Source organism: Candoia aspera, chromosome 1, assembly GCF_035149785.1.
Source record: "Candoia aspera isolate rCanAsp1 chromosome 1, rCanAsp1.hap2, whole genome shotgun sequence".
NCBI classification, from domain to species: domain Eukaryota; kingdom Metazoa; phylum Chordata; class Lepidosauria; order Squamata; family Boidae; genus Candoia; species Candoia aspera.
Window position 1 is genome coordinate 149,594,483 of NC_086153.1, and position 134,406 is coordinate 149,728,888.

Below are 134,406 nucleotides of genomic sequence, written 5' to 3' on the forward strand. Positions count from 1 at the left end.
CATAAGGCCCTGCATAAAATTCAGGAAACATACTTTCAGCTAAACTCAGACTGGACCCCTAAAATAAACAGAAGGCTGTTGCCTTATACAGAATGGCTTGAAATTATATCAAGGGCATTTCTGAGTTTCAGAATGGTTCTCTGGTACGGACTAGGCAGTTTGACCAAACAAGTTTGGATTTGTCCAGATCAATACACAGAGGGTGATCAAGGAGCGAATGATAAAATGCAATTGTCTAAAACTTTACACATGGATTAGAGAGGGCTTAAACTATTTAATCAGCAGTAGAGGGATATTTTTTACAGTTATGATTATATTAAACTACTTACACTTCCAAATAGCACAGCAATTTTTTCTTCCTTGTGTTGCTTGAAATAGCAATAGCACAACTACAACAAACCATTCTGCAGCTGGAGACATACATACCCCTCTGTAGATTTCTACATCTCTGGGCAGGTATCTACAATTTCTAGTAGTGATATATTTGTTCAGAAATATCACTGGGCTCACTGCCAGGGGTGGAGGAAGATAAGGAATTGGGGAGTCACAGGGAGAAAGGTAGCTGTGCCAGTTGAAGAAAAATGGCTTCTCTAGAAGTACGTAACTGTTGGCAGAATGCCTGTTGATATTTCCACCACCATAAAATGAACAAAATATGCTTTCTTTGGAATTTGGGAGAAAGTATCTTTTTCTATCAGATGGTTGTGCAAATCAATTGCATTCTACATGGCAATCTGTGTTTTGGTCATTTCCATGTTCTATTTAGAATTACCAACCAATCCTTCTGGTGCCACAACTCTTTGAATTGCTGCTTTTTAAATGCTTCTTAAATAGATTTTGCCCATTTTCTACAATTCCTCAGGAATTCCTTTCTTTTGGAGGAATGTTCTTTATACCCAGCACTACCATGATCATTTCACCATCCCAGAATCACATGGAGATGACTCTAAATTCCTCCCCAATTTGTAGTGGGTGGGGCTTTTCCACACTAGTGCAAGCCAATTATGCTGACTGATCCTCTGCATACATATGCACTGCTGTTTAAGACAGTAAAGCCCTAAGAGTCTATAAGTCACAATCTTGAAAGGAGGAAGCACTTTTGCACTGAAAATCTTCTCCAAGAACAGTCTGGTTGCTAAAGAGAGGCTGGCAAGGTAAGAAGGTAGGAAGGTAAGGCTGGTGCATGTAGGCTGGTATACATGACAAATTCTCCTAATGTTTAAAAACTTGCACATTTGAAACAAACTTGCCCAGTAAAATAAATAATAGCTTTTAACTTACCTTTGATCATAGCAAATTTTCAATTCCTATATTAGTTTGCTTATAAATGAAAACTGACTTGATTTATCCTTGTCCTGATTAAAATTAGTCTATGGGATTGTTGAATTATTGTAATTGTAATTATTATAATTCAGAAGAGGGCGATGATATAACATGGGGGATGATGTGTCAATAGTTGATTAAATTAAAGAAAGGATTGTCAGACAGGTGACGATGTGCTGGGTGACATACTAACATGCAAGTTGACTTGCCAATGGTTACTGTGCTGACTGAGATATTCTCCAAAATGTAGATTCCAACAGGCTGCCATATATTGATTCCATGTTCCTTATATATCACTAAGTTGTATTTTTATGTAAACAATCAGTTAGCAAATTAGTTATACTGTAACTCTGTTCTTACGTTGTGCCAACAAAGCTTTGGAAAACTATCATTACTAAAAGTGGGGGACAATCAGTTTCACACAGTAATATTCTCATGGAAGTGTGAACTTTCAAGACCATGCAATTCATTGTATGAATCAACAGCCAATGGCTCCAGTTACAGATTGACAGGCTTTGTTTGGTGTGTTGTCTAAAGTCCTTTCCAAGGTGATAAGTATGCTTGTTATCACATTTTCTCTTCCTTTAGAAAGCCTGATCTTGCTCTGTACAAACATGGGAAGCAACTCCGAAGGCCCTTCTCATTGCGAGGTAAATCTATTATTCTTAAAGGATAACATTATTCTTTCACAGATTTTAAACACAATTTAAAGAAATGATAGGCTATTTCTGCTGAATATTAGCAAGAAAGAAGCAACACCAGGCTGCCATGAAGCCATGCCTGACATGGGTTCAAAGTCATTTCCATACAGCAGAAGTTTGACACGATTAATCTTTCTGCATATGGAGACACATGGGCAATTTGACATCGTATGAGTTCTAATGTTACTTTTTTGGCCAGACATGCTATTCGTCAGTATGTTTTGTGTCATTCAAAACGCACGGATCGTTCTCAGATCAATGGGCAGATACCAAATTCATTGCAGAATCCTTGTAGACTTTCCTGAAACGTGGTGTGAATGTATCACACTCATCTTATGTGGCCTCCATTGTCCAGGAATGAATGTATTCAAGGATAGTTGCTTGTATGTAGTATATCTGATTGTGATCTTGGAAAAGTAAGTTGGAGATGTCTGGCTCTGCACTCACATCACTTTTCATGGAATGCTTAGAGGAAGCAGTGAGGAATGACTAATGTTGTGCTTTGAAGTTGGATTCCATGTTCACGGTGGATTAGTTATTGTGAGATACTGGAATTTAACATCGTAGAGGATGTGATTCTTGAAGTACAGAATGTTCAGCAAGTCTCCCTGTATTTATTTTTCTACCAGCTCTTATGTGGACATAGTTTGATCTTATTATTTATTTACTTATTTATTAGACTTTCACCCCACCTTTATTTTGATCAACTCATGGTGGTGTTTATACCTAATGCTCCTTCCTCCTATTTTCCCACAACAGCAACCCTCAGAGGTGGGTTGGGCTGAGAGAGAGTGACTGGCCCAAAGCCACCCAGCTGGCTTTCATGCCGAAGGGAGGGCTAGAACTCACGGTCTCCTGGTTTCTAGCCTAGGTCCCTAGCCACTACACCAGACTGGCTCTCTAGTCTTCCTCTGTGACGGAAGTAAAGATTATTATTATGCCAAATCATTTAGAATAACTTAGGATATCCTTCATGAAAGTCTGGAAGTTGCAGTAGGAAATACACTATTACCGGGAATATTAAAAAAGGTCATGGTTGGATAAGGCAGAATACAATTCCAAATGCAGCATGATTAATTGGATCTTTCCTAACTTCTGCTTCCAGCTATAATGCAGGCAATCCCCAGAAACCCCAGCCAACTGCAAAGTTGTAGTGCAACATGTCCAGCAGGTTCCAGGTTGAGGAAAGTTGTTTTTGAGAATTTAGGAGTTCCTCCATGACTGCAGTCTGCAGAATAAGCCCCTGGTCATACTTTTGTCATGGACTCAGAGGACACACCAGCAACTGAGCCCCCATTGTCTTCAGTCTCTTGGGGGAGTGGGGGTTCCATATTTTCTCAGAATTTTCAAAGATGTCCAAGAGGTGGCAGTCACTGTTAGGATGTGGGTATTACTAACCCTACTGCTAGTTCTTCTTGTTAGTAGATACAGCCTTTCTTTATTCCTGGGGAATCTCCTCCTCACTTGGATTCCAAGCTGGACTTCTCATTTTTCTCATAAGCGAGAACAGAGAAAAAAGTCAAGTGTAAGAATAACAAAATGGGTAATTATCTCAGATCCTACAGTGAATCTCAGCACGCCAGTCCACATCCTGCTGAGTACAGTGAGATTATAACAAGTATGGAGACAGTGTGTTCATTGTTTTTCACTGTGGCACACCCAAGGATTATCATGGCACCTTCTTCAGCCACAACATAAGTCTTCCCAGCCTTCTCCTTTATGTGCAATGGCTCTCTTTCATTTTCAGCAAAAAGCAGCAAATGGGAATTATGTTGCCTCACCAAACTCCCATGAGCAGAAGAATTTTGATATGATCTATACAATTGAAGATGCACCCCCATGGTATCTCTGCATTCTCCTGGGATTTCAGGTATAACAAACTGGTTTAGCTCCATCCAGGCTCCTTTGCTGTTCCTCCCCCCACCCTATCCTTGTTTAAATTAACCAATAATTGGCATGGTGATTGTTTCTCCACCCACAAAGCAGAGTCCCTGTTTACAAGTATTTAGAAGTTATTATGGGTTTTCCCCCATCAACGGTGCCATTGTTGAAAAGGTACAGGTCGTACCTTGACCACAAATCTTATATGGTGATTGCATCTTACTTCTGTCGTTCATTTATCTCTGCAATATTAGCGTCTATAGAACTCTGCACCCCAATCACACCTTTGGACTATGCTTTCATACATCTATTTCTGATGCATTTTTAAAAACAAAATCTGAAAATTTTATACTGAAAAGACACATATGCTGCTTCACCCCCTACAAAGCCACCAAGACTATGACCCCGTCTGTTGGCTCAGTGCTAATAATGGAGCTATAACAAGGATGGGCAAAACGTTGTGTGCCCCATGCTCTGCACAAGACAGGTGGTTCCAGGTGGTCTGTGTCCCAAAGAAGCCATGCATATTCCAGGTGCTTTGCGCTGTTTATCGAACAAAAAGGGCCTGTTTTTTTTCCCCTTGGCAGAAATAATTCAGGGTGGGGCAGGAAGCAAAGGCTTTGGTAGCTGAGGGAAGGAGAAAGGGAAGGGAAGGGAGGGGAGGGGAGGGGGCTGGAAAGATGGAAGCCAGGGAGGCCAGTGGGATATGATGCTCTAAGATATAGACAGAGGCAGCTGATGGGTGGGAAGGAGGCACCTGGAAGATTGTGAGGGGGGCAGGCTGGTGGGATTTTTCACACCGGGGATACTGGGGGAGGCAGCTGAGGGGAGGGAGAAAAGATGTGGGACAAATTGCGGTGGGGGGGAACGCTGAGCTAGGTGTGGTGTGATATGTTGTGCTGCCTGTCGGTGGTGGCAGCTGAAATACAAAGAGGGAAGAGGAGAACCCCATGTTCACCTCACCCAGATTTTCTTTAATCTGAAGCCAGGATCAACCAAAACATTCCATTTAAGGTTTCAGTTTTACTGAAGAGTAGCTGACCTGAAATAATTGGGCATGGTGGTTTATTCTGAGTTCTAAGCAAAACAGTTCCCCCATTTGGTGTTTACCTCTAATGCCCAGTATCACTGCAATATGAGCATTAATATTTTATAACAAACAGAGCAAAAAGTGACTGTGAGAAAGGCATTTGGGCATTTGAAAAACCATTCTTGCCCCTTTCATTTTTTTAAAAAAGAAGGTTCACATTTCAATAAATCCCAGAATACTCCCAAGCACAATGACACTGGACCTCTATTTTGCACGTTGGTGGTCCCATTTTGGCTGTGCTCCTACAGGCCCTCAGCACTGAATTCACAGCGGAAAGAAAGGCCACAGAATTCTCAGGAAATGTCTTTGACTAATATTTTGCAGGGACAGGATCAGCTCTATTTGGGAAAATCACTATCCCTATTAGAACAACAGATTATGTTTTCAGTTGTAAGAATTACAGCATTTCCATATAACAAATGAATGTATGGCTGAATCCCAAAGTGGTGACACACATGTGTCAGCTTAGAGACTGCATGTGCTCATTTGACACCTTCTCCACCCTAATCTTCCCTGCAGCACTATTTGACATGTTTCAGTGGCACCATCGCTGTTCCCTTCCTCCTGGCAGAATCTCTCTGTGTCGGGAAGGACCAGTACACCATCAGTCAACTTATTGGCACCATCTTCAGCTGTGTGGGCATCACCACCCTCATCCAAAGCACTGTGGGCATTAGGTACGGTTCACCCGGTTTGCCTCCTTGGCGAATATAACAGGGGAGAGAATGTGCTATGAGATGGTAGCACTGAATTTATGTGGTTTTTCCCCCCTTCCATAAGGCAGGCTTCCTCTGTTTCAAGCCAGTGCCCTGGCATTCCTGGTTCCTGCCAAATCCATCCTAGCCCTGGAAAAATGGAAATGTCCTCCAGAAGGTAACTGAAACTTGGAGAGCCTGAAAGTTGACAGGAGCTAGAGCAGAAATATCTTCAGAAGTCTTTCACTGAGTGAAGAAAGTCAGTAGTTTTTCAAATGGTAATATATTATATGCTCTGTGCACGTGACTGTGACTGTCTACAAGAAGCATATCCTCTGTGATTCCATGCCTTGCAGTGAGGAGGACTTCACCAATCTCCTGATTATGTTGCCATAGAAAATTTCCTGGTTTCTTTTTCTGTTTGTTAAAGCAGCATCCCAGAAGTAAAGTTGATAGTTCTGCAATTCTGACATGTATTTGAAAGAGCAAGAAACTTTTATTGCCCCAAAGGCTTAAAAAGAAAAGTTGGGGAGAAAATGGATATTTGAAGGAAAACAGCGTCAAGTACATTAAATGTGCACTCTGTGAGTGAGGCAGTTGTCACACTGTCAGGACATAAAGCTAGGCAGATCTGCCTTAGCTTCCCAGATATGAAGGTAAAGCTTAGGGAGGAGGCTTAGCTGAGGTTGAGGTGTACTGCATCCTCTGTTGCCCTAACTGAGTGAATTTACGCTCCAAAACTTGCTGGAAACCAACAGGTTTACTCATAGAATTATATACAGTTCCAAGGCAGGCCTCTGGTGACTCACTTTTTCTAATGTCATAGTAGACCAACTGGTTGCCTTCCAGATTTTTTAATTAGAATTCCTAGGCTTCCTTACTCTTAGCCTTGGAAGCTATAGCATGTAGAAGCTCCATAGTAGTCCAAAATACATACATACAAAGCCATCTTGAGGCATGGATACAACTATCCATTCCCTTTTGGGGTAAGCTATGTTATGCAGAGTGCAAAAAGTAAGTAATTATAAACCAAAGATTTCATTAAATGTGTGAAATAAGAAAAAGCAGCATAGCTAAATTTAGTCCATACCAAGCCATTCACTATACCATACCTTTCTATTTGTGGACATCCTTGCTTCTATCATGGTCACATACCTTCCTATGGTGCTTTTTTTCAGCCATCATAAACTCCATCTGACAAAGGTGTTCTCTGTCTTCTCCTTCCTCTCAACCCATTCACTCTTCCTTTATACATTAGGTTTGAAATTTGATCCTCATTCATTTTCTTTATATGACCAAACCACATCACAGCATTTCTTTTACACTGGTCACTTAATTTTCCATTCCTTAACTTCAGCATCAGCGTGGTTTGGAAAAGATGCCAGCCCTGCCTCCCAGCTGCTCCACTCACCTGTCGATCGCTGAACTGTTTTGTGATCCACTTGCAAGGAACAGCTGTCTGGAGGTCAGATGGGATGATTCCTTGGATTCTCCTTGATCCAGAGAGTACTTCTGGGCTCCAGAGATCCTGCCTGAGCCTCAAGAAGCACCACGCTGCCGAATCGACTCACGGAGCTTGCAAGGCAGTCAATAAGTCCACCATTGATCCCCACTGGTAGTCACTACACATACTTCTTAAGGACCCCATTCTCACTGCATTCAACTTACCTTTGTTTCTCCTGGCATACCCAACTGTCAATTCTGGGGAGAAGCACACTTTTATACATTCTATTTTTGCTTCTTTTAACAAATGCTTATTCCGTACCACATTCTATCCATCACCTTTCTTCTCCCAGCAATCATCCATCTTAAACATTCTCCATCCATTTTTTTCCATCTTCAGTAATATTTTATTTAATTCGCTCAGTAGTTGTATAATGTCAATAAATGGGATGCAGGGGGAAGAAATAAATTGCCCCATATCCACATTATTATTTCTGATTGGGATTCAGACTGTTCTGGAATGGGGTTACCTTCTTCCTAAAAGAGAAAATTCATTGTCTAGTTGTGTTCTTTAACCCCTGATTTCTTGATTAATTCATGCAGAAGAAATCTATGGCAACTGGACATTACCACTGGACACATCTCATATATGGCAACCAAGAATAAGAGAAGTAAGTTGGACCCCAGCCTTCTCAGGGGTACACCCAGCCCCATTTGTCAGGAAAAAAAATGTTACCCAGGGAGTACATGCCCTGTTAAAGCTGAAGTGGCTAATAGTCATCAGTGGGAAATAAAGCGGATGAATTCTTTATACCATTCAAATATTTTTTCTATGGCAGGAAACTCATACTTCTGCGTGTAAGTGCAGTGACCACACATCCTTTATTATAAAGGACAGTCCTTTATTTCAGAAAGCTATCTTTTAGATTTACTTAATTTAATTATTTATTTTCTTGGTTTTGCTCTTGAATTTTCCTTTGTAAAGCAAAGTTATAAACATAAACTATAATTATTATTATTATTATTATTTGTATCCTTATGAACTTCTTTCAGATTTGCCCCTTTTTCAGGTTTGTCCTTTATTTGTTCCAAGAAAATATGATCACGTTACTTATAAGTAATTTTCCATACCCATCCAGGGACGTGTGTATCAGATTTCAACTTTTTCCATTTCTTCTTCATTATCTAGATGGTATGCTGGGCAAGATAAAACAATTAGAACGTGCTTTTTACTAAGGTTTCAGATTATTGCCTGAACTGTCTCCTATTATGAGGCCTTGAGCTATATTTAGTATGTTTTGGGGGGGAACTACAAACTACAAGGAGGGAACTCGGGTGACCAAGCCTGAGGGTTTCCATTTTGCCTGGGTATTTTTTGGGTGTGTAAACTTAGTTGGAAGGGACTGATGCAGCAAGTGTCAGGGCCCCTACGTGCATCTCATCAAAATACCTTTCATGGCTCTCAGAGTGGGTGGGGCTTAAAATCTGGGCTCTTTACACATTGTGGGGGGTGGAGTTAATTCGGTTTTGAGGGAGAAAATAGATGCTTTAACTGGCTTTCTGTGTTTTAAGGCACCCATTCCCTCTTAAAATCCCAAGACCCTGGCTCTCCCTGTCCAGAGCGCAACCCTCAAGGTGCCATGCAAACCCTAGCATAGCCTTCGAGTTGAGGAAAGTGCACACCCTTCGGTTAGACTTACCAGTTTCTCATTTGTTGCCCCAGGCTGGAAGAAACGGCAGCACTGACACTGGGCTGTTGCAGCACCCAGATTTGGAGGCCCAGCTGGGGGGATTTATGGATCTTAAATACAGGGCTCGCTGGAAGACCTCCAGCGGAGCTCTGCTGCCCTAATGCTGGGGATTAAGGTTGCAGACTGAGTAAGGGCAGGTTAGGATACAATTTGTACAAAAATGTTTCTTTAAAAAAAAATCCAACCCAAACCACTTGGGTATATTAATGTGTAAGGCTAAGAAAGTTACATAAAACCTTGCAAGGAAGCAGTGCAGACGCAGTTTTTTGCCCTAACTACAGTTGCCAGCTATGCATCTCTCAGATAGTGACAATGAAGATTGTAATAAAATGCATTCATTTTCTAAACATTTCCAGCTTTTTTTAAAAATAAGCTGTTCATCTTACCATAGTGAGAGAGGAAGAGGATAACCAAGTGACCTCACTGGCCTCCTTAGTCTGCTAGCTCAGCTCACAGCTCACAGCCAACATCGAAGCATCTGCTTGCTCTTCCTACTTATGGTTCTTCCTCTTAAACCAGGCTTCCAGAAATCAGTCAATCTGTGAAACGTCTAATGTCTTCAGATAGAGGACGATCCTCCCTAAATTAGGATTATCACAAACATCGTGGGTGTTGGTGAAATACAGCCACGCTGGTCAAGCTAACATACAGTATTTGCAATGCATCTCTGCCAACTAAATTCACCCTTTTCCTGTTTCTGCCCTAGATCCAAGGAGCCATCATCGTTTCCAGCCTTGTGGAGGTGGCAATTGGGTTGGTGGGTGTTCCGGGGGCCCTGCTCAGCTACATCGGGCCCCTGACAGTCACACCCACTGTCTCCCTAATAGGTCTCTCCGTCTTCCAAGCAGCAGGGGACAGAGCTGGATCACACTGGGGCATTGCCGCATTGTAGGCACTCCTTTTTCACTACAGCAGAGTGTCAGACTGATCTGAGAGTAGAGCACAACCTGTAGGGTTGCAGGACTGTTGTAGGATCTCAGAGGAATGAACTGCAGAGAGACAAACTGGCACGTTGGCTAGATGCTCTCTCCTCTCCTCACTCTACTGCCAGACCAAGCCAAGTGAAGTGAAGCAGGGAGTGAAGTTCTAGATGGCTGGTCGCCAGCAGCTCAGATCTTCAGAAAGACTGGGCTTGTGCACACTTATGGGTATAAGTGTGCATGATCAGTAGAACAGGACGGCGGCATGGTGAGAATATTATCAGTATCTTGGCCTCTACTCCTAAGGGGTTTGTAGCTCTGCAGTTCTGCTGCATAGTATGACCAAAGGAAGACCACAGATTTTTACAAATGCATGTAGACTGACCCAATTCTCTTACAGACACTCAAATGTGGGACTAACCTACATATGAGTACTGGTGGCTAAACCACCCATAATTCACAGTTTAAAAGGCCATGAATAGAACACACAAGTGGAAATTATAAACCTTTCAGTCACATTTGCATTTCATACTTACCAATTGGTTCACTGTGATTCTGTCACTCTAAACAGGCAAGGGAGCAAGTGCTGGAGGAAAATGTTGTGGAAGGAAGAAGAGCACTGAACTTTTCCTGGTGGCAGCACTGACAGTTTTCCGAGTTGGGATCAAGTCCAACGGATGTGGTTTTCATATATTTGCTCTGACCTCAGCAGGTCTTAGCTGAATGCTGCTGGACCTGGATTGAAGCTCATCAGCCTCTCCAGGTGTATCTGGCAGTGGTGGGGGCAACAATATTCCAAGGCTGCTGACAGCCTTGCCCATGGATGCTGAGTGCTGACACAGGGAACATATTAGCACAGTCAGAAGAGGAAAGCCGATTCTAAACCAGCCATCCCAAACCAGGTAGCCCTGGCTGTGCTGAACCTCAACTCCTGCTATTCTCAGTTAGTGTGTCTGGTAGCCAAGTTTGTTAGGAATTCTGGAAATTGTAGTCCAACACCTGGTTGGGATAGGCTAATTATTATTATTATTATTATTTTATTTGTTTGTTTGTTTATCCATCCGTTCAATTGTGTCCGATTCTTGGAGACTGCCTGGACAAGTCCCTGCAGTTTTCTTGGCAAGATTTCAGAAGTAGTTTGCCCTTGCCTCCTTCCTAGGGCTGAGAGAGAGTGACTAGCCCAAGGTCACCCAGCTGGCTTTGTGCCCAAGGCAGGACTAGAACTCACAGTCTCCTAGTTTCTAGCCCAATGCCTTAATCACTACACCAAATTGGCTCTCAGGCTATTTTAAACAAACCTTAAATGTTGATATACTCTAAAATGACATGCAATTAAGTACCCTTACAATTAATGGAGATTAGATACAGCCCTGGAAAATGTCACGTAGTCGTGAGATGCAAATTCACAAAGAAGCTACATTAAGGTCTGCACACTGTCTCAGTTTTGGGACTTGGTGGTAGTGGGGAATGAAGTACATTTGTGAAATTACTTAGCTCAAATCAGGAAATTAGACCAAATGCTTTCTGAAATGGTTAAACCAAAACATACTCAGGGCCAGTTCATGTATAGACTGCTGATCCAACTGGTTGTTTATTAAACATGCAGAACTACCTTCTTTCAGCAGGATGCCCTCCATATGATTTTGGACAACAACTCCCAAGATTTCTAATCAGCATAGCTGCTGCTCTGCTGGCTGGAGTTTGGAGAGTTATAGTCCTGATATAACTGGAAGGTATCAGGCTGGGGGAAGGCTGTTGTGTAAGGAAATGCCTAGATAATGTTAAATTCATGATAAATAACTCCCTAGAGATAATCCAATACATAGAATTTGAAGTCATATGGATTGACCGCAGGGTCAGTTCTGCATCAAACTGCTCCTAAATTGTTCACTCATGTCTTTTCTCTCCTTCGAACAGGTCTATTTTTTTAATTGTTCTGTTTGCTCAGTACCTAAGAAATGTTTCCTTTCTCCTTCCTGGCTATAAATATGGGAAAGGCTGCATTTTGGTCCGGATACAGATCTTCAAGATGTTTCCAGTAAGGAGATTGTCTTTTATTTATCATCTTACAGAGCACACTTCGTATGGCCCCCACAATTTGGTCAGAATTTGCTGATTTTTATCCTGCCATGTTCCCCAGTTACATTAGATGACATGAACAGCTTTCAGTTACCACAGTCTTATTCTTCCCCTGCAGAGATGGTTACTCTGAAAATGAGTGAATAATCCATTCATGTGCAGTACTCTCTCTTATCCATGATAAAGGTCATTTGACTCAGAAACTTCCCATAAAATCCTCATGCATCAAGAAGGCAAGATGGGGCAAAGGAGGGATTGGGAATTAATTAAAATGGGGCCAAATATAACAAGGAGGGAGATTTTAAAAGATTCTGCAAATCAACTGTGCGCAATTATTCAGAAGTGAAGGAGGAAGAATGTAGAAGAGATCCTTAACACAGAAGTTTGTTTTGGTTGTGTTATGAAACCAAAAGTTATACTGGAAATCACTTCAAAACATGGCATTTGAGATTTATAGTCTAGCAGAAAAACTGGAATTTCTGATTCTCCCTTGAAATACTCAAGTTGCAATTCTAGACAATTATCCAGGAATAAAGCTCGCTCAGCTCTGCAGGATTTATTTTGCAGTAAATACTCACAGAAGTGGACTATAGGTGGTCCACAGAAGTCATGAAAGTGAAAAATAGGCAGGGTACCACGGAGTAGCTGGACAATACTTTAGAAACCTGTGCTCTCTCTTCCTACAGTTACTTCCCCCCTTCTGACTTACTTTTACTGTGGAAGTATAGTTGGGAGATTGTTGTGCTCTGCCTGTGTTTCTTCTTCAGATCATACTAGCCATTTTGGTGGTCTGGCTGCTCTGTTACATTCTGACAGTGACAGATGTGTTTCCCCGCGATGCCAATGCCTATGGATTCAAGGCCAGAACAGATGCTAGAGGAGAAATCTTGTCCATAGCACCTTGGTTCCGCCTTCCCTACCCTTGTAAGTTGGCCTTATAGTTCTCTTCACCTGACAACAATCTTGGGAGGTGGCAATGTGATGTGCATCTACATGACATGCTAAGCCCCAAAGGATTGTACTATCAACAAGTCTGATGCCCTCTTATCCCCAATCCCACTTTCCCTGTTATTCTTTCTCTTTTATTTGCCTGTTGCACGAGAATGGGCAGGAACTCCCCTCTTTTATCCCCTTCTGCTCCTACACGCTGCTTTTCCATGGAAGAGATCTCCCCCTGGGCTACATCATAACATGGCTGTTGAGGTTTTGGCTTAGCATGCTGTGTGAACTCAGTCATGTGTAAAACACACTTTGTGGCTTGGTGTGGAGTATGAGCCCAGCCAGCTGTGGCTTATTCAACATGCATGGATTAGTAGGATGGGGAAGCTCAGCCAGTGATGGAGTTGCTGCCTTTTGGTGTGCTACTGCTCTTTGTGCAACCTGGCACTTCCAGCAACTGTCTGAATGGCAGAGAAAGTTCTCCTGAGATAGCCTTAGGTTGCCCAAGAACCTCCTGTCACCACCTGCATCCCAAGGCTTGAGTTGCATGTGGGAATTTAAAACTTGATGGACCTGGAGAAAAGGAAAGTCTCTCACATCTCTTCCAGCCTTCAGTGCTCCCATTTGGCTTCCCGAAGGACATTTGGAAAATGGTCTATCTACACTCTTACCTCCACTGTCTTTGCTCTTTTCATTCCATCCTAACATGGATGCTGGGGGAAAAAATTAAATTCAGAGATATGAACAAACATCTCAGAGCCATTCCCTTCAGCTAGAACAGTGTTCTCAACCTCAGCAGCTTTAAGATGTGTGGACTTCAACTCCCAGAATTCCCCAGCCAGCATGGCTGACTGAAGAATTCTGGGAGTTGAAGTCCACACATCTTAAAGCTGCTGAGGTTGAGAAACACTGAGCTAGAAAGTCACAAAAGTCTGGAAACTCTTATGGTAGAAACTCAAGATTTACTACTATTACCTTTTGTACTCTGGAAATGTTTCAGGCTGTGCTTCACCCTGCGTGCAGGTTTGGGCATGGCTTTATTTGTCAGAGAATTCATATGGGCTGGTGTGAATAGGAGTGTGACTGAGAGACAGAGAGAGAGAGAAGAATTTGGGCTTCATGATTTTTACTCCAGACTTTGACAGTTGCTCTTCCTAGAGAAGCAGCATTGCAGCCCAGCCGACACTTGCTGCGTTGTCTGCTTTTCCAGGTCAGTGGGGGATCCCCACAGTGACTGTGGCTGCTGTGCTGGGAATGTTCAGTGCTACGTTATCTGGCATCATCGAGTCCATCGGAGACTATTATGCCTGTGCCCGGCTTGCAGGGGCTCCCCCGCCACCGGTGCATGCCATCAACAGGTAGGGTGCATCCAGCTCGGAGGTATCTATTTCTTTCCAAATGTCTAGCCTGCTTTTCACCGATAAAACAAATGTTATACTTTAAGCACACTTCTATAAAAACTGTGGAGGATGATACTTCAGTAGCTGAGGCTCTAGGGTGCTCAAAGAAATGGTTTCTCATTCTGTGATGCCACAGATCATAAGGGGAGAATTGGTAAAGCTGTTTTTTTTAAAAAAATGTTGGTCATTTCTTGGTGCACTTCAAGTGCTGATTCCTTCACACATTCAAGGATTTTGAGAATCTTTTTTTACTATGGCAGCAGACTGCCTCATTAACACAGTAACCTCTTCATGAGCCCTTCCTTTTGTCATAGTCTGCCCAACCTTTGGAGATCCCTGTCCCAAGATTTTCTAGACTGTGGAAAATGTGGGTCACGTTACCACCACCATTCCAAGATGCGGAATTTCCACAGTATTTGCCTGTGGATCAACCTTCCAGTGACATTTTAGGGGGTGCAATTCTTGCAATGCCCCAGCTCTTCCCATTTCTCCTCCATATTTCATTGCTGACATTAATGATGTGCAACTGATGAGAGACAGAACAGCTTTGCTGCTCGTTTTACTTATTAAAACTTGAGATCTACTCAAGGTCAATGTGTGTGACAAGAATAGCCTTGCAATCCCTTAAGAGCAACTGCTTCCCAGCATTTTCTCTGGCGGCTTTATGTATTGGTGGAATCGCGTGTGTTCACAGAACAACTGAAACTGGTTGCCATATTAACCTGTTCTCTTGGTTCACAGACTACCTGAACTGTAAACAATTAAACGGGCTGGGTTCACAGAACTTATTAAGCCAGCCACCAAACAATCAATTTCCCCACTTGGCTGCAAGTCTAGAATAAAAGGAACCAGGCTTATAATATTGTGCAAATACAGCTGCGAGGTTTGTAATTGACCTGGTCAAGGTTGTCATGTGAGCGTGGCCACCAACACAGACCAGAAGGTCTAAGTGGCTGTTCTTTGGAACAGCTTCAGGAGACCAGATTTGTTTCACTGCTGAAAGCAAAATACTGTTAATTGCTACGGTACCTGCTGAAGGAAGAGGCAGTTAATGCTTGAGGTCAAATTTAGAGAAAAAACGTCTGTCCTTCATGGGTCTCTTTTGAAAATCCTTCATGAAGTCAATAGACAACATGCATATTAGCCCTCCTACACCACACTCACTACCTCAGGCTGCTTTACAGATTGGCTGGAATTTAACTCAAGCTTTTCTCTAGGAAGAATCTAGTGGGGCCTTTTATTTTCAAGGTGCATGCACACCATGTGGTGCAGTTGGATCCAAAATTGGTAATGATGAATCCTGTGGGTGTGTGGAACTCCAATGGATTGCTTGTGTAGCAAGCTGGGGTGGAATATTACCCCAGGAAGATTGGTTGAGCCATCAGTCCACAGAGATTTAGGGATGTATCTAATCAGAGAACTGTCATCTCTATAGGTGCCAATGGGGAGGCAGCAGGTCTGTGTGATTCTGTGTGCTCGATCCCTCTGATGTTTCCAGTAACTCAGGATGTGGCAGCTGCTTGTATATGACATCCACAAGAGCTGTGACTGGCAGGAGGAACTACCACAAAAGTCATATTGGATGGGGCAAAGCAGGGTTTGATCAGATTTTTTCACCATCAGATGGCTTCAGTCTGCCAAGGTCAGGGATCAGGATGAACTGTAGTGGTGATAGGAAGTATCACAAGTCACCAGGCAGCCACATCTGTGTACAATGGGCATGTTGTATCTGGCTTAACTAGCGAGTGACTCCCACCTACTTTTTATTTTATTTTAATTTTGGGCAGTTATTCTTTTAAACTGTTTTACAAGGTCTTCATGTTGTAATTTGATGAGTATCCCTCAGCTGAAATGCATCACCCTAACGCTGCTGGGAGAGAGACCTGGAAAATCTAATGCAACCCCTGAGGACCCTTTTCTTCTTCTTCTTCCCCCTCAGAGGCATTTTTACAGAGGGAATCTCTTGTATCATTGCTGGGTTGCTGGGCACTGGCAACGGTTCTACTTCCTCGAGCCCAAACATTGGAGTCTTGGGCATCACCAAGGTACTGTTGGATAGCATCTTCTGTTTCTAGGCTTTTGATGGATTTGGACACAGCTGCCTGCTTCTTTCTTGTGCTCCAGGAGAAGCACAGGCCTTCAAATTCATAGCACCTGTGCAGGACAAGTGGCAGATTTTAACCCTCTTCATTGGAGTTTCAGGTCACATGACTATTGACCAATCCAAGTGTTTCATAAGAGAAGGGGAAATCTCTGAGTCCCCAATTAGATACCTAAGAAACTGCTTTATACTAGGTCCAACAATTTGTCCACGTAATGAAAACTTGCTTACTCTAACTGGCCCTGGCTATGCAGGGTCTTTGCTGAGATCTTTAGGTACAGATGTCATGGATCTGATCTGGAGCCTTCTGCATTAGGCTGCTCACATGCTTTATTCCTGTCAGGCAATAAAATCAAGAAGGTGGCAGTTCTGCTCTGTTACTTTACTTGCCAGTGGTGGTTCACTGAGATATGCTGTGGATAGAGTCTCTCCTAATTAGTATCTCCTAATCTCCAGTTCATTAGGTGGAAAGATTTCTATGCTACTTTAGGAGCTGTCTGCACACTTATCCGTATGTCATTGCCTTCTTAGACATTTCAGGGGACAGTTAAAGGATCAGTGCATTTCTATCCTACATCTGGTGGATGTTGACATCTTTCAGGACTGTTGACACAGTTCTATGTGCTTGTTGATGTTCTGGCTTATAGATATTGCGTTTAGTTATACCCATGGATATGGAGATTGGGGAGGAAGGAATGAAGGAGATATGCAATCTCCCTGGGTAGGGCTGGGAAACGTCTTTGTCTGAAATCTTGGAAAGCCATTGACAGGGCAGACTGAAGAAAGCTGTCTGCCCTGTCAATAGCTTTCCAAGATTTCAAACAGAGATCTGGTGACCTTGACAAGTATTCCTTGCTAGGGAATTCTGAAAAGTGAAGTCCAAGCTACCTAGAGGGCACCAAGTTGGAGAAGGCCTGTTAAGTATGGAGTATGGAGTATCATAGGCCCTGTTAAGCATGGAGAATTGTTGCAATCTTTGGAGAAGCTAAGTTACAGTATTGTTGCCTTCTAAAAATTAAGGAACTGCAGGATCAGGTCAGGCATTCAACTAACCGAGATACATCTAGTCAGACTGGTAGTGGCTCTGCAGGGTTTGCATTAGGCGCAGACTCCCCTCCTTGATCCTTCTAGCTGGGGGACAACAAGGCTTCTGGTGGGATCATCATTTCTCACCAGCTAAGCAGGAGGAGGGTGTTAAGCACGGCTTCAGTCAATGGCCCCAGCCTGTGATTTGAACGGGAAGCTTTCCTCTAGGCTGTGTCACCATTTTGCTTGGCTTACAGCTGGGCTAACCAAAGACAGCAGCTGCAATAATCATTGTGCTAAACAAACGGGTTTCTGCCCTTACTCCTCTTCTGAGGGGCACCCTAAAGAACTCTGGGAATCCCACTGCAGAATTAAAGCTTGTATGTGCCGGGTGCTATCAAAGGCAAGATTAACCTTCTGTCCTTTGGGGCTCAGTGTGTACCTGCAATCATGACCCAGACGGGAATAGAGGCAGCAACAATGTAGCACATGGGAAGAAGAAAGCTATACAGAATTAATAATAGTAATAATAATAATAATAATAATGCTGATTATTTATACTGCTGCTTTTCCTATGCAGGTGGGCAGCAGGAAAGTGGTACAATATGGTGCAGGAATCATGCTTATTTTAGGAACCATTGGCAAGTTTACTGCTCTGTTTGCCTCCCTCCCTGATCCCATCCTTGGAGGGATGTTCTGCACTTTGTTTGGTAAGTCATTTGTAGAAATAGCTGTTTCAGTGACACAGCAACCCTCTGATTAAAGGGTGAGGTTGAAATGTATTGTTTACTTTAAACAATGGGATTTTTGTAACTCTGTACAGAAATGGGAGGAACCAGTGGAAAAGAAACTGTGAGTAATCTTCTACATCCTCTGCTGCTTTTCAGTTCTAAATATTTGCTTTTCATAAAACACGGTGCTGTTTATTACAGTATAATGCAATTATCTCCATACAAGAGCTCTAATTTGCATTTCTAAGATCAAGACTTGCCTTCATACCATGTTCTGATTTCAACCCAACCCAGGGATCTTTCTGCTGAAAACACATCCAGGAAAATCAGTAGACTGAAATCCTTCTTATGGTCTTTGTTGCACCCCAAATTTTAATTTTGGGCTTAACTACCCTTCCCAAGCATCATTCATTCATTCATTTATTCATTTTCCTAATGTTTTCTTCCTTTCTTTCTACAGGTATGATCACTGCAGTGGGTCTCTCCAATCTGCAGTTTGTGGACATGAATTCCTCCCGCAATCTTTTTATCTTAGGTTTTGCAATGTTTTTTGGGCTTACCCTTCCAAACTATTTAGATTCACGTCCAAATGCTATCAACACAGGTATTGAAAACTCATGGGGTCTTTGCCTAGGGAGATAGGAAATTATGCCAGAGTGTTTGGGGTTAAATGGTAGAGGTGATCTTTCCTCATTCTTCTTGAGCAACTCCGAACCATTTCCATCCTTCTGAACGAATGCGCTGGGAGTGGTTGTTTGTTGGTTGTCTGGCAGGTTGCATTACCTAGTTGCCATCTCACAACATGTCATAGTCAGCATCTTGGACTGAACAGAAAGAGAAAGAGAGGGAAGGAGGGAGGGAGACCCACCATATTTTAAAAAGGACAGTGTAACCAGGTTGGTGAGGGGTCTGGAAAGTAAATGTTATGAAAAACAATAGAAATAATTTAGGCTGGAAAAGATATTAAGGGGAGGCATGATACCCATCTTTAAATATGTGAAGAGCTGTTGTCACCAATGCACACCCAATACTCAGGACAGGTGGAAATGTCAAGGAAACAGATTCCGATGAAACACTTTCCTATGCAAATATGTTCTTTTTTGCTGTAATCTGCACTGTAGATCAGGCACTGAGCGGTGGCCTAGGGGGTTAGACTAGATGCCCTCTAGTCTGAAATTCTGCCCTGTGTGATCAGGCTTCTCAACTTTACATTGATTTACAGCTGATTTTCGGAGAAAACCTCTGTTGCAGCTTCTCTAACTCTCCATGAGATTATAAGGTGAACATTGCTTAAAATAACAACCCTTTTAAAGTTCTGCCACATTTTACACAGACAGATTTAGTGTAAAAAAATGTGATTCAAGAGCAGACTGATTTGAGGCCTCCTCAGTGTGTCAGTACATCGCATACATCTGGAAGTTAATGGATACAGCAAAAATACGTTGGCTTGCAAGAGACTCTAGATTAGACACCCTGGATTGTGCAGAATAGTGTGAGCATGCTTGGGATATAACTGGGGTTTGATTATGCTCATGGCATAGTGCCCAAATGTACCAAAACAAATTGGTCCTGTTCTTAATGTTAGCAGGGAATGCTGCATGTGGCACAGGTACAGCTAAAGCTGGTAACTTAGTCTGCACCTTCTTTATCTTATTAAAGGTGTTATAGGAAAGGCTTGGTTGCCCAAAGACACGATGGGGCTGGCGGAGGGAAGTCTACATCAATAGGATCATCTAATAATGACCATAGCATATAGATGATTGGGACTTGGAATGTAAGAGGAGTAAAAATGAAAAATGAAAGAAAAATAGATCTATTGTATGCCTATGAACTAACAGAAAAAGGAAAGATGTAATAGATTTGAATGAAGGTAATCTGATTTTGTGTAGTGGAGTTGATAAATACATGCAGGGAAGTAAGGTTTAATTATGCATGAAACAGTTTGTGTGAATTGATGTTATCTAGGCTGTTGAAGTACATATGAAAGTAGGAAACCATTGATTGGTGGTAGTTGTATTCTTCATTCCAGCAAATGGTGGGGAAAGAACCAGTAAAGCTTTGAGAAAAATCATGCATTTCAGAGGAAAATATTATTCTCCTGGGTGGGAATAAGATAAGAGAATGCAGAAAAAGTAATTGAGCCATTAGGAGTCCCAAGAATGATGAGAATGATGGCTGCTTGGAAATGGGTCTTCTGAATACATGGTTTAAGCATAAATCCTTCCATACATAAACATGGTCAAGAAATAATGCCAATGATGAAAATGAAGAGAATGTGAAGGATACAACATTAGTGAGTTTCTGAATTAAGTAAAAATGTGAAACAAACTGAAGTAGAATTACTACAGGAAGAAGTGCTAATCCTGTATGAAAAAGGTTTAGAAATAGATTAATCTTCCAACAGAATGAATGGAGAATAGACAGAAGAAAAGAGAATATGGAACCTGCTTGGAATAGAGTGAAAAGAAGTGCACCAGAAGTGTGTAAATTATGCTAATGGGAAGCACAAAAGGGATGTGGATAGAATGAAGTGAAACATGCTGTGATGAAAAAAATACATATAAATATAAAAGAATGATTGCTGTAAAAATGGGGAGGAATTTATATAGAGAGAAAAAGATAGCTACAATAGAGAGCAAAGAATGGTTAAGGTTAAGAGGCAGAAAAAGATTTTGAAGGGGAAAAAATTTGGAAGTAGTTGAAGAGGGCTAGACAAGGAGCTTTCTGCAGAGTAAATGGAATTAAGAATATAAATTATTTGGGATGAACCTGAAGCAAGGGAATACTGGAAAGAGTATTTCAGTGATTTCTATGATAGTAATATACTGAAGAGTAGAATTGAAACCAATGGTAGAACTATTAGTGTCCAAGAAAAAGATGAAAACCATGTCACAAATTTGAGTATGTGAAATGTTAAATTATAGATGTGGTTTGATTAAAGAGTGGGTTCCTCTACAACTTGTTGTATGTGTTTGTGAAAACTGCATCTGTGCTTGACAACTAGAAGAATGCTGTTTTTCTTCACCTATATCTGGGATTTTCCAACTTTGCAGTGTTATGACTCCTTGAAATGGTAATTAATTTATGTGATGCCCCTCCCCCTGAGTAAAACTAATTATTTAGTTCATTCAGATTAAGGTTGGGTAAACCACTTTAATAATTCATTTTTAATGTATATATCAAATAAAACAATGACTTGCTACTTTGTAAAATAGAGAGCCAGTTTGATGTAGTGGTTAAGGCATCAAGCTAGAAACCGGGAGACCAGGAGTTCTAGTCCCACTTTAGGCACAGAGCCAGCTGGGTGACCTTGGGCCAGTCACTCCCTCTCAGCCCCAGGGAGGAGGCAAGGGCAAACTACTTCTGAACAACCTTGCCAAGAAAACTGCAGGGACTAAGTCCAGGCAGTCACCAGGAATCAATGCTGACTTGAAAGCATTGTGTATGTTTGTATGTTTGTGTTTGTGTGTGTGTGTATGAAAGAAAAACAACCAAGTTTATAACTGTATTTTAAGGGGAAGGATGACTTTGCTTAGTTTTGCATAATTCCTAAAATCTGAGTTTTATTTTTGAGATGGCCACTCTCATTTCAAATTCCACATTTATTGTGGATTGGCATTCATTCTGTGCAGTAGCAACAGTAGAAAGTCCTGACTTCATTTATTGTAGCTTGTCCAGGCACAGGAGGAATAAATTCTGACAACAATCCAGCTTTGGATCCACATACCATCAGGTTGCATGTGCCAAACAGGAGGACAATAAGATCATGGTCTGGAGTTTGTTCTTTGCTTTGCTTGCTTTATTATATGGAACTGAGATCCGAGTATGTTGGGTGAACATAAAAGCTAAGTGCAGTTGGAATGGAGTGCTTAGGATATGCATGTAGTAAAATGACAGATTGGGTGGTGAATGCAACAGTGAATGACAATTATAGAAGAATTATGTGATTGTGGTTTGGTCATATGAAGCGCATGAATGAGGATCAAATCACAAAACAAATATTGGAAGTGTGAATGAGTCAAGAGGAAGGGGTAGACCCAGAAAGTCATGGTTAGATGGAATTGATGGAATCCTCATCCAAAAGCCAGGGTATGATGTGATAGATGGATATGGTGGAAGCATGGATGGTTTATAAGGATAGCAAGATAGAAGAGGTGTAGGGAATAGTGTTTCACTAAATCAGACTTAGCTGTATTTCCTTTCCTTTTCCTGTGACTTGTATCTTGCATTTAGTATCTTTGCTTATGGCTTCTTTTCTATGCTTTACATAGTGTTTCCTACTCTGAAAGGGAACAATGTGAGGGATATAACGAAGAGAAATTTGAGAAGTGCAGAAGTATATCAACCATATTTTGGACTGTAAATTATTGCTGTTTGTAGGCATTGCTGAAGTGGACCAGATCTTAAGAGTGCTCTTAACCACAGAAATGTTTGTTGGGGGCAGCATTGCATTTATACTGGACAACACTGTTCCAGGTACACCTATTTCACTTTATTATTTTGAAGGGTTTCGCCTGTATTTTATATTTCAAAAGGACAGACTTAGAGAAACCCCAAATTCATCCAAAATAATATACTCTATACTTGATCATTTGGTGTTTCCTGGTCTCTGCATCAGTGCTGCTACTACACTAGATAGTGCCTCATACATGGCAGTGGCAGGAAATGCAGAATTAGATGTACAGATACAGGATTTACAGCCGTTTCTTTTTGGTTTCTGCTTTCCCAGATATATTAGGAGGCAGATTACTTCCAACATTTTAACCTACCAATAGCCTGACAATTTTTGCACAGGCAGATGTAGTGAATATCACTAAAAGTTAGAAACGGATTCTTGCAGTCCTGTCCCACAACATTTGCCTTTTAATACTGTAACTACCTCGTGGCATCATAAAGGGCTAGCAAATTTATTATGGCAAGGATTTTCATGAACCAATTGCCTCTCAGCCTACAAAGGCTTATGCTACAGTAAACATATTAGATTTTAAGAGGTTGGAAGATTCAAAGTTGTTTTTGTGGCATCGTGGCTAACTCCCTGGAATTGAGGATAGGAACTTCCCATCTGCCACACAGTTCTTCATTGTGTGACAAAACCATATTGCAAACTTTGAAAACAAAGTGTGTGTTTTCCACCAGGATTTTAGTTAACCATTTGCAAAATGTAGTACCCAATTGATTCATTTATGGGATTGGATGCAGAAAGCAGAGGCTTCAGTTCCTTTTAATACTGCCTGTCCCATCACAGGCAAATCCACCACACCCTTTGTGGAAACAGTCTGTTATTTCAGCTTTTAAGTTTCTTTAATCTCATGACTTCTGTACTTCATATTAAATTATTAGCAGAGCTTTCTTTTGTGAAGAAATTGGATCATTGAAACCTTTATTCCAAATCCACCTGATTTATAACACACATGCTCTTTTCTAGGGACTCATGAGGAACGTGGTTTAGTACAGTGGAAGGCTGGAGCACATGCCAGCAGTGACGAATCTGCAAAGCTGAAGAGTTACGATTTTCCATTTGGGATGGGTGTGATTAAAAGGACTCCCTGGTTAAAGTATGTACCAGTATGCCCTGTTTTCAAAGGTTTTAAGTCAAGAACAAAGAAAGATCCTGCTATATCAGAACAGGTGTCAAATACAGTGGATGCATCAGGGATGTGTACCAAGGTTTGAAGGGGCTCTCCACAGTACAATGAAAAGTTAAAAACAGAGACTGCAGGAAAGTTCAGGTGTATTTAAATATTCCAGTGAAAATGTCTCAGATCAGTCAAGATCAATGAGTCACATCAGAGAACAGTCATGAGGCCATTCAAGAATTTTATTTTCACATATCATATTCTCTGTTAGAAAAATGTGATTAAGAATTCACCCAGGCACTGTCAAAACACACTGACACAGAGGCAATAACTTTATTCATTTTGCTTCGTAAGTACTCAGTATGAGTTTAGAAGGGAAACAGATACTAGTACAGCTTGAAGTTGGAAGATATTTACCAGATCTGGACTACAAAAATCCAGTTGATCGCAGACACAAAAGATAGAAGGAGCCTTCTTTGCTCCCATCTAGTGGTCACCCAGATCTTTACATCCCAGATCTGATGGAGCTAATCATGTATGATCCAAGTTACTGCAGTCAATTCTAATTACGTGGCATTCATTCATACTTACATACAAGTAAAACCTTGATTTTATTGACCAGGTTTCTTTTGGGGGGGGGAGGCAACAACAGTGTCCATAAAAGTCAAATGTATGTAAACTCCAATCTTATGCATTTATGTCATGTTATTTCTGTCAATTTCTGTCAACTGTGTAATGAAGCAAATTATGTCAATTGTCCAGGCTGTGTCAGAAACAACAAATTTTGCCTACTGTTTCGGGTAAAGTCCGAACTAAAATTTTGTCTACTGCATTCAGAATCTGCTGAACAAAGGTCCATAAAATTGAGGTTTAGCAGTAATTTGTTTTGCTTTGGTGACTCACAGAGAAATCTTCTGTTAAAATATTAATAGATGGAAGATATTCTGAAGAGCACTTCAAGATTTGCTTCACAAGTACATGAACTAGGTTTGATTCCAAGAACCAAATTTTGTTTCTGTATACACACACCCAAGAGTGTTTTACAATCACTAACATCTTTGGCTAATAGAGACTACCAGTAAAGGCTGAAGCCTAAGCCGAAATTTTAGAAAATCTGAACTGAACTGAGTACTGTAGTTCAATAGCAAAAAGAGGACATGGGAAACTTGACCCTCCAAGCATTGCCAAAATACAGTAAACCTTTCAGCGTCTTTCCCCACTGGCATGGTGGGAAGATGGCTGGGGCTGAGATTCAGTGACATGTGGAAGGCCCCAAGTCCCTATGCCCATTACGATATTCTCAAGTACATACTACTACTACTACTACAGCTATACAGCTTCTAAATGTGGAGTTTTTAAGGTCAGCCTTCTTCAAGCTGATGCCCCCCCTCCCTGATTGGACTACAGTTCCCTGCACTTGCATGACTACTGGGAATGTGCTGTAGTACATGAACGGAGTTATGATTCAGAACAGATGAAGGGCAGCAAGTTAGGGAAGAATGGCTCAGATTATTAAAATACAGTATCTTCATTTGTTGACTATAACTGCTATTTTAAATTTCCCCATTAAGCCACCTCTAATGTCCTTGGTTCTTCCAGTTTGTTTCCCCCCAAACCACTTTTGCCCAGAAGAACTCTCTTTTGGTCTACATCTGAAACAAACCAGCCCTGTCTTGTTCCATGAACAGACTAACATATTCCGAACAACGCAAGTTTGGGCCTGGACTACCCAAAAGCAGCTGTCCTGTACATGAAACATTCTGCACATTCCTAAAAGTCACTAAACAAGGGCACTAAACACAAGCGACCACAAGTGGAAAAGGAGCAGCAGGGCTGAGAAATTACACACCAGAGTAACTACTGCAAGTTCTGATCAGGTTTTATAAATCAGCTAATTGGCTTTCATGGTTATTCACCTGAAAAGCTAGCTTCTTTTTTTACAGCTAAGTAAAGGTAAAGGTAAAGGTTTCCCTTGACATTAAGTCCAGTCATGTCCGACTCTAGGGGGTGGTGCTCATCTCCGTTTCAAAGCCGAAGAGCCGGCGTTTGTCCATAGACACTTCCTCTGTGGTCATGTGGCCAGCATGACTGAACAGAACGCCGTTACCCGCCCACCAAAGTGGTGCCTATTAATCTACTCACATTTGCATGTTTTCGAACTGCTAGGTTGGCAGGAGCTAAGATTCCTGTTATTCTGCATCTAGTCTTGAGTACCTGTGCCACTGATGTTATCATTTCATTGGCAGCGTGCAAGGGTGTGGCCACTTTCAGTATCAAGGGGCACAATTTCACTAAAAAAAGCTTCCATATTTATGGCATGCATAAAGACAAACCACTATAAAGACAAACCAGGATATTAAATAAAGGGACATAATGAATACACACCTACTCCTTCTTGAATCTGCTTCTTCTGAAGAGGTCTCCCTGACAAGAATGCCATTTGGATTATTGCTGAGAATTCCAGAGAATGCATTTTTTTGTTATTTCCAGCTTTTATGGCAGAGGCTGGGTATACATTGGTTGGGTTCACACATTACAACAAAGGCGTTCCCACAGGCTCCAAATAAGATGAACACTCATTTTGTCATTTCTACTATTATTTATTTTTTTTAAATATTTTTGAAAAAATATAATTTTTTTACAATATTTTCAACTTAAACACTATTCACACTGAACACATACGGCAGCATAAGCTACCCAAATATGAAGTTTAAGAAGCCAAAACTGTACTAGGTGTATTAAAAAAAAGTTGTGCTGTAGACTATTGTGTAGTGATGATTAAACAAAGCAAGGGAAAAGCACCACTCAAATCACTAATGCTAAAGTTTTACAGTTAAACCCAATTCTTAAGATTGTAAAATTTTACAGAGGCAGTGCCATGTTTCTGGATTCTTGGAAGAATCTGTGATGTACAACTTCACATCACTTTAAATATAAACTCAGAAGTGGGACAAACATTCCAACATGATAACTTGCTGTAAATATAATCTCAATTGCCAAGTTTTCTCCCCGCCCTCCACCAGATCTGTAGCCAAGAGAAAGGATTCCGTACAGGCCTGTAAAAGTGATTCAGGTATTTTTACAATTCACACTTTCCTCAAAAAAGAACAGCATGAAGTAAAGTTTTGCTTGATAATGGGAAGTACTGAAATTCAGCTGATCTGCATAATCAGATAACCCTTGCTTTTATTTTCACATTAAGGCATTATCGGGTGCATCTGAACACCGACTCTTATGTTTTAATTAAAACAGACCATTCTTTATCAAAGTCTGAATCCTTCTAAAAGCAGAATTGCAAGAGTTTCTCAGAAACTTGGAACTTTTCTCAACATGACTGGTGCTTCCTACCTTACTGTCTCCTTCACAAAAAGCCTGGGTCCAATTAGATTTTTCCAGTTCATTAACCTGACAGCAGTTGACTTAATAACAGTCTCAGCACTTTTATTAAGCATGCAAGACTAACAAAACTTTGGCAATGCGTAAGTGTAACACAGTGACAAGAAGAGAGAGCGTTTTAACAATTAAATCTTCTAATACTGGCTTCACAGTGTGGAAATTGTGCTACATCCACCAAAAGAGGGCCCAGTCTACTCATATATTTAGTACTTCACCCCAGGAACAAACTCCTTTGCATTGGGATTCAGATTACTCTTGACCTGGAAGAGAGAGATTTTAAAAGCTTAGACTGTGGAGCCTAAGGTTTTGTTTTGAACATATTTGCACCAAGTTTAACAGGAGTTCTTTGCAGTGAAAACACTCTTGAAAATAGGCCTTAATGGAGAAAGCAAGATACATTTCCCAAGGAAACAGGAAGCTACTGCACAGAGTCAGCTTTCATGCCAGATAGATCAGGGTCACTGGGTTGATTGGCAGCACCCAGTGCAGGATCTCAGTCTCCTCCTTTAATAGAGCTAAACCAGCTTTCACAACAGTAGCGTGAATATATCAGTGAACGGTATGTGGCTCTCCAGATGGTGCTAAATTGCAGTTGTCACCATCTTTTTTCACTGCCTATGCTAGGGCAAATAGAAGTAGTAACACCGCAGCACGTGGAGGATCACACATTGCCTATTCCTAAACTAATCTTCTAGACTTTTTTGACAGTATTAACAAAAATGTAGATAAGGAAATCCAACAGACACTGTGTGCACCTTGGACAATGTCCCTTACCACAGGTTCTTGAGCAAACTTGGAAGCCAGGGGATAAAAAGGCATATATTCATATGGATTGGAAACTGGCTTAAGAATGTGAAACAGAGTAGAAACAAGTAGACAATTTTCACTTTAGAGAGAGGTGCAAAGTGAAATCCCCAGGGACTCATGGTAGTACCAGTGTTTTTAAGTAGTTTATAGATAATCTGGAGTTAAGGAATACGGTGATCCAGTTTGCTAATGACATCAAAGATATGCATTATCATAACAACAGTATTGTGAAGAGCTCCAAAAGGATCTCTCCAAACTGAGTAAATAGGCCTCAAAATGGCAAACGCAAACCACTATAAGCAAGCACAAAGTAATGCAGATAATATTTTTTAAAAATCCAAATTTAACATCCATGAATGGGAGTTGAGCTTGCTATGAGTGATCAGGAAAAGAATTCTGGAGTCTTGGTGCACAACTCAACAAAAGTGTCAACTTAGAGAGCATCTCTTGTTAAAAATGGCAAATCCTGTGTTCAGAATTAAGAAAGGAATTTAACATATTAAAAAAAATCAGGGCTGAAATAGGTTCCTTATGAGGAATAACTATTTTGGGACTTTTTAACTTGGACTGAAGGTAAATAAGGGATGACACAATAAAGATGTATAACATCATGCATGATACAGAAAATACCCCCCCTTGTTTTTCCAATACTGGAATTTGAGGTCATGTGAAATATTTTGCATGAAATAAATATGCATTGCGTAAGACTATGGAATTTCCTGCCATCAGATGGAGTCTCAATTTAGACTGTTTTAAAAGGAGACTAGGCTACCAGTTCTCACTCTGTGGGCCAGGGATGATTATGGTCCACAGAAGTACAATAGCTCGTCTATAGTGCAGGTACCCAATGCAAATAAGTAAGTAAGTAAGTAAGTAAGTAAGTAATGTATTATAATCTCAGAAGATTTCACATCTCTCAGTATTTTGATAATGCCACCCAGAATATGCAAAATCAATCCTGTGAGTTTTGGCAAAGTCCTAAGATATTAAATTTTTTGTCTTCCTAACCACATTTGTGAGTTTTCTGGATTCATGCATATTGCCACGGTGTGACACAGACTGTGATACAGCAGGGACCTTCCTTTACTGTTCTTATGATTTACCAATCCTGCTCTTAAGAAACAATGTTGTGCCTTTGATATAATCCATCTTGTAATTCAGAGCAGGGCAGAAAATTAAAAAATTAATTTACAGGCACAGGCAATCATGACAGAACACAGGCTGTACTGGGACAACCAAATGGAACTTTAAAGGTGCTATATTAAGAAAAACTGCTGTAAGGTCTTTTCAGTCAGACTGCTAAAAAGACAGGTAATTTACCTGTAACGAGAGCACTGGATCCATTCAATACATTTGGTATCCACACAACAGAATTGCCCACCCACATAGGTGTTCAACAGGCAGAAAGTCTAGCCAAGACAACAATTCATACACAGAGGGAGGGCTCTATTTCAGTGTACCAAGGCAAACGTCTAAAGCGCAATGAACAGTCCCCAAAACCTGTTGCATTGGGCTAGATTTAGAATTTATCAAGATTTTTAAACAATGTCCCAGTAACTGGTAACAGACTGAAATTATAGCTAAACAAAGTAGTTCATCTTACCAAAAAAAAAAAATCTAAACTTTTTAATTACAACCAAAGCAATGGAATTTTAAAAATACCTACCAAATGAGAACATCACCAGACTCTGATAGGGTTTACTCATTACTACATTGCAAGAGAGAGTTTATGAGATCTTTAGAACTATTTGTAACCCTGCAGTACTGTGACCTACAATGGGATCTGAGCTTCATTGCAGACCTATTAACAGATAAAGAGAATCTGGTTAAAACACTGCACTGTGACACGTCTTTACTTAGCAGTCTGAGCCAACATCTACTGTCCTTGCTGGAAAAAGTATGTGATGCTTTAGATGTAGGTACAGTAATGGTGGCACCTCCTTTAGCACAAATGGCTTCAGTCAGATGCTGCCTATGCCTGTTGATCAATACTGCAAATTAGCTTGGAAGAATTTTGGCCCACTCCTCTTTACAACCATTTCAATTCACTGATGTTTTTGGGCTGTCTAGCATAAACGGCTTGTATCAGCGTTCCAGCATTTCAGCTGGGTTAAAGGTCAAAGCTCAGCCATTCCAGAATGCAACATTTATTTTGCTTCACTCATTCTGTTATAGATTTACTTGTATGTTTACAAAACAATGAACTGAGTTTTTTTAAAAATATTTTCTAGATACGTATAAAGGAATTCCATGCAAAATATAAAGTAACCATCATTTGAAGTCTTTATCCTAGTCCAGAGGGTAACATTTAATGATTTCCATCTATCAATGTCAAAGAAACCTCTACATATCTCTTATTCATATTGAGTATAATTATGTGAGAAATACCACATGGAATCAGAATACCTAAATAACTGATAAAATCAGTACATACATGAAAATGATAATGTCTTAAATATGAGGTTCAGAGATGAGCAATAAATCATAATGATGCAATCAGAGTAACACTTCAAGGAAACATGTTTCTACAACGTCCTAAAGTTACTATGTTCTGGGAAGAAGCAATTTACATATATTAATTTGACTTTGGAACAAGATTTATTATTTTCAGATGCAGATGTTCTTTTGAACTACATACTGACTACATGGAAACTGACAGCTGAACAACAGAAATGGATTCTCCATGCCCCTTTTATTCCTAAGAGGTTAGTTCTACAAACTAAATTTAAGACAAATTTATGGCCTGAATTACCCAGTGGACTGAAAACATCATGTTACATGCATCCTACGAATGAGTTGGCTATTGACATAGATTATGCATGGACAATTACAATGAAATATGGTTATCTTCTATTGAAACTAATGTACAAAAATGTGTGTGTGTATACATACACACACACACGTGCATGAGAAGCCCTCATATAAATTATTTATCTTGTTGTAATCAATTTTTTTTCATTATTTTAAAATAATGTTTCTCTTTTTTTCTTCTCTGCTGTTTTATTAAATGAAGCAAAAATTTAAAAAAAATGGGGAGGGCCCTTGAAATTCACACCTGACTGCCCCCTCATTAACTGGAACATCTGACTCAACTTACCCTCTTAACACAGATGATTTCACATACTTTTTCCAACAAAGACAAGGAATGTTGGCTGAATGTGCCTAATAAAGACATGACACAGTATACTGTTTGGAATGTTTTTTATTTAACCATAACCACGTTATCCATCAATAAGACTGCAGGATTATGGATAGTACTAAAGGATTCACCAACTTTCTCACCACTGTAGGATTTTAATCAGTTGGATTGCTTAAAAATGTACCTGTATCAGGATTTTTTAAAAGAAGTGCTTACAAAAAACATGCACGGTGAATGCCAACTTAGCACACTTCCTTTAAGATACTGACTGCCAATGTAGGAATCATTTAAAAGCAAAATGCATTTTCTTCAGAAGTGAAGCTTTATTCATAAGCAAATTTATGTAAAATTTAACTTATCAAACCCAGTAAATACAAGTAAACAAACCAATAATGTGACTTCGGGGAAAATGTGTGTGTGTTGAACATAAGCTAAAATGCAATACTCAACAAGTTCCTTTATTTAACGAGTGATCGTCTCTAACATCAAAGTAACCATGAGGTTGGCTTGAAAAGCATGGGAACATTTAAATGTTTAAGGCTCTAGTTATACTTTATGATCTGTACTCATTCTTATATGGCCCTAATTCTACCCTTTTAATTTAAAAAATAAAAGAGTAATTAAAGCCTACACTACTGGAAAACGGTACTATGGACCACAGCCAGGAGACTTAGCCGTCCAGCAAGTGTTAGCAAGGAAGTGCTTCCAGTCCCGTCGGCCAGACCTTCAAACGGCATCTCCGCAGGGTGAAGAGCCAAACCGGAAGAGCTCTAGGCCCTACGAGAACTAACCACTTTCCTAATCACTTAGCCACACATCCAGTCTATTCCGCCCAGACTCTTTACCCTCCCAAATGGTTCCATGCATTCTTCTCTCCCCAATGCGCACCTGCACAGTAAAGGATAGGAAGGAATGCTTGCAGTTGGGCTGTACGAAAAGCTAAGAGGGAAGAAGGAACATAAGGCGGTACAGTTGTTTTGCATACACGAGGCCTTGATTCCCGTCAGGAAGCCGTGTCTCAGCTAGCTCCGGAGTGAGAGAGACAGCTGACAAGGTACACTGGTAACGTTTGAAGAAAGGTGCTTGGTTAAAGTAATTCAATTTTTAAAACCAGATGCTTACCACCAGATCTTCCAGTGACGAACTGTCACTGATAACAAGATCGTTAAACTGGTCTTGAATGTGATCCATCGTTTGCGGAAGATCTCTTGCTGGAATAAACCATTCGTGCTCTTCCTCTTCTTCCAGCATTTCTTGGAAGCAACGTTCTATAAACTCTTCCTCCCACAACTCCTCTTCAATCTATAATTGGACCACCGGACAGAAAACGGTTATCGAGGGACCCAAGCGGAACCGTCGGAGCCCTGAGGCAAAGCCTCCCAGACTGACCCTCTCCGGTGTTAAGGAGAGCTCAGGTGCTGAGCTCCCACGAGCTGCAGCAGCCGAGGGCAAATGCAGAAGGGGGAAGGAAGGCCGCCCGGCTGCTGCTTCTACACTGCCACCACCAGCCTGAGCCCTGCAAGTCCCTTCCTTTACTTCCTCAGCCACCCAAAGGATCCCTTCCCCCTCCCACCCACCCACCTGGTGGGTTACTGGTGTTCTCTGAGCTTAGTTGCTCTCCTGCAGACTTCTCACTGCCAGAAACACAGAGACAAACCCTATCTACATACCATTTAAAAATATATATATAACCAAAAGTCAGTGAAGGAAACAAACGGATGAGACCATATCCCCCCTAGAAGCCAACACCTAGATGAGCAGGAAACAGCACCAGATAAATAATCGGGGAGAAACCACCCTCTGACCAAGACTGGCAGACTGTATATAAAAACAACCAGCAAATTCCACTCTCCAATGCACTGACGATGTTACCTAGCTTGGTAATGAAAAGTTTGCAAGAAAACAGCATCAGGAACCCAACGTGTAGCCTTCCACATTAAATGACGATTAAACAGCAAATGCAAACAGGGAGCAGACCTACCATCAAAGAACCAAACTGTTCTTCGAATCAAACAGGGATGCAAGATCCTTTTTCTTTAGAGACTCACAGAAAACACTGGAAGAAAACTGGATTATCAGAAAAAAAGTAGGATCCTTCCAATAATGCAGAAGAAAAAATACAGGAGGCAATGTAACTCACCTGCCTGTTGAACTCCTCTTCGTTTTCCATCCACATATATTCTGCAAATGGATTATCATCTTCATGAGAGTGCCCATTCATGATCATGTCTTCACTGATAATGCTTGGACTAGTACTCCTGCGACTTGGATCTTTCATGGTTGTGCCTTTGAGCTTAAGCCTGAAAGAAAGGGCCCCAGCAGTTAAGAGTTTTAGCTGAATTTGTGGCAATATGTGCTTAGCTGTCAAACCCATGTGATCCCATTGATATTTTCATACAAGTTTGCTTGTCTACTTGAACTTTCAGTGAACTTGTTTAGCATAGAATTACTTTATAATGGAAGATTGCTAGAAAGACAAGAGGAGGAGGAGGAGGAGGAGAGAAAGGACAAAGTGTGTTTGGAGATTGTTCCTGCCAGCTTACATTGTCTTCTTCAAGTAGAGGTCTGGTTCAAGTATATACAGGTTTGTATCAAACAGGAACCCCTCCAGGAATTTGGCAAGCAGGACCTAAAGGTATTACACAACTTGTGCTGTTCAAAAGCAACCAAGCAGCAGCCATCTTCCCCTCCCTCCATCTCTTTCTCAAAGAGCCTGACAGTAAGTAGTCTTAATTGGTCCAGTTTGCAGTCTGTCTCCCCGTGACCATGAGACTGTGACAATTATGTAATATGAATCAGAGATAATACTCCTTCCCTTACTGAAGCTTTTATACAGAGTAACTTGGGAACTAATTTTTTCTCTGATGGGTTTCACCTGCACATAGCCTCATAGGATTTAAAATTCTCTTGTAATCCAATATTTGGTTTAAGTAGTGCCTGGTACAAAAGCTTGGATGGAAGATGGGTGGGGGGACAGGGAGAGAAGACTGGCAATTCCTTTCCCCAACTCACAAATCTATCTCCACTGATTCCATGTACACTTAACACAGCTGAATGGTGGAAGAGGAGGAATGTTAAAGAAAGTTAAAACATTTAGGGGTCCTACAGAGATGAAATTAAACACCAAGTGTGCTACGTTTTCTAGAAAACTCATCTGTAAAATGTAAATGTAGAATTATACAAGCAATTTTGTTTTAATATAATTAATAAAAAATCAGTTTATCCAATTTATTACAGGTGCATTCAAGGTACTGGTGATCAAAGTTGAGGCCTGGTTATCTTTCCCAGACAGAATCTGCCTACCCAAGGTGTGCCTGTGGACAGGACTTGCTGATAGTCCCCGGCCCATCTGAGGTGAGGTGAAGGTAAGCATGATCTGCAGGAGCTCCCCCCATGGAATGCCTTCCACCAAACAAGGAATACCAGGAATGTTCATTTCTAGTATTCAGGAAGCTTCTAAAAACATGGCTTGGGGATTGAGGTAATTAAGTGATATGTACCTGCATTGAGATGAATTATTATTATTATTATTATTGTGAATCTATGTTGATAGTATTTTCATTTGTATTGTTAAGTCTGATCATTTTTATCTATTACAATGTGTATGTACAGTATTAGGTTATGCTGTAAATGGCTTTGAGTCATATAATTGAAGCAGCATAGAAGCACTTGTAATATATGCATTGATTTCATACTTAAGATTATAAATGCTACACCTGATAACATGATTCATATCTACGAGGCTGCTTAAATTATACATAGGGATCTATCTGATGAAGTATCTAATGTTCAGAGACTGCTGGATTCTCCAAGCTTGCAGTTATTCAGTACATGAGACTATCTATGTTGGGTATAAATTCCCTAGTGAGCTATTGATTTTTTCAAGCTTTTCCTCTTCTGAGTATTACTTTCCCTCCAGGTTTTATTTATTTGATTTTAACCTGCTGTTATCAATGAACTCTTGGCAGGTAACAATCAAGAGTTAACAATAAAACATCCATAGTACAGTAATAAAAACAAGCAATTATATAAACATTATAACCACAGTATCGATCAAATATAACAAGACAGGAAAAAGCAAGAGTGAATAACTAGGCAGCATGTTCAAGATTGAAAAGTCCTCTTAAAAATTAAACTTTTAATAATTTCCTAGAGCTAGGTAAGATGGGGACTACAAAAATTTCAAGGGAAGGGTATTTCAAACTCCTGGAATCATGATGGGGAACTATCACCTCTGGACCTCCATCTCCTTTACCTCACAAAAGTGGGGAATTACTAGGAGTTTCTCTCAGGAATTTAATACCATATGGGTCAAGATTGGGTGGAGGAGACAGTTCTGGAGATACCTCAGGACCAAGCCATGTCGGGCTTTAAAGATGAAAACCAGCACTTTGAAAATTGTGGATCAGAGCTGACAGGCAGCCAACGCAGAGCCTGGAGCATTGATGTCACGTGCTTATGTTGGCAAGTACCCACCAACGGTTGGGGCTAATTGAAGCTTCTGGGCGACCTTCAAAGGCAGCCCCATCTAAAGCAAGTTCAGGCATATTTGGATATTATTTAGGTTATTGCCAAGGAACGTCTCAAGTAGAACTGGAGATTTCAGGGATATCTAGTAGATACTAGAAATCCAGGCATTTTACTTGGTATAAAACAAACCTTCAAATATTTATATTAGCATGCTAGTCTTACATACATTACATATCTGATTAGGAAAAAAAAGTCCAATAAAGGAAACTTGATATAGTTTAGATTTATTATTCAAACAAATTAAAAGCATTAATAAATATTGTTTTTATTGGAAATATTGCAATCATTTTAAGACACTTCAGGTACATACATCGATCCCACTGTTTAATTTTAAGGGGAAAAAAACTACTATGCATACTCAAAGAGTTACACAACATATTACGTTACTGTCTACCTCAACATGGTTTTTTTTACTAAGCAAACCTTCAGTTTTACTATTAGCATCTGTAAAAGCTCTTCAACTTCACTAAAAACAGTTCTGCTGCAACAACTATGTGAACAACTTGCAGTTTGTCCTCTTCAGTAGTTAAGCTTGCAACTGATGCATCTTTGAAGCTCTCCATTTGAAGAGTTTAGCACCAGCGCTTGCACTGAACTTTAATTACTTCCTCTGACCAGAGCAAGTATCCAGGGTTTTGAGGTATAAAAACACCCAGCTACAAAGTTCTATGAATCTCAAAGGGTACTGCATTCTTTGATTCTGCCAGAAAGTGCCTTTCTGACTATAGGTAGTCCTTGTTTAGTCACTGCCTCATTTAGTGACTGTTTGCAGTTATGATGGTGATGAAAAAGTAACTTTACAACCAATCCTCACATTTACAACCTTTGCAGGTTATAAAGCAAAGGAAAGCTGAAGTAAGATCATAAGCATGCCTGCAGTTTCACTTAGCAACTGCTCCTTTTAATTACTGAGTTGCCAGTCCCAATTGTGGTCCCTAAACGAGTACTTGTACACCATGGTATGTTAAGACTGAATAATATTGGCAATTTAGTGTTACCCATCATACTAGCAGTCCATCCGAACCTAATACTTTCCAAAAGATTCCTCAATTCTTTACTGCTTAAGATATTTTAAATAGAAAGCAATATGAAAGAATTTTGTTTCCAGTATTAGTTTTTACTTCCAGCATAAACACAATGGAAAGAAACTGATATATTTCACAATGGGAGTGGGAAACTTAATATACTTCAAAACCTACAGTGTAAGCCAGAGTTAGCAGGGTCAGTTATCAGGGATGATGGCACTCACAGTCAAACATTTCTGGAAGACACCACATTGCTTACATTTATATTACAGTCCAAAATGCATTGATACAAAAAAGTTAAATGAATTTCTTTGCTGGAGGAAGGAAGAAATGCTTTTCTGTCAGCCCTTCCAGGTTGTCCAGACCAGGAAACAGACTCCACAAAAAGACTAGGCTTTATTGAGATAGGCTGTATTAATTGCAAGTCTGATTTTTTTTTCTTCCTCCCTCTCTTATACCCCAGTGAGTCAGGGAGGAACCAGTCTGAGTCTCTTCCTAATACTATCTCCTTTCCCAGGGCTCAAGGAATGCTTCTGTCCTTTTAGCTTTTGTAACGGCTTCTGAGTATATCCCTCAAGGCCATCTCTGTAACTCTCTACACCTTTATTGAGTCTCCCTTGAGCATCCTGCAAAGCAGTTCTGCAAGACTGGGGGATGTACCAGAACAGCATGAATGTACTGGAAAAGGAAAACTGAACTGGCAAAGATACCTTCCTTCTTCCAGCAGAAGTTTCTGTTGGGGTTCAGTCTTTTCTGTGAATGAAATACACCACAGGGCATCCGTGGGTGGGTGGGTGAGTGTCAATGACATCCAAACAGTAGGACCAACTGTTCAATCAAAGACCCCATTTTTTATGTGCATGCAATGTGTGTGATGCAGAAAGGGACAGGGCTTCAATCTCCGGGTTGCACCCACCATTTTAACATTGTTGACCCCCACCCCTGCCCCATGGATGTCCCAAAACACCCTTCCCTTTACAGAAGGTAATTCTGGCTCTAATCCACAGAGAACATGGACAATCATGTTTATGGCTTGTCAAAGACATCCACATATTGTCCTGCCAACCCAAAAAGAAAAACCAGTTTGTTATGATGATGAACACCGGAATTAAAAATAAGCTGCTATTTTAAAATATTACTCAAGCCTTAAATACATGCAATTATTAAAAATACTGTAGGAATATCCAAAATGAATTTTTAAAGTAAGAATTTAATGTTAGCCCTGCAATTTTTAACTGTGCATTTATTAATCTGACTATACATCTTAAGTACCTACAATGTTAGATTGTTCTTCAACTGTTATTAGCTGTGAAGAAAATATGTCCTTATAACATTTCTCAGATACCACTTATTAGAAGCATAAATTGCATTATTATAATCTGCAATTTAAAATCCAAATTTACTATAATTCCCATATGGAAATGAAAACACTCTCTAATGAATATTCTGCTCTTGCCATAGACTTGTAGAAAATACAATGACAATAATGCTTAAAAAATAAAGTTGTATTAAACAAATCCTTCTGCTTACTTCAAATTTTGTTTAAAAATCATATGGATTCTATTACTCAGTTTGGGAGTCTATGCTGCTAGTCACCTTGGAAATTTCATCATGTTCCTCTCTCCATTTGCAACAATCAAAGGGAGCTGTGTTTAAGTACAGACTTCCCTCTGGCAGCTCTATGTCTCTTCCTGCTGAATCTTGCTATACAGGAGTTCATAGGATCCTGATGTCAAATGAGATTGTGACCTCACAAAGCTCACCTTGGAGGGATGATGTAAACTATGAGCAAATCCCAAAAACTTTTATAACTTTGCTCTAAAAGAACAGGTTCCTTATTTCCTCTGCCGTATTACTTATAACTGTCTTTATTGTATAGCGTTATGTGATGATGGTCTCAAAAGATCAATGAAATACAAGCTTTCCCATTATTTAGAAACCTGTTCCCAAAAAACGTACTAATGCACAGAAATGATGGACATGTTCTAGGGAGTAATTTTTAGGATACAGTAGCCTTTCCTAACCTGGGCATCCTTCAGATATGTGGTATTCAAGTCTCAGGATTCTCAGTAGTGGCCATATTGGCTGGAGAAGTTTGGGAGTTCTCTAGAGCGTGTCCAGATTTGAGAACACTGACATATGAGCAACTGAAAGGCCCAACACTGTCCTGTGCGTTTCTGTTTATGCCCCAGATATTTTTACAATCTGATGAAGGTCTGTGGCAGATATTCAGGAACTCCTAACTAGTAAAGTGATGTGGAAAATGTTCTTTGACAGCACATATTGGGGAAAAAAAGTTGCCCATGCCTTATTAGATACCTCTATAAATAGCTAAATATTCTCTACAGAGTGGGGGTGAATTAATATATAATTTTGCTTTTGAAGCCCAGTGAATTTAAGTGAAGTGTTTTAAAAGCTCAGGTAACAGATGAACTATTTTGGCTCCACTTAACACATCTAAACCCAGGATACAGTATTCTGTTTCTTTTTTCTTTCTTTCTTTTTTTTTAGGAGTTGGACAGAGACAAATGCTGAAAGTCAGTAAAATCAAGGGATGGAAAGACAGTTGCTTTCTTCCTTATATCAACTCTAAATTGTTGTAGATCTACTAACTTGCAAAAATACTTCCTTGAATACAAACTTAAATCTAGGCTAGAATGACAGCATTCAAACTATAAAACATCTTAACAACCAAAGCATCCCTTGAATTTGACAAATGATGACTTATTATGTGACTTCAGACTTCTCTGAAAAACCAAAAGAAACCAGTAAGTTACACAGTAACTCTTAGCATCAATGCTTATGTCTACATTTTAAGTAGTTTTGAACACACATGATCACTTAGCATTCAAAAGACAATTAACATGCAGGTTCCTTTTTCCTCACCTTAATCATGAGAACAATCAGTAATGTGATTTTGACAATGCTAGAACTGCCCTCAAACAACGGATTTGGGATATAGATCTCTAAACAAATTGAAGCAAGGTGTTACACCCCATCATTTATCATATTGTTCCAAAAGGGTTCGCTCCATCCATCATGGTTCTGAAATTTCGTAAGGCTTTCACTTTAGCCAGGCTGGATGCAATGCACTCAGCAGTCCTTTTTGGACATTTTAAGGGTATTCCTATGTCTCTCCGGTTATGTCCATGTGGTGATGGCTGAATAGAAACTCTAAGCCATATGCTAACATGCTGCTCCCTATATAAGGACTCTAGACTGACCTTCATTTATCCGATCTTGAGGAAATTTCTGGGCAGGGAGCATGATTTCTATTTACTGTTATTTCTTTCAGATAAGGACTCAAAAATATCCTCCCAAGTCACCATCTGTACAATATAGATACATACATATATTGGTATCAGTTCTACTATTAGATATTTTATTGTATTTGGTCTTATGGCTGTAATAAACTGATTTGATCTGTAATGTGATTTTGATTTTTTGAGAAATACAGTGTTCAAATCGTTAGAAATCTTCAGAATCTTAATGCTGGCTAACTAAATTATGATTTAAGAGACTCAAATGATACTTGTGCAGTGCTGAAACTGTAAACTAAGAAGCTCTGATTCATATTACAGTTTAGACATGATTTCATGACTGTATCTCAGCCTCTCACAGCTGGGAGACTCTTTAAGTAGGCCTTGCAACAGCTGTGTCAGATAATATACATGTACATGAAGTGATCTAAATTCTCTCAAGCACTAAGGAGAAAAAACCTATGAGAAATACTTTGGAAAGTTATGAAAAGCTTTTAATTATCACATTTCATAGACCATTATCTTAAAGATGTGCTTCTATTAGATAATCATGGTTGTTCAGTGATTAAAAACTTGAATCAGAACTTTCAAAACATATTTGGTTCACTAGGAAAGTCCTTGCACTAATCAAACAAGAGTGATTTACATGCAGTCATCAACTTTTACCCTTTTAACCCCTAAAGTGTGTGTATGGATTAGACCTGAGAGAATCTTTTCATATTGTTTACTCATTCTCTCATCTGTATGTATTCACATCAGTTTGTGAATTCATCAAAAGGAATTCCTCATGGAAACTGGCAGACAGTGCTTATGTGCATCTATCTAGTGAGCACAGTACAAGCAATTTTCCTTAAAACAATGTGTTCTGTATATTTTCCTGATATAAAAATATTTATGTGCATTTTTTCAATTTTTTTTGAAAACTGAAGACTCTGGCATACAAGTGCATTCCAGATTCAGGAGGTACAAATTGGGCAATTTAATTCAGGTAGTCCTCACTTAACAACCATTTGTTTAGTAACGTCTGGACTTACAACGGTGTTGGAAAAAACGACTTATGACCGGTTCTCACACTTATGACTGTCGCAGCATCCCTTCAGTCACGTGATCATGATTTGGGTGCTTGGCAACCGGTTCGCATTTATGACTGTTGCAGCGTACCATGGTCATGTGATCACATTGTCAACCTCCCTGGCTGGTTTCTGGCAAGCAAAATCCATCAGGAACTGGGTGATTTGCTTAAGAACCACATGGTTCACTTAATGACTGCAGTGGTTCGCTTAACGACCGCAGCAAAAAAGGTTGTAAAATCGGGTTGGATTCACTTAATGACCACTGCACTTAGCAGCCAAAATTCCGGTCCCAATTGTGGTTGCTAAGTGAGGACTACCTGTATTAACATACTGACTGAATGTCTTGCAACTCCACACCCCTCATGTACACCCCAGCCCTCCTTTTCATTTGAAAAAAGAGGTAGAAGAACAGAAATGATAAAATCATACCATAAGCTTTGTCCTGGCCTCAGTGAAAATACTTGATAAATATGCTAATTCATATGAAGATAAAGATTTTTAGCTAGAGCTATATACTGTTATACTTAACTGCCTACTATCAAGACTTCACTGGAACTACTGGTTGCTTCTAGTGTTTATAATAGCTACTGTATTTGTCATGAGTACTGATGGCGAGGAGGAGGGGGCCTCTATCCAGGGGGGAAAACGCATGCGTAGTACTGAGGAGTTAAGCAGCCATTCAAAGAGACACAGATCAGACCCGCCTTGACTTTTGGGGTTTATCTGTCTGGGTTTTCCCACGCTTCTTCAGTTTGTTAGGGTTTTCTGTCTTATGTAGCAGTAATAAACACTAGAGACCTATTCCTCGTCTCAGCGTGATTCCTGACTGTTAGGACAGTATTATTATTATTAATTGTCACAGAAGCTCATACATCTGTAAAAGAATTCACTTCTCATCTAAAGAATAAGATTTTCATTATAAAGAAGAAAAAAATACTACCATTTTTAATTTTACAACATTACCTTTACCAATTTGTTTTCCACCAAATCTCAGCTCCACTGAACTATTTAAAAACATTAAAAGCAGCCCTTCTGGATGACACAAAGAAATATTTTTATTTTTCTAAATGTGACAACCCCAAAAAGACAAAACAAATCAATGTTCAAAAACTGAATGTTTACTACAAAAAGGAACCCCCTCTTGAATCAAGCTTGGTAGCAAAATAGAAATGAGTTGCTACTGTCTTCTTTCAGGATGTAGTTTCCATCCCACTATTAATCAGGGCCAACTCTGCTGTCCTATATATCCATTGTGCTTTCCCCAGAGACGAGAAAATCCTTTCTCTACTTGAGTTCACTGTTTCATTTCAGGATTCACTGAAAACAAGATGCAGAAGATGCATGTCTGATAATCCTTCCAAAAACCCACAAAGTAAGAAAATAGTAATTCCCTGTTCTGTGTCTCCAAACAACTGTCACTGGAGGTACACTGCCTCTTCATGCAGAGGTTCTTTTTAGCTGATTACTTTTAATTCATAGAGGAAGATAGGGTGATTTATTGACATATGTCAAGATAAAAAATAAAGAGTATACTACCTAGATTCAAACCCTCACTTAACCAGATACTTGCTAGGTAACATTAGCTTAATCACTATCTTCCAGCTTTATGTATCTTGTAGAATTGTTGTGAGGATAAAATTCGGCAAAGCAGTCACACAGACTATCCTCCTTGGAAAAAAAGTATACTTGCAAACAAATCCAGCTAAAGTAATTTTTGAGGACAAATTCCATTTTGCTTCTTGAGTGCTACAATTAAATCCCAAAGCTAACAGGATGGAGAACTAACATATCTGAAAGGCCCATAATAAGGCTTTTTAGTGCTCTCTCCCCATCTTTCTCCTACCATGAAACTTAAGGTAATAGGCAGTTTCCAAGCAAATCAGTCTTCCCGGCACTGACCAAAAGCAGTTTTATTTTGCTTTAATGAAGCAACTGCACTAAGCATCCTCATACAGTTTATTTTATTTATTTTCTATCCTGCCTTTATTATTTTTATAAATAACTCAAGGCAGGGAACATACCTAATACTCCTTCCTACTCCTGTTTTCCCCACAAGAACAACCCTGTGAGGTGAGTTGGGCTGAGAGAGAGGGACTGGCCCAAGGTCACCCAGCCAGCTTTCATGCCCCAAGGCGGGACTAGAACTCAGTGTCTCCCAGTTTCCAGCCCAGCACCTTAACCACTAGACCAAACTGGCTCTATACCTACAGTTGTATTTTTCTTATAGAGAATTAAATGCATCATGTGTGAAATGATGCTTCCTTTTGCTTCCTTTGCTAGTATCCTTATCATGGTTTTAGTAAACAGGTCAGATTTTTAAGCCAAACACCAGACTTTCTGATTTCATGATTTTTACACGGAATCCAACTTAAAGTAGAATCAAGTCATAATATATACCCATCTGGGCAAAATGAGTTTTCACCTTTATCGATCTGATGCGTTTTGGCACCACTGGCCATAGATCACAGATCTATGATCCAATTTTTGGCACATGCATAGTTGGGTGTGATTGCTATGGCTTGTTCACGATTTGTGAGTTGGCTTAAGTTCCAGGTGGGTCCTATGGAAAAATTAGCAGGATCCACACCTCAGTTTTTTGAGGTATCAGATCCATTACTATGATGACTAGTTTATGCAAACCTATGGGAGAACAGTTTCACGTGGCTTCCCTGTCAAAAGGCCTCAATCTTCTTAGGTCCTAGCGTCAACTGTCACCTTGTCGTCACCTCCGCCCTCTACAGCGGAATTTCTGCTTGTACAAAAACAAGACCTAGACTCCTGAGCCTTCCCTCGCAGGCAAGATACGCCGAGACAGCTGCGCCCTTTCCCCTAACCCGGGCGCGGACCTCGGCCCGCCGCACAGCTCCGCCGCTCCTCCAGGCGAGCCCCACCCCGGCCGCGCACCCCTGCCAAGCCCCGCCCACCCAACCTCTTTGTTCGATTCCTAGAGCTCGCGAAGGCTCCGCCCCCACCGCCGGGGAGGGGAAGATGTGGAAAGAAGCGGCGCTATCCCATCATGCACCACGCCCCTAATGGTCAGGTAGTATACTTCTAGAGATACCCGGATGGATGGGGGGGCAGACCAACGAGCCCCGACAGGAGACGAGGCCGTTGGGCTCGACAAGCTGATCCCTCCCCTCCGCTGTGTTCTTCTTCTTTCCCCTCAGGAGAGCTCCTCGTTTTTGCCCAGCAGCTCGGGGGCGGGGGAAGGGAGAGATAAGAGGCGAATGGAGAAGAAATAATGGCACCTTAAAATAGCCCCTCCCCTCTGCGCTTCCGACCCCTGAGGCGCACCTCGTGTAGCAGCCTGTCAGACACCGAGGCTCCAAGCTGACCGTTGCTTCTCGCCCTTCTTTATTCAGATCCCTTTCTCCTTTGCCACCCCCTTCCTTTGGATACACAACAACCCTCTCAGGCCGGATATGAGGTCACTTCCGTCGCCTGCGTGCTTTTGCGAATACTCCGCTTCTACGCAAGCTTCTGCTTTTACTTCCGGTCACAATGCGAACCAGGTTTCGACGGTTAGGGCACCAGCCAACGAAGCTGGTCACCAAAGGCTAGAGCGACTCCAGTCCGCATAAAATAAGGGCGCTTTCTCTTGAGTGCTTTGAAGTCGCCATCCTGTCCCCTTCACCCCCCCGCGCTGGGGTGGAAACTTCGAAAGGCAGACTATTATCAAAAATGGCTTAATAAACTTGTTTAGAAGTTTAATTCTATATGTTTAAGCCAGGCTCGAAAACTAGGCTTAATTTTTCTCTCTTAAGAATAATGTCTATGATACCTTAGTTTTGTTGTTTATTCGTTTAGTCGCTTCCGACTCTTCGTGACTTCATGGACCAGCCCACGCCAGAGCTTCCTGTCGGTCGTCAGCACCCCCAGCTCCCCTAGGGACGAGTCCGTCACCTCTAGAATATGATCCATCCACCTTGCCCTTGGTCGGCCCCTCTTCCTTCTGCCCTCCACTCTCCCTAGCATCAGCATCTTCTCCAGGGTGTCCTGTCTTCTCATCATGTGGCCAGAGTATTTCAGTTTTGCCTTGAATACCATTCCCTCAAGTGAGCATTAGGCATGGTTGTATGATATTACCCCTGCTGTTTGATGTCATCGTTGATGCTGGAGAGATTTTGACAGCAGGCAAGGTATAGAGTATGATGATAAACCACTATTTAATTAACCATGTTTGCTGATTACGGTGCCATATTTGCAGGCAGTAACACAGCAGCCATTGACATCTTGTATGACATTGCAAACACTACTCATTCATTCAGTCTGAGAACTAATGCAACAAACATTTTCATAACTGATGGGTCACAGTTTGCTGTTTACCACAAATAGAGCAGGTTAACCAATTCAGATATCACGAGTCACAGGGGAAGAACAGAAGACAAGCACCATCAGCCACATCTCTTTTTAGATTGTTAAACTCTTTATCAAGATTTGTCATTGCTCTTCTCCCAAGGATTAAGCGTCTTCTGATTTCCTGACTGCAGTCAGCGTCTGCAGTAATCTTCGCACCTAGAAATACGTCTTTCACTGCTTCTACATTTTCTCCCTCTATTTGCCAGTTATGATACCTTAGGGAATGAGCCAATTAGAAGTCAAACTCTTGGTCTTACTTCCAACAACAGTAGGACAGCAGCCTTTAAAATTTGATGTTTCTGGTGGGACTGAAAAGACTCTTTAAACCATACACATGGTGAAATAACTGTATAACTCTGATTTATTGAATAAACCCTGGTTGGGTTTGTTTAATTAAAACACAATCCCTGTTAAAGTTCACCAAGGCCACAGACATCAAGCAGGTAACCCTTCAGCTTAGTATGTGATGCGAATTCTGCCTATCAGAGCTTGGCAGGTATTACATTTCTCATAGTTGGCAATAGCCCACCACCCTCACTGGTTTTTCAGAGTGAAGAAGCAGAATTTAGTTCTGAAAATGTGTGTAGGGGGGAAGTTAAGATGCTGTCTCTTAAGTCCCAGAGATCTTCCCAAATTATAATTTAATTATAATTATAGTAATTATATACAAATATATAATTATAATTACAGATCAGTTCATTCAGTTTTGGCTCTGGACCCACTCATTTTCTGAAATGCGAATCCCAGTATACAATTTAAAGACCAAATGTTATTGACCCCAAAAAAGATTGTGCACCCCTCCTTTAGATACTAATCCACTTACCTCACTCTTCGCATAATTAATTACAGTTGTGTATCTCAAAAGCATTTCCCAATCCTAGGGGACTTCTCTTGTTAAATTAAAGCTTATCATGTTTTAAGTGTCCTTCAGGTTTAATATACAATCCCTTGCAAACTGGACTTTCTGGCTGGGTTCTCCAGCATGGGAACTGGGGGTTCTAATTCTTTTTGCTTGTTGCATCCATTTCTTAGAATGATCTTGTAAGATTTACCCTTAACACTGCATTGATAAGGTACCTATCTTTAATAGTTTAAAAGAAAAGTTCTGAGATCAAATAAAAAGCATGCATGAGAAAAAAGGCTTAGTGAATGGTTCACCACTGAGCAGGGAGTAAAACAAGGATGCACCGTTGTCCCCTTAGTGTTTAAAATGTATCTTTGAATAAATGTATAAAGAATGCTAGTGAGGTAGAGGTATGTTGGTTATACTTTTGCATGCAGATGCTTTATGGTTTTAGTTGAAAACCTAAATGTTTTGGAGTGAATTTCTGAGATGGCAGCAAGTAAGGATATGTGATTGTATGTATCAAAGACCAAGGTAGTTGCATAAATGGCAAAAACTAGAAGCTGATGAATGTGTGTACTTTGGTAGAATATTTAATAAGAATGAGAAAAGAGAAGTTTTGAGATATCCAAATATTGGTACAAATATAGAGGGTGGTTCAGGGTCTTCTGAAAGGAATGAGTATTTACTGAAAGAAGCAAAAATGACTGTATAAAGCATATTTCTGCTCACTTTCTTATATGCAAGTGAGAAGTGGTTATGTAAGGAAAAATATAAAAGTTGAATACACTGGAAATAGGTTACTTAAGTGTGTGGTAAATGCGTGTTGTAAAATGGGTATGATGAAAACAGTGTGGCATTGCAAGCTCTGCACCTTTGGGACATGCGTTACTACATGTAGAAAAGGGGCAAAGCTTATGACAGTGATGCTGCTTCCATCACTCTGACCCCTCTTTTGCTTCTCTGTGCATGCAGCTGATGACTGGTTGGATGGAATGAATGTGGATTGAATACAAAAGTGAGTGACCATTATGAAAAAAAAGTATGTTGAGGTGGTTTAGTTATATACAGTGGATGAATGAGAACTGAATAGCAAAACAAATATAATAAAAGGGGTTGGGTTGAGAGAATGGGAAGACCAAGGAAATGATGATTGGATAGACTTGATGCGATCCTCAGAAGTGAAAGGTTTAAAGAAGAAATGCCAATGTATGAATGTATATATGGACATGGTGGAGGCAAAGGTGGCTGGCAAGGATTGGAAAGTATTGCAAGATACAGTGAATTATGTTGAGATAAACTAGATTGGCCAAAATTCCCTTTTATCTCCTGCATCCAACTTATTTTGCTTGCTACTTCTTACTCTTCTTTGGCACCTTACATGGTATTTCCTGATGGAGTTTTTCAAGGTTAATAAAAGAACTCCAAGCAGCTAACAGCAATCTTGCAGAGTAGAAGCATGAACCAAAAAAGAGAACTTGCACATTAAGCTTAACTGCGTTCAGAAATAAATTCAGTCTTCACATAGTAGTTAGATGAAGAAAAAATAGAGATAGTTTACTTTTATTCAGTAGATCTGGATACAGGTAGGTTCATAGTAGAAAACACTTAATCCTCACTGGTTCTTTGTAGACACTTTCTAAAGGGTGAGATGGTGGGGGGAGGGCCGCATTCCTGCAGAAGCTCCTGCTTGCATGTGTGCCCACGAAGTAATGGAGATTGTTAATCCCCAAGCCCAAGAAGAAGGAGGAAGAGGAAGTCAAGTGACATCCCACAACCACAAGAGATGCAATTTGTTAGAGCGACACCCTTATGCTTATGAGACAATGCTGAGTTGATCCCTGATAATTCCAACATTTCCTACCTCTAAAGAATAGCATGATGGGTATTTATTATGGGTGTACATGAAACAGAATGCATTTTCGTTATATGAGTGAAACAACCATGTTGTGTGGATTCAGACATTCAGTTGAATTGTTTGGGGTGAATTAAAACCCAGAATTGTTTGGTTTTCCAAGTTTCAGCTGAGACAAAGCCAGAGGACTCTTACAGTATATACTCTTCTATGCTTCTTGCCCCTCCTCCTATACTTAGCCTGTATACTCATCAACCCTCCAATCTTCTAAACCTTCCTTCCCCTAAGCCTCTGCATTCGAATTTAATCAGAAGATATCTGATTAGTCTACAGCAATCCTCTTACCTTCCCAATGTCTTTTCCCTTAGCCACTACCAATGGCTTGCCTTTTCCCCACTATCTCCCACTCCAGAACTGCCTTTTTCCCACTATCTCTGCCCAGAACTTGTGCACTCTGGGTTGTATCCAGACCAAATATACATGCTTGGATTTGGGCAGATTACCCAAAACTAGTTAATCTGTGTACAGAAATGACAAATTCCTAGTATATATATAAAAGCTGCCGTTTGCTTGCTTGCTAAGTTAATATACCATCTTTTAAATCCTTTTCCATGTGACAGTTAGGAGTTTATGGATTGTAACATAATGTTGCCCTTGTGTATTTTTGCTTTTTTGCCCAGACTGTCAGTTGCAAAATTGCAGGAATATTTTACAGGTAAGAGAAGAGTGTGTGTGTTATATCCAGTGTTTCTCAACCATGGCAACTTGAAGATGTGGACTTCAACTCCCAGAATTCCCCAGCCAGCATGCATCATTTTTGTCAATTTATATAATTTGCTCAATGTTAATTGGCATGTTATATTACATCTCTTCCATAATTATTATATAAATGTACAAATGATATAAATATAAATGCTGATTTATGTGAATTAGCCAAAAGACTTTACCCATTATTTTGAGGTAATGCTTGGACACAAATTTTGTCTGTTCCATCAAGTCTTTTAAATGGGTCTGCTAAACTGAGGTTTTATTGTATGCTTATCTATTAAAGCATCTAATATGCACTGCAAGTTATTGAAAAGTATGTCCTCGATAAATTTTTCTTCAGGTTGCATGCACTTTTCATTTAGCCTACCTACTTTCATGGAAAAACAAGTTTCAAGTATTGTTCTAAAGAACAAATGTTTCGTAAGAGCATGCTGACCTCAGTACAAAATGCTTTTTTCTATTTTGTGGAAATATCTGTTTCAGAACAAATGGAAGACCCATTTTTTAGTAAAACAGCAATGTAATTGCTATGACTTGTAATATATGTACTGCATTTCCAAGATTTAATGTGTTTCATTGCAGACCAAGTACATATGACAGAAAAGAGGCCATATTCACAATACCAGAAAATTAGGCTACCAACTGTATTTGTACTAAAAAATGGTCCTATCTGAGAACTGAAGATGTGTAGTAAAATATTCCATTAATGATAAAGAATGAAGAACTAGTCTCAAATTTAATAGATTTTATTCCAATTCTCCTCACATGTTCAAATTTCCACATATGTTCTTCTAATTCTTAGGCTGACCATATGTACTGTTTTAAATGGGACAGTACCATTTTTTTCACATTTCCCGACGTCCCATCGTTTTAATATAAATGTCAATTTTGTCCCGTTTTTTAAAAAAATCATTTTTTAAAAACAGGAACTCCACCTTCGGCATCCCCCTTCGGAAAAGTGCAGCCCAAGAGGCAGGAGGGGGGAGGCACAATCGGTTTTGCCTGTGCGCGTGCCGAGGTCTTTTTTTACTCTTATTTTCGCAGCTTCTTGACTGCTTCCTCGGCGCTACCCCCAGCCTCCCCGCCCCGCCCCCGATCCCTTTGCCCACCCTCTCCTTTGTGTGTGTGTGTTTTTGGTGCGCGGATGCCGAGGGGGGGATTCCTGATGTGGTTGCTTTAGTGGCTGATCGTCGCACGGACTTTGGCAAGAGAAAGACACGGCGAAGCTGCTTGGATTGGCGGCGGGCGGCAGCGTTTCTTCTGCCTTTTGTTGGTGGCTGCTTCCTTTTCTCCCCTACCCTCCCTGCCCCCAGTAAATCACTTTTGTTCGGCAGTTGCTGCCGCAGCTGCCCACAAAGCGGGAGAAAATGCTCCTGGATGCTGGACTGCAGTACCCAGCCATCGGTGTGACGACCTTCGGCTCCTCTCGCCACCACCCCACGGGCGATGTGATAGAGCGTGAGGTAGGACTGGGCATCAACCCCTTCACCAACGCCGGCATGGGCACCTTCCAGCTCAACCCCAGCAGCCACGAGCTGGCCTCCCAATGTCCCGTTTTTGTCTCAAGGAAATATGGTCAGCCCACTAATTCTCAGGGCCTTTGACTTTTCTTCTCCAGTTGCTTCCTACTACGCATTAGTTCAATCCTTCTTAGCTACAGCCATCTTACTTGACAGACAACAATCAAATAGTGAGAACACAAAGCAGAGAATAAATGAACCCAACCCCCCATTTTTTGAACAAAGATCTGACAATGTATATTTTGCCATAACATTAAACACATTACAGAATTAATCTTCTATTTCACTAAAATCTATGTAGTATAGCATTCCCAATTTTACTGTATTGAGATTAGCAACAAGCATTAGTTCAAAAAATTATGTTTCCCCTTTTTAGTCCCTAGTATTTCCAGTATTTGTAAGATCTCTGTATTCCCTTAACACTGCCCTCCATTTCTATAACATCCTGTTCTTGTGCATAGTGATTCCATACATTAACAGTTTAAATATTGTTTTAAGTCAGCATGGCTATAGAAGTGCAGATATAAATATCAGTTACATATATTTGTGGGTAATAGGTTATCTTACATGTTTACAGCTGATCCTACAAAGAATCCAACTGATTATTCAAAGATACAGGACTACAGTAATTTTTCCTTCAATAATAAACTATAAAGAAAAACCACAACAGGGATCTCCGAATCATCTGGGCCTTACATTGGATTTCTTACACCCTACGCTAAATGAACTGCTATAGCACATAACGTTCATACAATAACCACCTACGGTAAGGATGGGAAAGCTGTGGCACTTACAGGCAGTCCTCACTTAATGACTATTCAGTCACAGCAGTTATGGCCACTGGAGTGCCCCTACAGGCCTGGGGTCAAAATTTGGGTGCTTGGCAGCCTACCCACATTTATAACTGCAGGGTGCACTTCAACCCCCACTGCCTATCTCCCCTGCACTCTGCTGTCCCCAGCTGATCTTTGCTGTCTTCTTCCTGCTGCTGCTGAGGCATGCCGAGCCTGGCCCTTATAGAGTCAGTTACTGGCTGCACAAGGCCTTCTTCCTGAGGTTGCGTGTGGCCTTCCTGAGGCCTTGTGAGGTTTCCTCATCAGACCTCAGGAGGAAGGCCTCGCACAGCCAGCAGCTATGTTGCAAAAGGCCAGGCCAATTGTGCCTCATCAGCAACAGGAGCAAGAAGTGCAGGGCGGCAGGAGCTGTGGAGCTCAGGGCAGTGAGGGCAGCTGCAGGTGGGGCTTTGTACTGCAGTGCTGGGGCAGCCGTGGCTTCGCGAAGGGCCAGGCTGGGCGTGCCCCATCAGCAGTGGAAGACAAGGGTCAGTTGGGGGAAGGCGGCAAGGATCAGTTGGGGGTGGCTAGTGTATCCTCCCACCCCAGCAGCAGCTGCCCCCAGCCTGGCTCACTTACACTGGGCCGCAGCAGCCACTTGCCCACCTGCTTGCGAGCTGCCCAGGACTTGTGCGTTCCTGCTGGCTTCCCTGTTGACTTTGCTTGTTGGAAACCAGCAGGAAGTCGCGAGGAGCTGCTCGCTTAACCCACAATTCTCACTTAATGACAGCAACGGGGACTGCCGGGATTGCCAGAGCTGAGCAACGTGGTTTGCGTTTTATGACCACATCGCTTAGCGATGTAAATTCTGGTCCCAATTACTGTCATTAAGCAAGGAGTTTCAAGTCCCAGAAACCCCTGCGTGTATGAGCAATGGTAATATTGGGAGCAGTAATTCTGGAAGACCTCTGGCTCTTCATGTTTGCTGCAAATTACATTAGCATCATTTCCTGTGAAAACTGTTGTCACTCAATCTGGTCAGTGAACACACACAAATGTTTGTAAATGATCAAGGCTTAGTTTACTCGACTGGTTTGGTTTATTGTTTGACACTATAACAACTTGAATTCACATATATGTAAGCTGTTAAGTGATAACTACATAAAACAGATTTTACACACAAACTCCCATTCATATTAGCTATGTGAAGGTACATCAAAAGCACAGTCCTAGGATGAAACCAATCTCAAGATGTATACTCAAATTCTAGACAGGTTACTTTGAAGCATGTCCAATCATTCCAATGACATGTTAGTAATTAGTCTAGGATTAGAGCTGAAGTACAAACATAAAAAAGAAAACTATTTACAATGGATGGTTCAAATGCTGCTTTTGCTTATACTGAAGATGTATGAAAAAGTACTAAATTCAATTGCAAGCAAGAGCTCAGAAAAATAATACTGGTCAGAAGAGCAAGAGTTGACTTCCTATTAAAATAGGACAGAAAAACAAGGACTCAGAGGAAACACAAGATTTTTCAAAGCTGGCTATCACTTTTCCTATTCACTACCTAATATACTAACAGAAAGCATTTCCACTTTTTAAAAAAACCACGCAAATTTTGATAAACATTCTCAAAAGTGAAATGAAATAATGCAAGTCCCTTGAACAATAATATCAGCTGGACTTATACTAGAATGTGGAATGTTCCAGATGAAAATAACAACTGTTTATATTTAACTGAATGTGAAGCTTGAAAAGATTTAACGGGAATGACATTCTCTGTGGTCTTCAATTGCTGAAAGAGCTGTCAGTAGCTTCAAGAGTAAATCTGCACAGAAATGCTGAATGTCATCCCCCCATTTTTTGAACAAAGATCTGACAATGTATATTTTGCCATAACATTAAACACATTACAGAATTAATCTTCTATTTCACTAAAATCTATGTAGTATAGCATTCCCAATTTTACTGTATTGAGATTAGCAACAAAAATAAAACATTTCTCCTTAAATTGGCATGCCTTTCCCCTTTCATTTAAGCCTCTTTTTTCTGTTTCTGATCTTCAGCCATTTTGTCCATGTGTTTCTGTAACAGAGAAGAGGAGGATTGAATCAAAATTTGTTAAGTAACAAGGTATGTTTAGCTGTAACGTCTGGTTCAGCAAAATTATACTTGATGTAACTAGTGGTTAGCCCAGAAACCAGGAGAACATGAGTTCTAGTTCCACCTTAGGCACGAAGCCAGCTGGGTGACCTTGGGCCAGTCCCTCTCTCTCAGCCCTGGGAAGGAGGCAAGGGCAAATCACTTCTGAAAAACCTTGCCAAGAAAACTGCAGGGGCTTGTCCAGGCAGTCTCCAAGAATCAGACACAACTGAATGGCGGGGCGGGGGGTGGGGGTGGGGGACCTCATACACAAAAGATACTTGGCACAACAGAGTTTAATGCTGTGATTTAATTCAAATTAGACTGGACCGAGTTTAATCATAATATTCATAACCTTTGTGAACAACTCCATCTTTTTGGCCGAGACTTTCACTAGATGCAATACAAATTAAACGTATGGCATAAGATCTATTTGACTTTCTTTTAAACATGTAGGTATGTGTAAAATGTATTGTTCTTCTTTTAGGCCATATTGCTCTGGCCATTCCAGTGAGCGTTCTAGCAGTTTTCCAGAAGTGGAGTTCTCCAGATTTCTCATTCCTGGCACGGTAACTTTTCAACATCCCTGGATGTTATCTATTCTTTTTTTTGTTTTACTATCTCAGTAAGTGCATGAAACACGTAAGAGCACCTTGAAAAATTTTGCCTTACCTTCAACTTTTGATAATGTGCAAGGCTGCTGCAGTGAACTTTTTTTGCAGCATCTTCATTGGTATAGAACAAGGAACACAATTTGCAGTAAAATCCAGTTCTGGGGACCACATAGTTCACACCTAGATATAAAGCACACAAAGAATGCTGCATATTAGACCCAGATTGTTTGGAATTTCAAGGTAGTTGCTATGCCTCATTTTTACTGAACAGAACAGTGAGTTAGGTTCCGAATGTAAGTCAATAATCTTTTAAAAGCTACATATTACAGATCCCTCTAAATGTTTTTATTCAAACATAAGTCATTCTATTAGACATTTAATAGGTCTCAAGACATTTGCACACATTACAAGATTGATATTCAAGCATCTACTGGCTTTCTGACAGAAGGTATTCTGCATTTTTGTTTCTATAAACACATATGCAATATATATTATCCAGAACAAAACAATTCTTACCAACTGGAATATTTGGCTGATATGGTCCAATTCTATGTTCATCACAAATAGTCTTAGTTTCTTGCAAGGTAGTGTTATCTTTTTCTTCTGTCATTGTGCTAGTTGCCACTTCAGATGGTTCCAACTTCAAGTTTTCGGTTTTAGTGCCATTTTCAAATGTCTCATCTTCTTGCTCCATTTCTTCTGATTTGATAGTTTTTGTTTCAGTTGAAATGTCCTCAGTTTTTGCAACCAATTTCATTATGCCAGTTTTGTATTGTTTCTGGTGATCTGAATCTTCCTCATCACCAACTTCATCAAGAGTGACAAAGCCTTTCATGCTCCTTGGAAATCCACCTACATGTCGCTGTTGAAACAATGTATTTTAATTATTATATGTGGCTGTGGCTGTGTGTTCCCAATTATACACTGAAACATTCTTACATCTAAGTTCAATGATATAATTGCATCTAACACCATTTCTCCTTTGAAAACAAATGTGAATTGTAACAGAATACCACATGGAACTGCATAAAAGGACAAAAAGCAACAAGAAAACATCAGATGTAAAAGGCCCTCTGAAACAGTTTAGGTTTTAACATTTTCTGGAAAACCAACTGGGGGGAGGGGGGCAGCCTGATTTCCATCCAAAACACCAGCATTGCCATAGAAAAGCATCACCTTCTAGCTTCAACACCCCAATTCTCTCAGGGAGAAGCTTCTTAAAATCTCACTAACTCTTCTGATCAGTTTGACTCATGCTGGTTGAAGTGGATAGTTCTTTAAGTATCCAGATGCCAAACCATAAAGGGCTTTATAGGCCAGTACAAGTATCTTAAAGTGTACCCAGAAACAAATTGGCAACCAGTGCAGGCCAGCAGGGCACATACATTTGTGTCAATGCGTTTTTGATGTGAAATTTGTCTTTTTTTAATTTCTGACTCTGGCACAAAGAAAGCAATCAAGGTTTGTAACTGTCTTGAAGTGTTGTTGTTTTTCTTCTAGCTCAGTTCCAAAAACAACAGTTTTGCAAAAATGTTGTATTAGTTTGCCGTTTTTCAGGTGATACTTAGTCAGATTTGCTAGAACAACACACGTAGGTAGTATACTGACGTTCTTCACACGCTACGTTTACTGAACTACCTAAAGTTCATCCTGTCATGCAATAATGGCAATACACAGAAGAGGACATCAATGCAGATTAGTGTCAACTGCCAAGGAAGCAAACTGTGTGTACACATACAGTTCAAAACCTTTCTTTCCCGAAATCTGATTCAAATGCTTTCCCGTGCAAAGAACACCATAAGGGAACTGTATTTTGGGTTAAAACGCAGTATTTTTTGGCAGTGTCCTTTAGGGCTCACCTTTTTGAGCTTTTTCGCCATTGAAGTAGCTGCAGCACTCTCTTCAGGTTTTGCAGCAACATCATCTTCAACTGGCTCCTTTTCTTCAGCAGTTGTATCGGCCAAGTTAGCGACATCGGTATCGTCGGCTGCTGAGCTGCCGCTCTCCAGTAACGCTGCGGCTTCCTCGTCATCGACTAGCAATTCATCTTCAGATTCGAGGAGGAGATTTGATTCTTCTTGCTCTCCTTGCTCACCCTCTTTTGCATCTAACCTCTCTGGCTCTTCCCCCTCATCGACTTTACCTTCGGTGCTGTTGCTTTCAGCTTTCTCGCTATCGTCAGTCTTGCACTTCTTTTCGCTCCCAGAGTCTTTGCTATCTGGAGAGATTCCCCTTTTTCTACAACGTAAGGAAAAGAAAATGTATTCTCTACGACATTTTGTACTGTTCAGCAAATTAATTAATTGAAGGATTTTACCTTGGTTTATCTTTCTTCATCAGTTCCACTCCTTTGTTAGGAATCTGAAACAACCGTATTTAAAATTAAGAAATGGAAACAAAGCCTCACGGTACAAATGTGCCCCTTGGTACAGACGTCACACATTTCCTTACATTTATGTCCACAGTACGTGATGTGGAAGTAGCACTCTCTACTCCGGCTAACTGTAACCAGGTATGAAGTACAAACGTCTGAAATTTGACACAACGCCCTCCTGATCAATCCTACAGACTATCACAATATGAAATATGGTATCTAGCTTTATACTGTATGTGAGCAGAATCTGGGCAAAGTTGGTTTTTTTTAAAGCGCGCCCACAATTCAGATACTAATTATTAGCACCGAGAATTGTAAGTAAAACTATTTAAAAGATAGAGGATTGTCTTGTGAAACAAAACAAGTCATAAATTTGAACAAACTTTCAATTCCCATATAGCCCCTTAAGACTGTATCCTTCAGAATGGAAATAGGAGATGCAGAAAGTACTTACTGTAAATACATACATATACGCACACGTGTATGCGAGAGAGAGAAATGTTGTATTTCAGTATTTATCATTAGCAGTTCTGAACTAATCTTGCCATAGTTCCTGCAGCAATGTAATCAGGGTCTGCAAGCTACCAACCCGGGTTTCCCCTCTGGAAGGACGAGAGGGATTAGCCTCTTGTCAAGATTTAGAGATTGGATTGGGGAGGAGAATCCTTGCTCTCATGTGGTGTTTCCAAAACTCAACACAAGACTCTCATTCAACCTCAAACGTTAGTAATAGCCAATCATACTCACTGTACAAATTAAACAGCTGTGCACATCATATTATTTATTGAACTCAACGTAAGAACCCACATTTATTACTTACTCTTAATATTAATCTCTTGTATTTTTCAGACAAATCTACTTTCACGCATCTGCCCTGGAACCAGAGGGCTTTGTTGGAACAGTGCTCCATCATAGCGACAGCATCTTCTCTGGTCTCCATTTCTATGAAAGCCTATAGAAAAATTGTGCAAGATTTCAATTTTTTGCCAGGGGATAAAGGCAGATAACTTTTTATCGTAAGTCAGTTATGGAATCCGGTTGCAGCAAAGATAAAGCAGATGCATAATTAATGCTGATGGACAGGTTAGATTTTCATATCCACACGAAGCATGTTAGGGAGGAACAGCTGCTAAAAAACCCGGTTTTCCTAAATTACAACAACAGAAAGACGGGAAAAGGTCCTAACTGCTATTCACACTTTAACGCTGTCTGGCAAGTGTAGCAAAACAGGAAGAAATGAGCATGTGCTATGTAAAATCTACAGATGCGGTAAATTCAAAACATTTTGGGCTATCCATTCAGGAAAGGCTGTTCATAGATAGCCAAAACCACCATAGTCACTAAGTCATAGTCTGTACACTCATTTAAATTCTTGCTTTTTAAAGTTTTTTTAAAAAAAAAAACTTTAAAATGACTGCCTGTATCTCACAATTTTATGGCTAGTAACGCTTGGTTTTTGCATAACAAATCAAGCATACTACTACAACATGTGAAAGATCTAGATGCAGGAACTACACATAAGAGACGTATAAACTCATTTAATGCTACATACGAGAATCTTTTTTAATTCTACATTTCTGCCAAAATAGCTCTAATTGTATCAATGTAAGAATTACCTGACTCTTCATTCTCATCAGTATGTAATTCTTTATTTTCCCATAGGGCTCGGCTAATTTAAGAACAGCGTTGTCAGAATAGCCTGAATGAGGCAAATTACTGAGATGGATCACACGGCCAAGCTGTTGTTTTGGGGGCTCAAATTTCTGATCAGATTTTCTTTCTGGTTCCTGAAGAGTTAAGAACATCAGTACACTATACTGAATGTTAAGCCTTAATGTCAGAAGAGAGATCATGAAATGAAAAGATTAAACATTAAAAAAGAAGTGTGAGATTGAGTTTTACCTTTATTCTTTTATACTTTTGTGATAAATGGACTCTCACAGGTTTGCCAAAAACTAGGGCTGGTGCTGTTGAATAATATTCTACTGCAGCTTGTGCATCTTCAGTGGTAGCCATTTCAATAAATGCCTAAAATGACAGGGAGATAACTTTTGTTTTTTGTTTTCCAAAAAATGTAAGAATATATACATATATACATACATATATATATATATATATGTATATATATGCAGGTATTGATATGGTTAAGAAAGAATCAGATGGTTCTGTAGTTATTAGATTTACATCCCACCTTTATTTGTACAACTCAAGGCAGTATACACAATGCTCCCGCTGATTCTCCCCACAACAACATCCCTGTGAGGTGAACTGGGCTGGGCGTGTGACTGGCTGAAAGTCACCTGACTAGCTTTACATGCAAGCCCTTTGCAGCCAGGTCCTAGCATTTATTTAAGGCAGAATGTAGATTTGCAGCACTATTCAAAAGGGTAAATTCATTAGAGTTTTGCGTTTTGAAACTAGGAACAGGAAGTTATTTTGCTGCTATAAAGTATATATTAAAAGTCTTGCATAGAAACTTTTTCTTTCAAATATGTGAATATTACTTTTAAAATAATGACATCTGGTATCCTTCAGATCTTTCTCTATGGAAGCCTTTCTCATCCAAACATTTTCCAGGCCTCGGGGAACCCCTGCACATTCAGGCTCAAATCCAGGCCAGGAGTTACAAAATCGTTATATTCGTTTCATGGGTAGGCCTGTATAGATGCATTAACAGGGTTCTTAGACTAAAAATAAAGAGTGAAACGTATCTCTTTAATGTGAAGTTGGCCAAATTTGAAATAATTTTTTAAAGAAACTGACCTCCCAGGGAACCCCTAGTGACCTCTTGCGGAACCCTGGGGCTCCACAGAACCCTGGCTGAGAAACCCTGCTCTATGGGAACATATGCTTCTTTCTCTTGGTTACATTTATTCCTGTCAAACACTGTATTTCAATTAACTTTCATACTGCTTAAGAAACTGATCGCCAATAAAGAGGACTGATGTTTACACTGTATTAAAAACGTTCTATGATATAAAATGACTAATACTTACTTCATTAATTTTGTTCAGTATGAGATGATTTGTGATGATTCCAAAAGGTTTAACAAGCTGTAGCAGCTGATATCTCAGGTTTTTCCCTCTTTGAAAGTCCATGATATGCACAACTCTACTCGTCTCCTGTTAATTGCCGGCAGTAATGACCAACACATTCACACATTAATTAAAATGAACGTAGAAATGTACTTTCTAATTTTAGTTCAGAAGCAAATTTCAACCAATTTCATAGCAAACAAGTCAACAAAAACTATGGAACAAAAATGCACACTTACATCCTGCCTTAATTTGAAATGTACATTACTCAGCAAGATTTACTCAAGCTTGCAAGTATATGCTCATAAACCAGCTTTGGAAATGCACTCCTTAACTTTTTGGGCATAGTATCTTGAAAAGAGATACCAATCCACCTTGCTCGTGAGCAGATTAGGAGAGCCCGAGATGCAGTCAAGGCACAGTCTGTTTAGCTACATTAGGCTGGAGTTTCACATGACGAACAGCCTTCCACAGCCTTCTACTGAATATCATAGTTTTATGTGACAACTTAAACTTGTGTAAACTTATGATCTGAAATGGTATAATCCAGATAGGGGACAACCTCTTTCCACTAAAAGTAGATCCTCATTTCAAGTAATAGTGATTGTTGAATCAAAACCTTAAATGTAAATATACGTGAATTTTACAGAGAAATGAATACTAACCACTCTGCCTTTCTGCATGTGCCTAGGTCCTTGCATGTTTCCATTTCCAGCTCCTTAATACCAATACATTGTGAGGGAAAAATATAATTAGGCAATTAGAAAGAATGTTGACAGTCTGGCACATGATCATGTAGAACTTTAGTTTGGCTCAGAATATATTTGAAATTTTAGCATACCAAAAAATATAACTCATAAAGTAATGCCCACTTAATCACAGCTCAATTCCAGGTATTTAACCAATATGATCAAATAGTACTACTGAAAATGCCAGGTAACGTTATCAAGATGCATACTGAACACCCATTTGACATAGTCAGCTTTTTTTACTTTAAAAAGTGCTATTATGGCTGATTTGACTTTACACTGCATGATTACATCCTGATATACAGTCCTTTCAGAAATCCATTTAACCTTATTACCTCTTGACCCAACTGGTGGCCCTCCCAGATGAAATGGAGGTGGAGGTGGCCCCAAAATTCCTGGGGCTGGATTTGTAGACTGCAACATAAATGGATCACCCCTAAAAGACACACACACACACAAAAGAGGCCTTAGGTTTTGGAAAATATACAATCTTTCACACAACCTCACACAGTTTTGTGCACACAAGTTAAAAGAAGTCAGATATATAAAAATAAACAGCAATCCCATCCAATAACAATTCATTTCCATGGTTCGATATTAGGAGATATTTATCAACGTGACTGAATAGTATCAACACAGATGTCACATAATAGTGCTATCAAATGTTCCTTTTTTGAACCTCAAAAAGGTACTTCCAATACATCCCTACAATTAGAAATGTGAGATATGAACTCAAAGTTGAAGAAATAGTTTATCAGTGTAGGACTCTAAACTATGCTAACTGCTTTCACACTTTCAATTTGTATGGAAATATCTTAATTTACAGTCTCTAATCTGATATTGGACAAATTTGATCAGACAACTTTCAAGGTGCGTATTAGGAAAAGTATGAATCATTTTAATGCAAAATATAAATATCATTCAGTATCTAATTAAAGTTTTAAACATATTAGGAGCCATGAGCTACATTCACGTGTTTCTTTGTGTGCGCGCCCCAATAGATGAAAGAAATAGAATTTGTAAGTGAAATGATGTTCTAAAAGAAAGCCTGTTGAAGGACAGTGAGCATGCTCTAGCATCAGGAAGCATGAAATGTTGAAAGATTTCAGTTGAAACAGAAAAATAAGCAGAAGAGTATGGACTTGATTTGAGTGGGTTTTTCCAGGGAAAGGAAGATTAGAATCAGTGATGACATATAACTATATCCTGATTTCAGGATTCTGTAAACCTTAAAGTCTCTTACCATTTTTAAGCTAAAAAGCTCTAAACTAATTAGCAAATTAGGTAAGAGGAAAAGCCCTTTTTTCTCTTACTCCTAGAGTCAGGACCAGACATATTGGAACAAGGGTAACTGTTTTGGCCTTTGGCCTCTGTACACCACCACACTGAAGTTGAAAGGAAACACACCCAGATGGGAGCGAAGTCAGGACTTTCAGCTGTCATTCAAGGGGTTTGACAAAAGTGAGGCACCAACCATTCAGGAAGTACAGCCAGTGGCATACACATATCCCCATCGTTGGTGGCTCATAAGTAATGGAATGAATGGCTGACAAGCAGCTGCATGGCCAGGTGTGGCCTGTTTCCTGGGTACCCCATGACCAATCAAGCAGATAAAAGGCCTGGAGGTGGTTCGGAGTGTTACATTTGCATTTGGTAGCTGTTCACTGGAACTCTCAACATGAGGTCCAAAGAGGTGGCCATGCGAGTGAAGGAGGCCATCATTAGGCTGAGAAAACAAAATAAACCCATCAGAGCGATAACAAAACATTGGGAGTGGCCAGTACAACAGTTGGAACATCCTGAAAAAGAAGAAATTAACTGGCAAGCTCAGCAACAGCAAAAGGCCTGGAGGACCACGGAAGACAACGAAAGTGGATGACCGCAGAATTCTGCTCATGGTGAAGAGGAACTCTTTCACAACATCTAGCCAGGTCAAGAACGCTCTCGAGGAGGTAGGCATGTCATTGTCAACATCTACAGTCAAGAGACGGCTTTATGAATGTAAATACAGAGGCTTCACAACAAGGTGCAAACTGGTAATGCTCAAGAACAGAAAGGCCAGATTAGACTTTGCCAGCAAACACCTAAAAAAGCCTGCCCAGTTCTGGAAGAAGATGCTTTGGACTGATGAAACCAAGATTAACTTGCACCAGAATGATGGGAAGAGAAAAGCATGGAGAAGGAAAGGAACAGCTCATGACCATCATCTGTCAAACATGGTGGAGGCAGTGTTCTGGCATGGGCATGTATGGCTACCAATGGAACTGGGTCACTGGTGCTTATGATGACCTGACTGCTGATAAAAGCAGCAGGATGAATTCTGAAGTCTATAGGGCTATACTTTCTGCTCAGATTCAGCCACATGCTGCCAAACTGATAGCATGCTGCTTCATATTGCAGATGGATAATGATCCAAAACTTACAGCAAAAGCTACCTAAGAGTTTCTCAAGGCAAAGAAGTGGGATGTTCTTCAATGGCCAAGTCAGTCACCTGACCTCAACCCAACAGAGCATGCTTTTCACTTACTGAAGACAAGACTGAAGGCAGAAAGACCCACAAACAAGCAGCAGCTGAAGGCAGCTGCAGTAAAGGCCTGGCCACCAATGACGGGCGTGTGTGTATGCCACTGGCTGTACTTCCTGAATGGTTGGTGCCCCACTTTTGTCAAACCCCTTGAATGACAGCTGAAAGTCCTGACTTTGCTCCCATCTGGGTGTGTTTCCTTTCAACTTCAATGTGGTGGTGTACAGAGGCCAAATGCCAAAACAGTTATCCTTGTTCCAATATTGCTTTTCCTGACTACTCCCTATCATTCAAGTAGCCACAGAGCACAGTAGAAAGTTACTATTCTAGCCCAAAAGTAATCTCTCTCATGCTACTGATGGATAACTTGGAAATATCTTCTTTCCCCTTGCTTTCTCCTGTGCCATTAATTAGGGCTTTTTAAAAAAATGGAGAAAGCAAGCTTTACTTACAATCCATGTCCAGAATCGTTATCAGGGTTCCATTCAGGATATCTTTAAAAGAAAAGAAGTCAGAAAGATCATTCTCTGCAAAATAACTGTTGGGGTTAGAAATACCATGCAGTTGTATTTTGGATCTCAGCCGAAAGATTTTAAATGCATTAATAAGCATAAACTGATCACTAGAATTTTAGAGCCAATGCCAATATTCTCAGTAATTTAAAATACTGGATTTTGAATTATAACAAATCATATATAAACAATGCAATGCATCTTTTCTAAAGGCATTTATAAATATTACTTTAAATTCCAGATTCTACTGCATACATATTGAAAGGTTCCATGATATTTTAATTTATAGAGTCATAATAGCAAGTTTTATGTCAACAGCAATTTTAGTTTTAGGTTGAAACACAACATGAAGATTTATTATACCAATAGGGGCCGAGAGAGAAAGGGAAGTCATAATATTGTGGTCGTGCAATTACAGCAGAGTTGCAGAAGGTTCAGGATCAAATAAATTCTTTGTAGATGAGTAATCTACAAAATCACTAGCCTCCCCCCCCCAGTTAAAAGTATAAAATGTATGTGCTCCAAAGAGCCCCATCAATATTAACTTATTTCCCAGTATATAAAAAAGTAACAGCTTTCAAAATTGTATACAGTCAACTAAAAAATACAGCCTATTATTGGACAATCCAAGGGAAAAATATTTTTATATGTTCAAAACCATACATTTCAAGAAGAAGTTGACAACGTCGACTATGAGTTGCTCCATTGATATGTTGATTCCACTCCTGCAGAAGTACAAAGTTACCATGATCAGAAAACAAATTTTAGAACACTCTCCAAACTCCTACAGAAGGCTTTGCCTTAAGACTCACGCTATGGTTGAAATGGTACAGAAACTGACATCCAAACAGCAATCTATTCTGAATTTAAGTGTATATTAAGTTCAAGTGTTTTCAACAGATGAAACATGCATTTTAGGTACCTGTTGCTTACATTCAAATTTCAAGTTAGGTGATATTCAACTGGGCCTAGTGCAAAATATTTCTGCACATGTAAGATCCAACAGCAAAGCATTACTAGTTCCATATCAACTGTAGCCTTCCATGTAATATCTTACCTGAGTGGTGAGAGTATTTCTCAAGAGGAGCTTTTATGGGGAGTGCAGGGCAATACTGGTAAACATTTCCCTTACTGCACTAGAAAAAATGTTTTCCATCAGCACTAAGCCATCAATGGATACAATCGTAGCTTGCAAGTTTAATATTCTAAGCTTTGTAGAATATAAGAAACAACTGTGCAAGATTCTAAATGGGAAGACACCAAGAAACTAAAGGGAAAGCCTGGCAGAAATCAAGTTAAAAAAATAGTAATTAAATTTTAAAGCACAGAAGGCTTTCTTTCACTGATTAATATTTAAAGCTTCTGCAAAAGGCCATGTCTACCAAGAGTATTTTAAAGCCTGGGAAAAGTAGCCAAAAAGCTGTAGCCATCATTCAAGTTTCAGCAGCAGCAGATGTTACATGTAGAAGAGGACAAATGTCCTTCATTGTATGTGCAGCTGTGCTAATCACATCCAGCAACCTGTACCTCAAGGTAATAGGGGAGGAGGAGAAAGCAGGTACTGTCTGGTGCTGCTTTTTTATCAGCATCTACCAAAAGCTGCAGTCATTTAAGAGTCAAGCCTTCACGATTATGGCCACTGTACACAGTGTCACAGCCAATGGACCCAGGATAGGGAAAAAGATTGTACAGTTACATCTCTAGCCCTCTATTATTGGTTTTAATATTAAGCATATTAAACGCTAGCTGTTAACTGGCTCCAAAAATTGATGCCAGTATAAAAGAAAAAATAAAACCAAATAGTCCCCATTTCACCTTACCTTCGCAGAACAATTATTTTTATTAGTTTTCAACACTGTCCTCATGATTACAAACAGCTGATTAAAGAGACCTGTTTTTAAACAAATTAGAGTGTTTCCACAAGCACAGAACTGAGACCAACTGCAGAATTATCATCTGGAGAATCTCAAACTATCTCATTTTAATTTAAAAATTGTTTTAGCCAAATGACAAGAAAAGGCTTGCAAATGCGCAAACATTAATAAACTATCTCAGATATAAAAGAACTGGGATGAATTTCAAAGCAAATGATTTCCTGCCCATTTGTAACACTTAATACAGAGTTTTATATAAATATAAAAAAGAGCACCTATCTGACCCTTTTTTTGCCATGAATGGGGTTAATTTGAGCACAGTTTTAATCAACTGTAAAATGTTAAAAATGTGCATTTTTTTTTTTTGAATTGCTGTAAAATAAAATAAGGCCTAGTTCACTTCTATCCATGCACATGTCAATGGAAGCTAAGCAGAATCAGGCCTGGTTAGTCCTGAATAAGAGGCCATAGGATATACCAGATCTACAGGCTAAATCCTGAACTTGAAAAGCATTCCAGTGGCAACTCTCTTCTCTACTGTTACCAGGAAAACTACATGGCTGTGTCCATGTAGTCAGAAGTCAAGCTAGGCTCAAGGGTGATTTTACCTTTTAAAGCAAGGTGCTCTTCCTAACTGTACCAGTTCCAGCACACAAGACATAGTGAACATTTTCATTCACAAGGCAGAGGAGCCCAAGAAGAGTTTTTCCTTGCTTTTCACTGTCTTTATAATGCATTCCTGAGCAATCCCTATAAATTACATTTGCTACATGTGGCTAAAAAAAGTATGGAGATAAAATTTCTTTGTGATTTATAAGAACAAAATGATTTTTTCCACCCTATTCTCCTAATCAGGAAAAAAAAAAAAAAAGGAAAACCCAAATAATTTTAAAGCCTCTTCTATAGCTCTAAAATAACTGTTATGAATTATACTTACCTTGATTCACTCATAGAATATTCAGTATATTAAGTGGAGTTGAATGAATTTACAACTGATTAATTTTATTTTTATTATCAAACTATATTAATACGGCTAAAATGGAGTCTAATGTAATGAGTTCAGAATTTTTATCTTTCAATGAAGTCTTTACAGTGCTGGTCTAATATTTTTGGATCACATATATTGAGCTAAGAGGAGGGATTGCTTGCAAAATCAAAACTTCTAAAATTGCTCTGCCATCCTGAGCAAACAGATCGATCAGTTCCTTGTTTCTAATCAAATTTTTACAGGATAAATGTACTGTACTCCTAATAGTTTGTTTTAGGATCCTTAAAATGCTAGAAGGCAAAATGTATATACCTAATCTATATATGCTTGTGAGATATACAAGCACAGTAAATTTAGAATTTGAAAATACACTTGTCATGGTAATCTAACAAAGATAAGCTATCTGCTTAAGGTTACAATGAGACATGATAGATTTTTTACCACCCTTGCCACTGATTTTCAAATTCATTAACAGCCATGAAAGATTGTTCTTGATAAAGGGGAAATATACCATCCATCTCTGATTATTTTTCTTAATAAAAAACCATTTGTAAAAGGCACAGATACAGTACCCAAAAACCTGAAGCAAGGTTTAGATTTTGTATAACACTTTCAATAATTTATTATGTTCCTTGCAATATTTGTTTCAATTTGAAACTTCACCATAAGCATTTAAAGAGGAAAAAAAAGAGGGACTAGATTTTTTCCCCCTTCAACTTCATGTGAATTCTACAATTTTTTAAACTCTTTACAGAACCATCTTTTTTCAGCTAGGTCTTTTTCCTTATAAGCTATAACATCTTTCCATTTGTTTATTTTAATCAAAACTGTGAAAGTTTTACACCTCAGCCAAAGACTAAAAGTTGAAAATTCTGAACTGTGAAAGTCAGTTACTTAATATTTCAAGCGAAGTGACTGCAAGGCAAAAGACTCTATTTAGAACAATACAACAGGATTTTAGTGCAGGAGAAAATTTGACTATATAACCACCAGTATTATGAACTGTCCTACTCTACTACTAGTGGTATATATAACTGATTTTTAGAAGTCTGGTGAATTTGAGATAGCATGCACATACCCATCATGGTATTTCCTTATGGGATGAGCAACACATGTAAAGCACAGAAAAGGAGTAAGATTTTGAGTGTGTCACAGTACACTGCATACACATTCAGTTAGGATGATGCCATCCTACTTCATGGGATACAGCCAATAATATCTTGACTTGCAAGGTAGTCTGTAGATCAGAGATCTTGCCTTGCACAGAGCAGTATCTTACAAGCAAAATAAGCTTTGGTTGAACTGTGGGGTACAGGCCAAAAATGTGTCAGAGCTGACCAGTTTGCACCAGCAGAGGAAGCTACATATGGCATGAGCACAACTATGGCCGGTAACTACTCCTTCTCTTTATTACTAAAAACATTATGTGATCACTGGGTTCACAAAGATATTTTATTAAAGTAAGAAAAACAAAGTTTCGGATGTAGAAGAATCAAGCAGAGAATTCAGATGAACAAACAATATTTCATTTTTTACTAGTCTGGAAACAATTTTGCATACCCCAAGATATTTTTTGAAGAGGAAGGACAAGTTGTACTTCTAGATATTACAGTGAAGAAAGTGTTAGTGATACCCAAGGAAATCAATTTAAGCACAGCAATGTGCACTCTTACCTGGATTTTTGACAATATGCTTTGAAAAGAAAAAAGTAACAACAGTAATAATAATATTCAGCTTTAGTTTCCAATTGCCAAACTAACAGACGATCAGTTTGTAAAACAATTAGGAAATGTGAATAAACCACACTTGCTGTTTTGTTTCAGAACTACATTCTAAATATAAGAATGATGTTTGATCAAAACTAAGATCTATTCTAAACAGACACTGCCAATAAGAGCATGGTATACTTGTACAGCAGCAGTAATCTGATTTACTTTTCTAAAAAGGGACAGATGCAGTATGTGTAATAAAAAGTGAGCCTAAAGTATATAAGAAGGTTGTGAAAAGGAAGGAAAAAATGAGAAGTTTCAGCCATAGCATGAAAATAGTTTTTAAAGTGAATTTTAAAAAGAATGAATTCATTTAAAAATGCTACCATCCTACAAATTTGTTCCAGGACCCTTCATTAAAATATTTTCTCTGGCTATGGACAAGAAGAAAAAAACTGAATGTGCAAGGACAGTATCTTAATCAGAACCAATCAGCAATCAAGACAGATGGGAGGAAATGTTGAATCTAGCCTCCGAATAACTGCAAAACAAAATGAAAAGCTAACCCAAACCAAGTAAAGAGATTATGCAGATGCAAAATATAAGTAGACTAGATGGTAACTGACCTGGATTTAAGCAATATGGGTGAAACAATATATTAAAGTCCTGGTTTCATGATTTGCTAATGATGCCCTGAAATTAAGTGGCTTTGTCACTTAAAACTCTTTTGAGACCTTTGTGTAAGTATTCAGAACACAGAAATTGAGGCAAAGAAACAAGCAATAGGGACTACAAAGTAAAGAAAAATAAGCATCTGATGCTGAACTCACCTTATTAGAATGAACAGGCATATCACAGATAGAGCACAGATGGGGATAGCCCTTCGGTAAGAGTCCATGGAAGTCTTCAATATTGCTATCTGGAGGAGCACCTCTTTTTTTCTCAAAGAGAGATCTCTCAGGGCCACGACTCAGTCTGTCATACTCACTGTCAAATTTACGATATTTATGCGAAGTTTCGCCATAGTAAGAGTCATCCCTACACCTTTCTCCATCTCTTAATCTGTCATCTTCATAATCCATTCTGTCATAATAAACAGATTCTTGAGAACGACTTCCATGATCATAATCAACCACTCGGTTGAGACTAGAACCACCATCGTCAAAGCTATCTCTTCTAAAATGCCTTTTCTCTTCCCAATCATCCCTAGGAACTCTGTATGGCGGCTCCCGTGCAGCTGATCTGCCATCTCTACCATAACTCAGTGAAGGACCTTCTTCAGCTCTCCTCCTTTTAAGTTGCAGAAGTATTTGAGGCAAGTTTTCAGGAGTGATCTTGTCCTCAGGATAACGACTCAGTTCATCTAAGTCTCTAGCAGACAGACCAAGGCTGGCCAGAATATTAGTGGCCTGCTCTGCATCTCCACGGTGCTGAGAAGACAGAGAGAGTGGGCCTCTACTTCCAATGTTAAATATAGACTGTAAGGCATGGGAAGATGCACTAGCAGAAGACAGTGCACTATGAGATCCTTGTTGATTCAATGAAGAACTCATTCCAAGATTCATTAAGCTAGCAAGGCGTGCAGTACCCTGGTTCATCCTTCCAAGAGATGCTGGCACATTTAAAGATTGGGTAGCAGCAGCAAGAAGGCCTATTCCTGCAGAGAGGTCACGTCCATGACCTTGGGAATCCCTATTTAGAGATGACTGGTGGAATGACTTGGACATTGCTGAACTATAGCTTGTCTATTATGAATCAAACTTTAGAGATGTCTGAAAAGAAAGCTCACGCTAGAAAGCTAGGTAAACTTCAGTTCAATAATGTTACGCCAAGAAAGGGATCAATAATGATCGTAGATCTTCTTCAAGCTGAGAAACACCAAACAAGTCTGTAGAAAAACAAGCAGTTTTAGTCATAAAATCCTTTATGCAGATGCAGTTTTAAAATGTATGCATCATGTTGATCTAAAAACAATTTAAGATCTTACATGGCTTTTCCTATGTAACCTCAAAAATTGGATCATTAATCTTCAGATAAGAAATTGAGTTTTCTCCCCCAGATAAGCACCAATTTTTGCCAGTAAGTATGCCTATTTTCAAGTATTCATATTTAAATTGCAGGGTGCATACATCTTAACTGCTTTAGATTCCAGGAAAAAAAAGACCACAGTACACCAGCTATGGAACCAAGAAATATAATTCACATTTGTTAAAAACTATGCCTTATATCATTGGGGAAAGATGAAACATAAGAACAGCTGAGTGCTTAATGAGCATATTACTCAATGAGACCAAGTAATTTTTGCTCAGTATTTGAGTAACTGATTTGCAACTTGTGAAAGAATATTAGGCTTTTAGAGTTTGGTTGGAGCTCCAAAAACACTGTCTTAAACGTAAGTCTTGTAGCCTATGCTACAAGAACTCAAACCAGGGCCAGACTTCACTGACACCTGATCGTGAGACTGAAGTTTTGTTTGAGGAAAAGAAATTCTCTGGCACTATTCTAATAAAACTAATTATTCAAGGATATGCATTGTTATATTTCAGAACCCCATAACGCATAGCTAGGACTACTCATTTAATAAGCCTTTTATCCATGCTTTTGTTCCTATACCAACAGTAAATATCAAAAAGCCCACTAGTTTCTATAATGGCTTTTGAAGAAAAGAAGAGCTCATGAGAATTTTCTAAAGTATCTCAGAATGCTAATTTTAATGAATTCCCCAAAAACATCTGAGGCCTCATTGTACTCCAGACACTTTTGAAAATCTCACTTAACTCCAGAATTGTAACACCCATTCTTGCTATAGAACAGTTTGAGGAAGGAACAGAAGCAGACTGGAGGATAATGACACTCAAAGTGAGCATATTTTCTCATTTAACAAGAAAGGAGTATTTTTAAGCAAATATTCAAAAACTGTACATTCTCATAGAACTACATACCAAGTTTTATCGGTAAAGATCACATTTAATGTAACCGACAAATTTGGCTAGTAACACCTACAGTAAAAAAGATGCTAAACCATATAAATACACACAATCATATGACATGCAAAGAGGTATTACAAGGACTAATTAAAAATACGACATTCAATCTGCTGCTGGAAGCAGTTGTTTATTATTGGATAAAATAGATGAAGGGTACAATAGGTGTCTATTGTAAAAGATGTTTCACCAATATCTAGTTATTTTTTCTTAAGGTAAATGGATGTGGGGAATAAATTGAAAAGTACTAATACAACTGCAATACTAGAAGAATAGTCAAAGTACTGCAAGCACAGAGCAAGATGTCGATGGAAATAGAAAAGAAGGAACGGACAAATGTCAAGTGACAAATATATGATCTATGACACTTGGCTGAGCATAAGAATTCCTAAACAAAATAAAAGTTTAACCAGTCTGTATATGATGCTGGAATCACATACTAAGTAATATTGCACACAGCTTAGGAATAAGAACTTTTAACTGGAAAAAAATATTTTTAGGTTTAACCACTTGCTTAGGGCAAATAAATTGCGCCAGGATTAGCAGGTGCCAACACAGAACTCTAGCAGATGAGTCTAGCTTTAAAGACCAGTAGGAAGCCTGGTGATGCTTTCAGTGCACGTATGGACTATGGGGCTAGAAACTTCCCAGCAGCAGCAGAGGAACTGCTTATCTTTCCAGCTACATCTACAGTGTAAAGGTCACTGGAATGTTTGCTATTTAATAGCTCCTACATTTGAATTAATTTCTTTGACTCCGAGATCCAGCCACTGACAAAGACAGTAAATAGCATTAATTGAACTGAGTTCCTAATTCTTAACAAATAGTCAAGGAGAGGAGATTGGTTATATAGCGATGAGAAAAGCCTTTTTGCAGATACTTCTAGTATCCTGCTATTGCAACAGTCCCTAGGCAGAGTCTTGACATCAGAGAAACAGGTGTTGGGATGCAGCTTAAGAAGGCTGACTCAAATTAAGCCCTAATAGGTACAGTGAACTGCTAAAATTTCCACACTCAGGGGCATACCCTAATTACAGATTTTTTTCCTTGTTTTGGATTAAAAGGGCATAGTAACAAAGAAAGACCACTTTTATTAATTTAGTTCCTTTTTTAGTAGTGATCAAATGTTAAGCACAGATTCAAACTACTGATGGTAGAAGACAGGGATGTTAGACAAAGGCATAGTATAAGCAATTTTTTTGTTGAAAAATAGGTGTCAGTTTGACTCTATTATCACCTTTTCAGAAAAGATCTTTACTATTTGTGTGTTTCAAGAGTCCAAGATAAAATATCTTTTGGATTGATTTTTTTAAAAATCCATATATATTGCAAGGTTGGTTATATTACTTAAAAGATACACATAACTACATCTTAGATTTTAGTCGATTTCTGAAAGATTTGGACAATTGTCAGATCCAGGAGCATCTGAAGAGTACCTCCTGACAGAGTTGGGCTGCCCAGCAGATGGTTTCACTGCATAGCCTGGTTTCCACACAAGCTGCAACTGCCCAGGCTTATATGAAATCGATGTAAACCTACAAAGAAAAAAGGACATATCAGAGAAGTCTTAAAAATGGAACAAAGGGGATACCCCAATAAGTTGGTGAGGGAGAAAAATGACAATAGCAACATACCCCATGTAAATTGGGATAATATTACAATAAAATATGAACAGATAAGGTTTAAATTTATTTTTATAACATCAAATGTTTCTTTTAATTATTTGCATTAGGTATGTTCTGAAAAAAGATTAGAAATTTTAAAGGAAGTAAATGAGCTACTAAATCCCCACCATCAATAAATTATCTAATTTTTGTTAAGGATCTCATAGATCTAAAATATTTTACTTTCTTATATGAACATAATCCTAGTATAATACCTGAAAATACTAGGACTGTGAACTGAGCCATATTTTAATATGATTATAGGGTGAAATAGTATGAAGAACTGGAAACGGGTAGGAAATTTAAAGTAATCAGAGTCTCCTAAAAAAGTTATAAGAATTATGGTGACTTAACAAGTCTTAAAGCATGTTAAGGCTAGCTATAAAGAAACTAAAAGCCAATATGCCAAGCTTAAGGAGTATTTTATCATTGCCACTTAAGGCTCAGAATACCTTCCATTTTGCCTCAAGTGGAAACTGGAGTGAAAATAGAGAAAAAGGATTTCCTATCTAAGAGGTAGCTGTCCTATTACTAGAGATTTCTAGAGGCCTATTCAGAAACAAAAAAACACATCACTGAATTTTTATTAGGACCTTAAAATAAAAATCAGCACAGAAAATGGAAAGAAATTGTATTTTTCAGTGAGCAGAGGTTGTTTCACTCATGTAAAGGGGGGAGGGATTATTTCTCCCTTCTGCACCCTCTCTAGAGTTCCCCCAACCTAGTATAATGGGTAATTGCAAAGAACATTTCATAACATATGCAGATGTTCATCCATGTATTGCTGAACTTCATCCAAAGACTTGAGAACCCATTTGCAAAACAGGTAAAGGCCTGTCAAAGAAGCAAACTTTATGGAAATGTGGGAGCATTCAACTATCGAAGAATGGATCTCCTGGTGGAAACAACAAAAGTTTGGCATATCTTCTACACAGAAAACACACCTCAGAATGTTACTTGATTTAAACAATAAAAATTATATTAATGTATTAATCCTGCCCAGTATAGAATTCTATGTGTACTACATACAAGAGGATTTATTTTCTTTAGTGTTGCTTATACGGATGTTAACCAAATAAAATCAGGCAAGTAGTTACTTCAGTTTTGAAAGAAATTCCCTACATAATTCAAGCTTATAAAGAACTACATCCAGTGAGAAGTTAGCAGGAAAAGTAACTGTGCTAGCAAGTTCAGTTGTGCAAAGTGAATGGAAGCCACCTTGCATTCCACCACTGCAGAAGCCTTAGAACAAAGGTTGGCATCAATGGAGGGGTGTAGTACTCCCCATTCAGCCCCACACCAGGGTTTCAGATCCACACCTAACCATCTCTAAAACCATGACTTTTTGTATAAATGATGTATTTAATTGAACATTTAACTCTGGAATTCCAAGAATAGCCCCAACAGTTGTAAATCATTTAAAATGAAATAAAATGGCATTTAGATATTAGATGTAATCTACTGTTATTAATACAAAGCCAAACATTTCACATACATAGATCTCTTACATACTAAGCAATCAACACAGGTCTTCATTTAATTAGGTTATTTTTCTTTTTAAAAAGCAATGGTACAATAAACTTTTCTTTCAAAGAACTGATATTCTCTCAAATAGTAATTTCAAGAAGCAAATGAGTTGTGGATAGCACCCATGTAATCCCAGGAAGACAAAGCTGCATTCACAATCCCACATGCTTTAAAGCAGCGGTTTCCAACCTTTTTGGCACCAGGGACTGGCTTCGTGGAAGACAATTTTTCCACAGACTGGGGTGGTGGTGGTTTCGGGATGATTCAAGCGCTTCCTCTTTTTCCCAACCTTTTAGTCTTTTTTTCCTCCATGCCGTTTGGAGATAGCAGCCAATGGGGGCTTGCTTTCTCTGAACGGAGGTGGAGCTCAGGCGGTAATGCGAGCAATGGGGAGCGGCTGTAAACACTCAGGCTGTAAATTTGCTTGCTTGCCTACCTCCTCCTGTGTGGCCCGGTTCCTAACAGGCCATGGACCGGCACCAGTCCCCGGCCTGGGGACCCCTGCTTTAAAGCACCTTTTTAGATTCAGTTCCAGAGCACTGCACAGCTCTACAATGTGCGCAAACCTCTTAAAGTATTCTGTTTCAAAGCTCATCTCTGCTTTGGTGATAACTTAAAGTAACTGCATGTGTGAAGTAGTAAATGAAGGAGCAAATCCATGCTATTATTAGATCCTCTGTTCAGTACCTGGAATCTATTTAAAAGTTTTTCCAATGGTAGGTTTGTGAAAGATTCCTGCCCAATCTTCTGACAGTTAAAACAGCAAAGCTATATAAACCAACAGGGTCAACATGACTTCTCAGTTACTATTTGATCCAAATCATTAAGGTCTAGTGATGATAGCCCATTTGGCCTAGTGGTTAAGGCAACAGGCTAGAAACCAGGAGACAGAGTTCTAGTCCTGCCTTAGGCATGAAAGCCGGCTGGGTGACCTTGCGCCAGTCACTCTCTCTCAGCCCAACTCACCTCACAGGATTGTTGTTGTGGGGAAAACAGGAGGAGGAAGGAGTACTTGGTATGTCTACCACCTTGAGTTATTTATAAAAATAATGAAGGTGGGATAGAAAATAAATAAAATATCCCATAACCTGCCAAGATGCAAGCTGCACAATTTTATAGCTATTATTTATACTTTATATTTTAAGATACAAGCTCTATCAAGTAACATTGATAATCCAAAATAGAAGCAAAAAAGGGAGTTCCCTCTTCAAAAATCCTTCTCAGAGTAGTTGGCAGTAAAGGCTTTGGAGGGATGGACAATTCAACAGCAACAAATTCTATGATGATCTTCATATGTCAGCCTCGCTTTCCCCAAAGCAATCTGAAATGGAGAACTGACAGTCCAACTTCTCCCAACTAAATGAAGTAACTTTCAGTAGTAAACTATAAGAGAACACCTTAGCTACAAAGCACACCTCAGATGATAGAAGATGCTACAAATCCAAAAGGATAAAAGCAATTTAAAAGGTCAATAAAATTTGAAGAGATTAGAAGAGAAAGAAAGCTAGTTCTTGCACAAATAAAAATAGAAAGGGGCATAAACTTCCAAAAGAAACACAAGCAGACAAAAGGATATCCACCAAGCAACTTTCCTTTGAGGATTACATGGGCGGAAAAAAACAATGACCAGTGATAAGGATATTTTCAAAAATATTCAATAGAATATTACAAGTGTGTTAAAAAGGAATAAAGAAATCGCAGGGAATATCAGTTGCATCCATGCATTTGCAGTGAGTATGCAAATGGGCACATCTGAACTGACTTTTTAAAGAGGAGAATCTAAAGAACTAAAATAAATAGTAAATGATAAACCAACCACTGAATCCAAACAACATCTACCTGGGAGTTCTTTGACAATCAGCACATGTAACTGCTGATCTAAGAAACATAACTTATTCCCCAGTTAGTACCTATCTTCAACAACTAGAAAATAGCCTTTTTTTTTCACTTTTTAACAAGGGATCCAGGGATAGTATGGGGAGAAAGTTAGAAGTAATTACAGACCAGTTAAACTATTTACATAGCACAGGAGCTAGTGATGAAATATTAAAGAAAAACCAACAAACAAGTCTATACTGAATAAAGTACCTTCAGTAATGTGGGGCTTCTCCAAGAATAGGTCATTTTTCAAGCTTCAGATTTTTGTGAGCTCATCAACAAGAATGTAAATGGTATGATTCAAAAAATGCTATATACCATTACTCCTTTAAAAGTCAGAGTAACTTATCAAAATTTCCTGGAGAAACTTTTTATGGCATCCTTCCAGGACCTGATAACCGGTTAAAGATCAGGAAACAGAGCAGAATTAGATGGATACTTTTCACAAAGGGAAGAAGCTGGATTTCCTTAAGAATATGTAACCTGCTTACTTATAAATGAGATGGAATTGGACATGAGTTAGCCCAGTCTGTTGATTATTCAAGGTAACAATCAAGGAAGGGATTGAGAAAAGCACCAAACAAGCGATAAGCCTACAATTATGGCAAAGTAGAGGTTAGAAGAAGGATAAAGACATTCATTATTCAATTCTGAGCTTATTAAACTATTTATTTAATCATAAGAATTAAACATTTGTTTAATTTATTAAACTTTATTGCTTAATAATATAGATTATTAAGAAACATTCAAATATCTTTGGCATTTTTCCTTGTGTGAAAGATTTCTTTCTATGTTTAACAATTTCAGTTGTGCGTGTTAAATACACAGAAATCACACAAAAGATATGACGATTAAAAGGAACTTTCTATCTTAGGACAGCCGGAAGCAGGTTAGCTTTCTACGCAATTTTAAAAACCTCCATTTACATAGAGTCAGAAGTTATTCAACTCAGATCCAATCCAACCATCTCAATAGTAGACGACAAATATTCGATTATGACCTTAAAATGGCGATCAGTAAACCTGGGTTCAATTTTGCAGTTACGATTGAAAAAACCACGGATTGCACCAAGCGCCTAGTTCAAAGACGCACTGCCCACAAAACACTATGAATATTCAAGTAGCACTAGCAGTGCATCTGGTAATCGGCATCCCTGAATGCAGTCGAACTTACTTCTGAGCAAACATACACAAGCCTTATTTGACCGTCGCTGGTAACGAGAAACGCAAAGGAACACTATTCATCTTCTTTTTAATTGTATAGAAGCGGCCAAAAACGTAAGATAAAGATACCACCACAAGGCACAAATCAGTTAGCTGCTCCAAGAGGTGGTGGTAAATATGGCCTACGTAACAAAGAACAAAAAGGTCGCGTAAACCTCGAGTGAAAGAGGCTTCTTTTGCCTCCGAGACCCGCGCATGCGCACGACCACACCTCGGGCTTCGGCGCCGCGGCCTATTCTCCCAACGCGAGGGCGCGCACGACCACTCTCCGGCGGGCAGGGCTTCGACCTCCCTTGCTCTTCCCTCCCCGCATGCGCACGAACTTGACGGCGGCGAGCGCCCCTCGCCCCTCCCCCCTCCAGGTTGCCAACGGTTCAGGCCAAACGGCGCAGCAAAGGAAGCCTCCGCGGCCTAACAGGAATCGACACCACCCAGTTACACCACTCCTACCTCAGCAACAAACGGAGTCTTTCGCTTATTTTTCCATCGCTACCGCAAAAAAAAACCTGAAAAAGACCAAGAGGGGGGGAAGAATATCCCAAAACGAAGCTGCGTAGGTCTCACTCCCACACCGCTCGCGTTGGACCGCTAATCTAACTAGCGCATGCGCCGTCTGGCTGCAGGACCTCGAATTTTGTGCGAATGGGGTTCTCGCGAGAGGCCACGGTCGTGGTGTTGCCCAGCACCTATCGCGAGAAGCTGAGCTTTGATTTTCTTGAAGTCTTTTACGTTTTTTCCCCGAGCTGTAATTGCGCGTACTGTTATAGTCGGCATTTAGAGGAAGCTTTCATTACCGGCAGCAATATCAGTATCTCCTTCTTGAAATAAGTAGCATCGGGTGTATGAACGCAGTAAGGCTGCGTTCGCAAAAACAAGCTAGGCTGAAATGTGATCGGCTACTTTGAAACTCAGTGTCCTGTGAAAACCCAGCCAATAATTTACGTTCACTATGTTCTGAGAATCCAGACAATTGTCTTAATTCAGTAAACCATGTTGAGTTCAACATGGGTCAGTCCACACAGTCTAGAAGTTAAATCAGGTCCCCAGTCGCCGTAGCCATGGGAAGAACTGAGCAGTCCTCAGTCTTAAACACATTCTGTGGCTTCACACTTCACACCAATCATAATGTAGTTTGTTCATCTTTTGGCTTAGCATGAGATTTGAACCCAGCTATTGTGGACTGTAAACCGTAGTTTATAGCTCTGCTATTTCTGAATCATGCCCTGGAGTTGGTTTAACAAACAACCGTTAAAACTAACAGTTTCTTAATAGCCCATGAGAAATGGCTGATGAATATAATGAGATTTAGGGCCAAATTAATGCGCATCTGGTGAAGTTTGACAATGTTTTGAAAAGCCAGGACCAACTTCAGTTCTGAGGGCTCCCAAAAAGTTGGTGGAGCTTGGCCAACTTTTCAGGTAGTAGTAGTGAGCCTTAATGTTAAGTGGCCTACACTGAAATTTCTCACAATATTCCAAAGCAATGCTACATCAGGGCACTAGGTGGAATTAAAATAGCTAGGCTGAGCAGTCTGATACTGGGGGAGGGAACAAGAAGAAAGAAAAAGAAACCAGAGGCATCAATACTATGAGTCCTCTCAAGATGTAAGGACTTGGGCAACTTATGTCAAAGCTCCTTAAGTTTGCTAACAATCAACATGCAGCAGGACTTATTCGAATATGTTAAAATACAATTAAGTGGGTTTAGACTGGACAAACTATTCCTCTGTCCACACGACACCCAGATACAGGCTAACCAAATACATTTTACAATAGCATATTGGAGAGCCTAGCCCATACAGTTATTTAAGGCTCAGTGTGTGGTGTAAGATCAATTAACCTGGTTAACTGAATAAACCATTGGTAGCCACAGGAAACTGTCACTGCCTAATTAAGTTCAGGCTGTTAATCATGCTGTGCAGACATGTTTTCCATTTCATTTACTTCTGAGCTTCCTTGCCACTCAGCTACTGTGCTCTAATTTAAATAACCGGGCAGAATGTCTGTGTTTGGTTCTTATAAGAAAAAAAGCAATCACGGCAAAATTAAGAATAAGTTCTGTCAAAGCATTTGGCAACATGCCATTGCAGAGAATCAGCAGTACCTCCACATCTCAATATCTTGGTTATGTTTTTGATATTATAGCCTCCTGACTTATAAAATTAGATTCATATGGGCAGCCATCACCTAAGTTTAAACTCTAATGTAGCGTTTCTCAACCTTGGCAACTTTAAGATGTGTGGACTTCAACTCCCAGAATTCCCCAGCCAGCCAGAATTCCCCAGAATTCTGGGAGTTGAAGTCCACACATCTTAAAGTTGCCAAGGTTGAGAAACCCTGCTCTGACGTATAGAGAAGCAGGGTTTGGGGGTTAATTTGGAATTTTGTGAAGAAGACCTGATTGCTCTCACAAAACAATTGCCATGGAAGGAGGCTAGGCTGCTCCAGATGAGAGCCCTTGCATGTGGTCAGTCACAAAAATCACTCTTTACAGGTGAGGAACCTCCCTGCCACTTGAGCCTCTCTTCTTGTTCTCTGCTACCTCACAGTGCTTTGCCTTTGTTCTGTCAAGGCAAGCGGGGTAGGGGGGGTGCCTTTAAATGAAGCTCTGGGATATAGGCACTCATCATTTATATTTTCTGCAAAAGCTGAGGAGGCCTACCTGTAGACAGAGGCATTCCTTGAAATAAAGATGATGCTGGAAGTGTTGCTCCATGCTTTTTTCTTTGTATTTTTTTAAATAAATAAGATGGGGAAGAGAGCCTCTTGTCTACAGGCACACATGTTGCCTATATTAATGCTAGTGCAATGCATGCTTTAAATTAAGCCCAAAGCTTGGACTGTAATCTGAATCTGTGCAGAGCTGGCACAGATCACTCCTTTAAAACAACCCTCCCTCTTCTTTAATATAGGTTAATAGTATTGAATTGGCAGTTTAAAAACAAAAGGCAGGATAAAAATCTCGTAATAACTAGGAACTTCCCATGTACAAAAATTGATGTAACACAAAAACTTGATTTAGAGCCTTTGCTTCTGCAGGGGAGACTCGTTGGCTGGAATTGGTTTATGGATTCTTTATTAAAACTCGAAATAGGTGAAGCTACACTTGATCCATCTGAGTCAGTCTGGCCGGAGATGCCTGCTGTGTTCGACTCTGAGATCTTTTGTACGCTCGCTAGTGAGAGAAATGTAGGCTGACCAAGCCCATTGTTAGATGAGAAAGAATTTTGCTAAATATGTGTAAATACAAACGTACTGTGACTGAAAACTAAGAGAGATGGGAGGAGTTTTTTTCTGACCTTTGGAGTCAGCCCGGGGCAGAACCTGGACTGAGAGGCATTAAAGGGACCAGGAAGTGTAATTTCTTGAGAGCTGGGTGGGTGCCTCTACCCTTTCTTATCTCTATGCCACATGCCGTAGGGCAGCCACGTTGGGAGCGTGGCTTCCTCTGAATGGGTGGAGCTCTTGTCCGAGAACGCCGAGGTGGGGGCGTGACGCGGGTTTCCCTGATTGGTGAAGAGCGCGTCTGGGTCGGCTCCGGCTCCGGCTGGAAGGGGGTTCGCAAAGAGGTAGGGGCGGCGGGCCAGGGGAGCGTGCACGGCCCAGGCGCGTGTTTCCAGGGCTCCTTCCGAGGCAGCCGGGCACCTCCTCCGGGAGCGAAGCTGCTGGGATCTTTTCCTCCTCGTCCTGCGTGCTGGCCATATGTTTCGGACTACAACTCCCGTCACACTTGACTCTTGATTACTTTCTGTGTGGCTGATAGGAATTGTGCTCGAAACCATCTGGGGGCAGCTGGTGTCGCATTCGCTCTACTCCTTACAGTGAAGGGGAAGAGCCGCCGGTCTCTGCTACTTCAGGTGGCAATTAGGGGGCTGGATGCTTGAATGCCATTGCATAAACCAACAACAACAACAAATGTTTGGGGACGGGGGACATGAAGCGACGGTAAAACCGGCTTCTTTTGTTCTTAGGTACGCCCCTGAGGATTAGGGGCGGGTTGGCCGTTTCTGACCCAGTTCTAGAAAGTTGGTGTCGACAGCAAAAGGTGCGTGGTAGGAACGGCGGAGGCTCCGTGTCACTTGCCTGCCGCCCATCTCCCGCTGCTCCCCCGATAAAACCAGCCTCTCAGATAGGTAAACGGTATAAAAGGCAGGATAAAAATCTAGTAATAACTAGGAACTTCCCCATGTACAAAAATTGATATAACACAAAAACTTGATTTAGAGCCTTTGTTTCTGCAAGGGAGAACCCTACAGAAACAAAGGCTCTAAATCCCACGGCTGTATTTGAATCTTGAGTTGGACTAATCAAGTAATGGTTCTGCTTTTAAAGGTAACAAGTGCCCATAAAGATAATCTAATATTTCTACTAATACCAACATGTGAGGTTGCTGTTGTGTTGGCTTTTTTTTTTTGTGGTGCCTTCAAGTCAGTGTTGACTCCTGGTGACTGCCTGGACTGGGCTCTGCAGTTTTCTTGGCAAGGTTTTTCAGAAGTGCTTTGCCCTTGGCTCCTTCCCAGGGCTGAGAGGGAGTGACTGGCCCAGGGTCACCCAGCTGGTTTCGTGCCTAAGGCGGGACTAGAACTCCCAGTCTCCTGGTTTCTGGCCCAATGCCTTAACCACTGCACCAAACTAACAAATGTTACCAATGATTTATTTTTGTGACTCTTTTAGTTCTTTCTGTGAGGAACTCGTGGAATATGAGCTTCTTGCTTTTCTGTGTAATCCCCCCAACAATTGTATACATTGGTATTGACTGGCTCAGGGGGTCTAATCTGCATGATACATCTCTTGTTAACTTGAGCAGAGTTTTCTTCATAAGCTCATTTTTCTGGCTTTGTATGATAACTGTAAACTAACTACACAACCTCTGAGATTTATAGCTGAGGATTTGATCCTTCCTAGTCTGGCTCCTAGGTATTCTTGCCATTGTAGAATAGGTGGCAGCGTAATGAAATGGAATAGGTATAAACCATCATCTACATGGGGGCATTTTTCAGATATTTAGCAAGTATATAATTATAGTCAGACAATAATAAGTGAACAGCATGTCATTCCTGATCTTTAGCTAAAAACATGCCATCACACTTCTGGGACATTATCTATATCAAGTAGCTTAAGACAACATCAACAAAAAAGCAAAAGGCGTTTTAAGTACAAAACTACCTCAACCCCAAAACCAGCCCAGTCAAATATCAGAATTCAGATGAAGTTTGCAAAGGAACAGCTCCCAGGGTTCACAAGGCAGAACAAATGACCGTAAATTGCCTCAAAATCACTGTGATGGTGTTGCAGGGTGATATCGCAAAGCAGCATGTAGGGAGGAGGGGACCCTGTTGTGTGAAGGCTTCTAGTTCTCGCTGTTCCTTTGGACCCAGAAGTTGTGCTCAGCAGTCATTCTGTTCAGTGGCTTCCTTTGATGGACGGAGTGATTCAAGTACTTTAAAAGGCCTTTTTGTGGTGTCAGAGATGGAGTGAAATTGTTCTTTTCTGTGCCACAAATGGGATGCAGAGTGTGCTTCCCCACTGATTTAATTCTCAGGAGGAAAGAAGGGCTGGCTTTCGAGGAGGTACAGTCGCACATCACAGTAGGAAATCCTATCAAGGAAGGGCATAACTGAGACTGTGTCCATTATTTCATTTTTCACAGAAGGAGTTGCCATAGAGGGAGGTACGGAAAAAAGTGGGGGAAGAATAAAAGAAGAGGACGAGGTAGAGAGAAAGATTAGGAGAACAAAGGAGGTGGGCACAAAGAAAGATGGAGAGAATAGTGCTAAGTACAATAGTTTTGTTTAAGTCTGAGCTGTGAGTAACAGCTTGCTTTATTGTATTCATCCTTGCAGTGTTCCTTGTTGCTGCCAAGCTGCTGACTCCATATATGTAGAAAGGAATACTAATAGCAGCTAGTGACGGAGCATGCTCATTGAGTGGCAGGGTTTGGTCTAGTGGCTAAGGCACCAGGCTTGAAACCAGGAGACCGTGAGTTCTAGTCCTGCCTTAGACGTGAAAGCTGGCGGGGTGACCTTGGGCCAGTCCCTCTCTCTCAGCCCAACTCACCTCACAGGGTTGTTGTTGTGGGGAAAAGAGGAGGAGGAAGGAGTACTTGGTATGTTCCCACCTTGAGTTATTTATAAAAATAATAAAGGCAGGATAAAAAATCTAAAAAAATAAGGGTGGAATCACCTCTGCCAGGTGTATAGAACCTGTGGCTCCCAGATGTCACTGACTTGCAACTCTGAGCAGCCCCAGCCATCATAGTTACTGGGAAGTGATGCTGAATCAGTTTTACTTAGACAGCCATGGATTTCCCACCCAAACCCTATGATATCATCCAAAAAGAAAATAAAATTAAGAAAAGAAGCAGTTTTAGTGGAAACTTGTGCACATATATCATTTTTTAAAAAGTATACAGGGACTACTTATTTGAATCACTGTGAACTCTCATATTAATTATGCAGTATGCATTTAAAGTATATGCTAAATCAGTTTGCACACTGGTGGTATAAGCTTACTCAAGAAGTATTCTCCATGATGGATTTGCTCTTGACTAAAGAGCATTCTCTGAGATGAGATTAGGTTCATAACTTATTTTTATGAAATTTGCCCATGCATCAATGTCTTTGGAACAGAGCACTGGGATATACAGTTTGGAACAGTAATATTCACAGCTTAGTGTCATTTTGGTTTTCTGTGGAATACAGTAAAATTGTATAATGTGAAAATAATTGATGGAAATGGGGAGAGATCTATTAATCAGCTGTCTAATTTCAGGTTGCAATGTCTCACAGCATCTGGTTTTGGTCCATTGTGACAAAGCTGAATTTGATGGTCTTGCTGCTTTTCATAACAAGTTTCTCTTCCTGCTTGAATGACAGAGTTTCAGTAAGTATTTTTAATAATCAAATATTAAATATGTTTCAACAAAGAAAGTTAAGTGATCAGCAAGAATGAATGTTGGCAAGTGGGAGGGTAATCTCTTTTTAACACAGTGGGAGTTGCTGTGTTTTCAATGCAGATGGTTATCCACATATTTAATCAGTTTTCTAAAAGACCTTCTAATACATCTGTAACAAGTAGAATATTTTCAGTACTAAAATAATATATATGCAGATCTACAACCAGCCATCTCTTTTTTCCCAAAGGAATTTGCTCTGACAAAAAAAGAAGAGAGTGATTTAAAAGAACAGAACAAGGAAGAATTGGAGGTGATCGAAGAGGAGGAGGAGGATCTTCATTCTGAAGACTTGGAAGTCTTTTACCCAACAAATCAGTGGCAGATTGTCCAGCCAGGTAATGTAAACACAGTTAATTTTTAGAGCTATGCAAATAATTCAGAAGGTAGGCTTGCAAAATGACTAAAGCACTCATCATACCCTACTGCTCAAAGTGTTGTTAGGTAAGACCTGCTGGATTAGGCCAGGACGTAACTTAATCCAGTTTTTTCCCAGTGACAGTCCAGTGCCTGTTAGGTGTTTACATGTAGGAGATGGAGAGATAGCCCTCTTCCACCACTGTTTCCCTGCAACTGATATTTGGAGGCATACTGTCCCCAACCTAGAGGAAACTGTGTCTGTAATAGCCCTTGATAGACCTGTCTTCCATGTACGTATTTTGTCCATTGCCCTTTTAAAGATCCACGTTAGTGGTCATCACCAAGTTTTGTACTGAATTCTGCAGGTTAATGATGTGCTTTGCTTCAGTGGCAGTGCAAGCAAAAGTGTCCTCTGTGGTTGCATGGGGAGGCACTCGGTGATCCTTTCAGAAGACCCAGCATCACAACACTGGGGTACTTAGATGAGCAGAAAAGTGATTTACATTAGTTTATATGCTTATCCACAGGAATTAAGATTTAGTTAAGCTTGCAAATCTCAGTTGATCAAAGACTCTGTTGATTAATTGGTGGAAGGTAGTTTTAATAAATGAGACTGCTACTTAAGATGCTACATTCTTGAAGCTGCATTCAGTAGTATGTGCCTTAAGGGAAAAAATGTTAAAGATAATGTTTTTAATGAATGGAAGTTGAAACTAATATCTAAGTTATTAATATTTCCTTCAGTATCTCAAAACTAAAAGAAAACCATATACAATGAGGTTTTGATAATGTGCATGCTTTTTAAAAACGGAGTCAGTTATCCTTTAATTAGATTATACCTTTTTGCCTATTTACATCTTGGAGGTGCAGACATGAAGCTAAATTGTGAAATGTACACATAAGCAAAATGCTTATAGTGCTTAGACTGCTTATAATCATATTTTTATACACAAAAGCTAAACTTAACATGTGTGGAATGTACTGTTCAAATGCAGTCTATTCTTGGTTGATTAAATAACATCTAAAAAAGACAAAACCAATATTGTATAATCTGTTTTCACTATTATTTTCTCTAATGCCATAAACACATTCAGTTCTCAAATAAAAATGGCTGTGGATTCCAAACTTTTCTGAGATTTCATGTCTCATGGTGGATACTCTTGAAAAATTGCCAGATTACTTCAATTATAGGTTATATTGATGGAAATCTCAATCTTTTCATTTATGTATTTCCTTACATAATGTAGAAACACAATTTTGACTGAATATCTGTTGTTTTTCTATATACATATATTAATTCTGTTCACTTTAAAATTTGTGTCTTATTTAAAATACACATTTATCTCACTTTGATTCTGTTCTCATGTTAGCTGAATGGCTCAATATTTGCATTTTCAGTCCTTCAATTGAGCTTTTTTTGCAGGCCTTTTTGTTAACAATTTAAAAAGTTCAGATCTCCTTTGAATTAAACTTGACTCCTAGTGACTTCATAGACATGCTGAGTATGCTAGTTTTTCAAAGATAAGCATATAGATGACAGAATATTTCACAGAAAATCTAGACTACTCCCATTCTTCTCTCCTAGAAATTATTCCCATGTTTCTTATCCTGTAAAGCCCATTGCCATAAATGTCCTGTGAGTATGGAAGCTCATCAGTTGCTCATCATTGGGGGTCGGGGGTGTTAAGCAAAGTATCTCTTATAATTTTCAGATTACATACTTTTTCATGTGTTAGATCAGCCTATCTCAACCTTTTGACCCTGGAGGAACCCTTGAAATGTTTTTCAGGCCTCGGGGAACCCCTGCACATTCAGGCTCAAATACAGGCCAGAAGTTACAAAATTATTATATTCGTTTCATGGGTAGGCCTGTATATATGCATTAACAGTGTTCTTAAACTAAAAATAAAGAATGAAACTTACCTCTTTGATATGAAGTTGCCCGAGTTTGAAATAATTTTTTAAATAAATCGTGATCTCCCAGGGAACCCCTAGTGACCTCTTATGGAACCCTAAGGTGCCACAGAACCCTGGTTGAGAAACCCTGTGTTAGATTATCAGATTATTTTTGAATGACCCAATTTTTGATTCCAATTAATAGTCACCGATTACCCAAGTTCACTCTCAGCAGAAATTAGGACTTCAGCAAAACGTATTGTTTTAAAATAGATTTGTAATTTTATGCTGCAAGGATTCAGATAACGATACAATTCTGACTGTTGATAACAGTGCTCTGTCTGCATTTGATATGTATACAAATTGGCCCTGGTTTCCATAATAGTAATCTCTGTAAAAGGAGTGGTTAAATATGGTAGAGTAGCACATAATCCACTGATTTATGCAACCAGATTTGTGATTCTCCAGGTATTGCTGAATTACAGTTCCCAGAATCTGCACAGAACATGTCCACGGTGAGAAGTGCTGGAAATTGTTCAGCATCTGGGGGCACAGCAGGTGTCCCCATCTAGATGACATTACAGTAGACTAATATGATGGAACTTTAATATTCTTTCATTTTTTTTAATTGGTTCTCTTTTGGAATATAATTTTGAATATGGAACAGAAAGAAACACATTTGAAGACTAAATCTCTTAACTTCTTATTTATAGGTCAAGCTATTCCTGCAGGATTACATGTACAATTAAATCTTCACACTGGAGAAAAATTAGCCAAGCTTCCAGATGACAACAAAGAAAAAAGTAATGTGAAAGAGTCTCCAAAAAGTAAAAGGTACACTGATTTAAAAGCCTTCTTTTTTTTTTTTGTTAAACTGGAAGTGGATCAGCTTCTGTCAGTTTCATTGTTTCTTTGAGAGGGGAAGCTTTCAGTAGATGCTTCTTTCTAGAGCAAGGCCTTTCATAGGTATTGTTTGAATTTTTGATCTATTAAAATAAATACACCATACTGTAAACTAGGTTCCTGATAACACTGGAATGATATAATCACAATGCATGCCAAGTACAAAGCAAGGATAAAAAAATTACCAGTATAAAGTCAATGCTCCATTCAGCTTTACTGCTAGTGTTCTAGTCTTGATGCATCCAGGAGACCTTGGAATCTAGTTTCAGTATATATTTTCTGAGATGTATAGTGATGGTAAAGTTTCTCTTTTCTGCTCCTGCCCAATCTTTAGTGTGATACATATGTCATCATCTCCCAACCGTGCTCCTCCAGATGCCCTGTAGGGCAGATTAGCCAGACTATATACAAGAGAATGAATGAACACAAATCATACATCATAACTCAAACAGTAACAAGACAGTGACCCAACATTTCAGCCTCCCAGGACATTCCATCACTGACCTCAAGACAGCAGTAGAGGAACTTCACCAGCATTATACAAGGAGAGAGAATTACATTACAATACATTAAAAAAAAGCAGTCCATTAGAGAAGACTGGAACAGGGACAGTGGGTTCTTAGACCATTGTATCTGCCAACTGATGTGTCTCTCAGCTCTTCTGTTTTGTAAACACATTAGCTTTTTTTCTCTACCCACCCTTCTCCTGTTTCCACTTTCTGTATTCAAACTCCTGTAATAGCGAACCCGCTCTATGCATCTGATGTTGTGAGTTGCTACTCAGGAAGCTTTGCCCTAATGAAGTTGGTTAGTCTTGAAAGTGCTTACAGACTCCCTGTCTACAGTGTATTATAAAAGTACAATAATGGTTGGGATATAGTCTTTTGGAATTAGAATCAATATTGTTCCTAACTTTGGGACTTCTAAAATTAAACTAGAGAATACATAATGTATCAGGGGAATAACTTGTTGCAAGCCATCTTGAGTGCTTTCCCAAACTGGACGATGGGGTATAAATAAATAACAAATAAGAAAAATCTATCTAAGGATTTCATCAACATACCAGTAGTGGTTTTGCTTTATTACCTGTTCCTTTGGAATAAAGATAGCATTTTGATGGAAAAGTAACATTTATGTTAATCAGCATATTTCAAAACAGGTGACAATTGTGAGGACCAAGAGATTAAGGAGAAGGCAGAAATTGATGCTATATGGAAAATAAATTATTTGAGTTGAAAGAAGTTAAGATTGTCTTGCGAGGGATCAGATTTTAAAAAATAAGACAATTTATTAAGAAACTGCACGTGATGAGATGTTAGCAAATGAAACAAATATAATTTGGTGACACCAGTTTTGTTGCAGGTAGTTGGGAGCTCCTGTAATCCTATTTTATATTTGGTTACTGTTGCTCTTGAACAGAGAGATGAGCAAACAAGAGCTAAGGCTGCATCTGTGAGTTAAGAAGTATCCCTAAGAAATTATCATATATATATATATATATATAGACACACACACACACATACACAGTATGTTGATGTGGGGTAAAAAAAAAATCACAGTCAGTAATTCAGCAGTGATACATGTTTAGTTCCTGCTCTCGGGATCCTTGCATATTCTCAAGGCTGCTTGTTCTGAGCTTTGCCACAAGTGCTTTGACTCCGACAGCGAGACTGTGTGAACTCCCTGGAAACACAAAGCATCGTATGTATCTGCCTCCTCAAGGAAAGGGTTTTAACTTGCGGAGGAGCATAGGGAGACTCATAGTAGACGCAAGAGCGGTGGCTCCATGGGGTCTTTAATTGGATTATCATAAAGGAAGAGTTTTGCTCAGAACATCTGAGCAAATGACATGTAATCCCTCCACCTTCCCCCTGCTTTACTTTGGAAGATAAACCTTTCAGTTGGGGGCATTCTGAGAATTTTTGCATGTGACTTCTGGATTTATGGCTCTTGCAGAGAATGCGAAATGTGCAGAGCTGTGCTTGTTGTAACGGAGGGCATTTTTATTTTTTTATTCTTGGCATTATTTGAAACAGCCTTCCTTCAGAGAAGTCTGGTTTATTAGTCTGACAATTAATTTCAGTTTCTTAACATGCACAGGTTTGTATGAGCTCAAGTGATACAGGAAGAATATTTAGCTAAGTGTCTGACTCCTAAAACATGTAGGACCAATACATTCTTGAAGCATGTTAGCCAATACCTATCCAACTTTTTTCAAATTAGATATCGGTATATTCACTTAACAGGAGTTACAATGCACTGTTTCGGATTACATTATGAATCCGTTTGGCCAAACAGGTTCAAAACTAGTTTAAAAGTATGAACAGGAAATATTTCACAGTTACGACGGTGATGAAAAAGTAAGTAGAAAAGAAATAACTACATTTAAGGACTGCTTGTCTCTGATACTTTTGCCAGAGTTCCCATGGATATGGCCCAGTGTTCTCTGTCCCCATCCTTTCAGCATCCAAAGGAGCAGTCAGCTTCTTCCAGACTGGAAAAGTTGATCTTGTGGGTGGGGCTTATGTACATCCCCCCTCCCTCACCTCAGTCATTGCATTTCCTGTTTAGATGTATATCACTTGAGAGGAGCTTTGCTCTGAATTGGTTTTGAAGCCAGTTTGGATAGATCTCAAACAGATTCATGCAATTCAACTGCTACTTGAATTTTGGCCTTCAAATTGCAAATGACCTTGTTATCTTAGAAGGGGTCTTCAAAAAATTATAGAACTTTGAAAGGGTAAGTACAGGTAGTCCTCATTTAGCAACCACAATTGGGTCGGACAACTTGGTCGTTAAGTGAAACGGTCGCTAAGTGAAACCGCAACTGTGCTTATGATCTTACTTCAACTTTCCTTTGCTTTACAGACCTGCAAAGGCCGTAAATGCGAGGATTGGTGGTAAAGTTCATTTTTCATCACCATCGTAACTGAACGGTGGCTAAATGAGGACTGCCTGTATCACTTGCCAATAGGCGGGTTTTGCTTTATTCTCTTTAAAAGAAGTATATGGCTGCCCATCTTATACAACATAACCCCGGGCGGAGAACAACCATCAAACACTATGAATATGTGAAAAAATAAAAACTAGAAAATTAAAAAATTTTTAAAAAAAATCACACTCTAGGCAAGGCACCATGATAATCCCATACCAAACGACACATGTTTTCTCTTTTTCTTTTCATTTATTGATTTATTCATTGTATGTCTAAAGCATTCCTTAGATTTGCAGAGGCTATATCTTTTTGGTTCCCCATTTTCCTTCTACGGTGATATGTACTCCGAACAGAGAAAATGCTTTTTACTCTCAGTCAACTCTCAAATTATGTGTCTTTCTTTCAAATGACTTTTTAAATTAAAAATTTATGTTAACATTAGAGGGTTATTAGCACATGATCAAATTTTCTATCCATTTATGCAGATGACTTGTGGAGCATAGTTTAAATGACTGCAGATTTTTCTTAAAAACTTATAAAGCTCTGGTATTAAAATCAATATACAGTCTGAGTGAACTTAGCTGGTGCCATTTACTTTTTCTCCATTTTTTGGCTTAGTCAGATAAAGGGGGTCAGGATGGCTTTTATGAAGGAGATGAACCCATTTTATTGTTGACCCACTGTTTATGGTTTATGTTTTTATGCCAGGCTTGGCCAGATAGATGTTGACCCAAATTCATTCACAACGCAAGAACTCAAAAAGGCTTTGGCTAAAATGAAAGAAACCATGAAGGGGGATGATATGCCTGCACAGAAGGTATTATATGAATCCAGGAAAATGACAATGGGAAGGCTGCTGAGTACTTAGCAATCCTACGCTTAAATTCAGTAGGGAGGATGTTGATAAAGGAAGCCTATCCCGTGAAAACAAATGTGAGCCAAGAATATGGTTGCTGTCTGGTCTGGCTGAAACCTGAAGACCTCTACTTCTCTGTCATGGCTGTTTTCTTCCCTTTTCTAAAGAAAGAGAAAGAGAAACAACCCTCCAGCTTCAGTGTAGGGATGCACAGTCTTTTTTCAGATTAAGGCCCACACTGGGCCAAAAAAAGGGACCAAACGCTGTAATTTAATTTAATTTAAATTAGAACACGGTGAAAATAAAATACGGTCAGTATGCACACAAATCATAATTTATCTTTGTGTTCACATCACAAATTGCAATGGGGGGGGGCGATTTTTAGAAGGGGTCTGCTTTAATGGACCAGTCTTTGACCTCTAAATGGCTTTGTTCATTCTTTTGTTTACTAATGCTTTTGTGAGGATCCATGCATGACAGCAGGTAAGAAAGCTGATTTAGTACTCACCAGTAAGTGTATCCATCCATTCTTTACTTACAGGATTCAAATGGCAATGAATTCTGCATGAATAATTTTTTTTTAAATAAGAAACTTGGGCAGTTCCCAGACAACTGCAGGAGATGTTCCAGTTTCTTATAAAGACATTTGAGCATCAGCTCATCACCTACCTACCAAAAAACACATGCTTATCCCAGATAAGCAGGTGAAAGACCATACTGTGGCTTAAATTGTGTTCTAACATTGCAGAGACTTTTCCAGGTGTTTTTCACTTTTCTAAGTCTCCTCCTCATTCTGGTATGTAGATGTTTCAAATTAGGGGCCAGTTTCTTTGCTTTTTGAATCCATTGCTTCAATGTATGCATATGTCGGTTGACATTGAGCATGTGACTGCTAGCAAGCAAAACAACAGAAATAACAGACATTGAATAGAAATGGCCTTTTTAAAACCCAGAGGGTTGTTTTTTCTCTCTCTCTCTCTCTCCCCCCACCCCCCACCTCAGTTTCTAGAAGGAAACAGCCCTAGAATGATAACAGGAATCTTACAAAAACAGTAGATTGGGTGTTAAGCAATATGTTTCTGGCTGTTTCTGGCTGCATAATAATAGAGGTTGTTTATATGTAACTAAAAGGCACCATTTGTTTGGGGAAACAAAATAATGTCTGCATGTTTCCTTTTGGCTTGTACTCTTTTGGTTTGCTGCCCCCATTTTCAAGACTCATCAGGAAGATGTCCAGCGTAGGTTCCGTTCCATCGAAAAGCTGAAGGAAGAATTCAGGGAGCTCAACCTGCAGCTGGAAACCGATCTTGAAATTATGCTTAAACTAATCAACAAATTTAACAATTCAGCTTCAACACTTGAAGAGAAAATTACAGCACTTTCCGATCTTGAGTACTACGTCCATCAGGTAAAAAGGTTCTAAAAATATTGGCAGTTGTTGGGGGCATTCCGGGAATTGACATTTATATGAATCTGTGTCTGGTAGAAACAGGTGTTACAGAATTCAGCCTTCTTGAACAAGGAACCTGAATTCATTCGTTCACATTTTGACTCATGCATGAATTCTACAACAACTTTGTTCTTACTGCAAAGTTCTTACTACAAAGGCTTCCCCTGATTCATCAAGGCTAAGATTAACTCTGTCTTAATCACATCCCATGTCAGCTTAGTCATTTTATGATTAAAGTTCTAAGTTCTCATTCCACATCATTTGTACTAGCTGATGTGTTTCTAATCTGCTTATTACCAGTTCCCAAACGTTTTTAACTCTCTAACTTTGTTAATTAAGTTATATTTAGATTACTGTTTAACTCACTAGATTCCCAGGGGTTATTCTAAAGAAATACGAACATGTATTCTAAAGCCTCTTGATCATTTAGTATCTAGAACATGTGTGGATTGATTTATCTGCTTTCCTGTGTATATGTTTTTAATTCAGTACTTACCTGAATGTGGAACTGTATCTTTTATAGGTGGATAATGCAAAAGATTTGCTTTCCCTTGGTGGTCTACAACTTTTGATTAATGGGCTAAACAGCAGTGAACCACTGATGAAGGAATATGCCTCTTTTGTACTGGGAGCTGCACTGTCCAGGTGAGCACCTCTGTGTATATGTGTGGCTTTAAGAATCTGGGGGGAAAAGGAATAACCTGAAGAAGGTGTCAGTACCCGTTCCACAGTTGGAAAAGTGGACACAGATCTTAGCAGCAACGCCATGTGCTCATCTGTTTGGAGTTCCTGTTGTCACAACTGGTCAATCCAGAAGTGAGTACAGTAAAGATACCCTGTGGTTGCTAAGCAGCTGCAGATGGCTGTTTTTACCTCTTTTGGAATTTGCAAAACAGCTACCCACCTGCTGAAGTGTGGCTTTCACATAGGAAATTGCTGCCCCATCTATATGGCAAGGTGAGAGAAACAAACCATGAGGAAGGAGATAATAATTAGATTTTAAAGTATGCCTTGCGGAAAGGATTCCAGTGTCAGAAACAAAGCATGCAAGGAGGAATATATGCTTTCTGAGATTATAACAAAAACAAAATTCAGAATCCCCCAAAGGCCCAGATCAGATAAAATTGAACTTAGTATTCATTATTTCAGGAAAGATGATTTGCAACCTTGCAGTCCCCGCCCGCACCATGGGTTTTCATTAATAGGTCCTATGTATCTCTGTCCTTACCAGTCATACTCAGATAAATGCTTCAGAATTTTGCATTGGTCTGGCTGTTTGTCATGGGTTTCCTTAGGTCTCTCCTCAAAGCAAAATCTCAAACCTCTGCTTTGATCCTTCAACTTTAGGATGCCATTAAGATTTTAAAGTGCCATTGGATGGTGATGTGAATTCTGGAGCTTGTCCATGAATATCACAACATTTGGAAATTGATTATCACAGCTCCACCCTGTCATGGCATGGTTTAATGAGATTGTGTATGGGGACTGGGTATTGGGCATGTTGTATAAGCATCAAAATCAAATTCATTGTTTGCTAGTTTGTCTACGCCTTCCTATGAAGTCATATTTTGGGAACCCAGCCTGTATTATGTTGCAGATTAACAAAATCAAGTTTTTAAAAAGTCAATTTGAGCATTTCCAATCCATTATGTTGTCAGGTTCATTCAACGGCGTTCATTTCAGAAGTCATTCTGGGGTTTGACCTGGGACTTGATTAGTACATTGTGTTACCAAACACCACCTCACCTGCTAGCATTTTAAATGCTTTAAGGAAAAGTAAATCAATACAGAAATTTAGAGCTGACAGTGCATAGAAACCTGCACCTTATTGCTTTAATGGACCATATAGAAATTGCTTAAATGCATGTCAGTGTTAAGATACAAACTGTAGAACCAAAACAGAAGAATTGAACGGCCGTGTATAGCAGTGTTTGAAGAAGCTGAAATCACACTGAGTATAACAGATTTCACAATTTGTGAACCAGTATCTATTGTCTCTGTCAGATAATAGATAGTGTTTTCAGTTCATTCAACTATCTTTCAAATGTTTTAATGTTGGCATAGGTTAAAAAGTAACGAAGTCTCAAATGTACCTATTCAGAGGCAAGTACATTAAAAGCTTTTATAGCTCAGCATGATCCTGTAAAGGACATGTCTGAATGCTGAAGCTTTATGCCCATTGTTAGAAGCAAAATGGTCTTTCTGCATGCATTTGCAAAATAGCTGTGTTGAAGTCTTCTGTTTTAATAAGAAACTGAATAGCTGTGTTGAAGTCTTCTGTTTCTATAAGAACAAAAGGCTAATATTAATTTCAAGGGCATTGTAGTCCATCAAGATGATGATGAAAATCATCTTTTGTCCCTCTACAAAAAGAGATCACTATCTGCTGCCCTACTTTGCTAGCCGTATGTTTTTGAATCCTCAAATCGATAGATAGTGAAAGTCAGGAATGACACTTCCTAGGGCTTCCTTAATCATTGCAAACCTATATTCTGTTCCTAATTCAGGGTCATGCTGCTGAAAGAAGGCTTGCAGGGGCCCACCCCCACAGAAGCAGTATACTGTTGCTGTTACATGCAGTGCTTGGCCATTCATGTGGTTGTGGTCTTGGAAGTACATTCAGTGGGAGAAGAGGAATCCATTGTCATGGGCCCAAGTCCCCTCAGTACTTCTCCATGTCATCAGGGAAAGGAGTCTTTCCCGGTTTGCTCTCTCAGATGTTTCAGTGTGACGTGAATGAGTCCTGAGGCTTGGGCTCACCTCTAATGCTCTTGTGAGGAAGAATGTGGAAATGTTTGCTTCCATTTTCAATGATTCACAGTTATTTTTTTTTCCTAAACAATTATTAATTGAAATTACGGTTAGTCAAGATCAAGCCCTGGTTAGTGTCCCCTCTCCTTCCCACCTCTCTTAAGACATCGTTTCACTACGTTTAGTTGAAAGAAAGGGATTTTTGCTTTATTTTTAAAAAGCTTCGGCTTTGCCAGTAGGAATATATTATTCCTGGTTGGAGCTTCCAGGGATTTCCCCATTCCCACGTCCACTTGCGGCTGGAATGCAGTTAGGCTTTCCTGGCCCTTTTGGTCTCCCTTGGGAAAGAAAGGTCTCCTCTTTGGGGGGCTGGAAAGACCTTTCTCATAGATTCCTGTGAGGACTGCTGTTGGTAATGGTACCCATCTCTTTTCATTCCTCTCTCACAAGAACTCCTATAGTTATAGTGACCACTCAGCATGTCCTTTATTATAAAGACTAGCCCTTTATTTCAGAAAGCTGTCCTTTGGATTTATTTATTTTTTTCAAAAACTCACGTCTGTCCTTTATTTTGGTGATTTGACTTTTACTGTACAAATGGTGCCACTTAATGCACAGCCTTCCACTTTCATGTGAAAAATAGGGAAATTGAATTGTCTTTTAAAAATAAATTTACACATACTGTTGGATTTTAGATATTTTTTATTATAATATGCCTTTTTATACTGTTTTTCTTGGTTGTAGTCTTGATTTTTCCTTTGTAAAGCAACGTTAAAATATAAACATTTTTTTTTTTGGTATTCTTATGAACCTCTTTCAGATTTGCCCCTTTTTCAGGTTTGTCCTTTATTTGTTCCAAGAAAATATAGTCCCGGTACCTATAATTAATTATCTGAAAAGGGGGTTTCCCAGAGAAACTTAATCTTCATACTTATAAATACAGGCTTTGCTCCTTTAAGCCATGTTTTCTCTTCTGTGCATATTTACCAACTTTCCATGGCACTCTTTAATTTGGCCAGAGCAGGCCCTGACAGGATCGAACAAAAAACTAGCGGGGGCTGCTGGCCGCCTGGCCAATATTCATAAGAGCTGCCACTTCAGTAGCAGCTGCGAGGACCGAACTGGCATCCACAGCCTTCCCTTCCAACCAACACTGAAGTGTAATTACCATGGCAACCGTTGCTGGGGGCGGGCCCTCCTAAGAGAAGTGAGTCCTGCCTTGCAGAGAACAATAGGAGCTGCTTTGCAAACATGTTGCATCACCCCTTGCTGGCGGGCAAGGAGGTAGCCATGCTGAACTAAGCTGGCTGCTCCAGAGGGTCAAGGGGTTGATCAAAGGCAGTAATTGCTGTCTCTCTCATAAAACAATCCGTGGGCTGAATGGTACAAGCAATATTTTCTCCGTATATCACTCTTGTAAAAGATGTGTTCGTCTCTGAGAGGGGGAAATCAGAGGCTGTTGAAGGCAGGAAGGTCCAAGGAAAAGGGCATTAAAGCAGAAGAAGTGCTTTTGCGCTAGATCATCTCGGGAGGCATTTGAACCCAGCAAAGCAGCTAGCCACATGATGGAGCCACAAGGGGAACAGTTCTCACTCATGTTCCCCAGCAATTATGTTGAGGAACATAATGTCTTGGATACTAGGTAGTGATTTCTGATGGCCATTGATAGCCTTGTCCTACACAGATGAATGTAATCAAAACTTTAAAGCTAGCCCTGTTGGTTGCCATTCCTTAGCTGTGAAAGTGGATTCTGTGATCAGCTCTGGGCTCTGTGAATAAGTTCTTCCTTTTGTTGGTCCTGAATCTCTTATTGTTCAGCTTCATTGGGTGATTCATGCCTTTTGTAGCATGAAAAAGGGAAGAGGGAAAAAAATCTCTAGACCATACATAATTTGATATATCCCTCTTAATATCCCTCCCTTCCTTTTTTGCTATGTGAAGGAGCCCCATAGAGTGCAACCTTTCCTTGTGTTCTAATTGAAGTCAGCACGATCTGTCTGGCTCATCAAAGCTATTGTATGGTCTGAAGGCACATGATACAGCAACCTTCATGAAGCATAGCAGCTCTGGGTCCTGGAACCCTCCTGTGATCACCTTCAATTTCTGTAGGAGAAAGCCAGGCAATAAATGTCATGTTAATTTTTTTCCCTCGGTGCTAGCTAATGAGAATTTGACCCATTTATAATCCTTGAGGGAAATAGCATCTGAATTGTTATGCTCTGGCTTTTATGGAGGGAATATCTGTTCTTCTTGATCTGAAAGTCTGACCCTAAAATACAATAATTATGTTTTAAATACATTATCATGTTAATAGGAACAGAAAAGGCCAGGGAGATATGGAAAATGAGCTTGAATTTTTTAAAAAAGTCAATAGATGTGACATAGATTGAGCAAGTTAATGGAATAAACTGTGAAATGAAGCTGAGGGAAGAGAGCAAGGGAAGATGTTACTTTGTTTAAAGCATTGCCTAGAACGCAGGAAAGGTGTTTTATTCATAAAAGTTACTGCAGTACCTACAAAAGATCAGCCAAAATGGCTGAAGTACCTTTCATACCCTAGCTATCATGTTATTGGTTATTCCCTCTTACTGCGTTGCTGACTTATTCTCCAATACCCATCCACTGTTTATTGTCTTGATATGTTTATGGCACTGCAATATTGCTTTGTATGCTAGTTGGCACTGCTAGCTATCTTAAATGGCTTTTTTCCCTTTCCACTGTCATTTTCTCCAAATGAAAATGAAGAGTGTTTCCTTTGAAGAGAAGTCAACATAATTGTGGCATCTCACTGCATGCCCAGAGTGGATCTTTATTTCATGTGTGCTATCTTTATATCTTGGCTGGCATTGGAGGTTTATTTAAAGTTTTCAAGAAATGTGTCTCTTTAACTCTTAACAGTTTCATCCTCCAGTTGGTCCATCCACCATGAAACTTGGCTTCCTCTTCAACTTTTCTGTCCTCTTGGTCCCTTCCCATTCAGTGTGCCACCAAAACACACTGTATCTCCCTCTAAACCTTTCCAAATGTTTGTCTCACCAGTGAAAACTCTGCTCCTTAACCTGGACATCTGTCTTCTTCACTTCTCCAGTTCTATTTATTCAACGCTCCTCCTCGGATCTATACTTAAGACATATTTTCATAGAAATCTTTGGAACAACCAATATCTCATTGTAACAAAGCAGAAATGCGTGCAGTTAAAATAATTGTAAATTATTTCCTTCAACCTTTATTCCCATCATTTTCCTTTGCTGTTTCCCATATTCAGAGTGTAAGCCACATGAGATACAAATCTGCATTGTACCAAGTCCATAGAGAGTGCTGTATAAATTATAGTCACATCCTACCAACATAAAAGGTATTTATGTCTAAAACTGTCTGTAGAATGCAGGTAGTTCTTGTAACAGTTCTATCAATCACTGGCAACCAGATCAAGGAGCTAAAATGGAGCTCAGAGGCAGAACTAAGATTTTGAACTTCAGACTGACAAACCAGGCATATTTGCAGTAGAGATAGGCATGTCTTCCAGATTGGCAAGGATGTTGACATTGATCCTGTCAGTGAAGGTCACTGGGCAGATTTAAAGGTAAAAATCACTGGTACTGCTGTTTCTGCCTCCAAGATAGTCTAGGCTTGGTTGTTAACGGACATGGAAGTAACTCATATTCCTGATCAGGAAAAGCAACAGTACCTCTGCTACAGAGACCTCTCATCCGTGCCCCAATTTCCTTGAAGCGTGATTGTGATTTTCATTTTTATTCTCCTCCAGTTTAACATAATACAGCAAAATCAGGATTTGGTATTATTAATCCACAATTTACAGTTAAGGTTAGGACTGAGAAGTGTAGTTCAGGATTACTAAAACACAGTGCCAGTAGCTGCTCAGGATATGTAGTTGCAGGATGGCAGATGTGAGTTTCATATGTCGGTTTATATAGAATCAGCAAAAGAAGAAAAGGAAGAAATTTAACAGTTCTCAAATCGGAGTGGCCATTCTCCCTAATAATGTCCAGAAGAATGTGAACTTTGATCTTTTGCCATTCCAACCTAGAAGATAAAACCAAACTCTTTGCACTGTAATGCTTAGATATCTAAAAGAGCTAGAATCCTATTGTGACAATATTATTTTTTTAAAATAAAGGAAAATACTAAACCTATCAAATTGTCCTTTCATTTAAGCACATCTGCTTGTTTTTAGTAGATATGTGCATACACTTTCATGTGCATGAAATGGGGAAAAAAAATTTTTTTTTGAACCTGAAACACACATTGTGTGTTGATGAACCATTTTGGATGGGCCACGGTTGGCAGAAACAAAATTGCTCTCATCTCATGGTTAGGTGGAGTTTTGCAGCCCAGATTTGGTAACCCAACTGTTGGAACAGTTAGTCCCCCTCTTGAAGTGTTGAAGTCTTCTTTTTATAATACTCACCTAAACATTTCCATGTCTGATCATCTTCCTTAATTTTGGAGCCATTGCTAGCTGAAGATAATGCCCCACAATGCCCCTCTGGGTGACTTTGAGCTGATCATTTTCTCTTAGGCCAACTGACCTCATAGGGTTGTTATTGTAGGGATAAAATGAAGAGGGATCCTTACGCAAGCCAACTTTTGCTCCTGACCATAGGTTTGGCCAAAACAAAACCTGCAAACAGTTTTATTAGATGAGTAGGACAAAGCTCACGTGCATCACCCACTCTGTCTTCCCTCCTCGGCTCAGTAGCTTTCAGCATGGCTTATCAAACAGCCTGGGGAAGCAGCTAAGCGGGGTGGGGGTGGCAGGGGAGGAAAGGCACTGATCCTCTCTTCCCAGCACCTTCTCTCCCTTGCCCCTCCCTTAGCTGCTTCATCATGGACTTTTTCCTGCCCTTACCCCACCCCTAAAAACGCTTCTGCCAGGAAGAACGCCAATTTGATCCATATTCAGAACTAAACAGCCCTATTTCATTCCCTCTCTAGACCAAAATTACCTGTTTTGGTTCAGACATCAGCCACCCAAAAGCAACCACGCTGTGCACAGAACAGTTTGGGCAGGAATCAAAATTAAAACAATTAAAATTAAAACAGGAATTAAAAATTAAAACAGTTTGCACATCCCTAAGAAATGACACTGTATTTCTCATATTGTCGGATTGTTCCAGCAGGTGGCGACTTGTGAAGCTAAACCAACATATGTGCTATTTTGCAGTAGAATCTCTCTCCAGGGCTTCATATTCATTTTCAGCCTTGCAATATATTGTTTAAAAAATATATCGTTACCCTGACACAGTTACTTGTGATAGAAGCCAGATTGCAGTAAAGTTTAAAGGATGCTGAGGTGTTTTTGACTCTAAGGAGTTTTTATTTTCTCTCTTCCCAGCAACCCCAGAGTGCAAGTTGCAGCAATTGAAGGCGGTGCTTTACAAAAATTGCTGGTTATTTTGGCTACAGACCAGTCTTTGGCAGTAAAGAAAAAGGTACTCGGGTGGGGGTGGGGGTGGGGGAACAATGCAGAATTGAATGTTGTACTGGAATGTTCATAGTCTTCTGTGCAGGATCATAAATATCCAAGGTTGAATGATTATTACGGCTCTGCAAAAAGTGGTAAGATCAGATTATCCCTAAAATTTAAAAAGGTCGTGCCCTTTGCTGAATAGAGCTAGCAGATCTGGGCTGCAAAATCTGGATGATCACTAGATGACAACAGAGAGAGCTGGAACACCTTCTTTGCTTCCATCTCATGGCCACCTGGATTTTTGCAGCCCAGATCTGATAGCCTTATTTAAGTTTGAAAACAATTCTGACTGAAAAGCTTTAGTTGCAGATAAGGCACCATGGTACCAGGATACGTGGCTTTGAGCTTAGGCAATCCTCACGTAAGCCACCTTTTGCTCCTGGAAGAAAGGTGGGATATACCTTTTAAAGAAGTAATTGTTTATTTTGGTTTCTATTCTAACTATCTGCACAGAGGACACTTATAATCTACATTAGACAACAGTGTAAGAAAGAAAAGCGGTTGGTTGGTTGCAACCTCTATTTATGCATAACTTTTTTGTAGTCAGTGACCAGTCACATGTGACAAAAAGATATAAAATGACATTAAAAGCTCAATCTTTTCTTTTTTTTTAAAACATAGTTGTAAAATCCTAACATTTAAGGCATTTTACTTGTGTAAAGCAATGGTAACTATAAGAAATTTTGTGACTATTGTGGATATGATGATGATGATGATGATTTTTTAAACTTGTATGCCACCTGACTCTCAATGTTAATCTTCTAGTCTGATAATATAAAGCAAATAAAATCATCCCTAGACCAGATGGGGCTTTGATTAGGAGGTAGAGTTAGGGCACACCTTGCTTTAAAAAGTACCTCAAAGAAGCCTGTGGGCTGGAGTCTCAGGTTCCCCCAAGTGTAATGATTGCCTACCCTAACAGAACCAGACTCACAAGTAGGGACTTAATGATATCTGATTTATTAAAGAATAGTATGCAAATACAGAGAAAGCTGAGAATGAGCAAAAGCGCGCCAAATACAAACTAAAAACCCTTGGTGCGAACGTAATCCCTCCCCTCGCCCAAACCGTTTCAAATTCCCCACCGCAGGTGCTGGTGACAATTTCTGCTGATGTTCTGGGAAGAAAACCTTGAACACACAAAATAACCCAAACACATTCCAATCCAGCTGAATACAGATAACATCCCAGGAGACAGAATCCTCCTCCCCTCCCAACCTAAACACGCATCAGCAAAATGACATGCGAAATGTTACGATGTACGTTTCACATTGAAACAATGAACATGACACCAAGTCACAAGGGCAAGTTCATTCAGTAGAGTGGTACTGTTATACTTTCCCTCTGGTATGGTGGAGGACAAGACATTAAAACAGGCCAAACAGAGAACTCTACAGTGTATTGAACAGGTAATGCTGACTAGGTAATTTGCTGATGTTTCCTGTTTATATTCAGGTTACATAGAACACCCTAACCTGTCTGGAGAGTTACACTGAATACCTGCTGCCAAAGGGTGGCATTAACTCTTGTTGGGCCCATGGCCAGCAGAGCGTGGCAGAAGAAGCTGTACTTATTCTGGATTCTAGTTTTCTAGGAAGAGGAAGGTTGTCAGGATGCATTCTGGCAGCCAGGGAATCACTGGAGGAGTGAAGGTTAAGGCAGAAGTAGAACTGGCATAAGGGGACCCTAGACTCCAGTGGGATCACCCCTGTTTCTAAGCAGACTGCTCTGTTCAAAATGCAGCAGGTGTGCAAAATAGCAGTCTTAGGCCTTTGGACTGGATAGTCTCTAGGGGCTTTAAGTTGTTATATGGACACACCTGAAAGCTGTATAATATCTGGGAGATGGATTTGGCTTTAACAAGTTTTATGGCAACTGATAGACACTTGCCCCCTTTAATATGAAAGAAGTCCAATGTGGCCTTAGCACTGTTGTTGGCCTTATCAGAAATAGATTTAGTTTGTTCATACCAGATTCCAGAGGATTAAAATAATATGCCAGGGTATTTGAAGGATGAAACCAGGTTTGTACTGTTATTGTTTAGCTGTCATTAATGTTTATAGCATCTAAATCCCTTTGAAAAGGGCCCAGAGATGACTTCTGAAGACCAGCTTGAGTATAGCCATATTGTCAGAATAAAGAAGCAGTGCCAACTCTCTATTATTCACTTTAAAAGGATGGAATTCCATTTTAGTTGAGGTGATGACAACTGAATTCATATCAATATTGAAGGAGAGTCAGAATACAGCACTTACACTAATCTTATAAAGAGAAGGCTGTGCTTCGACTTAATGCTGTAAGGACGGGGTAGCTGAATGCTGATTGAATGATATTAAGGTGAGTATGATATCCTTGAACAAGATCAGTTTTTCAACACATGCAAACATCCTAGTGCAGCCCATCCTTCTTGTGATTCTATTTGATTTGGGAAGATCACAACCTGCCATGATAAGGTAGAACAAGCTATCTCGATGAATAAAAAGCAATAGAAATCATGTAACCAGGAGAAAATGAATAAATAAAAGGCAGTGTCTTTATTAAGCCGACTGAAGTTTTGCATTACAAGGTTTGGGGTTTCCACAAAATCATTGTTGGGTAAGATTTTCAGGAAAAACAGGGACCGAAAATACCCAGTCTGCATGATAGGAAGCTCTCTGGTATTTCATCTAAGAATGTAAGCTAGTACAGATATTGCTCAAAGCCACATTCTCCCCCCATCACCCTTCCTTCTACTGACATTTAGCCATTTTGCATCTGCAATGCTTCTGGACTGGCCCTGTGTCCATGGATTCAAACATAATTGGACAATCGAGACAGTTAAATTCTAACTCTGCTCTAGAACAAATGAATTGTCAATTCAGTTGTGCTGAACATTTGAAAGTCATCAAGTTACCTGCCCCTGCAGCAGAGTCAGGGAAATCATGACTGTGTACTGAGGGCTTCATGGACCAAGAGGAGATGGGGTAGTGTGGGGTCTGAATGAAATAAGAAAGGAGTTCTGGGAGGCAGCTCTATGCATATGGCAAAGACAAGAGAGAACAGACAGATTTTTTCTTGAGGCAGCAGGGTCTTCAGATGGTAGAAGGGGAGCTGGTAGAGCTGAAGGAGTTAAAATCATAAGCAGGAGTGTATTAGGGTATCAGATTGAGAGGGTAAGGATGGGAAGCGAGTCTAAGGTGATGAAGACAAGTGCCTTATGGCTGTTCAGCATTCCTGGTCTGTTCCCCTTAAAGATCAGCCCCATTCTACTGGAAGAACAGTGAAGAACAAATAGTGTCTGAGCTGTTTCTTCACTGAGTTGGCTTTGCCCACCCTAGGGTGGGCTTGGGTGATTGCATGGTAGAACAAAATTCTCTTAAAGGGGGAATCAAGTTCCCCAAGTCTGGTCTAGAGAGTGGTAGTGCAGACTGTCTGGCATAGCTCTAACATTCTAGTGGCAGGCCTGAATATCAACATCTTAACAAAAACAGAAGTAGACCCCGGGAGAAGATGAGATGCTTGCTTCCTACCACTGGCAGTGACCAAGATTTGAAGTTTTCACCAGGAGCAAACTCCTGAAAAACACCCTTGACTAATAGACTGGGATACAGGTTGGGGCCTTATTGGCTCTTCAGCTGTCCGCTCACTGCCTGGCATACATGCTCTAGTGATCCTTCCTCAGTGCTCAGCTTTGCTATTCTTTTTGGCTGCAAGTGCTTCAAGGTCCGCCACAAACCCTAGTCTGGTAAATAGGTCACTGCTTTTATGTGGGTTCGTGAAGCAATGTGGCCTGCTCTAATCAGCATCATGCTGTCAACCTTTTAACAAGGCCGCCTCTGAATATCCTTGCCTTAAGCTGTGTTTGAAGCTCTGAGTTTCTCTGGATGTTTGTGCGCCACAGAAAAAGGAATGAAACCGGTGGATAGGCTTGCGTATGAGCAAAATGCTACCTGAGGGAGACCACCTTCCATCTAAAGGCAGACCATTGTAGAACTCTGCACTTGCAGAAAATGTTTATGGCACGTGCCTGGAAGCTCTGCTGAACAAACTGGTAATCTTACAAAATGATCTGCCTGTGTGCCAGAGGAAAGAATGGCAGACTGGAGAATTTGTCTCCTTTTGTCTGCCCATTGCTCACTTGGAAAGGGATAATAATGGCCTTCTGCTTCAAGTGGGCCAGCCGTCAGTGGGGCATTTGTGTGTGTGTGTGTGTGTGTGTGTGTGTCCGTGTGTGCATGGTAGAAGATCTCCTCATGCTTCTCATTGATTTTATGGATTGCCCTTGAGCAAAGAGGCTCTGCAGGGTTTCTGTGCTTGCCAGTGGCCTTGGGCCTATTCACACATGTTTGCGCCGGCTAGTTACATTTTCTTTCTGTCTGTTCCTGTATAAAGAAACTACATAGGAAGATGATTCATTAGCCAAGGCTTTGCCTTCTCATCCCACTGTGCCCCATGGAAATGGTAGGATGCTTTTAACTAGCCCAGGGCTCCTACTCTACATTCTCCAAGCCACTTCTGTATCGATTGCCCTCTCATGACTGTAACTTTTAACACAACAGATTGGATAGAGAATTTGTATTCATCCTGGTGACTCAAAGCAACATCAAGTCTGGATAAAGAAGCTTTTGTACTGTTGCGAGCTCTGTAGGATGTAGACTGGCTTCATGCATTGCATTAAGCCCTACAGTCAATTATTTGGCTTGGCCTAGCATATTTGTGGTTTGTAAATCATGTCTTATGGCCTGGGCTAAAGTACAGCTGCTTATCTCTTGGTGGTTTTGCTCAATTGTAATGTAAGTATGTGGTAATTTCACAGATAATTAACTTAATTAAAGACAATCACACTCATAATTATTCCTTATCACCCCCATCTTTTACTATGTCCCAGCCCCTTTTGCAGGGTGGCCCCAACATCCCCATCAGAAGGTGGTGCTAACCAGGCCATTACAGTGTTTCAATAAGCCAAGGCTTTGCATAGCTTTTGGGCAGAAGCAGCTTCTTAGGTGATGTGTAGCCTGGCTTTCATTCTTTCCATTTCTGCCAGGGGAGGCCAACAAAGTGGATCAGAGCCATGATATTTCTGAACCCAGCTTTTGTGTAAGTTATTGAATATCCAAGGGTGTAGTGCCCCCAGGCAAATTTTATTCTATGGGCACTGTTTTTTTTTTTTTTTGCACTGATGTTTGTGCAGCTGGGCAACTCCCTAGGTTAGGAGGGAGACAAGCTAGAACAGGAACGTTGTGATAGTTGTGCTCCCTTTCCATCCCTCCCCCCAATATTGCCTTGAAAAAAACCAAGATTTTATGCACAGCTGTAAAAAATGTATATGGTGGCAGTTAGGCAGGTATCACCAGCAAATGCAATAAAAGGAATGGGAAGTAGCTGAGAAAAGAGGACTTTGCAAGACATTAACTTGATGGCGATAGAGTTCCTAGCTTGGTTACTTGAGGGACCACCTGTCTCTCATAACAGCTGCCTGGCCAATTGATCCTGCAGGATTGGCATGCTCCAGGTTCCTTTGTTTAAATAATGTCATCTCTCAGGACCCTGGGAGTGCAACTTCTCTGTAGCAGCGTTTGCCTTCTGGAATAAAGTTCCCCCTGAGATCTGGATGGCCCCCACCATGCTGTTCTTTAGAAAAGTAGTGAAGACCTGGCTCTTCACCCAGGCCTTTGGCAAGGGAAAGCGAGACCCCTTGACTCATCACACTTGCAATTTTTCATATTTAACTTTTATGTTTTATTGATTTGATTGTAATTTCTTTGATTGTTGTGAGCTTCCCAGAGTCGTTGAGAGTCAGGTGGCTTACACATTACTTGATGATGATGATGTTGATGATGATGATGATGATCCTTGAGTGAAAGGAGAATAAAAATAGGTGGGAATGCTAATATTTGGCTAACCTGAGCTGAGTCACTCTTAGGAGGTACCACTTTGAGAGGCAGACTGGCAAGCTGTTTGCTGGAAGGTTCCCCTTGCGGCATTTCCTTTCAAGCTGTTCTCTGAATAGGTGGATTGGTACTAGCGGAAGGCATTTGCATTAGCATTTAAGAAAGAGAAAGGTACAGATACCTGCCCATCCCATTTCAGGTACTGTGAAAATGATGAAGACTATTTTTCATGGACTGGAGGTGCAGGAGGTGTTGTGGCATTACAACATGCCTTCGTTGTGGAAGTTGAAGCATCACCTAAATTACAGGAAAGAATAGAATGGAGAAACTGAGCTGGGAAGGAGAAAAGTACGCACAGGGAAGATGTACTAAAAGAGAGGTTGGGTTCTCATGAGCTGTGAAACCAAATCCAAACAGTTGTGTTGAATAAGCCAGAATTGGCTGGATTCAAACATAATGCTAAGACTTAAACCATAGTTTACAAACCATAATGGTGAAGTTCATACTACAAGCTAAGGCAAAGGGTGTGAAGGAATGTAGAGGTGACCTTGGGGAAGGCATGAGAGAGCTATTAAGGGAGGGAAGGAGTGAGTTGTTAAGAGGGGACTTGGAGAAGAGATTGCACAGTCCATCAACTGCAAGAGAAAGAAACTTAAAATGACCTCACCTTGATTTTGTTTACAGAGACAGAGAGGAATGGGACAGGGAGGAACTTGGATAGGCTTTCAAGATTCTGTTATTCTATTTTACTACAATAAAGAGCGTTCTTGGAATCCCTGCTGTGCCTGTTTCTTGACCTGGTCTACCCCAAAGTGCTAACAAAATCAGACAAATCACAGTTTGGCTTATCATAAAAATTACAACCCAGTAATTCTGACATCTGCAACTCTATCTTTTGGGGCCTCATTGACTCTGTGATTAGAGTGCCAGAAACGCATCCATGTCTTTGTGATTTGCACTGCAGAGAGCACCTTATAATGGCATCTTAATAACGTTCTGTTTAGTGTGCCTTAAAGGGAAATGTCAAAGGCACAGCAATAATTAATGCTAATATCTAATTAATAAGATGATGATTAAACTCAAGCAAAAGGGCTGCACATAGTACTACCATGTTGATGATTTTCATTCCCAGGTGTTTGTGCTTGAGTCAATTCTGTGATGGGAATAAAACCTTGAAAAGGACTTATCTCTGCTTGGGAGTGTGGATTACCCTGACAGTTGGGTTTCCTTCATACTTGTGTTTTCAGCACTTCTGCAGCAAATTCCCAATGGATGCAGTCTGCTGCCTTTCCCTGATATGCCTCTCCCTGGGGTCTTGCAAACCACGATATCTCTTGCAGACACTATTGTCTTGGCTTCCCAATCTGAAGGAAAATAAATTGAAATTACTGAATAATGCGAGCAAACTGCTCTCAAGAATTGTGTATATTTATCTTAGATAAAGCCCAAATTAAAAGCCTAAGTTAGAGTGTTAGTAGTAGTATTTTATTCCAGTCATTGACCAGCAGAACGTAACATGCAAGAATAAAATTACAGCTATCCTGTTGTGTTATAAGAAATGACTAAAATTTGAATCACTAGCTCAGACTCTGCAATTGTAATACCAATATCATTAAGATTGTAGAATTAAGATTATGAAGTCAGAAGTAACTATAGTGGAGATTTATGTAATATAAGTAAAACTATAGGATGATGTCCCAACAGCCAGGAACCACGCTGAGACAAGGAACTGATCTCTAATGTTTTATTGCTTGTACATAACAGGAATCCTAACAAACTGAAGAAGCGGGGGGAAAACCCAGACATATAAACCCCAAAGGTTAAGGCGGTCCCGATCTGTGTCTCTTTGAATGGCTGCCCAATTCCTCAGTGCTACGCATGCGCTTAACAGTCTGGATGGGAGCCCCCTGCTCGCCATCCTTACTCATGACAGATAATAAAAGTAGAAACAACTAACACAATGTAAAACACTATATGAAAATCTGCAGGTAAACTATATTTCATATTAATTAATTATTTTCTATCCCACCTTTATTATTTTTATAAATAACTCAAAGCGGCAAGCATACCTAATCCTCCTTCCTCCTCCTATTTTCCCCACAAGAACAACCCTGCGTGGTGAGTTGGGCTGAGAGAGAGGGACTGGCTGAAGGTCGCCCAGCCGGCTTTCCTGCCTAAGGCGGGACTAGAACTCTTCGCCTCCTGGTTTCTAGCCCAGCACCTTAACCACTATTATAATAATGTGGTATGAAATAAAGTCGTATAGAAAGGAATGACAGTGACTTCAAAGGCTAAAGAGCTATAAATAAACAATAATATGGAAATTTATGGGCAGAGTCTGTGTCAGTCTGATGGCTCTAATAGCTATGGGAAGTGAATTGTATTGGTATAGTCATGGACTATACATAATAAAATAAGCACCTAAACTCCCTCATTAGCTGTTACTGTCTGTGGGTGGAGTTTACACATGATGTAACAGAGGTTTGCTGTAAAGAAATAAAGTTGTCATAACCACCCTGTAAACAGCATAAATAGGTAGGTTGTGTTCAGCAGCTGCCTAGATAACCTTCACTTGAGGGCCTGAGTAACAATAGACTTTCTCTCTGAAGGAAGCGGAGCTGATATTCCTTATTCTTTGAACAATTTCATGAGCTGCATCACGGGGGAATCTCCAGGAGCAACTTTTCAGAGCCACAGATGAGAAAAAAAGATTGGTTAAAATTACATTTCCCATATTTCTTTAGGAGTACTGTCTTGCAAAGATTTCTGCCCATAGAAATTGGATCCCAGCCAACACTCCTTTTGTTCTGCTGGGGATTCACGACATTTCTGCTCATGCATCGTAAGGCATAATGTAACAAATTGTCCACTCTCTTGAAATAGAGGGTCCTGTCCCCAAGTCATGATAATCTCATAACCATTCACTTTGGTAATAAGATACAAGGAGTCTTTGCTACATATCGCCCCTCTGGAGTGTGGTGGTGTATGTGTAAAATAAGTAAATATTGGTGCTGTGTCAAGGCATGGGGACTGGAAGAAGTTGTGCAGAAAGGGTGTGCATGATGAGACCCGGAAAACGAAAAACTCACAGTGGTAGATTTGGGCTGGTTTGTTTTGTCCCTAGGCTCTGTTTGCTTTGTCATCGATGCTGCGGCACTTTCCTTATGCCCAGCAACAATTCCTCAAACTTGGAGGCCTTCAAGTGCTCAGGAATCTTTGCACGGAGAAAGGAATGGAGATGCTGTACATCCGCACTGTGACACTTCTCTACGACTTAATTGTAGAAAAGGTAAGAGGAGCTGTTACGCTTCACCCATGGCAGAGTTAGCCCAAGCCTACCAATCCGAATGAAGTAACATTAAAGTGAGAATTTAACCCATCTCCAGTAGGGGACGGAGGGAGGGCATTCTGAAACTGGAATGATGGAGCTGGAAAATGTGACTGACTTGATGGGCAGTCCTCTCCCATAAGAAAGTGGTGATACTCTTTGAATTTCTTGCAACAAGTTGCAAGGAGCTCATCCAATAAGACCCAGGTAAAGAACCATGAACTCTTTTCCCCTGACTTTTAATGCTTAAATTACTTGTATTTGGGCTGCCCAAAGGTGCCACCCTTGTGTGATCCATCTGGTTACACTTTAAGAATTCTCATGTGGATTTCATTTGGGTGTTAGCCAGTCTGGACAGAGTGCAAGATGGCAGGAAGGTACTAAGGAAGCTGTGATGATGGCCCTACTTGTCCAGTTCTTGGCGAGAGGGCAAGCCTGCCAACCTCGCTGGGAATGGTAAGTGGCAGGACATCACCAGGATCTTTGTCCCTCTTCTGCCTCCCCTGCTGTTGCTTTACCCCTTGGATGGGAGGGCTGGTAAGTTGTAAAGCATAGATAATTGCCAGTTTTCTGGCAACTCCTCCTGAACTTTATTGCCAATTATCGTCTACCTATCTACCCATCATGCGGCAACTGCAGAAAGCAATCAAAAGACACAGTTTCACAGCTGTAATAAATTCTTTGTGTAGGATTCAGTGATCAAGAATGCATAATGTTTAACATTTTTCATACTGGCAGACAGGAATGGCTACAAATAGTTGCAGGATATCCTTCCTTCCAAGGAGAGCGTTCTTGTTCATCAGCTCAGGCAGCCTTTCCCTCTAAGCAGGGCATTCTGCCTTTCCATTCAGCAGTTTTGCATCCTTTCAGGAAGTCTGGAGAATCAATCAAGATTATTAGCTGCATATTATAGATAGGATTGTGAGAACTGAGAAGTGGCTTACCTAAGGGAAACATTGTTATCTAGAGAAGTCCAGTTGTATTATTATCTTTCAGTCACCCTATTGTACTAGCTTATAGTTGTTTGCTCAGGTTTCTTCTAGGAATGTTAATCATTTGGCCCTTAGAGAACCAGTTTGGTGTAGTGGTTAAGGCACCAGGCTAGAAACCGGGAGACCAAAAGTTCTAGTCCCGCCTTAGGCACGAAGCCAGCTGGGTGACCTTGGGCCAGTCACTCTCTCTCAGCCCTAGGAAGGAGGCAATGGCAGACCACTTCTGAAAAACCTTGCCAAGCAAACTGCAGGGACTTGTCCAGGTGGTCACCAGGAGTCAACACTAACTTGCAGGCACCAAATATGTATGTATGTATGTATGTATGTACATATATATAAAAACCTTCTGGATTCCTATCACCACTTCAGGACACCTGACTCAAAGACATTAAAAAAAGAGAGAGATGACTTAGTATCTTCCACCCCTATGCTCATTCTTAATCTTTATAAAAGACAGGGATAGTAATATTTAGCATTCTGCATTAAACCAAATTATACATTACAAATAATGAACACATTATTCTATATTTTTTCATAACATCAGCACGATGTGCTCACATCTACATACGATGATGATTAAATTTTTATCCTGCCTTCTTTATATCAAGGCAGCAAACATACCTAATATTCCTGCCTCCTGTTTTCCTCACAACAGCGACCCTGTGAGGTGGGTTGGAGAGACAAGAGAGTGAGTGAGTGGCCCAAAGTCACCCAGTGGCTTTCATGCCTAAGAGAGGCCTAGAACTCACCGTCTCCTGGTTTTTGGCTAGCACCTTCACCACTACACCAAACTGGCTCTCACTATATAATTTCACTAAAGGCAAAGTTCCCCAACCTGGGTACCCTTCAGAAATGTGGAATTTTAGGGCATTGATGGCAATTACCTTCTGAAAATGTGGGAGACTACTCAGCCTACGGAAATAAACGAAGGCTTCATTGGATGCAGAAGAATTGATCTTCTCTTAGTAAGTTGGGCAGATAAGATTGTGTATTGCTTACTTCAGATAAAACTGTTGAATTGTCAGCTGAATCACATATTTTTTGCTGCTAGCAGTGGGGAACCTGTGGCCTTTCTGTGGCTTTTGAATTCCAACTTCAGTAAGCCCCAGCCAAGCTTATCAATAGTCACGGAAGACAGAACTTTCGTGTCCTTCAGATGTTGTTGGACTGCAGTGCCCCGCTGATATAGCAAACTGGAAAGAGGATAGTTGCCAAGTTTTGCAGAGCACCTGAATAAGTGTCATTCAGCCTTGCCTTGCACCTTGTCAGAATGGCTGTCTGGTTGTGCAGAATGCAGCCTAATTCTTGGATTTATCCTTTAGTTTGGGCCCAAGTTCATTCTCTAGTTGCTGTTCCTTCTTGCCCAGCATGTCCATGTGTGCCACTGTAGGCAAATTACCGTCAAGGAAAATACCACAATCAAGCATCTCTGCTGGGACTTAGAACAGAGATGAGCAGGGCAGGCTCCCAGCATACAATTCACAGTGATTTGACTTTTCTTCTCTCTTAAGCCATAGAAATAATCTTCCTTAATTATAAGATAATAGTAAGGAGATGCTTGTGATTAGGATCTAATTAATGAAGCGCGTATATAGCAATTTACCCAGGAGGCAGCCAAGTGAAGCAAAGGCATGTATTTTTTAAATTATTATTATTATTTAGAGAATGCCGGCCTCCATTGTGTTGTGTATCTGGCAGCCGTGTGCTGTGAGCAACCTTTTACTTCATCTGTGTAGACAGATGGCTGGCTTGCTGTGCCCATGTGGGAGTTTTGCAGACAGAATCAAGTATCTTGGCTGCATCCAGATTATTTCTACGGAGTAGGAGGAGGGAGCAACGCCCCCCTTTACTATTACTCTGACATTGGCCCCAATCTAGCAGGGTGGAAAGGGTGGTGGTGAGAAGGGTTCCCTGCAGAAGAAGTGCACGTTTCTTCCTTCTTCCCAATACGTAGTGCTGCTTTCTGATCCCCACAAAAGCTGCAGAATGAAGAAACCAAGAGACTGGACTGCAAGCAGGTTCTAATTAATTTCAATCCTTTAAAAAAATGTTCCTTTTTTTCTCAAGGTGACATGTTGAGTGTATAAGAACAGGCCTTCCTTTGCACAGGTAGGCAAACAGGTGCAGTCAGTTGTCCTGGGCTATCACAGCCAGAAGTATGTCAGTGACTATGGAAGTTGAAGTCCAAAGTCCAGTTGCTTTATTTTTTTTAAAGGTGCCTGTTAGATGTTCCAAGGTGCATATGTGCCTCTTGCAGTGATATAGGTCATCCAAGCCTTTGGCCCAAGTATTCTGGCTTGCGCCAGTATGCAAGAGCACTCCAGAAAACATGCAAATGGCAGGGAGGCATAACCTGTAAATCAGGCTTTTTCCACCTTAGCAACTTTAAGACATGTGGACTTCAACTCCCAGAATTCCCCAGCCAGCATGGAAGCTGAAGTCCACATGCCTTAAAGTTGCCAAGCTTGAGAAACACTGCTGTAAATGGTAGAAAGGTGGTCAAGATCCAGCAGAGAAAATATACCAGGAAATGTTCTTTTCCCTTTCTGCTGGTTGGAACTATCTGAGGAAATTTGTTTGGCTGGTCACCTTGCATTTTTACATATTTAAATAATTTATATGGCCTCCCATCTCACATCAGTGACTCTTGCTGATCAGCTGGATGACCATTTAAATCCTCACATTGTTTTTTGAATCTTTGGGAAAGGATGCCAAGGAGGTGGTCCCAACTTCCTGTGGGAGGGCCCTTATCCATAATATCTGCAGACAGGATTAGATGTTGGAACTATAAAGCATCTCTCACTGACGGGTCTTCAGGTAGATACAGTTGCTTTTCATCTTTTGTCACACTATTTATTGCTGATAGATTATCGACAACGGGTGGCTTCAGGCACTCCTCTTTCCAATAGCTTCTGAAAGTTGACACAGTGGCTTTTAATTATATATAGACACACATACGTGTATGTGCGTGTGTGTGTACGGAGAGAGAGGGACTCCTGCCTCCCTTTTTATACTTTTGTCATCCAATAAATCTGGCTGATTTTTTGCATCCCATTTTCTCCCCAATCTCATTTGTCTTGCCAGTTTCTTCCCCAGCTTGCTTTTATTGTCCATGTGCATTTGGACGGCAAGTTGCATTTTCATGAATTGGTACTTCATTATCAGCTGAGCACCCCAGAGCAGCTTTTGGATAAATGGGAAAGCCCTTCCAGCATTGACTTTGCCAGAGCCCCGGCAAGAAGAGAGCTCAGGAGGGGAAGTAGTTGAGATGTTGGATTAGGAGCAGAAAGCCTTTGCCATGGAAGCCCAGTGGGTGACTTAGAGCCAGTTGCTCTCTTTCAGCCCCCGTTGTAGGGTTGTGGTTTGTGGGGGGATAGCAGGAGGAGGGAGTGCTCTGTTCACTGCCTTCAGCCCTTGAGCAAAAGACAGAATATGGATCTAATAATTAAACATGATCACAAAATCTGAACATGCCTTCCAGCATTATGTTGGAATGAATCGGAAAGCATCCTCCCATTGTGAAATTCACGAAGGTTCAACAGGTCTTGGTACTGACCACAAAGGCAAACAGAACTGATTTCAGACTTCACATAAGTAGATACCTGTAATGGGAAGACAGCTGTCTTGGCTTAAATAATCATTTTGGGGATCTTTGTTGCAGCAATTGCTCAAGATCAGTGACAATGAGGATCAAGGCCATGAAAAAACTCAGCAGTACAGTCAAGTGAACCTGGTGCCAGCCATTGTGGAACAGGGCTGGTGCACAATCATTTCGAATCTTCTGAAGATGCCGGAGCACGACACCCGGGAGAAGGTTCTCAAGACCGTGTATGTGCTGCTGACCTTCTGTAGGGAGACTTACAGGGGGGATCCCGCTTTCAACCACACCCTCGGCCTCCTGCGCCAGGAATACGAAGAGCTGGCACAAGAAGAGCAAAAGGAAGGGGACGAAGATGGCTACTTCAAGGAACTCTTGCACTTTATAAATAACATTGCACAACAGCTAAAGTAAAAAGGATGGTAGCCTAGCACATAAAAGAACCTTTGTGGGGTCTGGAAAGAGGTATGGTGAATAAATCAATGTGGAAAGTTATTACGAATAAATCTATTCTACTAAGGTTTTGGCTTTGTGTCCTGCTGTCAGTGTGGTTAGCAGCCCCATATGCTGGGTAATAGAAGGATGGTTGCCTTCTTGTCAGTACTTTTCTGTGTGTTTTATTCTGATCATAGATCATTGCAATAGTAAGGTTTAGGGGTTCCTGCCACCACAGTGTTTAAAAAAAAGTGCCCCTTTTAGAAATTACCTTTTCAAAAAAGGATATGCTGTAGCATTAAAGAAAGTCATTGCCTTGTCTCCTCTGAGGAGAGAACTTTTTGCTCGAGGTCATTCATTGCTTGCTTGCTTTGAAAAGGCAATTTCCCTAGAAAAAGAGTTTTATTCCAGTTGTTAGAAATCAGCAGTAGAGTCCATATAACTGGCATTTCCCTGTACATTTTTGCAGCTCTTCCTAACCTGCTTGTTTGTGTTGATATAGCACTGCCATTGTAGAGTATTTGCTAATCCCATGGAAGTGTTGCTTTTTGACCTGCTAACTCAGAAAAAAAGGGACAGTGGTGAAATGCTTGGAAAGATTCTGTGCCAGAAAGTGGCCTAGCTCTAGTATCTTTCCTGTGTGAAAATCAGCATCAGCAGGCGAGCTTCATAGAAAGACAGCTTGCCCATTAGTGAGTCGCCCCACGAGTGCAGCCGCAAGAGAAAGTCAGCTCCCTTCTGCTGTGTTTTCTCAGTTTACATGCAGTGGAAGGGAGATGTGATCCAGCCGAGTGGCATTCTGCGTGAACCTGCTTAAAACATTCTGAAGAGTTCCCTCCAATGTGGAGCTCTTCTTCAGCAAAGAAGCTAGGATTTGAGGGTGATCTGGCTGCGACATCTGTCACCCCATTGATCACCAGGGTTGATTCGGCTGATCTGGCTGGCTAGGCGGGTGTCCCCTTCCTCCCTCACCGCTCCATGTGCGTCCCTCCCGAAGCTGCGCACTCAGTGGAAGAGGACAACCATCCCAGATAGAAGGAGTGTACCAATCTTTGGTCAAGGGTATACGGTAGCTGCGCTCCCCTGCTAGAACCTCCAAACAATCAAAGAAGCTAATGCAGAAAAACCAAACTCCTTGGGCAGGAATAGCTTCCATTAAAACTACTGCTTGCCACATAGGAATGCCTTTTTAATTGAGGCAACAGCAACCCACTCTGTGATCTGGGCTGTACATGTGTAGTGGGTACCCAATGCAGCCTGTATTTCCTTTGCTCTACTTCCATCAGTATAAAATCTGGCAAATATCTGTGTGACTTTTTTCCCCATGAGGATGTGCTCCGTGGTTGTGTCCTCTGCATGGATATTCCTACCTATCTCCTGAGATTTACTTGCATTGTACACAAGTAACTGTATATTTCATGTGGCACATCTTCATCTTCAGTGGCAGGTGTTGCCTAGTCTGGCAATGAAACGTCTGCAAGAAAAAAACAACAAGGCTCAGAGAGCACCAAGGACTCCGCAGTTCGACCCTGAGCTACAGATACTCGCTTCGATTGATTTGATGATTGCCATTCCCTATTCAAGCAACAGGGAACGTTATGTCAAGATTGGTGAATGGGTACTTGTCATCAGTTCTTAAATCAACCACTACTGGAACTCTGGCTCACGCATTACCCCTTTCTATCTTAAAACAGATTGGCAGGCTTTTAAGGTAATTGGTTCAAATGATTATGGTGTCAAGTCTAGGAAGGAGTTCAACTCCCCAATCATTTGTGAAGCTTCCTGGGTAACCAGGTAAATCTTGTTAGGAAGCAAACATGAGAAGGGACCTCATACACCACCAGGAGCACCTTGGAAGAAAAGTTAAACAAGGCTGAGGAAGATGCTTCAAAATGGGCCCAGCTGAAAGCCCTAATCCTGAAGCCTGGTGTATGTTAGCTGCTAGGAAGAACATGACTGCATGCCAGTGCATTGCAAAGTGCAATGGCATGTTGGCATTGCCTGTAGTCCCATTAGATATCACTGCCATTTTATATGAGCAAAAACAGTTTAAATCCAAGTGGTTTTGATTTAACTGCACTACAAATCGAATCTATATTCCACTTTGAAGAGCTACCAAATCTGTCCTATAGAACAATGGGGAACAGGAAATGCTGTATTTTGAGAAAACGTGGAAACCTTCTAGTTAGCTGCAGGTTTGTTCATTGTCTACTGAGATGTATCGATCCCTCCCTTTGACTAATTGGAAAATCAGGATAACTCAAACAATAAAAGCCAGCTTGCCAGTGCAATGCAGTGTTTTTCTTAGAATAAAAGCTTACATTGCTAGCGACTAGAAACCCCTTATGGACTTTTTGCTAAAAAAAGAAAAAAATGAACTGATGATTTATGGATTGGATGATTAGAAAGGGTAGATTATGGAAAGAAGGAAACTTTGATGTAACTTTAGAGAGTGTCCTAACAGTTAGGAATCACGCTGAGACGAGGAGTAGGTCTCTAGTGTTTATTACTGCTACACTAAACAGAATCCTAACACACTGAAGAAGCGTGGGAAAAACCCAGACAGATAAACCCTGAAAGTTAAGGCGGGTCTGATCTGTGTCTCTTTGAATGGCTGCTTAATTCCTCAGTACTACGCATGCGTTTTCCCCCAGTTGTAGATTCTGAGTGAACTATAGGGTGCACAGATCCCAGTAAAGTGAGATCCATGGGCCCTACTACCAGATTATTTTGAGCAAATCAGATGCCCCAAAGTTTTAAATTTCTACAAGCTTTAGAAAGATAAGAAGTGAGATGTCTTTCCAGATTCCCGGGTCTAGCCTACAGCTCTGGTATGCTGGACAGCAATGGGACTTAAGTAAACTCCCACAAAGGCTTCTACAATTAAGACTGGCCAGTTGCGGAATCCGTGATTGTCAACATACGTGACTGTCGTTTGCCTTTGACAGACAGCCAAGATCTAGCATCTATGCCATAAGTTCATAATAAACCTGTCTGGAGAGTCTTCAGTTGTGAAGGGTTGATGTTGGATCTGCTCTAGCTTGACCTGATAGCAAGGGCTGCCAAAGCCATTGCCAGTGGTAAGTATCTCTTCTGTGGGAGGTTGAAGAGACCAGCTCTTTCTGAAATGGCTAGTGCTTGGCTTCTTATTGATTGGATTATTCTAAAGCTAATACTGTAGCTCATGCGCCGCCTCTGCCAGACCTGGAAATATTTGTTACTTTTTGCAGATTCTACAGACTTGAACTTTGCTATTAAGTTGCAGAAGTAATTATACACATTGATTTTCCTTCTGCTGGCATTTTGTTGTTCATCTTTAAGGGAGGGGGGTTGGGGATGAAGGGATTTTACAGGAAATGTTCCCTGGAGAACAGCATGTGATTATTAGAAGCTGTAAAACATGAGATGCTCAGTGTACGTCAGAGTTTTGGCAGCACGCACCGAGCCCTGCTTCACAGAAAGGGCTGCATGTGCATGCCTAGTGTTTTAAGTAGATCTTTCGTATTGGGAGTGCCTTCCAGAACAAGGGGAGCAAAGGAACAAGTGCGGTATATTTTGGAGTGCGCCCTGGCTTGGGATATGAAACATCCTTAAGCGAGACCTTGCTGCACTCGGAATATCTGTATTGGTGGTTGGGTTTGAAAGGTGAGGAACATGACCCAGAGAAAAGTCCCTCCTTCGTTTCTATCTCCACGCCTCCCCCTTTCTGCCTCTTCTCACCCTTTCCCACTCCTCTTTTCTCTTCACCCTCCTCACCCAGTACTCAGTCCAGCAATTGAACTGATTGCATGCAGAGAGCTTTAGAAACCAGGCCATGGGCTGCAGGCAGTCGATCCCTGCCCAGTCCAGACATTCACATCACTGGGGAGCTGGAACGTCCTGCTTTTGTGACATCCTTGTTAACTCTGGAGCTCTCCTTCTGCCTTTACAGAGTCTGGGGTTGCGGGGGATAGAGAACTGCTTTGCCACGTGATTTTTAGGAAGCCATCTCATTGTCTTTATTCTTAAGGCAGATGGTAAACTAGCATTTCCTGACATCAATATTGCAAGTGTAGCACCATGGCCTCTGCTGCTAAGCATTGCAGGAAGTTTCCTGCACCGGTAGCTACAAAGCAAGAGCCATTTTATTCAAACAGATCACTTGCCTGGTCTTCATTCTTCAGGGTACTCCCAGGAACTTCCACTCTGGGAGCCCAAGAGGGGAGAAATTGCAGTTGGGGAAACTCTTTGAGATACAGTCCCAGTACACCTGAAAGGTACAAGTATGGGGAAGGCCGGCTCCAGATGTTTCTGGTTCCACCTACCATCAGCTACTTCCTCCTTGAATGACTTCCAGAGTGCCTTGCTTACAAATGCTTTCTTTCCCTCTTTTGGAGATAGGGAAACTGAATGTTCCATTCCCCCCAATATTATTGTTATTAAATTATTATTATAGTTGGTCGCACAATCAGCCAGATGTTTAGACTGGATTTGGCATTGGGATAGGCAGACGTTGTTGTTTAATAATATGAAAGGTATCGTTGCAGGATGGAAGCTGTTCCAAGTAAAGCTGCCTTTTGCAATTGACCTTTTGCAACCACCCTGTGAGGTGAGTTGGGTTGAGAGAGAGGGACTGGCTCAAAATCACCCAGCGGCTTTCGTGCGTAAGGCGGGACTAGAACTCAGCGTCTCCTGGTTTCTCGGCCAGCACCTTCACCATGACACCATGTTAAAAGGATAATTGCCATTCTGGAGAGTAAGTTAGGGGATCTATTTTAGCCCCTCAGCAGGAAGTTTCTGGCAGGTTGGCCAGCTTAAGAAAAAGCCAGAGCCTGCGTGATGTAAAGGGCAACAACTCACAGCAAATTGAGGCTGCCATCTGAGAAGACAGTGGGGAACAGCCCAGTTGCCCACTGAGATGTTGGCGTCACTTTTGTCTTCATAAAAGTAACATTAACTTTCCTTTTCAGAATGGCTGAAGCCACAGCATAGTACCTGAAGCACTCTTTCCCCCAACACCTGGTCTGTGTGCATCTTGGAGAACAACAATGTGCTTAAAATGCAGCCTTATTCAATACAAACAGGTTGCAGAGCTCTGCCTGATTATGAAGACCTGAACTTTCCCAATTGCTTCTCTGCCAGTGATGCCCCCGCCCCCCACTCCTCCTCCCCGCGATGCCATAGTACACACAGGCACTGGAGTGATATTGGAACAGTCTCGGTTGTAATGGGAAAACAAAACTGCGTATCATCCAGTGGCAGGTGGTAAAAATAAAATGTGTATACAGACATGAGGAATTATTTTCTCTCTCTTCATGCACAAATCTGCATGAGGTTGCAGAGCAACATTTTTATATTACTAGTGATGCTCAGAGGTGTACCCAACAAGCAGCTTGCATTTTCCAAATCATAGTTTTATATGCCTGAAGTATAATGGATTATGCATTAGCTTGCATGATACAAATGTATGACTGAAAACAGAGAAGCAACTGGTTTTCTCTCCTGAATCTTGCACATCCCTACTAATGTGGGTAAATATGAGGTAATCTGCAGTGGGGTCCAGAGGCATAATTTCAGAAATGGCCTCCTAAGGTTGTTGCATGCAACAATCCCCTGCAGCCCTTAGCATGTTGCATATGGAAAGCTAGCAGAGATTTGCTGGTAGTTGGGTAGCCCTAACCCTAACCCTATAAAATTATTATTATTATTAAAACTGCCATGTTGTGAAAGAAAGTTGTTCTCAAGTGAGCAGCCTCTCTAGGTCATATCCTATCCCACAAGAAGATGCCTCTCAATATTTGCATACTCATATTTTGCTAAGCTCTATTTTGGTTGGTTTATTTATGACAGAGTGTGATACAGTATGTGAATGGGGGAGGGAGGGGTACATGGTGTTGGAATTATCAGGGGTCAACTTAGCATTGTCTCATAAGCATAAGGGGGTATTTCTAGTAAACACATCTCTATTGTGCTTGTGGGATGTCACACGGGTCACCTGATTTCCACTTCCTCCTCCTCCTTGGGTTTGGGGATTAACAATCTCCATTTTTACCTCTTGGGCACACCTGCAAGCAGGAGGTCCTGCAGAATGCAGCTCTTGTCCTTTCATCTCGCTTGTATGCAGACTTTCTATTCCAAATAGAAAGTGTCTACAAAGAAACAGTGATGAATAAGTGCTTTCTACTATGAAGCTACTTGTATCCAGATCTACTGAATAAATGTAAGCTACTTTTTTTTTCTCTTCATCTATCTACTGTGTGAAGACTGAATTCTTTTCTGAACGTAATTAAGCTTAATGTGCAAGTTTCTTTTTGGTTCACGCTTCTACTTTGCAAGATTGTTGTTAGCTGCTTGGAGTTCTTTTATTAACCTTTAAAAACTCCATCATGTGGTTGGTCTGTAGTTTCTCCCTTTTTCCTGGTTTATTTTTGAGCTTTCCTTCTAATTCACAGAGGGGAAAAGGAAAAACAATTTTAAAAGCAGAGAAAAGAAAACAAGACTAGCCAAACAAGTCATGATTCCTTTGTTCATCAGCAAGCCTGAACTGTTCAACAAACCCTGTTAAAACAAAACTTAGTGCCACCTTCCCCAGACTCCAAACTGTTTTTCTCCAGATGTGTTGGATTCCAGTGCCCAGGGAACACATCTGGGAATGATTGCCTTAATGTGATGCATGAATTTCAAATAAAAAGTTGTGTTTACGAATTAATTAGCAGGCCATTTGATGGCACAGGTCTACCCACTACTTCTGCAAGTAAAACTCAAAGCAGAACTCATAACCGCCCAGATCCTTATGTTCTTCTGCTGTCTGAATATGATTCTGATACACCTAGCACAAACAGACCCTGAAAAACGCCATTACTGCATTGGGAACTTTTTATTTTAAATGCAGATCCAGATATAACTGAACCAGGTTGGAACTGACAGTGGTATGGAAGGGACATTTATTGAGTGAAATTACAAAGAAGGAGAATTACTCTTAAATATTTGACAGTCCAAATAAATTCCAAGTGGGCGTCAGGTTGTCTCAACCTGCTTGTTTTTTATCCAGGATGTTCAGATTGGTCATCATATCAAGCAGTAGAATTGCAACTGCACACACAATGTGGCAATATAACCAGGACATTTTTGTGGTGACTGGGAAAAAAATTAAAAAGCAGGAAAGCAAAGTCAGGGCATTTTATGAATATTATACTCAGGCATTTCCTTTTGAAACAACGAATGGGACAGCATTGTGTTAAAAAAAAAATCAAGGAGACTCAGGACAAGCCAAATATCTCCTGGCGAAAGATTTTTAAAAATGAGGAAACAGTTACCAAATAAAAAAATCATTAACAGTTGACTTTTTCATAGATTTCCTTTTCTCCCATGAATGGTAACTGGGTGTATCTTCTCCAGTCTGTTAATTTGACATTCATTGTTAGCCTGTATCCTTCCCTATGAATGTCCCCTTGTGTCCGTACAAAGTTTCAGACTTGCCAGCCCCACTAGGTAGCCCCGGGCAGGAAATCAACTCCACAGGAAGGCTACTTTTATGGAGATTGGCTATAAAAACAGCACCTTGCAAGTCTGATTGTGCTGCACCTCCTCCAGCTTCTTATACTTCAGTGAATCAGGGAGGTGTCTGTCTGAGCTGCTCCTGGATGTTTCTGGACTTTAAAAAAACGCTTCAGCCCCTTTTGCCTAGCCAATGGTTCACACAAATCTCCATCAAGGTCATCTTCCTTACTCCCTGCAAGACCTGCTCGGAGTCTCTCACATGGCTTGATCACCTTTGCCTCATGGAAGCTAGAATTAAAGTGCTTGTCAAATGGCTACAGATGAACCCCAGCTCCTTCCTTCCTGTGCCATATTTGCAATAAATATGGCACAATAAAAATCAAGAACAATCTTGTGATATTTTAAACAAATTGGAAATGACAGCCCGCATTTCAAATCACAACAGCAGAATCATGAGCACGCTGGGAATGTATGGGGGAGCTGGGGCTTATTGATTATGCAGGGGCTATTCCAAGTGGAAAAGCTTATGCTTATAACATCATCTCTTTGCTAATGTTCCCTGGCTCACAATCCCTCTGAGCTCACTGAGGTGGTGTTCTATCAAAAACTGGGTCACTACAGTCACTTATGGAAATCATCAAGCATGAATCTCTCTTTCTATTTCAGTTTTCTCTCAGGTCTGGCGCTTGTAAGCCCACATTCTTCAGATTCCTTTTCCGAAGTATATTATACAGGGGGAAAAACTCAGATATGTGTATCTCCCCCTGTATAATACACTCATTGTACAAGACTCACATAGCCTTCTTGGCATTATATAGATCCTTCTTTCATCTCTGCTATGTCAAAAAGATCATGCAAAAGCAGATGTCTACGTTCTTTGGCCCTGTGATTATTTCTGCTCTTGGGGAAAATGAATAGATTTCTTTGTAGACAATTTAACCCCAGTTTGCTCTAGTTGAGGTAACAGAGCTTCTTTCTTCAGTTTTAATTCAGGAAGGCACCCAAAGAGGGCATACTGACTCCAAAATTAAACACTTTCTTGACTGAACAGCAACAGCATTGGCAAATTTACTTACATATTTCTGATTAAACCAGCCTTTTTAGAATGATAGCTACAACATTAAGAATCTGTTACAGGAATATGCATTAGCAGGTGGCAGTATACAGCCCATTGACTCATCTTGGAAGCTGAGAAAAGTTAAGGCTGGTTTGGACTTGGATGGGTAACTGAAGCTTCTAGGACAAATGCATCCCAGAAGCAGCAGTAGAAAAGGCTTTTTGTATTGCTGTTAAGAAAAGGGCATGGATGCAATCACTAGGAATCAAGCTGGACTTGAGGGTGCCCTCATTTATTACAGTAATAGGGGCTTTGGGGCTGTGATTGTCTTAAAATATCTCCCTAGTTAAAAAACAAACAAAACAATTTTTTAGGAAGCCAGGGGCGGTCCTAAGCTGCAAATCTTTTATTTTATTTTACTTTGGCAGTCTAACCAAGATTATGGGTCAGTTGTGGCAAATAATGGCCATAACCCAGTTTTATCTGAAAGCTATTGATGTATCTGATAATGATACTATCCTGTTTTTAAATTCTGACATAAATGGGAGGGAGTTGTATCCTTGGAATGCACCATAGTGTCAGGGCTGTAGAAGAGAATCCAACCCAAGGCCCACCTTCCTCTTCTCACATGCTCTGAGGGCTGGGTGGTCTCAGGAGCAGGGCTTTGGGGAAGGAAAAGACACAGCTTGGTTGCCTCGGAGCCAGAGGTGGTGTTTTTGTGCTTACAGTAGAAAACATGCTGTTTGGCAGTGCGTTTCTAAAAGTGAATAGGTGCATTGTAAAGGTTATTTTCTCTAAGAATAACCAAGATGAGCCTTAGCCATTTTAGAGGCCAGCTCTGCATTTGTGGAGCCATTGTCATAACAACAGCGAGTTTCTGCTAAGAAAAAGCAAGAGACGATTGATTGTGGACCTCAGAAAGGAGGATAATTTCCCAGGGCTGCCAAACAGTTACTGATTTAGAGGGCTTAATACAACCACAGTTTCTTCCAGCAGGATCTGAAAAACCTGTAAATCAGGACCAGCTCTAAGATTTTTGCTGCTGAAAGTGGAGCAACTGGTTTCCCCCCTGCCACGATGAAGAGTACCTCAGGCGGAGCAATGAATTTTGGCAGAAAATCAAATCAACATGACCCTTCTCTGGCAGCCAGAAAGCAAGACTCATATCTTAAATGGCTGTGTGGTTATGAACTGTGTATGTTTCCTGAATTCCATGGGGCAAGGCTGGGTATATATCCCATTAAAAAACAAAGACAAGTTATGCCTATATCATAGAGCATTGTGAGAACAGCTTGCAAAAGGCCAAATTTGGGGGCCAAGGACCCCCAAAATAGACAAAACCCACATTTTAGTATATATGAGCCTTGAGGTCCTAGATGAGTCTTCCCCAAACTACAAATTCTCAGCAAATCTAGGAGTTGAAATCTATGTATTTGGAGGGCATCACATTTGGGGAAGGTGGCCATAGAAAAACATGGTGGCCTCCAGTTGTGTCATAGAGAACTCCTAGTGTTTCAGGGAAAGCTAATGTAGTCTAAGAAAAGCCCCTAAAATATTTTGTTCTTATTTGTTGGGGATATTAGCTTGGTTTACCAACCCCAGCTCAGGGAAATGGGAATCCCTTGAAGTTAAAAAAGTTGTACAAATGCTTTCTTATCAAATAATATCATTCTTTTTTTCAGTACAATCTCTCCCAAGGTGGCTTTCCTATCCCTGAGAAAGGGATAAGGGAAGGAGTGAGATAGGATGGACCTCTGTGTACTTCCAGAGATAGAATAGCTGCTGTGCTTTTATTTTATGTTAACATGCTGTTCAAGAAAGAAAAGATCTGAATGGCTGTAAGAGACAATACTGCAATGAATGCAAAGTCAGCTCCGACAGAATATTATCCATTAAAAAAACAATCAACAGTTCTGAGGAGAATCTTGCTCCCTGGGCCTGGGCCTTCTCCCAGACCTTCCTCTGGTCTAGGACTGTCCTCGTTCATTCCCAAAGAAGCTGCTTGTACGTGACTGTGTTTGATGATAGACTTCTCATACATGTATATATTTATAGAAAGCTTTACACAGTCGTTTCAATAAAAGATGAGCAGATTTCATTGTAACCGTCCAGACATAATCTCCATCTGTAAGCAACTTGTTCGTAAGTTGCAAATTACACGAGGCCTTCAATCCACAGAGTAACGGAGGCCATGCATTTATCTTTCCAATACTGAAATAGCAGTAAGAAGGGCGCAGAGAAAGGAATGTTAGCTCCAGCTTCTGCTAAGGCAGCAATGATATAGTTGGCACCATCTTCCACTTCCATTGACTCCTGTAGGCCTCCTAACCTGCACTGATTATCCCCAAGGTATACTCCAGAGATAACATGCCTTAGAGCATCATTACCAGGAATTTCCTCTTTTCAACGTTCGTTAAAAGTTCCTTACATTTTTAGGTCACTGCGCAGGCTGTCGTTATTCATTACATGCACTAATGTGGCTGTAAGCCTTTTTCCAGGGTCTGCAGCACCACTACCACCAGCACCACTTCCCTGCTAAAAAGGCAGATCCCAATTTCAATTCAGCTTGAGAAAGGGGAAGATGAGATGTGACAGCAGCAAACGTGTGCTTCAGGAATTTCTCACCAAGCAGGAATGGGAGTGGCTGTGTTGCCCTCTGCTTGTATATCACTGCTCAACAATGGCTTCTCCTCTATCAGCATTCTTGACAGGTTAGCATGCTGAGGGCTCAGAGGGCCCTCCCAAGGGTGAAGACAAAGGGCTCTTCTATCCAGAGTGGCACCGGCCCAGAAGGAGTTCTGGCCCAGGTTTGGACCTCTGTCCTGCCTCAGAAACAGAGGAGCTCTCTCTGTCTACCCTGAGAGCCAGGGGAGGTGGGCGGTGTTGTTGGCCCAGCCCAACACTGGGTGCGTTCACCTGATGTGAGTAGCCAATGAACACCCACAGGTAGTGGAAACCAGAATCCTTTCTTTTATTCCGTACAGAAGCAGAGAGGTATGCTTGGGGCAGGTGCCGCAAATCAAGTACGCAGGTCTGCCATTTTACAGCACATTTATACAGTTTCAGGCAAGGAAGTTCTACAGTTTTAATCATTATTGGTTAATGCAAATAAACAAGTCTCCGTGTAACATCACTAGGCAGATTTCAAGTATCTTTTCACGGGGGTTGCACTTGATCATCTAAGCTCTCCGCCTCTGGGCATGACTTTTACTTTCCAGTTCTTCTTCCCTCCTGGCTCAACTTCTGGTGGGTTTAACTGTCTGCTTTCTAAAGGAAATGAGGGAGGGGTAAACTTTCTCAAATGGCTTCCAGCTACTCCATCAGTGGGATGGGGAAGACTTCCCTTGGCTCCTGCAACTGGCAGCAGGATTCTCTCAGGATTGGAAACCTGGTGGTAAAGGAGCTGCTCTTGCCTGCTTCTCTCCATCCCCTCTCCTGCTGCTTCTCCTTCCACCTCTGACAAGAGAAGCAAGGAAAGAGAAGAGCTCAGGTCCTCTTCTGCTCTTGCCATGAAAGATAGGAGAGAGGGTCTTCTCCATCTTCCCTTTCCCTCAGGAGCACTTGGGGTCTGGGGGTGATCTGGGGGTGGACCTGGAGAAATGATGATGATGATGATGTCATCTTCTGATGGGAGTAGGCTATAAGAACTGTAAAATACATACATACCTGCATGCTTAGTTGAATTCCCAGGCTCCAGACAAGGACTGGGTTGGGATGCGTTTGTCTGGTCAGCGAAATTTTCCTCCATTTGTTTAGCCATCACCCAGCTGGTACAATGCTGAACATGGCATCATCCAGCTACTTCATCCCCCACGTATGGTCACTAAGTCAAGTAAGAACAGAATTCAGGGATACGCATTACCAGCGGGGAATAGAAAATGTCCTTGATTGGCAGGAAGTTGAAGGCAAACAGAAGTGCTTCCTTCATAAAACATAACTGCTGGAATTCATGCCCCTGCTGTGTGGCAAAGACCACTGGTCTCAGTGGCTTTAAAAAGGGAACCAGCATAATTCATGGAAGCTTGTTGACAGCCTATTTGCCCAACTTCTGGTATGTACAACTTTGAATCTCAGTTTCCCTGCTACGATTGCCTTTCCAACCTTCTTGTAGGGTAGAGGATTATTTAGCCTGATCAACTGAAGCCACCTTGGGGGCTGGGGGGAGGGGGTGTAATAGCTGGCTAGGCATCCTAAGCTTCAGATCAATGACATGCATTAAAAAAGAGAATTTGATGCTGACACTATTGTTTGTAACATCTGCAGATATGAACAGTTGTTCTCTTTTATTTCTTCATTATTGAGTGGATCTTGTTCCTTATCATTAAATTTTTTTTTTTAACAAAAGCAAAGAAAGTGCCACCTTTGTGGATTTTTAAATTGTTTCTGCTATCTGAACACACCACCTTGGGGGAGGGAGAGAAACCTTTTGTTCCTCAAAGGTGAAAAAGACCTCAGAAACTGGATCTTTGGCTTTCAGTTTGATTGGAGACCAAATCTCACATGAATTTCAAATAAAAAGTTGTGTATGAGATAGTAAAATATTGATATTTGAAACCTATTCTCCCTTCCAGCCTACAGTATTCAGCCCCAACGATGGGTCACTACATCTTCAGGGGCTCTAGCTTCCGTCTGCTGCTGCCAAATGCCAAATCTTAATATACTGTTACAAAAATCAATATTTTATTATAAGCCACTCAGAGTCTCACAATGGGGATGGCATACAAAATACCTTAAGATAAATAAAATAAATAAATAAATAAATAAATAAATAAAGATGGCTTAAAGATAAGAGTGTACTTCTTAATTATAGAACAGAACCTTGGAATATGTCATAGTACGAATAACTAGAATTTATCAAGCATAGAAGGCAGTGAAAAAATCTCCCTCTTCGGTGTTGGAAAGATGAGTAGGTATTCATTTTTGTTTATAAGCTGGCTTTGAACGTATGTAATGGAAAGACCTATCAGTATTATTTTGTGTGGTCAAGATCAATGATATATTTAAAAATTAGTTTCAATAATTTCCTATATGCAATATAGTATGTTTCTGTTAATCGCCTTTTTTCTCCCTTTTTGTCCCTCTCATGATATAAAAAAGGGTAAGATAATATCTTGGCATGTTCATGCTGACTCTTCTAATTACTGACAGGTCCATCCCTTTATGAATTGCTCTGGGATCTTCCAGGTACTGATGTCAGATTGACTGTTCTATAATTTCCTGGATCTTCCTTTTCCCTTTTTTGGAAGACAGGGACAACATTTGTCTTCTTCCAGACATCTAAAACATCACCCTGTTCTTCACAATGTCTCAAAGAAAATACATAAAGGATCATCAGCAAATTCCTTTAGTACTCCAGGATGTCATCTGTCGGTCCCTGGAGATTTAAACTCTTCAAAATAAATAAATATTTCCTGATTTTCCCCCCCCCTATCAATTTGAAGCTTCAGTTCTGCTCCTCCATTCTCTACTTCCCAACTGCCTGGTAGAAGCAGGATCTCCACCTAACTGTATCGAGAGCAGAAGCCAAGTAACCAACAGATTGCACCAGACTAAATTCATACTTATTAGCATTTAACTTGGCTTTTGAAATGATCATGCATAAAATATGGTCCTGTGTGGAATAATAAAAATTCATATTCCAAGAAAATGACCTAAGTCAGCTCATTGACAAATCTTAGTAGGTCAAGGGGATTATGCAACAGAACCCATTATGTTCACCCATTTAGCAGCTATTAAAGCACAATGGACTACTGAATACAGTGAGATGCACAAGCCAAGGTCAGAAGGAAATATACAGCAGGTGAGCTTAGAGAGGAAGGTCGCCATTAGACATAAGAGAGCAGATGACAAGAAGAGATGGGAACTGTACATAATAAATGAGGGATGTGCTTTCCTCTCTTTCAAAAATGCGTGAGTTTAGGTGGCTGGCAATTCATTATAACCAGAATGGTAGAAGTGCTGTTAGTTGTGAGATGATGTAGCTCTGCTTCTAAGTGGGACCATGCCTTGAAAGAAGGAGAACTCGCTTGAAACGAACAGTGACTGCTTCCAGAAACCAGGCCAGACATCTCCCACCTTCTCCCCAGAGAGATGGAAACCAGCACTCTCCATGACTGTACTAGATGTGCTTGCCTTCTATGTCACAGTGGGGTTTTTTTTGTCCCATGGACCTCAATTCCTAAATATGCTCTAGGAAAAGGAATAGGTGGTTGAGTCACACTGCAGCCCAGTCTTTAGGAACGGTTAAAATGTGGAAAGAGGGAGCACGTAATTTATACTTGTTTCAAAAACAAAACGTTCTGTACCACACAAATAACTCAACCTTCACAAGGGGCCTTCGGTCAGGAATAGCTGCCTTAGACCAGTTAGACCCTTGATGTGTAAAGATGGATTTCCACCAATAGTGAAATTGTATGTTTAATCTTCTCTCACATATGTTTAATTTTTTATGAAGAAATATGTGAATTAAATTCTTACTCTCTGGCCAAATTCATGAGGCACAGCTACTCCCAGCATGAGAAGGACCACAATATACCTGTTTGCCAAATAACTCAGAGATAAGGAGCCTGTCAAAGAGAAGGAGAAAGTCTATTCAGTACAGAGCTGAATATATAGGATTTTAAACATAGGTGTTAAAGAGCTAAACTCAAAGCCTTCTGCTTGGATGAATGAATCTGTCAGTTTTGCCTTCTCCAACATCCATTTTTAATGTTTTATATCCTTTTAATCCCATTTACTATGGCAGTTTCTTTTTGGGGGGTGGGTGGTAAGCTGCTCGTAGTTCACGCTGATTTACTTTTGTCACGACACCAACAGAGAGTGGTTATTTAGGGTTTTTGTGGAGGGCAGCCAGGAGTTCGCAGAGCCTGACATAGCAATAGTACAATCATTGGCTGCTGGGCCTCTCCCAGTAAGACCCAAATTCTCCCTCATGTTTAGGAAAAGCTGTTGCGTTTGGGGCAGAGAGAGAGAGAGAAAGGTGTGGCTTTTGTTTTTTTTCTTTCTGACATTTCATATTCCCAGGCCTTTGGGAGTGCTGGTCCTGAAGCCTAAAGTGGCCAGGCTTCAGGGAGACTGAATCTGAATTTCAGAATAGGACAAAATCTAAATAGATCTATATTTCGTATTTTTATTTGATTGTGCGCTTCGAAATAGCTAATAAACCTGTTTTGATCATTATTTTGATTCTCCCTAAATTCCAAGGGAGAAGCTTCTAATATTATGCCTCTCGTCAGCATGACCTAAGGATTAGTCTTCAGTTCTGTAAACATAATTCACTGAACACAGTTAGGGAGATAGTGCTTGGAGAGCCCTGCATCCACTCCTTGTTTAGCGACCACTCACAAATACAACGGTAATAAATGGTAATTTAAAAATCATTTCCCAACAAATGTGCGCATTTACAACCAAATTTCATGCACCTAACAACAATGCTCACTGGAGTGAGACTAATGCTGGCATAGCTGTACGAGAGAACTTTATCTGAATGAGATGGCAGCAACCAGCAATCTTCGCGGTGTCTCAATCATGTTCGCTTAGTGACCATTTCACTTAATGACCTATTTGTTGGAAGGGAACTTGGTTGCTAAACAAGGAGTGGGTGTATTTACCCCAGACAGGAGCCCCAGGGGATCTCCGGCATAACCACCAAACAAACTCGGCCATTACAATGATGCCCATACAGAGAATTTTGGCAAAGAAACATAAGAAGCCTAGCTACTCCTCCCTAGCAAATTGGTTGCTGCAATTTCAGACTGAAGTTTTTAGTACATAGGAGCGAACCTGGATCTTTTATTGCAAAGCACATCCTCTAACACAGGGCCATGACTCAGTCTTGCTATGTGATGGCATTCTTGCAATTGATTCATAGTGAGGCATATGTAAAAACAGCTATTCCAACATTGATTTCCATATGTAGTTTTATTGCCAGAGCCTGAACACTGTTATTCTAGGGAAAGGATTTGGAATGAGCAGGGGCATTAGAGGCCATTTAATGCAGTCTCCTTTCAAACCAGGATGTGAAACAGCATCCCCCTCGAATTGTCCATCTTCTACTGAAATATCTTCAGTAAAGGAGAGCCCGTCATCCATCTGAGCAATCTTCTCCATTGCTGAACTGCTGCTCCTATCAGAAACAATCCTCTTATACTGTGCCAAAATAGCTTCTCTGTAACTTTTAGCTATTGGATTTATTTATTTATTTGCAATATCTGTAACCACCGCCCCCCTGGCACACAATCAAGTAAGATTCTCAGCAGTGAACCACAAAACAGGACTGAAACATAGCAAGTCATACAAAATAAATAAAAAAGATAAAATTCATCTATCGTCAGAGGAACACCAGCAATCAATTAGGGCCAAAGGCTGGCTGTTGCCCTGGCAGTGGCTCTTCCTCCTGTCTCCCAAGGTTGTTCTCACGACCCATTACTGAAAATGAGGCAGAATTGTTCAGAGTTGTTCCAGAAGACAGAACAAGAAACTATGGGCAATCCAGGAAGCAGATTCCAGCTTGACATCAGGAAGAATTTTCTAATGGTAAGAACTGCTCAACAATGGAACAGACCACTTTGGGAGGTGGTGAATTCTCCTTTGCTGGAGTTCATTAACTGGAGAGTGGATGGCCATCTGGTGAGAACGCTGCGGTGGTGAATTCCTAGGCAGAGGATTGGACTAGATGATCTCCAAAATCCCCTCCAAACAATTTCATCCAGCGTAGAGTCTAGGAGCCCAGTTGTCTATCTCAAATTCAGGATTACCTACCTATATAGGTAGGATTTTTTTTTTTGCCAAGTGCAAAAATTATTTGACATCATAGACTGACAAGGCTCTCCTCTTATTATGTCTATATTGGTTATGGGGAGGATTGCTGGTAGTTGAGACATCCAGATTCAACGATTCCACTGTCAGTGGAAGAAAGTAATCCTACAGCTTCCTGTGTGCTGCTTTCATCTTCCCTAGCAAAGACTTCTAAAAGTGTTTTTTTCAATGAAGAGCAGGGAACTAAAGCTTCAGAAGCAGACTGAAGCTTTCCACTCTCCTTAATATATTCCTGTTGACTGTTCTCGGCCTAGCTATCACTCTTCTTCACATACAGGACTTAGAGACATGAAAAGGTCTTTATTTAAGAGCACGTTCTGAGACACTGAGGTATTTGTCAGGAGGGGAACTTCATGGCCATTTATGCACTGCCTAACCGCGTTTCATCCAGGTCTTGGCTGTAAAGTGTGCTATGTTCTTTGTTGCCTTTCCTCTTTCTCTTATAAGCTTGGGTAATTTTAGCCATCCCATTTGCCTTTTCATTCTGAAGCCGTGCATTTCTCCCTCGTGAAGCCTTTCAATTTTTCCTACATCATTAACTCTGAAGCCCCACCAGGCAGATGGTACGAAGCATCTTCAGTGGCTTGACAAACACCCTAATTTAGACATGCGGTTTTAAAAAGGATAACCTAGCTTAGCACCACAGAAGCAGAGGAAATGTTAAACCAGCCTTTAGTATATATTTGGCAAAACAATTTAAGCATCATCAAACAATTTATCAGTGACCTAGACACATTTCAACCCACGTTCTACAGCAACATTCATAACAACAAAGCCGACAGTTGTCCCCGGTACTGATGTCAGATGCATTCTGATACTCCATTGGCTTTTCAGTGTCTTCTGCCATAGTAGATGCACTCACCACATAAACACAATAAATAGCACCCATCACCTCCATCTCCTACTTAGTCACTAAGCCAGGGGTCCCAACTTCCAAACTCCATCATGCCTCATGAAGACTAGTCTGTTAGCCTTAGGGCAACAACGCTCAAGCTTTTTCATAGACTGAAAGTCTCTAGTCCTCAGACTGCTGCTGCTGGTAGCAAGGAGGAGCACTAGCAGAGATGGAGCAAGCAAGCAAGCAAAGGGGAAGAGCAGGCCCTGGAGTTGGCTTTACGTATTCATTTTAAAAATTAACTCTTATTTGCATTTCCGTCTACTTTGCCGCAATGCCTCCTTTTGGGGTAGACCTTGTAAGAAAGCCACTTTCATGTGCACTTCAAAAATTCATACTTTCTGACAAACGTTTTAGCCCTTTCACTCACATTGAATCTAGATCTTCACTTCCCTATGCACCAGATCATCTTCATTCAGTTCTAATACATCTTATTTATTTACAATATTTTTATATTACATTTATTTTAGCTAGTTCTTTCCCCTTTCTCTTATACATATGCACATTTTTTTTCTTTCAGTCAATTAATTAATTCAGGTTAACATTTATTCATCCTATGTTCCAAGTAGCAGCCTTCAGTGCGCCATGGTCATCAACCAGAGGGCCCACAAGCACTCTCACACTATTTGATGCAACCTAGGACCTCCAATCCAACTACTTTGCAGGCCAATGAACTACCCATGTCCAACTAAGTAGGGGATATATACAGTGTACTGATATACTCCATATAAATACTACAGCTATTGCCTTCTCTACTTATAATCCTCCAATGAATGATAAAAAGTATGTTTAAATGAACATTATTTGGATTTAAAAGAAGTTAAAAATGGAATTCCTAAGTAGTCAGGCTCTATTACCATACCGCCTCATCAATAAAAGTGTCAACTCCTGAGCACTGAACAATTAATCCCAAGCTTCTAAGAAGCTTCAGGTATCCAGTCAGTCTTGAGATAACTGTCCTGTTCAGACTATGAGGCGGCCAGGCAGGTTTACTATAAACGCTCTTTATTAAAGCAACTATTTACAGTAATAAAGTCCTGTGATGGATAAGGCAAACTGATAAATCAAGACCATCCAGGCAATAATGTAACAACAGGCAAGACTGCAGGATCAGGCCGTGGCAGGTTAGCAGGGCAGACTTCAACTATCTCGTTGCATGAAGCTGATGGATTTGATGAAGCCAGAGTGCGTGGCAAGTCAGGAACTGGAGGCAAGAGTCTATGGACCGGCACACCAACAGGACTGGGCTTACGCATGGTGACTAGGCGAGGCCAAACTGGAACCACAGGGCAAGGTTTGACTCTGGAGGCTGGGCTAGACTGGACTGGATATTCCAGGCAAGGCTGCATATTGGAAGCAAGACTAGACTGGACTGGAAGTTATAAACAAGGCTGAGAGCTTGAAGCACAACTGGACTGGACTGGAGACTCTAGGCAAGGCTGAGAACTCGAAGCAAGGCTGGACTGGACTGGAGACTCTAGGCAAGGCTGAGAACTCGAAGCAAGGCTGGACTGGACTGGAGGTCCTGGGCGAGGCT

General features: G+C 40.4%; 4 protein-coding genes across 11 annotated transcripts; 2 read left to right on the forward strand and 2 right to left on the reverse strand.

The window, feature by feature from the left end:
• Positions 1-1,878: 1,878 nt before the first annotated feature.
• SLC23A1 (solute carrier family 23 member 1) lies at positions 1,879-24,122 on the forward strand. The gene is made up of 14 exons (XM_063315843.1): positions 1,879-1,973; positions 3,772-3,894; positions 5,515-5,672; positions 5,780-5,868; positions 7,737-7,804; positions 9,591-9,772; positions 11,722-11,842; positions 12,651-12,807; positions 14,033-14,180; positions 16,162-16,267; positions 17,930-18,059; positions 18,541-18,684; positions 22,461-22,556; positions 23,506-24,122. Exons 1-14 carry the CDS (start codon positions 1,881-1,883, stop codon positions 23,751-23,753), a joined length of 1,863 nt encoding a protein of 620 aa, XP_063171913.1. The 5' UTR covers positions 1,879-1,880; the 3' UTR covers positions 23,754-24,122.
• A 2,718-nt stretch (positions 24,123-26,840) lies between these two features.
• PAIP2 (poly(A) binding protein interacting protein 2) lies at positions 26,841-44,334 on the reverse strand. 3 transcript variants are annotated; one of them, XR_010068757.1, is made up of 5 exons: positions 44,181-44,334; positions 33,139-33,298; positions 32,121-32,300; positions 29,526-29,660; positions 26,841-27,312 (listed from the first exon to the last, which is right to left on the reverse strand). XR_010068757.1 is itself a non-coding variant. In XM_063315865.1 (5 exons), exons 3-5 carry the CDS (start codon positions 33,274-33,276, stop codon positions 27,256-27,258), a joined length of 375 nt encoding a protein of 124 aa, XP_063171935.1. In that variant the 5' UTR covers positions 33,277-33,298; positions 41,850-41,918; positions 44,181-44,319; the 3' UTR covers positions 26,841-27,255. The 3 variants fall into 3 exon arrangements, 2 of the variants coding, with proteins under 2 accessions (XP_063171935.1, XP_063171925.1); XM_063315865.1 differs by lacking the exon at positions 29,526-29,660 and adding an exon at positions 41,850-41,918 and having other exon boundaries at positions 44,181-44,319; XM_063315855.1 differs by lacking the exon at positions 29,526-29,660.
• A 7,751-nt stretch (positions 44,335-52,085) lies between these two features.
• On the reverse strand, positions 52,086-77,361 carry MATR3 (matrin 3). 3 transcript variants are annotated; one of them, XM_063315824.1, is made up of 16 exons: positions 77,256-77,361; positions 71,950-72,048; positions 68,360-69,417; positions 63,622-63,683; positions 62,899-62,940; positions 60,258-60,358; positions 59,839-59,891; positions 59,135-59,260; positions 58,041-58,166; positions 57,755-57,925; positions 56,959-57,090; positions 56,082-56,125; positions 55,624-56,002; positions 54,281-54,626; positions 53,823-53,944; positions 52,086-53,093 (listed from the first exon to the last, which is right to left on the reverse strand). In XM_063315824.1, the coding sequence occupies exons 3-16, from the start codon at positions 69,254-69,256 to the stop codon at positions 53,043-53,045; spliced, it is 2,652 nt and encodes an 883-aa protein (XP_063171894.1). In that variant the 5' UTR covers positions 69,257-69,417; positions 71,950-72,048; positions 77,256-77,361; the 3' UTR covers positions 52,086-53,042. The 3 variants fall into 3 exon arrangements, with proteins under 3 accessions (XP_063171894.1, XP_063171899.1, XP_063171896.1); XM_063315829.1 differs by lacking the exon at positions 68,360-69,417 and having other exon boundaries at positions 77,256-77,358; XM_063315826.1 differs by lacking the exon at positions 71,950-72,048 and having other exon boundaries at positions 77,256-77,344.
• Positions 77,362-80,290: 2,929 nt separating this feature from the next.
• Positions 80,291-114,705, forward strand: SIL1 (SIL1 nucleotide exchange factor). Of its 4 annotated transcripts, XM_063315675.1 has the most exons (11): positions 80,330-80,373; positions 80,776-80,849; positions 83,576-83,686; positions 83,947-84,094; positions 86,726-86,846; positions 90,559-90,667; positions 91,923-92,114; positions 92,680-92,801; positions 100,264-100,360; positions 109,393-109,557; positions 114,250-114,705. In XM_063315675.1, the coding sequence occupies exons 3-11, from the start codon at positions 83,582-83,584 to the stop codon at positions 114,598-114,600; spliced, it is 1,410 nt and encodes a 469-aa protein (XP_063171745.1). In that variant the 5' UTR covers positions 80,330-80,373; positions 80,776-80,849; positions 83,576-83,581; the 3' UTR covers positions 114,601-114,705. The 4 variants fall into 4 exon arrangements, with proteins under 4 accessions (XP_063171736.1, XP_063171745.1, XP_063171753.1 ...); XM_063315666.1 differs by lacking the exon at positions 80,776-80,849 and having other exon boundaries at positions 80,291-80,373; XM_063315683.1 differs by lacking the exons at positions 80,330-80,373; positions 80,776-80,849 and adding an exon at positions 80,759-80,775.
• Positions 114,706-134,406: the final 19,701 nt, after the last annotated feature.

Bases quoted from the DNA above. Each gene is read 5' to 3' on its own strand.
- MATR3 (XM_063315824.1), bottom strand. From the start codon at position 69,256: ATGTCCAAGTCATTCCACCAGTCATCTCTAAATAGGGATTCCCAAGGT. The intron at 58,167-59,134 runs GTAAGTATTAGT...CTGTCATTTTAG, and splicing joins TACTGAACAAAATTAATGAA to GCATTTATTGAAATGGCTAC. The intron at 56,003-56,081 runs GTAAAATCCTTC...CTTACGTTGTAG, and splicing joins ATGAAGAAAGATAAACCAAG to AAAAAGGGGAATCTCTCCAG.
- PAIP2 (XM_063315855.1), bottom strand. From the start codon at position 33,276: ATGAAAGATCCAAGTCGCAGGAGTACTAGTCCAAGCATTATCAGTGAA. The intron at 32,301-33,138 runs GTGAGTTACATT...GTCCAATTATAG, and splicing joins AAGAGGAGTTCAACAGGCAG to ATTGAAGAGGAGTTGTGGGA. The intron at 27,313-32,120 runs GTAAGCATCTGG...TCTCTCTTCCAG, and splicing joins CGTCACTGGAAGATCTGGTG to GTCAAGAGTAATCTGAATCC.
- SIL1 (XM_063315658.1), top strand. The intron at 84,095-86,725 runs GTAATGTAAACA...TCTTATTTATAG, and splicing joins GTGGCAGATTGTCCAGCCAG to GTCAAGCTATTCCTGCAGGA. The intron at 92,115-92,679 runs GTAAAAAGGTTC...TATCTTTTATAG, and splicing joins TTGAGTACTACGTCCATCAG to GTGGATAATGCAAAAGATTT.
- SLC23A1 (XM_063315843.1), top strand. From the start codon at position 1,881: ATGCTTGTTATCACATTTTCTCTTCCTTTAGAAAGCCTGATCTTGCTC. The intron at 9,773-11,721 runs GTAGGCACTCCT...TCCTTCGAACAG, and splicing joins CACTGGGGCATTGCCGCATT to GTCTATTTTTTTAATTGTTC. The intron at 22,557-23,505 runs GTACACCTATTT...GCTCTTTTCTAG, and splicing joins ACTGGACAACACTGTTCCAG to GGACTCATGAGGAACGTGGT.